This window comes from Asterias rubens, chromosome 3 (assembly GCF_902459465.1).
Source record: "Asterias rubens chromosome 3, eAstRub1.3, whole genome shotgun sequence".
In the NCBI taxonomy this organism is placed as follows: Eukaryota; Metazoa; Echinodermata; class Asteroidea; order Forcipulatida; family Asteriidae; genus Asterias; species Asterias rubens.
This window is the reverse complement of record NC_047064.1, coordinates 22,429,029-22,535,500: the sequence shown is the minus strand read 5'-3', so window position 1 is coordinate 22,535,500 and position 106,472 is coordinate 22,429,029. Positions and strand designations below refer to the sequence as shown.

Here is a 106,472-nt window from a genome sequence, read left to right as displayed (position 1 = left end):
GTGAAATCAGTGGTTTATCTTAGAACTACATGACCAAGTTGACAGAGTACTCACAGTGAAGGTTATTGAGGATGATTAGTGAAAGAGATCCAATCATAATTTTGTTTTGAGGAATATTTTCTTTGGACAGGATGATTTTGTGAACTTTTTGTAAATGCAACTTCCAGTATAAGAGTAACCTTTTTACCTTGTTCATTTCTAGACGTCTATATAGTAGTATAATAAATCAGGGATTGTTAACAGAAATGTCATTTGTGTGTATTTCATCTGTATTGAGGACTTCTTCGATAGGCGTATAGGGTAATCCCCTCAATCTCTTAATTAAACGGCGTAAGTTGGAAGGGGTGGGGATATCTGAGGGCTGGTTGACCTTCCAAAAAATAAAATGAAATAAACCATGGTAAAAACATGCCTTAAAAATGCCAAACAATTAATTGACAGACGGCGCCCCATATAAATACACAAACAAACAATAACAACATAAATAATTCTATTCACTGTAAACAAAATGGCACCGTTTCTACCTTTGCTCTATATTATTTTTATTCTGACATAGTTTCCCGTTTTAAAGAAATTAATTGATTCACGTCTTTTGTAAGAAGACCGTGACATTATTTTATTTGTGCGTTTTCTTTGTTGCTACACAGAAGCCAAAGTAGGCCTATATTGGAACTGAATGAACTGAATATTAATCAATTCAGTTTACAGTCCTTGGCATTAAACACATAAACAGTGATTTAAAATCATTCAATACAAAATCAAGTGAAGGCCTAAATGAACAGATTGAAGAAAAACAAGAAACGTTTTTAAACAACATCTTTATTTGATAGTATGCTGCTCCGCATCCCTCAATAGTAAGTTTGATATAAACGGGGGTGGGGGGGGGGGGTTCAAAAAAGGATCAGCATGGGCAATTAAAAACTTGAAATCTTGAAGTCTATGAAGGATAGACTATAAGTATACCCTTGCTCGGTGTATCCAGCGTATAGAATTTCTGAGAAAGGCTAAATGCATAAGTTTGTCTCTTGTTCAGATTTGTTGGTGATAAATTACCTCTTTTCTAATACTCCTTCACATGGTTTTGTGATGCGTTTGAAATTGTTTTGTATAATATCAACAGCTCTCAATTTCTTCACATGCTTTTATGACCTTTAATTTTTTCAGTAAAACCAAAGATGTACCCCCTACCCTAAATGTAATCCCTATCTATTGGCGAATACTTGAGGTAAGCAATTACCAAGACAGAATGACAGGCATGGCTTTTAAATTTTTCTAAAAATAATATGGATTGCGCTTGATTGTTTATGCTATTTATTTGTTGCCTTAGAGCATAGAAACCTTGGAGTGAAGAGTCATATACCTACACTCACATTTGCAGATAGGGCCTAGACAATACAATAAATAGAGTTTTTGTTATGTATAGGCCTACACATCGCTGTTTTCTATATCAATGACAATTTAGTGATAGTTTTGCAAACAGTTATAAATCCGTCATCAGTTGAACATCGTGTCCGTTAGAATTCCGACCCGTGAATGGATAAATACAATCGGTATCCTGGCGTCATCTATCGGGTCGAAACATGAAGTTTCTCGATAATCTACGAGGGAAGAAGAATTAAACACGGAACTAAAAATAATGTTTGTCACTTTCTCATCTCTTCCCCAGGACAATTGGTGAATGGGCGTAGCGAAGGTAGTGTCGTTATGGGGGGGGGGGGGTAAAAACCCAAACATGACACCGAAAACGAATGTATTTCAGGGAATTCAAGGATTTCTTTTCCATGACCATCTTTTTACCTTTTGAGTCTTTATGTAGCCTACAACTTTACCAGCCGTGAGTGTTTGTCCGATATCTAGGAGGGTTCTTCTAAGAACTCTTAAAGAGCACCTTGAATATCTGCTTAGCTCTATATAAATATATTATATGTTTATTCTCCAGCGTTGCATCCTCCTCTGCTACGTTTGTGTAATCCTCACTTTATCTGAAATCTTTCTGGAGTTCCCCTCTGTCCGTCTTTGTCTCGTCTTAGTTAACGTCTTAGTTAACAAACTAATTAATGATTCCATTAAATGATTTAATTATTTCGTTTGTGTTATCTTCTATAAGGGTACTCAAATACAAGACATGTTTAGGATCGTGCCTACACAATACTGTCATGTGCATTCTGCTATACCTACTCGGTGTTCAGGACGGAAATTAAATAATGTAATATTGAATTAAATTAAATTGAATTGACGATCGGCATTCGACAAAATCTTCAGAGAGCGCAGAAATACAAACAAAATTCAGTCGGCATTGCCGATGCGTTTTTTCTTTCCTTTCTGGAAGGGCCTGATCTTCTCTGAGCATGTTTCATTTGATGTTTTTATTTGCCGACTGACGCTTCAAACGCCGGGCCGTCTGCATGTTTTTGGGTTGTTCCAATTGTGCCTTCCCCCGGTTATAAACTATACTACATACAACTCCGAACATGGGTTTTCAGGTAGATACAAGAAGAACAACTTGTTAGGGTGTGGGGGTGTTTCTGCATTCATCAAGTCATTTTCTTCTTTCCTAACAAACCTTATGGGTACATCAACAGAGCTCAAACCCTCCTGACTGTCTTATCTTGTCTGCCTACACATGATGTACTTTTGGTCTCGATTTTGTTAATCTCTGTACCGTGTAATTCACCCCCCCCCCCCCCAAATCCAAATAATTGCATCTGAGACTCCTATAGGCTATACGGGTCTCGATAATTCAAAATCACAACGCCTCATTGGACTGAGTTTGCCATTGGATAAATCATTTTCTCAACAACTGTCTTTATTGATAGTTGATGAAACAAAAACAATTGTTCAACCGAACAAAATATGGATTTGACAAAATATGGAGACCGTCAACATGTTAGATGTCTCAAAAAACACTGCCTGCACGTTCATGCGGAGGTATAGTTGGTTCAAATACCTCTTTAGATTTTTGTCTCAGTCTCCATACCATAAATAATTTTATTTTGTCAGTCTTCTGACAGGCTGAGTATACCCACCTCATACACTTGCACTTGAAGATTTGGCGGCAAACTGGATACAACGGAATCAAGAAAACAATCAGAACTGATCATCTCTCTCTGATGACGTCAACAAACATGTAAACAAATTGAAACAAAAAAAGTAGTCAAGTGGAAAACGATCAGAAAGAGCAAGGGATGAACAATGAAATACACAAACAATTGTCAACAATACTAACACCGATTTTGGAGTAATAATTGTGATCCAATTTCTTAATGGATCAATTTAGTACAACAAATGTACAAAAAGATCCCTCGTAAATAAACACAAGTACTTCTATAACTCTGTGTCACCGTTTACGCTTTGTCTCCCCCAGCCCGATAGGCAAAACAACGGAAAGCATGTACGATGGGACGTATTGGGACGTTTAAGATGGGACGTTAGATAGGACGTTTGTCGTATCCTGTGTTGGCGACGCACGTAAAAGAACACAGTGCACTTTTGGAAATGGTTCACCTCGGTGTTCCTGGTTTGATTGGCTGCATATTGCACCACAGAACCTTGTAAACCATTACAATGGGTGCTGTGGAAAAGAAATAGGTCTCATAACTCAAACGTATAGTCCCATCTTTGAGGAAAATACTGAATGTTGAAGCGCCATGAGTGTCACTGGGTCACTATTATTGTTATTAATTAATACAAATTGCCAAACTATCTTTCTGACCACCCGGCACAGGTTTGGGATAGAATAATTTGAATTGGAGCAAACTTGAGATGTAATGCACCTCTATCGAACGTGCCCGTTGCATTGCTTAGGAAAGGGACCCAGTTCAGCTTATTGCCTCTTTTCCTTTGATAAGAAAACGTTGCCCCCTGGCAGATACTGAAATCAAAATGTCAAGGTGTGTCCAGGATTGTTGTTGATGCACGCATTATGTTGGCTTCTCACTTAAAAAAAAACAAATTCTTTGACATTATCACAGGTTTGAGATTCAGATTCTGAGATGCGTCCACGAAAGTACATCAAGTCATCTTAGGTTGGATTGCCGCCAGAATGATATGGGGACATCAACATTAAAGACATGTTACTAAGCAACAGTTTCTCTTACGTCATCGGTTTCATCTTGCAAGTTGTTATCTTCACTCCATCCAAAGTTTTCTGATCTTTTACCACCTGAAAAATAAATATGATAACAACAATTATTGAGAGTCATTGGTAATTACTCCAAAATTTAATTACTTTGAAATGTTACTCTGGTATAAGGAGCACTGCAGCTGCTAATAATGTAAAAATAAAATAGTAATTACTATTTAAGAAACAATTCTCTTCAAAGGAATGCGGTTCAAGCAAAGGAAGGGATTCAAGAACATTTCAATCTGAGAAATATTTCTACATTAAATGTTTTTCAGATTGTGTATTCCTATTACGGATTATTTGTCTTGCGCAAAACCGCGCCAGATTTTGTTAGAAATCTAAAAAAAAACTATAAAAAAAACGTCAACATTTTGAACTGAAATTTCCACAGAATAGTCGTATTATTTTCATTTATATAGGATTGAAACAATCGAACGGTTAAAAAAACAAAGATTCAAACAATAGGAACTGTCGGAAAACTACTCGATTATGGCATAGTGTGCGTTTACTACTGGGTGCTGAGATGGACTCGGTGAAGGGTGGGGGTGCAGGGGAGGTTTTTGCAAAAATAAAAACTTCAGAAGAACAGGTTCAATGTAATCAAAGGTTCACTTCGATGGCTAAATATCAAACTAATGAAAAAAAGAGATGGGTGGAAGGGCAGGCTATGGTGTGGTGCGGAGGGAGGCGGGAGCCCCTCCCGTGCACCGTTCTACACCATGTGCTTTCCTTGCAAGGGGATGGGGAATAAGGAATTATACAGAATTGAATTCGGACAGTCACTATGATTCGTATAACACGGTGCCTTTTTAGAAACGATTTCACATGGGACTATATTTCTTAATGTAGCAATGCTATACGTGCAAAAGCACAATATCCTCCAACCATGTTTTTGAAAGACATAACAAATAATAAGTTAATAACTTCGTACTCTCAGCACTTCATCAATTGATGATAAACTTGCCAAAATCGAAACCATTTTCATTGCATTCCCTCTCCATTAAAAGAGTTATTTCCCCCACCATCCCTAATCATGGAGCTTTTATCCACTTTGCATCACAACTCATCAAACAATACAATTATTATTAACATCCTAACGCCGTGTAAAAAATCAAATCTGACAGAATATGACGACGAACATCATCATTTTCTCTCATTTTTCCCCACGGGCAACAAAATAGCAAATTTGTGACAACATTTAGTGGTCTTACACTATTTCAAATAAAGTGCGCCTCATTGACGACGCTGCTTTTATGTCAGAAGCATTATTAAAGAAAAAACAAAAAGTGCTGCTCCTAATTGCACTTAACAAAAATTCCACTGAAAAACGGAAAAACACAGGATATCATGAATTAATGTTATCATAGAAATGGAAGTTTCGTGTTACGTTAAGGGCAGATTGTAACGGGAGTGTTTTTTCGAGTGTTGACAACAAAACCACTGTAGCAACTGAAACAACGTATCTCCTTAACTGTCATCATCCCAGAATGCATAAGTGGGGTGGAATGGGAGAGGGGGGTCTCAACCCCCCCCCCCCACCCCCGCCTAACAATTGTATTTGTCGGTGGTCTTACTCATTAATTGTATTAATTGTATTTTAACATAAATGAATGGATGGGGGGGGGGGGCAGGTTTCTGAAATGATGACCCCTGCCCCTTCCCCCTTCCTCCTGCCACTTCAGGGTGCACCAGATTCCACGCTTGATCAGCAACGCATCACACACATCTGCGGATAACCATTGCGCTAATAATGAAGAGCGTCTACTCTCACTTTTTGTATGTAATAACAGAGTGCATGTATATATTGAATCCTAAACTATGGGAACAAATAGACTGCAATGTGACGGGATATGGGGGGTTGGGGGGGAGGGGGGAGGGGGGGGGGTAGGTAAAGTTGTTTTTGTGGGGGGCGTCATAATCTTCATTCTTTCCCCAATGCTCATTACCGTTGTCTAGGTTTCAGCCGGGATTTCATGAAACTGGATTTCATGAAACTGGATTTCATGAAACTGGATTTCAGAAACTGTATCTTAATAACAGGCAGCTGAATGTTGGCGAGTTTATTATAGTCAAACTGGTCGTAATTTTCCACTTCTAGTAATGGCAAGGGCGTGACTCCTGAGTGGGGTAGGGTGGGTTGGTGGGATGGGTGACAGTCTTGTTTTAAGTCATTCCTGTTTGAATCCAAGGCTTTTTTTAGTTAAACCATAATAGCGAGAACTTCTGTGAAGACTTACCTCTTCTATTACAAAACCTGCAAGTGGCTGAATTGACGTCTACACATTTGATGTTGGCGCAACGCGCTTCAGCAGACCATGCATTAGGGAAGAAAACAAAAAATAAAGAGCAGCATAAATATTTATAGCAATGTGAAGTTATATTGAAGCCTAAAGTATTCATTTTATGGTTAATATTCAGTTCATTATTCAGTGATTTATGTGTTCATAAACAAACGAAAATATCAAATTGCGTGAATTTCGTACCCGCCCTTTCCAACCGTGACGTAACCGGGGGGGGGGGGGGGGGGGGGGGGCACAGTGGCTATATAAACCAGAACCCTCCCTGCTTCCATCTCCCATAATCACAAAAAGCATAACAATTGGTTTGACACCTCAATATGTTGTATTTTGCCCCCGCTTGTCTCCCTCAATGAAGACATTATGTATACGCTTTCGAAAACAAATTCAATTCAATAATTTATTTTTCCATTAAAAAGATAAAAATGGAAAATGTAATTGTCAAAACATTGATAAAAAGCCCCTAGACAGAAACTACAAAATTACAGATAATATTTATAAAACTATGATATGAAAGGTAAGTTTAGTAAACAACAGAACCAACAAAAACATCACATACGCAAAAGAAATGACAGAATGGATAAGAATAATTAGCTAGTCTTGCTTACCATCCGTTATTGATGTGTTTACGATTACAACTGTCGCCAAAACGAACATGGTGACGACTGGTAGTGAAGGCAAACTTGCTGAAAAGTAACCCATAATCACCGTTCACTCTTTTACGCACGTCTCTGCGATGTCGTCTTCCCCTCCACAAAACCGAAAAGTCTCGCTGTTTTCAAGTTTTTGAAAGAAAAAAACACATGCATCAAGAAACTGACCACCGACAAAACTCACAGGTCTGAACGTGTAGCATACTGATGCGGTCGCTTATAAGCCCAATTCAGACCACGTGACTGAGTTCCCTTTATTGTTCATAAGGAAAATAAAACGAAGAAGCCGACAATTTTATCGTCGCCTGTCTCTCTGATGACAACTATGCGAACATAATTCACGATTATTAGCGCGGTTTGAGCATGAGTTAAGGGACTATCAACTAAAAAATTTGGATAAACATAAAATGTTAGTGAAATTGACCGAAAAGAAGAAGAAGAAGAAGAACTAGAAAGCACGGTAGCTGTATTTGAGCAAATACGGGTATCTCTGCCCGGCGGGGGGTGGAGCATAATATTCTGCATGGTTTATGTTGCACTTGGAGAAATGAAAATTGTGTGTGTTTTGGGGGTGATACAGAACAATATTCGCATACGTTACTCGCGAATACGAAATCCGACCATACGCAAGCGCATACGTAAGCATGCGCACATATTCCCAAATATTTTCACGACATACATGTACGTATGCCGACAAGTTTACAGTTATGCGATGTGCTTTTGGGCCACCGTACCTTTTTGATTGCATACGTTTGCGATGTCACAAATTTATTCGCAAATGTTTGCGCATACGTATGCGGTGTCAAGAAATTATTCGCGAATAAGTATGATGTCGCGATCAGACTGGATGCTAAAAATCCACAGATATATATTAGAAATTTTAATTAAACATATGCGACAAAGTATAATAATTAAATTTTCGACAACTCAAACATATTCGCATACGTTACTCGCGAATATCTTAACGAAATCCCACCATACGTAAGCGCATACGTAAGCATGCGCACATATTCCCAAATATTTTCACGGCATACGTATGCCGACAAGTTTACAGTTATGCGATGTCCTTTTGGGTCACCGTACCTTTTTGATTAGGTAAAAGTCAGCTGCCTATTATTACATGGACAAGTGATAACACTATTAATATCAAGTGTCCAACTTTTACTAAGAAACACTTAAGTTTGGTACTGTTACCAACAGTATCATGCAGTTGTTTTACAACATATTTCATTGCAAAGACATTTGGCAAGGTAATGAATCTCACATAAATTCCAAAAACATTCAAAACCTTTTCTTAAGATGCACTGTGAAAAGAATAATTTGTAAAAGCTAATAAGCTAATTTAAAACAATTTTTCTATATAAATGCTCCGTTATTGAATGACTATTGACTTATGGATTAACGGTGACGATTGCGAAGTTTCCTCACTCACAAACTAAAGCTCATGTAACTAACAACCATACACGGTTAGCACGGTTAACATCCGTTGGCTCTCCGGGTTTTCACCGAACCCGTATGCCGTGAATAAGCTCCAGACCACGGCAGAGTGTTTTTAACGTTCACGGTGCAGGTCACACTGCGACCGGAAAATCCCCCATTGCAATAACGTGGGGAAAAGCTTCGGTGGTGATCGTCTCGCAGCGCAGCGTAGAGGATTCACTCATCACGTAAATAAAACAACCTCGTTATATTTTTACGTTGCAATTCTGATCGGCTTACAAGCTTTAGGTACGAGGTTGGAATTTTTGGTTCCGTTTTTTACGAAACCGCGGCTTTAGCTTGGGATGTCACTTGGGCTTCGGCTTGGGCTTCGTCTGCCTGTTTGAAGCCCCGTTAGAAAAGCACATGTTTTCTAAATAACTGACGGAGCCTAAGCCCAAGCCCAATATGTGGCCACGGTTTTGCAAATGCAAGCTGAAGAAGAAGGAGAAGGAGAAGAAGAAGAAGAAGAACTAGAAAGCACGGTAGCTGTATTTGAGCAAATACGGGTATCTCTGCCCGGCGGGGGGCGGAGCATTTATTCTGCATGGTTTATGTTGCACTTGGAGATATGAAAATTGTGTGTGTTTTGGGGGTGATACAGAACAATCTGTAACATGAAGCTTATAACTCCGGCAGGCATGGGGGCCCTGAAGGGACATATCGCTAACAGGTGCGCATACAATTGCGATGTCACAAATTTATTTGCAAATGTTTGCGCATACGTATGCGGTGTCGTGAAATTATTCGCGAATAAGTACGATGTCGCGATCAGACTGGATGCTAAAAATCCACAGATATATATTAGAAATTTTATTTAAACGTATGCGACAAAGTATGCAATAAAATTTTCGACAACTCAAACATATTCGCATACGTTACTCGCGAATACGAAATCCGACCATACGCAAGCGCATATGTAAGCATGCGCACATATTCCCAAATATTTTCATGACATACATGTACGTATGCCGACAAGTTTACAGTTATGCGATGTGCTTTTGGGCCACCGTACCTTTTTGATTGCATACGTTTGCGATGTCACAAATTTATTCGCAAATGTTTGCGCATACGTATGCGGTGTCAAGAAATTATTCGCGAATAAGTATGATGTCGCGATCAGACTGGATGCTAAAAATCCACAGATATATATTAGAAATTTTAATTAAACATATGCGACAAAGTATAATAAAATTTTCGACAACTCAAACATATTCGCATACGTTACTCGCGAATATCTTAACGAAATCCCACCATACGCAAGCGCATACGTAAGCATGCGCACATATTCCCAAATATTTTCACGGCATACGTATGCCGACAAGTTTACAGTTATGCGATGTCCTTTTGGGCCACCGTACCTTTTTGATTAGGTAAAAGTCAGCTGCCTATTATTACATGGACAAGTTATAACACTATTAATATCAAGTGTCCAACTTTTACTAAGAAACACTTAAGTTTGGTACTGTTACCAACAGTATCGTGCAGTTGTTTTACAACATATTTCATTGCAAAGACATTTGGCAAGGTAATGAATCTCACATAAATTCCAAAAACATTCAAAACCTTTTCTTAAGATGCACTGTGAAAAGAATAATTTGTAAAAGCTAATAAGCTAATTTAAAACAATTTTTCTATAAAAATGCTCCGTTATTGAATGACTATTGACTTATGGATTAACGGTGACGATTGCGAAGTTTCCTCACTCAAACTTAAGCTCATGTAACTAACAACCATACACGGTTAGCACGGTTAACATCCGTTGGCTCTCCGGGTTTTCACCGAACCCGTATGCCGTGAATAAGCTCCAGACCACGGCAGAGTGTTTTTAACGTTCACGGTGCAGGTCACACTGCGACCGGAAAATCCCCCATTGCAATAACGTGGGGAAAAGCTTCGGTGGTGATCGTCTCGCAGCGCAGCGTAGAGGATTCACTCATCACGTAAATAAAACAACCTCGTTATATTTTTACGTTGCAATTCTGATCGGCTTACAAGCTTTAGGTACGAGGTTGGAATTTTTGGTTCCGTTTTTTACGAAACCGCGGCTTTAGCTTGGGATGTCACTTGGGCTTCGGCTTGGGCTTCGTCTGCCTGTTTGAAGCCCCGTTAGAAAAGCACATGTTTTCTAAATAACTGACGGAGCCTAAGCCCAAGCCCAATATGTGGCCACGGTTTTGCAAATGCAAGCTGAAGAAGAAGGAGAAGGAGAAGAAGAAGAAGAAGAAGAACTAGAAAGCACGGTAGCTGTATTTGAGCAAATACGGGTATCTCTGCCCGGCGGGGGGTGGAGCATAATATTCTGCATGGTTTATGTTGCACTTAGAGAAATGAAAATTGTGTGTGTTTTGGGGGTGATACAGAACAATCTGTAACATGAAGCTTATAACTCCGGCAGGCATGGGGGCCCTGAAGGGACATATCGCTAACAGGTGCGCATACAATTGCGATGTCACAAATTTATTTGCAAATGTTTGCGCATACGTATGCGGTGTCGTGAAATTATTCGCAAATAAGTACGATGTCGCGATCAGACTGGATGCTAAAAATCCACAGATATATATTAGAAATTTTATTTAAACGTATGCGACAAAGTATGCAATAAAATTTTCGACAACTCAAACATATTCGCATACGTTACTCGCGAATACGAAATCCGACCATACGCAAGCGCATACGTAAGCATGCGCACATATTCCCAAATATTTTCACGACATACATGTACGTATGCCGACAAGTTTACAGTTATGCGATGTGCTTTTGGGCCACCGTACCTTTTTGATTGCATACGTTTGCGATGTCACAAATTTATTCGCAAATGTTTGCGCATACGTATGCGGTGTCAAGAAATTATTCGCGAATAAGTATGATGTCGCGATCAGACTGGATGCTAAAAATCCACAGATATATATTAGAAATTTTAATTAAACATATGCGACAAAGTATAATAAAATTTTCGACAACTCAAACATATTCGCATACGTTACTCGCGAATATCTTAACGAAATCCCACCATACGCAAGCGCATACGTAAGCATGCGCACATATTCCCAAATATTTTCACGGCATACGTATGCCGACAAGTTTACAGTTATGCGATGTCCTTTTGGGCCACCGTACCTTTTTGATTAGGTAAAAGTCAGCTGCCTATTATTACATGGACAAGTGATAACACTATTAATATCAAGTGTCCAACTTTTACTAAGAAACACTTAAGTTTGGTACTGTTACCAACAGTATCATGCAGTTGTTTTACAACATATTTCATTGCAAAGACATTTGGCAAGGTAATGAATCTCACATAAATTCCAAAAACATTCAAAACCTTTTCTTAAGATGCACTGTGAAAAGAATAATTTGTAAAAGCTAATAAGCTAATTTAAAACAATTTTTCTATAAAAATGCTCCGTTATTGAATGACTATTGACTTATGGATTAACGGTGACGATTGCGAAGTTTCCTCACTCAAACTAAAGCTCATGTAACTAACAACCATACACGGTTAGCACGGTTAACATCCGTTGGCTCTCCGGGTTTTCACCGAACCCGTATGCCGTGAATAAGCTCCAGACCACGGCAGAGTGTTTTTAACGTTCACGGTGCAGGTCACACTGCGACCGGAAAATCCCCCATTGCAATAACGTGGGGAAAAGCTTCGGTGGTGATCGTCTCGCAGCGCAGCGTAGAGGAGTCACTCATCACGTAAATAAAACAACCTCGTTATATTTTTACGTTGCAATTCTGATCGGCTTACAAGCTTTAGGTACGAGGTTGGAATTTTTGGTTCCGTTTTTTACGAAACCGCGGCTTTAGCTTGGGATGTCACTTGGGCTTCGGCTTGGGCTTCGTCTGCCTGTTTGAAGCCCCGTTAGAAAAGCACATGTTTTCTAAATAACTGACGGAGCCTAAGCCCAAGCCCAATATGTGGCCACGGTTTTGCAAATGCAAGCTGAAGAAGAAGGAGAAGGAGAAGAAGAAGAAGAAGAAGAAGAAGAAGAATATCCACCACAAGGACAATATCTCTGCCGTTGCACGGGCAGAGATAATATCCACCACAAGGACAATATCTCTGCCGTTGCACGGGCAGAGATAAGAAGAAGAAGAAAAGGCGGGTTGTCTTTAATTCTGCATCTAAATACAAACTAATACATAGAAACCTGGTCAGTTGTTTTGTTCTTTTACCGGTTAAAAAAAGAAGTCGCGCAGCCCGTTTTGTAAAAGATGATATAAAAATTGGGGGAGAAGGGCTGTGCCCGGTGCCAAAACACTAAAGTTTAAGAGGGATTTCAAATGAGAATAATTTTGGAACATGGTGTCCACTTAAAGGCAAAGTTTACATTTGGTTTAAAATAACCGTTCGGTTGTTTTTTATTATACATAAATGTAGATTCATATATTACAGTGACTTTTTACAAGAACGAGTGAGAAAGGTATGAAGAAATCTTCAGAGGCAATTATAAGAATAGTTTTGGAAAGCTTGGGAAAGTCAAAGAAATGTTCTCTAGCAATAAATTTCAAGATACATTGTAATTGTCATAAAAGATCATTCGAACTACAAGGTGATTGCTCCCATTGTTTTTATACAGATCAAAACATTATTCCAATAAGAGAACCACATAACAAGTTATTTGATATTCGCAGAGCACCACTCAACAGCAAAGGGCGGGATTAAAGAGTACCGTTTCCAAGTTATGGTCCCTGTGGATTGATCTAATGGAGACGCCAAGTTCCGTCGGTTGCTCCCATTGCGAGTCTCAAATTCCATGTCAAAATGCATCGTGGTGTGCGGGCAGTAATGGCGTCCTCTCTTTATGCATATATACAGCTTAAAGGCAGTGGACACCAACATGGGTAATTACTCCAAATAATTGTTAGCATAAAAACGTACTTGGTAACAAGTAATTGAGAGCTGATGATAGTATAAGACAATGTGAGAAACGGCTCCTTCTGAAACAACAAAGTTTTTGAGAAAGAAGTATAGGTTTTCTCGGTCAATTTCGGAAAATGAGCAGCCAATTTAACCACCAGCTTATTCTATTTGGCACGAAATTGAATTAAAAGCAGCATTCAAGTTCACAGACGCTTCTTGAGGCGTGTGTGTCACGAAAAAGAATGACGATACGCTAAATTGAACAGAGTGCTAAAGGAATTTCACTCGACTTCGGCCGAATTCTGAATTTGAAACACAGTAAAAACTGGAGAGGCAAAACAGTTTTAATTCGAACGCATGAAAATGAAATTGACTGCTCATTTGCCGAATTTGACCGAGAAAACCTATATTATTTCTCATCCAAATTTTTAATTGAATTCGAGACCTCTGCTGAGGTCTAAACAACTCCATTATTGTCTCGCAACTTCAACGGCCAACTGAGTTCAAATATCCAACGGTTTGTTTTTTATGCATATTATGTTGAGATGGTATTTGAGAAGACTGGTCTTTAACATACCCAAGGCATTATTGTGTTGTGTGTAGATTGTTGGCTCATCGGGGTTGATTTTTCTTAATAGAATGATGACGAAAGGTTCCATTCTGAGGCAAATATTCACTGATTTCAGATGAAAACCAAACTTTCTTGGTTGCGGGGAAAACATGGGGAAGGGGTGATAGTCGCAGCTGTTTTAGGGTTGTGGGTCAGGGTGATTTGAAGAATGTGGGTCAGAGTGATTTGAAGAACGTTGACTGGCTTCGATTTAGTTACAGATGGTCATTGGTCTGGCGTGAAGTCTCAGCGGAAAGGTTATTGGTGACGGGTTTAAAGTGAAGTTCAAACCTTAGTGGTCACGTGACCCTACTTAAGCCAAATGAGCACATCACGTGGTCAGAATAAACTGAACAATTCCTAACAGAACAATTTCACGCATCTGAATAGTCAGGTCTCTCATGTTCTTTGAAGACTTTCCCTCAGTGAGTTTGTTGAAATTCTACAAACATATATCTCATAAAAAAAACCTGTGAGTATTTATTTTGTTTTAATTCCCTTTACAAAAGCCGTGAATGGTTTGCATTTCCTCCCATGTGAGTTTCTTGTTTCCTCAAATCAGACATCTCATTCCAGGCTCGCTCTCAACAAAAACGAAAAGGGTTTCTTCAATACGTATACTATATATAAACAGAAAGAAAACATAAAAAGGAAAGGGGCGTGGACTTGGTAGAGAGAAGGGGGCAAAACAGAACATTCTATCCGAAGTACTCAACTGTTCCTATGAACGATCAAAGGTTTGTTATAATTGAAAGACCATTGGCTAATATTTGTTTCTTTTTGTGCCAGGTGCAAAATTAACACAGACTCAAACAAAATACAGACATGTATAATAATTGTTAAAACTATAGACTCTTGCAAGTAAAGGGCTAACAATAAATTTGACACAAATTAATGGTCCGCTGTCAATAACATTCTATACTTATTTTGATTAATGGAAATGATACCGGGATGGACTAGCTAAAAACTTCGGACATTCTAAACATGTCTTTCTGTTTTTTTGAAACGGCAAGAGATTGGAATAAATGTTCATATCAGATTTAAGTGTGCATGTGAATTATCCTTAAGAAATAATGTTTCCAAACCACCGATCTGTGGCACAATCAAATGAATATTTACGACGTAGACAATTACACCAATAATATGAATGTGTCTTGGTCGTTTCCCGGTCACCGAACCTTAGAAAATCCACGGAACCTGAGAAAAATCAAGACATCCAGATTTTCTCTTAAAAAACAGCGCATAATGACCGAAAACAACAAGGGTGTTGTTAAAACTACCTGCCTCTCAACCCCAACAAATGGAAAACTTAAGATTTGAACACAATTATAGGGAAGTCTACTGCCCCAAACTGTGAGCTGGTTTTGCTATTATTCTAAATTGGTTATTTATTTATTTTGTTTGAATGAAGATCAACCTTAAATATTGACACGAAAACATTAACTTGTATACACGAACTTGACTTGTGACTGACGTGATTAAAAATTACTCCAGAAAAAAATCTGATAAAAAATATTCATTTATTCTGACGAGTGAGGGCAGTGTTTTTAATATGTAGCATTTCGGCACATTAAAGGCAGCATGTTTGAGAACATTTCGCTAGGAATGGAGAACATGTAAACAAAATGCTGCATTTCACACGAGCTCGTTTTCTTCGCAAATAGTGAGACCAGTTCGCAAGGAATGTCTGTTTAGTTAATAATAATAATAATATAATAATAATAAGACTTGTAATGCGCACATATCCACCCTGCTGGGTGTTCAAGGCGCAGTAAAACCAAAACAAAAACAAGAACAAAACACAAAGAAAAACAGACACAACAAAATTAGTCATTGAAAACCTGTGACATAAGATAAGTTTTGAGAAGAGACTTGAATTTTGCGGTACAAACACAAGATCGAAGATTAAGTGGTAGAGAGTTCCAGATGCGTGGCGCGGCTGAAGAAAAAGACCTGTCACCCCATGAGTGTCGAGACTTGGGTTCAATGAGGAGAAGCATGGAACTTGATCGAAGATTCCTTGATGGAGTGTAAACTTGAAGCAGTTCAGAAATATAGTGGGGAGCCTTGCCATTTAGAGCTTTGTGGACAATGAGCATCAGCTTGAAGATGATTCGTTGAGAGATAGGGAGCCAGTGTAGTTGTTTCAGAATGGGGGTGATAGAACAGGATTTTCTAGACAGTGTCACAATGCGGGCAGCAGTATTTTGGAGCCGTTGAAGTCGGGAAATCTGGTTGTTAGGTAGACTGTATAGAAGAGCATTGCCGTTGTCAAGACGAGAAGTAACAAATGCGTGAATGACCTTTTCAGTGGCACTTTTATCCAAGTACTTGCGAATCTTACCTATATTCCTGATGTGATATGATGATAAACGAACAATATTGTTGATGTGTGGCTGAAGTGTCATCGATGAATCAAAAATAACCCCCAAGTTCCGAGCTTTTAGCGAGGGAGCTATCCGAGCATCACCGATGGAGATGTATGGCACTGAAACCTTAGTTAACTGTTGACGTGACCCAAATAAAAGGAACTCTGTCTTATCATCATTTAACTTCAGGAAGTTTTGTTGTGTCCAACGTCGAATCTCTTGGATGCATTTCTCAAGTCTTGCAATAGATGCATTGGCGTTTTCTTGAGAAGATTTAAACGTGATGTATAGCTGAGTGTCGTCTGCGTACACATGGTAATTCAGATTAAATTTGAGGATGATGTCACGAATCGGTAAAGTGTACAGCGTAAACCACTGCGGGCCGAGTATCGACCCCTGTGGCACAGAGTAGTTCAAAACAACAGGGTCGGATATCGCAGTGCCAATACATACATGCTGAGTTCTATTGTGGAGATACGATTTGCACCATGCTAGGGCTGTGTCCTCTATGCCAAGGTGATTCTGGAGCCGAGAGAGAAGGATGTTATGATCAACAGTGTCAAAAGCAGCACTCAGGTCTAGCAGGACTAGTGCTGTAAGGTTACCATTGTCCATAGAAGAGAGAATATCGTTGCTCACACGGACTAGTGCAGCCTCGGTCCCATGGAAAGGCTTGTATGCTGACTGGAACACGTCGGACAGGTTGAAAGTATGAATGTGATCAGAAATACGTGATGACACTACTCGTTCGATGACTTTTCCAAGATATTTTAAGTTTGCAACCGGTCTGTAGTTTTTAAATATCTCCTTGTCCAGGTTTGGTTTCTTGATGAGCGGCCTGATGTAGGAAACTTTGAGGCTATCTGGGAAACAACCGGAACTGAGAGATTCGTTTACAAGCTTAGTGATGTAGGGTACAAATATATCAATGTTTTGCTTTATCATGGATGTTGATACTGGATCCAGCTCACAGGATTTTGAAGGAGATTTCATAATAACCCTTTGAATCTCAGCAACAGTGGCAGGCTCAAACACAGATAGTCTACACTCTGGTTGAAGATGTGGCAATGTCTGCGGCACGTTGTAAGGGACTGATGAAAATGATGAGCGGATGTCTGAAATCTTGGTGACAAAGAATTTCTGGAACTCGTTTGCTAAGTCCTGGTTATTGTAGGTGGATGGAAGGACAGGGGTTTTGGGTTTGAGCAACAACTTACCAATTATCTTGAAGAGCTTCTTTTGATCTCCTGAGGATTCTTGTACTTGAGATGAATAATGGATGATCTTTGCCTGGTTGATCAAATTCCTAACTACTTTACATTGGTTGCGATATTCTTGTCGTTGTGTTGCTAATTTGCCATTTTTCCGCCACTTCCGCTCCAGTTGACGACAGATCTTTCTCGCTGTACGAATATCATCATTGAACCAGGAGACTTCAGTTCGGACCTTGACTGATCTCGTTTTCCAAGGTGCGTATTTATCCAAGATGTCACTGACTGTACTCTCATATTGGCTGATATAGGAATCCAAGCAGTCATGATCAACTTCTAGATTTGCTAAATGAGTGCCTATGTCGTGGAACACTTCGGGAGAATTCACATGTTTCCATTGTCGGCTCTTTATAGTGACGGTTGGGACTTTGGGCTTGCACAGACTCAAGTTACACATGACTGCATAATGGTCAGATAATCCAGGTAGAATAATAAAGTTTGAGGCAATTGGTGGGGAGATATCACGAGTTATGAGAAGATCCAAGCAATGACCGAGACGATGAGTTGGCTCCTTGATATGCTGGGTAAGACCAAAAGCTTGAAGTAGATGCTTAAACTGGTTTGCATTGGTGTTGTGGACGTCATCAACATGAATGTTAAAGTCGCCGGTGATAATGATTTCCGATGGATGAAGCAGATATTCCAAAATCAAATTCTCAAACTCCCTTAGAAAACTTGAGAAAGTCACATGTTGGCCGTTTGAATCCCTTTCAGGTCTGTATACAATGACAAGTCGAACAGATTTAGAGTTTCCGGAAACTTCAGCATGAAGAGATTCAAAAGTTGTGTACTGGACGTCATTACTTTTCACAGAGACAGATAAAGTAGATCTGTACAGTATTGCAACTCCTCCACCAGTCTTGTGAGGTCTTGGGATGTGATGAAAGTAGTAGCCAGCAGGCGTACATTGACGACATGTTAAGTTGTCGTCTGGTCTCAGCCATGTTTCTGAAACGGCAACAAGGTCCAGATCTTTTTGCAGAACAAAATCAGCAAAATCGTCATACTTGTTACAGATGGACTGTGTGTTTAGAACACAAAGGCTGAGTTGAGATTTGGCTGTAGTCACTGGTACTGGAACAGAAGGGAGTGTAACTTCGGGTACAGGGGGTTTATGAACAGTTCTACGGCGACCAGCTTTTTTACCACGATGTGTAGGTTGGTAAACAGTGCTGGGATTTACAAAAAGGCCAAGGTTCTGTAATGATAACAAACAGGAAGGCAGCAGAGTTGTAGCACGTGTGGATGGGGCATAGCGGAGACTTAGAAGCTTGTTCCGCGAGTAGGAATTTGCAGAGTTTGGACTAGCTTCTGCTGAGTTTGAGTTATTTACACCTTCAGGGCCGGGATTTACAGCAATGTCACCAAAAATCACAATTTCCAAATGAAAAGTGGCTGGGGAGTTGTCATAGTAAGAAACAGGGCATTTCAGATATCTTCGATGGTGGATGAGGCCTAGATGTGTCTTTGGCAGGATGCAAGCACCAGACACAATTGATGCTGATGGAACAAAGCTGACCACAGATGAGTCAGTACAGTACAATGGTCTAGCAAGCAGAGAAAGAATGAAAAGGATACTTACCTCCATTGTCCCCAGATGGGCGAAAAATGTCCATGGACTAGGTGGATGACTGCACAGGATGCAGCCACCTAAGTGTGTGTAAGCTTTATACACCAGAATTCTCAGCTGAGACAGTGAAAATTTCCAACAGAAAAACACTATTTTCACAATTCAGATGACTCCAGGATACACAGAAAAGTCCTGTAGATTCCAGGTGTAGTAACAAATCCAGTTGTATAAGAATAAAAACACAAATTGAGCAATATACTAAGAAATTAGCAAACAAACACAGAGCTGATTTGAGTGGCTGCTGTCAGGCGCTCAGTCAAAAACAAGTTGTCATGTGAAAGGGCTGCAATTTACTTACCTGTACAAATTAATTAAAACAAAGAGCACATTGTTGGTGTCCACTACTGGAAGAACCACACACCGTTCCTTATCTAGATGCCGAACAGGATTTGGTGAGCACCACATAGATGTAGATAGATATTGATCAGATATAAAATCATGAATATGACGCTAAGACCATTACGGAGAACAGACACAAACTAAATCAGGAACAGTAAACGATCGTTAAGTAAACACGACACTTTGCATTTTTTATTTAGGGAACAATTTATATCACATGATCATAATTTTTACACTTTAAATATACACAATAATGTACAACATCCATAAAAACCTGTCTAGTAAGATGATCACTGGGTTAACATTCATATTGCTCGACACATTATCATCATTATTTATTTTACTTCCCACTGTCAACTTTGTTAAAGACATTTACCATCAATATCTAAGAGGGGCTAAATACTATGTACACGTATAAGAAGTACTTGGAGTGATATATCTGACATTCTTATAGACACTTGCGTTTCATCTTTAGAGAAAATCAATCTTTAGAGAAAATCAATCGAAACTTCCCTTTAAAACTTGGCCATTTCCACTTTTGAGAAAAAAAATGTACGTTTTGTTTAGTTTTTTTTTTTAGCAAAGCTGGATTTTTTCCCCAAACATTTTAAAGAATTTTATGCTTGAACTTGTATGCTTTTTGGTTTTCTTGTGTGGTACAGTTGTTTTAAAGACAGTGTATACTTCTGCTAATTGTCAAAGACCAGTACCCTCACATAGTGTATCCAAACTCATTATGCATCAAACCTGTGAACATTTGGGCTTAAAAATATACATCGAAGCTGAACAAAATCATGACAAAAGACACCCTCGTTTCATAGAATTGTTGGCTTTCAGTTTCATGGGAAAGGCTTCATGCCTGAATCCTTTCCCATTACTCAAATTTTGGGGTGACAATTTATCCCTTTCTTTAAAAATATACTACTTTTAAGTGAATCGTTCCTCATCTCTCCAGCGCTCTTTACCAAGAAAGTATCTTTTCATTGTCATTAAGTTGTGATTGTCATTAAGTTGTGAAGTAATCTCCAGCGCTCTTTACCAAGAAAGTATGTTCTGATTGTCATTAAGTTGTGAAGTAATCAGTTATTATGAAAAGTACACCCTGTCTATTAACTCCTGACTAACTTACAAACCACTGATCATTTTGGTATTCATAATACAAATCATAATAGCAAGAACCCAAATAATATTATAATGCTCACCATTTCTAAATAAATGTTGAAGTCTGATGTAGGTGGCTTTGCTTTGAGGTTTTCCATTCGAGATTGATTTACCTGAGAATAATCAGTGTGGAACCAGTTAAACCAAATAAATACCGTACATGGCATTCTGGCTAGAAGTGTTTTGACTATTAAAGCTATTATTTTTAGTTGTTTGCATGGTACATGTGGCTTTTAATGTAAGCGGCTCAAAACATGTTCAATTCGGGTAGTGTTAAATAAATGGATGGATCAAAAACAGAAAATGAAACTTTGTTTCTTAATAATGAATACTTTTAACATGAACTTTGGCATAAATCATTAAGTGGTAGGTTTATATAAAAAAACAATGAACCTCACATACGATAAATAAATATAAAAAAAATCAAAAAAAAATCACAGAGCTGCTTAAGAGCAAAAATTTACTTAAACACAAACAGACTTTGCTAACCAGAATAAGGTTATCAGCCAACAATTTCTAAGAGCTACTTAAGCATAAAAGGTGCTAAGCACAACAAACTTATGCTTACAAGAATAAGGTTACCAGCTAAAACACCAAATTACATTTAAAAAATGTAACCGCTATCCTGCTTAGTTGTACTTAGCAGAGCAATGTTAAGCAATATTTTCTGCTTAATTGGCTCTATGAAATTTGACTCTGGTGTAATGCACATGTTTTTTTGTGCCAAGTAAAATAGACTGAGTATAATCAAACAGCTTTAAATCCATTCATTGGCAAGCAAGTAGTGGACAACTCAAATAAATAAAAGTGGACAACTCATATTAGTGACATACAGTTGTCAAGCTTGCTAAGTATACGACTTTGATTGTAGGATAATAGCCAAAACAAGCCACAGTATGTGCCTGGGGAACAAATATAGGACAATGTAGGGAAAATGTGCTAAAGACTTGTTATACACTGTGGCCAGATGCATAACACCACTGGTGCTATTGCAACACTCTTGTGTTAGGGTCCATACTCTGAACTGTAAAGGAAACCATAACAATTCCTAAATGGAAGAGAACATCTGGGTAAAACAAAAACAACAATGGTATGCTTAAAAACCCTGACTTTAAAGAAAGAAACAAAAAACATCTATGGAGAAATGAGTTAAATAATACTACTGTTTACAACTTGAATGAATACACACCCAGTCCCCAAAACTGTTAATGGTAGTAACATAAGATGGTCAGGCAATGATAAGAATTCAATTCATTCTAGTCTTCTTACAAGACTGAACTTGTAGGAGTGAACAACCTTTCTACAACACCTTAATAACAACCTTTCTTGTCTCAATTCTGAATATGACTACACTTATTATAAACCATATCTACATACAAATACATACTGCTGTTGCAGGAATAGGAACGTATGTAGAACTATGTTTCTGAAAAAGCTTTTTTTATTAATGCCAGCTATTTTACATCAGCTGCGAATTATAACGTAAACTACATGGCTGCGCGCTATAAAGCTTTCAATCATGCCGAATAACAGAGTAATGTTAGAGTCTTATACAGAAATAAAACCTAGAGAATGCTGTTTATCAAATCTGATTCCATAATTTTATAGAGCTGATTAAGAACAAAATAGCTAAGCGCAACCAGATTTGGCTTACCAGAATAAGGTTACCAGCTTAAATACCATTCGACAGGTATCATCTGTGAATTATATCTTGTCTCCTTTATCCTTGCCTTAAGCAGAAAATGTTAAGCACTATTTGCTACGTATAGCTCTATGATGGTCCAGTCTGCTTGGAGGCACGCTGTGTGAGCTGCCATCTGACTTTCCCATTGGTTGATCTCGGCCCAAATTCATAGTCGCTTCGGCTAAAAATATTGCTTAACACTCGTCTACAAAGGAGAATTTAGCAGGATACCAGTCACAGATTGTACATGTGACATAATGGTTGGCTGGTAACCTAATTCTGATGAGCATAACTTTATGCTAAACAATTTTTTTGAGCTTATAAGCAGCTCTATGAAACTGGGCACTGGTAAACATTGGCGTAACATGCATACCACATGCTATTGATACTCTATGTCCATAGCTACTCTATGTCCATAGCTGACATAGAGGGCGCTCTACCTCAGCACTGTGCTCTGTTCTAGTTCAACGGTATCTACCCACATACACCTAATCATAATATACAAGCATTGTATAAAGTCTTCAACAACTTTAGAAGGGAGGAGAGGTCCTGTTTTTCAAATTGTTGGGCAGGCCGATCCTTAATCCTTTCTAAAACCAAGGCACTTTTGTCCTTGTGTATGAAGGGCAGAGGTGATTCTTCTAATTGGTTTAACTTGATACAATACTTGATTTACAGCACTACCAAAGTGAGGCTCGGAGGGGAACTAGTCTGGCCCCAATATTGGTTTAAGGAGAGTCACTACTCATAATCACAAATGGCACAAAGGAATATAGATGGGATTACCTTTTCTACTTTCAACGTTTTGTGGGAGCAGAGAACAAGGGGTACTACTTCCAGATTCACTTTTAACCTTTCGTTTGGGAAAATATAAAGTTGCCTCGATGAGATAATTGGTGTTTTGCCACAGAATGAGTTGTCCTTGTCAACAGAGGGCGCTGGTGCATCACCTCAGCTCCACCTCTGGCTGCCTTGCCTCTTCTGCTGCATGCAAATAAAGATAATAAAGAACATGAGCACACTATATGCAAGAGACATAACTATGTTTGGATGGCTTATATAAATATTTGATCACGTTCATGTTAAATTGCCCCTTGCAATATAAATTTTCAAAAAGGTGACAGCCATCCAAGAGAACATTAAATTAAGCGTTTTCAAGGAAACAAAAGCATATTGGTCAGAATTTGTATGAAGGGACCCATTCTGAAATGGAATTGTTTTGTTGTTGATGGTTAAATCAAACTCAAACCAAACTCAACTCAAGATACAAACTGAAAAAAACTCACCTGCATGCAGTGAAATTAAAACAGTTAAACTAGTCTGAAGGGGGGGGGGGGGGTGGGCTACTTGCTTATCCCTGGCTCAGGCATTTCAATCTTCTAGTCTAAATATAGGTATGGAGTGAATCAGGAGAGAAATACAGGAAGATTTGGGCAACTAGCTAGAACAAATGCCCAGTCAACGTTAGAGTTCCAGAGGGACAAGCACAATCTACAGCCATTTCTTTTTTCAAGACATAAACCAAACATGCATAAAAAACAGAAATCATGAACAAAATAATTATAAAGAAAACACAATAAGTATAGCAAGAATGCTTTCTATAGAGATTGTCAATGACAGAAACGGAAGTACATGACGAATCAAAAGTGAAAACAAAACTACTTTACAACAATATGTGTTACCATTACTGACTTACATGTATAGAAAGCAATAGTATAGAAAGAATAGTTGTTATGGGTGCACTCAGAAAAAGAATGGTAAAAAAAAGTTATGTTAAATGTGTTAAGTAAAAAAATACTTAACATAAGTAAAAATTAATGAAAAATGTAAACAAGATGTTTGTGTAAATAAAAAACTACTCAAATAGTTAGTAAAACTAATAGTTTACATAACTTAGCAACTTTAAACACATATTATGCAAATTTTACTGAACTGGTTGTAAAAGTTTACATGGTGTTTAGTAAACCACGATATTTTACTCAAGTATTGTGCAAAATACGCAGCGTGTGACTTGTCTGCTGGGGTCGCGCTCTGCAGTTCCACAGTGTAACCACACACAACGTAACGAAATGGATCTCATGAAGGAAAAACTTCTTGAGTGAAACTTCCCTCATTTAGTTGAGACGTTTGACGGTAAGTACTATAACAGATTTCTGTGTTGATGTTATTATCTGTAGTGATAGACTATAAACGACTCGTTAGCACAGATAAAGGGACAGTTGAACGTCATATTTTGACTGACAAAACTTTTGAACAGTGACTTGAATATCACAAATACATACGTAGGTCTGATCAATGGTCCCCGTATTGTGCACACAATACCCGTACAACATGCATCGTTGGAGACCATTGTACACATGTACATCGCCACTGTGTTAAAGCTTCACCACTTCATACAGCCACGGTGCATCAGGCCAATGATTGGGCTAACTTTAATCTCTCATTTGTTCAGAAGAACAATCAAATAACTTTTCAACATTTTGTCTTTACAAGATACTGACAAATGATACAATTGACTTAAAATGCAAATTCTGGGAGAGGGGAATCGCACAAACACATCTACCCTTTGTATATTTTAACCTGTTAAAGGAATTATTCAAGAAATCTCACCCCCCCCCCACACACAAAAAAAAAAGGAAGAAAGAAAAAGAAAAAAAAGAAAAATCAGATAAAGATCAAGAAAAATCAAAGTTTTCAGGTAGCCTACTGTTATGTGGGATTGCATATATAGCACCAAAATTATCTCTCCTCCTGGGATCTTATCACCTTATTCCAGAACTGCAAGTCTCCATCATTGAACCTTTTGTTGATTTGTTTATTTTTTAAGCCCCTATGTATTTGTTTATTTATTTTATTTTATTTCAATTTTTATTTGTACTTTTTTAAATTTATGTGCATGTACATCAGGTACAAATTGTATTGCACATACATTGCAGTACTGGAACATTGTCTCTATTGATCTATAAGTGTTGTAATATGATAATTAAACCACTATTGATATAAAATAATGATTTAATCTGACATTGTGTGTACCCCATCCTTAAGACAATCAGATTAAATCATTATTTTACAGCAAAATTGGTTTAATTGTAATATTACAATACTTTAAGTTCATTACAGACAATATACACGTGTCATACAATTTGTACTGCACCCCCATTGAAATTTAACCTATTGTGTTTAATATTATTCCCCTTTATGCAGGAAAACACAAGTTTGGACCAGTATTTGAAAGACATCAACAGGGACACCAGATCGCAACCATGGTGATACTAGGTGGGTCTGCACTGGCTCCACAGCAAGTGTTCGTAATTTTTGAGCAAATGCATTTGAACAGTCATCCCTTGTGAAAGCACTGGATGTGTGTTTCATAACACATTTTGTCTTCGACTTGAGCTACCAGGAGAAGTGTTCTGGCGTTTGGGAGTTCATTGAATTGATTGTGTTTGAACTCAAAGGCGGTGTGAAGAGCAGCACTATTCGAGAGTTCAGGGCTTACTGTTCATCTCATGATGCATCTGATTAATGTTGACCATTCAAAAAGCATTGTAGTTAAAGAAGTTCTTGCACAAAATGTTTGCAAATACGTATCAAAATCATAAGAGATGTGATAGTTGTGATAGTTTGGATTTATGGAACAACCTTACAGTTTAAATAGGAACTCAAAGGTCAAATTCAAATTTGTATTCAACACCCTTCCAGTTTTGTCAAATTTGTCAAAATTCCAGAAGCATTGTAGTTAACCCTCTAGTCCCTGCACCGCCCGAGTTTCTGAAAACCAATTTTTCAAGATTCTTGCAGTAAACAACTGGAATCGTAGTTCAATTTTTAAAAGATAGCTTAATATTTATGCACAATTTTTTACCCTTTCGGTAATGTTTGTATAAAAGTACAAGCTCCCTTTGGGAACAATAATCGGCTCTCGAATAGTTTTGTGTAAGGATAAAATGGACACAATAGCTTTTCAAGGCTTTTCTCTGACTCAATGCTCAAACTAATTAAATGCGAAGGCGTTAGTTTTCGACAATATCAATATTAATGATGAATAAATACAGTTTCCTTTGTGTTTACTAATTGGTTTGAGCTAAATTATTTCATCGTCATTAGCTTCGATGAAATACCCGTACAACATGCATCGTTGGAGACCATTGTACACATGTACATCGCCACTGTGTTAAAGCTTCACCACTTCATACAGCCACGGTGCATCAGGCCAATGATTGGGCTAACTTTAATCTCTCATTTGTTCAGAAGAACAATCAAATAACTTTTCAACATTTTGTCTTTACAAGATACTGACAAATGATACAATTGACTTAAAATGCAAATTCTGGGAGAGGGGAATCGCACAAACACATCTACCCTTTGTATATTTTAACCTGTTAAAGGAATTATTCAAGAAATCTCACCCCCCCCCCCCCCCCCCCACACAAAAAAAAAAGGAAGAAAGAAAAAGAAAAAAAAGAAAAATCAGATAAAGATCAAGAAAAATCAAAGTTTTCAGGTAGCCTACTGTTATGTGGGATTGCATATATAGCACCAAAATTATCTCTCCTCCTGGGATCTTATCACCTTATTCCAGAACTGCAAGTCTCCATCATTGAACCTTTTGTTGATTTGTTTATTTTTTAAGCCCCTATGTATTTGTTTATTTATTTTATTTTATTTCAATTTTTATTTGTACTTTTTTAAATTTATGTGCATGTACATCAGGTACAAATTGTATTGCACATACATTGCAGTACTGGAACATTGTCTCTATTGATCTATAAGTGTTGTAATATGATAATTAAACCACTATTGATATAAAATAATGATTTAATCTGACATTGTGTGTACCCCATCCTTAAGACAATCAGATTAAATCATTATTTTACAGCAAAATTGGTTTAATTGTAATATTACAATACTTTAAGTTCATTACAGACAATATACACGTGTCATACAATTTGTACTGCACCCCCATTGAAATTTAACCTATTGTGTTTAATATTATTCCCCTTTATGCAGGAAAACACAAGTTTGGACCAGTATTTGAAAGACATCAACAGGGACACCAGATCGCAACCATGGTGATACTAGGTGGGTCTGCACTGGCTCCACAGCAAGTGTTCGTAATTTTTGAGCAAATGCATTTGAACAGTCATCCCTTGTGAAAGCACTGGATGTGTGTTTCATAACACATTTTGTCTTCGACTTGAGCTACCAGGAGAAGTGTTCTGGCGTTTGGGAGTTCATTGAATTGATTGTGTTTGAACTCAAAGGCGGTGTGAAGAGCAGCACTATTCGAGAGTTCAGGGCTAACTGTTCATCTCATGATGTATCTGATTAATGTTGACCATTCAAAAAGCATTGTAGTTAAAGAAGTTCTTGCACAAAATGTTTGCAAATACGTATCAAAATCATAAGAGATGTGATAGTTGTGATAGTTTGGATTTATGGAACAACCTTACAGTTTAAATAGGAACTCAAAGGTCAAATTCAAATTTGTATTCAACACCCTTCCAGTTTTGTCAAATTTGTCAAAATTCCAGAAGCATTGTAGTTAACCCTCTAGTCCCTGCACCGCCCGAGTTTCTGAAAACCAATTTTTCAAGATTCTTGCAGTAAACAACTGGAATCGTAGTTCAATTTTTAAAAGATAGCTTAATATTTATGCACAATTTTTTACCCTTTCGGTAATGTTTGTATAAAAGTACAAGCTCCCTTTGGGAACAATAATCGGCTCTCGAATAGTTTTGTGTAAGGATAAAATGGACACAATAGCTTTTCAAGGCTTTTCTCTGACTCAATGCTCAAACTAATTAAATGCGAAGGCGTTAGTTTTCGACAATATCAATATTAATGATGAATAAATACAGTTTCCTTTGTGTTTACTAATTGGTATGAGCTAAATTATTTCATCGTCATTAGCTTCGATGAAATAATTTAGCTCATACCAATTAGTAAGCACAACGGAAACTGTATTTATTCATCATTAATGATGATATTGTCGAAAACTAACGCCTAACGCATAAATATTAAGCTATATGTTAAAAATTTAACTACGATTCCAGTTGTTTACTGCAAGAATCTTGAAAAATTGGTTTTCAGAAACTCGGGCGGTGCAGTGAAAGTTCTTGCACAAAATGTTTGCAAATACGTATCAAAATCATAAGAGATGTGATAGTTGTGATAGTTTGGATTTATGGAACAACCTTACAGTTTAAATAGGAACTCAAAGGTCAAATTCAAATTTGTATTCAATACCCTTCTAGTTTTGTCAAATTTGTCAAAATGTCAAATTCAACGCCGTTTTGATTGCTTAGCGACAATTCGGATAAACCAATAATTCCCCATACAAATTGTTCAAACCCAAAATTGAATTTGACCTTGGAGTTCTTCTTTAAGCTGTGTTAGCCTGGAAGTATTTATTCTGACCTTGCCAATTAATGTAATTTGACCATTCCAGAAGCATTGTAGTTAAAGAAGTTCTTGCACAAATTGTTTGCAATAAAGTATCAAAATCATCAGAGATGTGATAGTTGTGATAGTTTTGATTTATGGAACAACCTTACAGTTTAAGCTGTGTTAGCCTGGAATATTTATTCTGACCTTGCCAATTAGGTAGATTTTTTGTAATTTTTTAAATTCACTGAAATTGTTGACTGATTATGAAACATACAAAACACCCCATTTTGCACATGTGATGTTTTGGATTGTTAATGTTATTACCATTAAATTTTTATTAAAAAATTGAAATTCGAAATTGAAATTCATGTTGTAGTCGCCAAGTCTCAGTATTTATGATGTGTCCATTTATTACAGCCCTAAACTCCATGAAATAACACTTTGCTAGTATTCAACACAAGCATTGTGTATAATTATTATTACCAGTTTTAAAGGCACACAGTTTACATTAAAAATCGGTAAAATCTATACTTCAAAATAAGGTAATTATTTTACATGAGTGGATTTATACCCAGCAATTCAGTAAAAACAATACCCAATATTGATGTAAAGTTTTACACAACTATTTACATTGTAAAGCGGTAAAGTCTTACGTCACAATTAAGTAATATTTTACATGAGTGGGTTTACCGAACAATTCAGTAAAGAAAACTACCCAATATTTATGTAAACTTTTACACAGCTATTAAGCAAGATATTACCCAACGCCTGTTGGGTAAAGTTTTACCTAATAGTTATGGTGTTCGCCCACTACATCTAAAACATGTAATATTTTACACAAGTTGTGTAATCTTTTCTCTGCGTGTGTTACAATAGGAATTGTATATGATATAAAAGTTTGTCATGTTTGCCTATATTAATAAAATAATGGTCATTCATTGGTCATGACCCCAGAATGAAACTGTGCATTGTATCTGATGTAAAAGTTTGTCATGTTAAAGAATGCTCATATATTGGTCATGACCCCAATATTAAACAGGCATTGTTTATAAGATCCTACTTGTTATAAAGATTGTAATGGTGGTAAGCATCCTGCAAAGTGATTTAATCTGAAGTGCCTCCATCGATTTGAAATCAATTAAAGTATGTCAACCAATTTGAACCTCCCAGGACAGTTACCAATGTTCCCTGAAAGCTTCCAGCATCAGAATCACGACTCAGACTTGCACTGGTCACATTTGGAAAACACAATCTGAGAAACCTTTCTGATAGTAACATTTCTTAAATTCGAATTTTGGGGAATAAAAACTAATCTTTTTGCATAACCACATTACTTTGAAGAGAAATGATTCTCAAAATGCTTGATACACAACCAAAAGCGATTGTACTTTAATCAACTTGTTAGCTTTGATTGCCATTTATTTCAAGAGTGATTCCTAAATGTATACAATATGTACCTTCCCTATTAAATATTTGTTGAAATAAACTTTAATCAGTAAAACTAGGGATATTTTTATTAAGTGAAGAGTACAACCTGTGCAAAATAAGTATGAATAAAATAATAATTTATCTAACAGGAGTAGATATTAAAATTGATAGTTGGTTGGACACAGTACTTAGCCAGATGGTCCAGCAATTGAGCGAGGCATGCTTTACTTGTGAATTTTTACATCTATATCATCTGGCGCTGCATTTTTTACAGATATAAAGCATTCTAAACTGTTCAAGATATTGTCATTTGTGATAACAAACTGATACTCAATTAAAGTCACCTTAGTCATACAAATGATCCAGAAAATCAAATTTTGTCCAGCTTTGTGTTCTAATAATTAGCCATTTTTGCAAATTAGATTTGGGGCAAGACTTCCCCATCCTTATCCGACCCCACCTCCAGCGCCCGCCAATTATAATGCAATTTTCAAATAATCCTATCTTTCCTGAACTACAACATTTGCAAAAGTTTGTTTAAAACTTATACCAGATGTACGTACCCATATTTAAATGTCTGTCAAGTCACTGAATTGCTATTAAACCTGTCTAGAAACTGATGCAGCCAACGAAGATGTGGTGGTGTTGTTGTTTGTCTTGTTAATGGTAAAAGGAAGTTGATGGAAATTATTAGCATGCAAACCAATGTCAAATTAATCATGTTAATAATGCATACATGTGTTAGTACTGCAACCACCTACAAAGTATATTCTTTCTGTCACCATTTTCTTTAGCTGTTTCATTCAATTCAATTCAATTCAAAAAACTTTAATCATCCTTTGCAGGCAATTACAATGAAATTACTGTTTCATGCTTAAAAACTTTTTATGGAGGCCATGCATGGGGAGGGGTTGGGCTAAATGACCTTTGACCTGGCTTTGACCTTGATAAAATGTTCTAGGGTAAACTATTGTAAGAGTTATTTGTTAGATCCCAAAACAGACAAATGGTACTGGGCTCAACTTCATGGTTCTGCTTGCCGCGGACTTCCTCGCTTACGATTACGTTTACCAGCTGGTAAGCGTAGAATTCTGCCGTAAGCAGAACCGATAACTTGGGCCCTGTCAGGTGTGATCAGTGAGGTTTCAGATTGAAGACTATCTCATGAAATGGACTGCACCTGAAAGTTTAATCTACTACTTGTGAAAATAATGGCTTGCGACTTACCTACATATTAAGTCCGATAAGTACCATGTTAAAAAGCCCTGCGAGAACCACTATACCAATCTAACTCTAGCCTTCCCTTCGTCGTTAGACGATCTTCCTGACACCATTTCCTTCTCATCACATGATACCAGTTCAACTTTAGCTTCTTTTCCTACAGGTTTGAGGAGTGGTTACAAAAAGTGGGGGTTTCGTGGTGGTGGGCGTCAGCCACATTCCCAGAAAGGAGGCGGTTGTTTGGGAGGATAGAAGATGGAAGGGGGGAAGTACAAGTGGATTATTAGCTCTGTTTTACAAGTGTTGAGTACATGTAGCTAGCTAAGCAGGGAAGGTTGCCCCAAGTGCATCAGCTTTCTAATTAAGCTGTTTTACAAGTGTTAAGTAGCTAGCTAAGCAGGGAAGGTTGCCCCAAGTGCATCAGCTTTCTAATTAAGCTGTTTTACAAGTGTTGAGTAGCTAGCTAAGCAGGGAAGGTTGCCCCAAGTGCATCAGCTTTCTAATTAAGCTGTTTTACAAGTGTTGAGTAGCTAGCTAAGCATGGAAGGTTGCCCCAAGTGCATCAGCTTTCTAATTAAGCTGTTTTACAAGTGTTGAGTAGCTAGCTAAGCAGGGAAGGTTGCCCCAAGTGCATCAGCTTTCTAATTAAGCTGTTTTACAAGTGTTGAGTAGCTAGCTAAGCAGGGAAGGTTGCCCCAAGTGCATTAGCTTTCTAATTAAGCTGGTTTCAAAGTGTTGAGTAGCTAGCTAAGCAAGGAAGGTTGCCCCAAGTGCATTAGCTTTCTAATTAAGCTGGTTTAAAAGTGTTGAGTAGCTAGCTAAGCAGGGAAGGTTGCCCCAAGTGCATTAGCTTTCTAATTAAGCTGTTTTAAAAGTGTTGAGTAGCTAGTAGCTAAGCATGGAATTTGTTTTGCTTATGATGAGAGATCCCCTTACTGGATGTGATTTGCTCTTTACTTAAATGACATCCTTTTTCTGAATGTGAATGAGATTTGAAGGAAGTAAACATTCCTGCAAATGGCTTGGTCCTGGTTATCCATTACTCTCAACCCGGAACCTTCCATATTATGTGACAATTCAGGAACAACATAAAGCTACTGGTTTAGACACAGTGTGGACTATTTCATTCCCCCTTTGGTACATGCTTTACTTCTTTCAAGAATATTTGGAGCTTTTAAATCATTTTAAAGTGAGGTTAGAGACTTGCATTTTCCCCCACTCTCATGAGGTTTCTTTACGATGTTATTGGAAAATTAGTGCATCACAAAACTCAATTCAACCATGGAGCCTCTCTTTAAAGCATAATCTTCTTAAAGCTGGTATGGTTATGTACTGGAGTTGTACAAAATGTTTGCCAAAGCATATGTTTTGCTTCATGTGAATAAAAAGCTCATGGAATGTTTAGTGTAACCAATGCACCCTCAACCATGCTTAGATAGGCTAGCGCTAAAATGAAGTGCTATAAACTGACCAACCATCATTCATGAACAGAGACCAATCACGATGCATCATCATCATCACATGATCACTCAAAGTATACATATTTGCATGAACACTGCACTCACCCAATAAACATTTAAAACCTGCAAGTCTTACAGGCAGATGGCTGTTTAAAAAGAGCCAGTTCGACTTGGGCTGAAATTAAAGGTGTACACATGTACACTGGACAAAACTTTTAAAAGCAAGCAACGATAGATCAGTTTCAAAGACAATTACTATTGCTATACAACAGAACACGTGCTTACTGAAATGGCGCCCAGGCTCTACATACAGATAGAGTTCCAGATGCCGGTTTTCACTTTGCGACACTATCACTATACAATCTTTGGTTTTGACAGTTGTACTTTGGCCCAAAGTAGTTGTTGCTTTTCAACCCACCAGCAGAAAACATTACTTGTCATGTTTACGCTCAGTCTACCATGTCTATGTAATTTACTTGGTTCAGATACAGTATGCATTATAAATAAAATATGATACATGTATGACAAGAAAAAGACTCTGCTAGGGTAAAAAACGTCGGGTCACAAACTATATTTTGCTGAAACAATACTGGTTGTGCAATGTATGACCTACATGTAGCAGAAAAGTGATGGTTTCAAATTGCACTTGATGGCCAATTGCTCTGGGAATCTACAGTAGTTCTGTTTTTCAAAGAAGTAGAACCTCTCGATGACACCCAGCACCCACATGACACCCATGTAACACTAACACAACACCCATACAACACCAATGTGACACCAATGTGACACCTTCATGACACCCATGTAACACCAATGTGACACCTTCATGATACCCATGTGATCAATGACACTTTATATGTGCTTGAAAAAATAAAGTAGACTGTTTTCAGCAGAAACTTTCACAGGTGACTTTTATTGTACCTTGACTGATAAGTTGGCCTATTTTAAATCAGCACTGCGTTAACAAAAACCAATCTATGACCCTACCACAGATCTATTGCCCTTCTAACAAAACCATCTTTGATTTTAAACTATCTTAATCTTTGAACATTTGTGGCAATACGCCTAGCAGTTTGCTCTTTGGATTAGTTATAAACCCTCCCAAGGCCTTTGTTCAGATTAACATTGAATCCTACAAAAATATTGCATTTGTTTTACAAATAACATTACCTTGCAGATTAACATAGTTGTGTTTATTCAAACGAATTGACAAATGTTACTTTGATTAAAGTACAAGCCTTCTATTCTTGTTCAGTTGTTTGGTGAAAATGTATTAACAATCTTTAAAAGGCCTATCTGAGGCTAAAATATAAGTATTTCGAATTATTTTGATACGATTGTACATTTATAATAAATTTAATCGTACATATTTATAAATACTTACAAGGCCCTCTTTTAGATAAAATTCTACAATACTGCAGGTCTGAGCTCAAAATGTTTACTGGACCAGCAGAGACCAGAATCAAAATGAGAAAGCCTTCCTCAATCCGGACAACATGTATTTAATTATTTCAACACCAATTGCACTTCTTTTGGAAGTTTTGGGGTTTTAAGTAATAGTCCTACTTCTTTACTCAATAGAATTGAAAGGAATTGTTCAGATTCAAAGTCAACATTTCAACATAGTTTGTTTCTGAGTGGAATAGTGAGGTCTAGGCCTAAACAAAAATCCAATCTAGCCAGGCTGGTCATGTTATTTAGTTAACCGACCCATCACTAAAACCACTGGCCCCGGGGACTGCAGTTCACTGGTGACATTTCAGCCCTGAACTAACTTATTACATATTAACTGACTCATTTACTTTTCATGGGCAGTGAGGATTTATTAAAGAGGGCATATTTGTTGACACTAAACTCAACAAATAGGCCTATGTGCCTCTTTGAATTATCAACAATAACAGTTAGGCCTACATAATTGTTTACATTTTTATTAAAGGGCTGTTGAAACAAAAAATTGCTTGTCTTTTATCAACATGATAAAACAATGCTTTCTGCTTTTGTTTTTGTTTTTAGTTGAAAACAAATGCCAAAATATAGGTCAATATTTGTTTGGATGTGTTTAAAGGCAGTGGACACCACTGGTTATTACTCAAAATAATTATTATCTTAAAACATTTCATGATTACGAGTAATGGGGAGAGGTTGATAGGTTAATTTTTTAATTTTTGTTTTATTTTTTTTATTGTTAATATTTATTGTGTGCTTTTTGATTGAATAACTATTGTATTCGTCATTATTTTGGTTGGTTTGTTGCTTTTCATTTAACTTTTGCTGTGCTTTTTGATGTACTTGTATTAGTTGAGGTCAAATAAATAATAATAACAATAATAAAACATTTTGAGAAACAGCTCCCTCTAAAGTGACGTAGTTTTTGAGAAAGAAGTAGTTTTCCACGAATTTGATTTCGAGACCTAAGATTTAGAATTTGAGGTCTCAAAATCAAGCATCTGAAAGCGCACAACTTCGTGTGACCATAGAGCGACAAGGGCGTTTTTTCTTTCATTAATATCTCGCAACTTCAACAACCGATTGAGCTCAAATTTTCACAGGTTTGTTGTTTTAAGCATATTTTTATGTTGAGATACACCAACTGTGAAGACTAGTCTTTGACAATTACCTATAGTGTCCAGTTTCTTTGATAGATGTGTTGTTTGAATACAAATTGTGCTTAGCACAAATGACTTTCCCTGTAGATTTAACTAATGTTGGGCCTATTTGTATATAGGGGCCTACAGTGTGTATCTTTAAGAAAATTCGTTACATTTTTTACTTCCAAGTTTTTTTGTGTCTCTCAAAATTACTTGGAAAATCCGAACAAGCAATAGGCCTAAACATAAAATATTGGAATTTTTCTTTTGTTCAAAATGTAGGCCTATTGTTAGTGAATGTTTGTCATCATTATTAGTAATATTGGGCTTCTAAGCACAGCTGGCTGGCTGCCTAGCAAGGCCAACCTCCCCCAACCAAGAATGAAGGTTCCCATAAATAATTCACAACGCTGTGAATTATTAATAGGCAACCTTCATTCATATTACAACATTTACTCTTAATATTCACCCAAACTCATCACAGAAAATGTGTTAGGACTAATTGTCGATTGAAATGAACTTTTTGGATTTAGAAGATGAATAACAGGCTGGCTGTAGTGGAATATCTTATGGAAAGGGTGTTTGAATTCTGGCATGTCTGGTGCAAATTGTGTACCCTAAATAGTTCATTGTGGATAATGGATAATGTATACGAGTACTTGTACCTTGAACACCCAGCAAAGTCGATACATATTGTGTGCATTATGTGCAGTCGAATTCTGAACTCCATAAAATGGCCGACTGTGGTAATTCGCAAAGTAATGGGAAAACCGTGCATTTTCGAAGCATATTTGTGTGGATCATTGTATTCTACTTTAAAAAAATCTTTCTAACCATATTATAACAAACGGTTTGAAATGATTTTCATAGACCAACTCGCCCGATCCAAGGCAATGTGACCCTTTAAAGTTCATCGAACCACTTACAGTTACAGATTGTTGTTGTTGTTGTTGTTGTGGTTTCTGCTTCCCTTGGTACACAAGTTTACACTGTGAGTGTGACTAACTGTGACTGTTGGCTTAAAGATGCTGTGACTTAGCCATAAGCCAAAGCCACTGATGAAGGTGGAGACATTGTTTACAAGATTGTTATTATTAGGACTGCTGAAAAAAACTTGCATGCCTGACATGTATTGACCTAGATGGATTTAGGAAGTCCATGATAAGCACCACAGACCACACATTTCTATTCTTGTTCAGATATTTCTTATTTTGTTCCCTTCAGTGTTATTTTTGTTTAGGGGTGGGGGTGACAAACAAAGACAAACGTACCACTGACAAAACAAAATATGCTGAAATGAGTTAAAACAAACTACAATGTACATGTACAAAGAAACGCAGGGTTTCCTTCAATTTACTATTCATTTTTTAAATGATTGAAACTTGTACAAAAATCATCAAAAATAAAATATTGTTCATAGCATTAGCAAAACGACGTGTTTGTTTGCATTTCAGATGAAAGTTGCTGGTCTTGATAAAGTAAACAAAAAAAAAACATTTAAAGCTATAATTTAAGTACTTTTTGGCATACAGAACTGCAATTTTCTTGGGTATTGGAAAAATCTGGGTGTGCTTTAATAAAACATGGACAATTAACAAACAAGGAGATAAATAAACATGATTCGCAATAATGGGCCCTCTACAGTGAAAAAGGTTGACTTAGAAGAATGATGATGTTGGCCCAAGTCGTTAGTCATTGATCAATAGTGGATTTTGTAGATGCGCTCGGTTGTAAATCGTTATAGTGCGCCCTCTTATGTCATGAATTAACCATCCTGACCAGCTTTCACTTGGAATCGTTTTTGCTTGCTCCACAGCTTTTTCTAAAGAACCAATCAGCACGCGATCGTGGAAATAAATTAACATAAATTATTATTTGACCGAGAGTCATATGTTTTGACGCTGCAGCAAGATCAACAAAGCTGTGCAAACTACGATTTTTGATGTTGGTGACATGCTGAAACAGAGTCAGAAGTCTTGATTAATAGTAGATGCTACTCTAGGTGGATAGCTTAGTTCTCAAGCCACTACACTACCCACTAAAACAAATTGTCATTGTGATGAAAAATCCCAAGATGTTAGTAAGAGCCAGTCACAAATTGGTTGAGCACCAAACTGATTTAAAACAGGCCAAGTACAATCAGTATCAATCACTGATGTCTTGGGCCACTTTACAATCAGTATCAATCACTGATGTCTTGGGCCACTTTACAATCAGTATCAATCACTGATGTCTTGGGCCACTTTACAATCAGTATCGATCACTGATATCTTGGGCCACTTTACAATCAGTATCAATCACTGATATCTTGGCCCACTTTACAATCAGTATTGATCACTGATATCTTGGGCCACTTTACAATCAGTATCGATCACTGATATCTTGGGCCACTTTACAATCAGTATCAATCACTGATGTCTTGGGCCACTTTACAATCAGTATCAATCACTGATATCTTGGGCCACTTTACAATCAGTATCAATCACTGATATCTTGGGCCACTTTACAATCAGTATCAATCACTGATATCTTGGGCCACTTTACAATCAGTATCAATCACTGATATCTTGGGCCACTTTACAATCAGTATCGATCACTTCAAGTTTACTGTAGAGAGCACATTGAGATTGCAAATCTTGATATTTCTAGGATTAATATTTCAACAGACTTATTAAACATTCAACTCTGCATGCTTTAAACATAGAACCATATTTCTAACTTCAAACCGTGCATACAAAAAATATAAATATAGAACCTCTGGCTGAGCCACTTATATTACAGTAGAACTACAAAACATTTTTATGTACAATGTATGAACTTGTAATTACTAATAAATACTGCATGTGGTTTAAATATCTTTTTAGACATAGGGACTTCTTAATCCGGCAGGTTTTTTTCAGTTTAATATTTCTTGTTATTACACAAACTCAATTCAGTATTCTTTTCGGACTTAAAAAACCCCAAAGTAACCAACAAACTCAAAACTACATGGCAATGGATGATACGATGAGTAAACAAAACAAAACGGCCATGCAAATACACTTTCAACATGCTGCCCACATTTTGATCATGATCCCTGTATCCCGTAATACTAACGAATGCTAATATTCATTGTGTCAAAAAGAAACCAGACTATTTTTCTGTCCAGCCTTGGTTTAGAATACAATGATTTAAGCAGGAATAAATCAAGATGGCCACACCATGAAAAAAAAAAGTCTACAAAAGCTGCTCAAAACTCAACGAGCTCTGTCCAGTTATGTGCATCAATGGTTAAAACTTTCTTCCCAGAAAAAAATGACCTCCCCCTACCTTTACTAACTCCGCCCCTCGTGTTCTCATTCAGCACATCCCCTCTTCTTTGCGTGGCATCTGAGTTGACTGTAACTGTCCCTGTCTGGTAGCTGTTGTTGACCATAGAACCTTGGGTGGACGACACCCTCGATGGCGACTTCTTGGCGGAACTGCTTTGAACATTTGGTGAGATGGCTTCAATTTGTGAAACACTATGAGAGAACAAAAAATTGAAGATGACAATTTAATGATTCGGTCAGTTGCAAAGTGATCCTTTGGAGGTGAATGTGGACACTGTTGGAATGGCTCCTTGCTCTGCATCTCAGCAAAGCAAGAGTTTATTTATCGGTGAGAAGAAGCAGTAAGTCTGGTTTCATGCTCAACATCCTGATAGGGGGAACATGGTCGGACACACTGATGGCACATTTACCATGATTGTAGAAATGACAGCGGCTGACCAAAGCCCTACAGTGGAAAAAAGGTTTTAACGTTGAACTCTAAAATACACAGGATCTACGGCGTACCATACCATCTTTAAGACCAACCAACTATTGTCTAGTGTCTAGCTCAAGGATGCAAATGCCATGACTGGGACCCCACCCCACTCTCTAAATAACACCACTAAACCAGAACTTGAGTCTGGTTCCCTTAACCGCTTAACAAAGACGCTGTCCATGCTTCATGACAATCTAGGCTTGATTCTCTAGACATTGTAAATAAAATGCTTGGGTTCAACCCTCTCAACCCACCTGCTATTCGTCTCAATTTTCTCGATATTATTCTTCCTTTCTCTCATCTGTCTATCGATACGATTAAAGAAGTCCATGGGCATATCTCGTGTATCTTCAGTCACTACTCCTTCCTCCTCTTTCTTCTCCTCCTCCTCGCCTCCAAGCTCCTCCTCTTCAGAGCTCTCACAAAGAACCGCATCAACGGCTACTTTGTGGATGGGGCTCCCGTTTGCCCTGGAGAAGAAATCAATCAAGTCAACATCTTCCAATCAAGAACCTTACAATTCAGTAGGTAAATTAAACTCATCTCAAAGTTTTCAATCAACTAACCTGTGGAATTTTATTTTATCAAATCACATTTATTAGTGAAAGCAATGAAAACATGGTTTATACCATCTGAGATTTGTATGCACAGTCCTAATAATGACATATATTGCTCTGTCCCAACGTGAAAATCATTAAATCTGGAACTGGTCCCTGAGATTCAGAGATCTTTCATGGTGCAGGGAACTAGCAGCTCAGTTACAGGTATACAGGTATATGTACATGTAGCTGCTGCTAGTTCCCTGCCCGTCTGATGGTCGCAGCACTAGACATGCTAGACTGCTGACAGTTGGGATTCGTCTCAAGCTTGTCTCTAGTTTTGTCTCCACCGAGCCCTATTGTAAGTCCAAGGATCCAAGTTGAGACGGGACAATAGGAAGTGTTTTTTTTATGATGCTTTCGGTAACATAATAGGATGGGGCAACATTCTTTACCTTGATGTTGCATTTTCAAGGACATGAGCTGGAAGTGGTTGATCACCGACTGGAATACTAAGTGTTGAACGAAGGAAGATACTGTCATTGGTGTAGAGTTTATTTGCTCGTTTGATTTGCTCAACCTAGCAACAAATGAAAGATGGAATACATTTAACTTGTAAAACACTGCGATTTACCAGGGAGTTGATCGACTATTTGTAATTATTCAACATGTTTTGTTTGGTGGCACAACTGTGCCTAGAAGTAGTTACTCGAAGCGTGTAAATGTGTAGTGATCCGATTTGCTAAGTGGTTTCTTTCCCTACCTTTTTCTTTAACCTTGGTTAAAATCCCACTTTCACTAGCCTTGCATGTGGATTGGATTTTCAGCCGTGTCCTTGCCTGATTGCGTTGGTTTTCCCTAGTAAGAATCATTATGCATTTCCACTACATCATGATACCATTATAATAATAATAATAATAATAATAATAATAAGACTTGTAATGCGCACATATCCACCCTGCTGGGTGTTCAAGGCGCAGTAAAACCAAAAACAAAACAAAAACAAAACACAACACAAAGAAAAACAGACTGTAGACACAACAAAATTAGTCATTGAAAACCTGTGACATAAGATAAGTTTTGAGAAGAGACTTGAATTTTGCGGTACAAACACAAGATCGAAGATTAAGTGGTAGAGAGTTCCAGATGCGTGGCGCGGCTGAAGAAAAAGACCTGTCACCCCATGAGTGTCGAGACTTGGGTTCAATGAGGAGAAGCATGGAACTTGATCGAAGATTCCTTGATGGAGTGTAAACTTGAAGCAGTTCAGAAACATAGTGGGGAGCCTTGCCATTGAGAGCTTTGTGGACAATGAGCATCAGCTTGAAGATGATTCGTTGAGAGATTTATCATTATCAATCATATTGCAGACAGGCTAGCTTCTACAAGCTCCGTAGTTGCGATAACGTAACCCTCCTCCCGGCGGCCGCCTCTGGTGGCCGCCGGGAGGAGGGTTACGTTATCGCAATTACTAGCTCCGTAGTTTATGTATTGTTCAAAACCATTATAAACAATGCCAATGGATGATATTGAAATGATACAAAGATTAAAGAAAGAAAGATCAGACCAGGAAATGATTTTTTTCCCAAGAATTAATTTGTTTGTAATAATAATTCAAATTGCCGTTCGATCGTCTCTGGAGACTCTGTGTATTCTGCAAACATCAATTGTATTATTGTAACAAAAACAAATCCTTAAAAAAAAAAACTTTTTCATTCGATATGAAATAATTATAGTATCTAATTTACCTCAATGAGATATCCCTTTTTGTAAAAATGAGTGAAAAAGTGGTGGCGCCAAACGGAAAGTTATCCAAAATGATTAATTAAATAAATAATAAAATTAGTGTAAAATAAATTTATGAAAAATAAAACTCTGAAATTATACTTTCAGTTCACTTCTCTCGTTCTTCATAAAACTGAACTTGGCCGTGATATGATATTGTGAGCATAGATAGAGGTTAGAGCTACCCAAGATGATAGACCTACCGATACGGCGTATTTCAATGCAATCCCGGCCAGTGTGTCACTTGGTGTCACTATGTGATATGATATTGTGAGCATAGATAGAGGTTAGAGCTATAGACCTACCGATACGGCGTATTTCAATGCAATCCCGGCCAGTGTGTCACTTGGTGTCACTATGTGATATGATATTGTGAGCATAGATAGAGGTTAGAGCTACCCAAGATGATAGACCTACCGATACGGCGTATTTCAATGCAATCCCGGCCAGTGTGTCACTTGGTGTCACTATGTGATATGATATTGTGAGCATAGATAGAGGTTAGAGCTACCCAAGATGATAGACCTACCGATACGGCGTATTTCAATGCAATCCCGGCCAGTGTGTCACTTGGTGTCACTATGTGATATGATATTGTGAGCATAGATAGAGGTTAGAGCTATAGACCTACCGATACGGCGTATTTCAATGCAATCCCGGCCAGTGTGTCACTTGGTGTCACTATGTGATATGATATTGTGAGCATAGATAGAGGTTAGAGCTACCCAAGATGATAGACCTACCGATACGGCGTATTTCAATGCAATCCCGGCCAGTGTGTCACTTGGTGTCACTATGTGATATGATATTGTGAGCATAGATAGAGGTTAGAGCTATAGACCTACCGATACGGCGTATTTCAATGCAATCCCGGCCAGTGTGTCACTTGGTGTCACTATGTGATATGATATTGTGAGCATAGATAGAGGTTAGAGCTACCCAAGATGATAGACCTACCGATACGGCGTATTTCAATGCAATCCCGGCCAGTGTGTCACTTGGTGCATGGAGGTAGAATTCTACCTCCATGCTATGACTATGTGATATGATATTGTGAGCATAGATAGAGGTTAGAGCTATAGACCTACCGATACGGCGTATTTCAATGCAATCCCGGCCAGTGTGTCACTTGGTGTCACTATGTGATATGATATTGTGAGCATAGATAGAGGTTAGAGCTATAGACCTACCGATACGGCGTATTTCAATGCAATCCCGGCCAGTGTGTCACTTGCTGTCACTATGTGTTTGATGAAAATATCCTGCGTCGATTTTTTCGTACTTCCGTACGATCGCCCGTACGACTTCTTGGCGGGACCCAGAAGCAGTTTCTCACCACCTTTTTTCGTCTGGGTAGACATTGTTATGAAAACGTTGCTTTTGCCTGCAAAATTCAAGTTTGTCTTGCTTCTCTTGGACGCGAAGAAATCATCAATTAATCAAGACAAAATTACACACAACTCGCGAAAATCTTCAATCGTCAACAAAATGAAAATATTGTACGTACTTAGTGGTATAGTCTGGCTGATTTTTTTAAAACTTCATACATATTCGTACAGATCGTCGGGGTACCAGACAACTGCCTCACCTATGACTAGTCTCCTCTTCAAGCTCGTCGTATTTAGCTTGAGTTAGAGACTAAACATTACCAAAGAGCGCCCTCTGTTGCAAGAGGGGTTTAACAACTTCATTTTCTCACCCATCCTCACCATTATTTCCCCTCCAGTTGAATTAGTTTGATTCCAATGAAAATAGGGCGAGAAGAGGTTTGTACATAGTTCGCCGTAAGGGTGGACAGAATCCCCTCCGGCATGCCTTTTCTTTTCTTAGCTTCTCTGACCAAAAGTAAAAGGAGTAACATAATAAACAAAAAGAGCCTTCATTGATAATAAGGTTATGTACCCTTTCCTACTTTCAGGGAGTCTTTGGGCATCACTGATTCTGTCTCCTTGTATTCTCAGTCAAGTTTGTGCAGGAAAACCAAAAGCGGACTTTAGTCAGAGATAGTACCGGTTAGTGATTTATTCCCGTAGCACACGCTCTTATGGACCACGTTGGTCACTTGCTGGCAGACACTTCGCAAGTTCTTATCTTGTGGTGACGATAGGTAGTATATAGGAGGGACATTTTACACAATTATCTGGGCCCAATTTCATAGAGCTGCTAAGCACACAAATTTGCTTAGCATGAAATTTCTTCCTTGATAAAAACAAGATTATCATCCAAATTTTGCATAAACAAATATTGCTTGTTTACTGGTATTCAGCTGTTGTTTGCTTATCCTGAAAATTAGTTTGGTAATCCTGTTTTCATCATCAAGGAAGAAATTTCATGTTCAGCACATTTTTGTGCTTAGCAGCTCTTTGAAATTAGGCCCCGATGCGCTATGTCTGCAGAAACAGACCAATCAGACTGCTTTGGTCCCAATGCTACCACCGGCTTGATCAATGCGAGCGGGTGCGTGCCTATAGCTGTGTGCCATTTGGAGATACTCAATGTGAGCATGAATGAAACACAGAAAAACACCCCTATAATTAGGATAAAGGAGCTAACTTTAACAATGACAAAGTAGGATTCATTATTGTATAGGATAGGATAAAGTAAATAATACAATTAGTTGGGTAACAGTTTGGAATACCATCGACGCCATAATACACTTTATAGCTACATACTTAAGAAAATTCCATTCTCAGAAAAACAGAATCTAGTACACAGGTGTTTCAGAACTGCTAGCCCCCCCCCCCACCTCCCCCACTTGTTCCATAAAGACATGTCGTTAACCTATCCAACCGAGATGCCTATGATGGAATCAACATTCTCTTTGTATCGCCTGACCTACTTATTCAAGAATGTTGTTTTTTGTTGCACAAAGAATCCTACTATTGTAACCTTCTTATTATGACTCTTCTGCTTTGGCGATTGGATGCCAAGAGAACGAAACTAGACTGCGGATAATGTCACATGCGTATTGGACCCCCGGGGGCATTGATGGCGGCACTTGAACAGTAAGTAAAAACCTTAAAAGTTTAAGATACTTGAAGGGAATAGAAACAGAGTACAAAATATTCTCCCTGGCCGTAAAGATGAAAATGTTGCAATAGTTCGAAACGATATTTTGGGCATTGGTCGGCAATTATTATTGTCATGTGTGTATAATAAACAGCCCACGGCAATGCCAATGTGCATGCACCGTTGAGTTTAATTTCAGGGGTAGGGGCCTACAAATAGCACATGTGCACACAGCTTGAGCATCGCCTTACAAAACAACATGAGGAAAATTTGTATATAGAAACATAGATTTAAAGTCACCTGGAAGTGGTATTTTTTTTAAATAAAGCTTTTGTCACTAGAATATGTGTTTTTATGAGAGGAATGTGAATAAAAAGTTAACTAAGGTTTAAAAATATCAGTTTTGATTGTATTTACAAATTTACGAGTAGGCCCCGACCCGAGAGGGCGCTGTTCGTGACGTAGTCAGGCCCCCGTACATTACGTCTGGGAACATGGCACATCAAAACAAATTTAGACACGATTTTACACACATACGTACATTGAAACTTGAACATGTTGAACGCCTAGTGGTTTTTACAAAAGCTATTGCTGCTATTTTTATTTAACTATGCGACTTTTTAGTGACCAAATGGGTTGTAAGATGTGGGTCTGCCTACGTATTATTATAGAAATACGGCCACGGAGCAGACTGCACGCACGCACTATGGCTGCTGTATAATGTGCGGACGGTCACATAGGACCTGCACGCACGGTGAATCGCATGCGGTACCAACAAAAAATCGTGTCACTTGGCAAAAGCTAAAAACATACCCTCAAAGTTCAAACTTACCCGATTTTTTTCACGTTTAGCAAATGCTCCTCTGGGTTCGTCACGTCTTTCAGATACCTTCTTCGTAAAAGGGTTCTTTATTTAGTATGTGCAGTAGGTAGGACAGCGAGTAATCAAGTAAAAGGGTTCTTTTTATTTAGTATGTCCAGTAGGTAGGACAGCGAGTAGGTAGGACAGCGAGTAATCAAGTAAAAGGGTTCTTTATTTAGTATGTCCAGTAGGTAGGACAGTGAGTAATCAAGTAAAAGGGTTCTTTATTTAGTATGTCCAGTAGGTAGGACAGCGAGTAATCAAGTAAAAGGGTTCTTTATTTAGTATGTCCAGTAGGTAGGACAGCGAGTAATCAAGTAAAAGGGTTCTTTATTTAGTATGTCCAGTAGGTAGGACAGCGAGTAATCAAGTAAAAGGGTTCTTTATTTAGTATGTCCAGTAGGTAGGACAGCGAGTAATCAAGTAAAAGGGTTCTTTATTTAGTATTTCCAGTAGGTAGGACAGCGCGTAATCAAGTAAAAGGGTTCTTTATTTAGTATGTCCAGTAGGTAGGACAGTGAGTAATCAAGTAAAAGGGTTCTTTATTTAGTATTTCCAGTAGGTAGGACAGCGAGTAATCAAGTAAAAGGGTTCTTTATTTAGTATGTCCAGTAGGTAGGACAGTGAGTAATCAAGTAAAAGGGTTCTTTATTTAGTATGTCCAGTAGGTAGGACAGCGAGTAATCAAGTAAAAGGGTTCTTTATTTAGTATGTCCAGTAGGTAGGACAGCGAGTAATCAAGTAAAAGGGTTCTTTATTTAGTAGTCCAGTAGGTAGGACAGTGAGTAATCAAGTAAAAGGGTTCTTTATTTAGTATGTCCAGTAGGTAGGACAGCGAGTAATCAAGTAAAAGGGTTCTTTATTTAGTATGTCCAGTGAGTAGAAAAAGAAAGAGACAAATTTAAATACCGGCAAGTTACGAACTATTCACATTTATTTAACATCTGACAATCTGCGCTCCATGCAAGAACTTCTGTGTGCTTATAATATTATTCGTTGAAAACTGAAAGAACATTTATCAATGGCACAAAAGTGTGATCATAAGAGGTCAGATCTTGATTGAATAAGAATAGCGTTGTGATCCGGTTCCGGTTCCCATGCAGACTCGTATAGTTTAGCCGGATCAGTATGACCATTTTCTGTGCCCTCACTGATCCGAAATCCCGGGTAGGAAGAATGATAATCCGATTCAAACAGAGCAAATTTCACTACAATCTCCAAGTGAAACTGACCCAAAATGAGTCAGTGTCTGATCGAATAGCACTCATCACACTGCGGATCGTATTTGACTCAGTTCAACAGTAGATATCAGTTCATCATCTACTTGAGTTAGGCTAAATGCAGTAGGGCCTACTCTGTGTGGACCCGCATTCATGCTACCCGTGTATGATTAGAGTTGCTATCAGTCCACTATCACTTGCTTCCGATTGGCCTATGTACCATCATTTTAAAATATCTTACTATTATTATTACCATTAATCTTATTGAAAATTGTATTGTTTCTATTAAAATAAAGCTGAATATACATTTGATCCAGATCATGGTTGCCAACAACACAAGTGACTATACTAAAACAATATTTATTAATAAATTAATAAATTTATGCAAACACTTACTTGTCTGTATGATGTAAAAAATAAAATATAAATCAGTAATTGAAAAAAGCTCTTGTCGTTAAATCCCCTTCAGCAAACCGATAATTTACGTCTATATTATAGAATCTATTTTTGCAAATTTTTTATAATATTATCGCTAAAATGGTTTTCAATTAATGATAGAATGGTGTCAACAGTGAAGGTGGCAACAGTCATTACAGGTGTTTACATAGTTATGGGCATGTGCGGTACAAATCTCAATAACCTATTAAGCACAGTTCCCGCTACCGACCCCAGTCTCACCATTAATGGAAAAGTGGTTGCGGCGGTAAAGGCCTATAGAATGAAGTTTATTCGAACGGCTAAATAAAAAGGTTTAAAAGATACTCGTTATGAAATCATGATGGGAGAGCTAGACATGGGAGGGTATCATTTCTCTGGTGAAACAACCGTTTATTAGGCAATTTTGTTTTATTTGGAGAATTTTGTATTGCATACAGTGAAACTCTTCAAGACACCTGTTTTGTCACACATAATCAACGATCCCTTTATTCTCTGGTATGTGTTCTATACTGGCCCAACTTCCAGCAATTATACTGCATCTGATGGGCTAAAAAGCCCCTTGTTTTCTAACTTCAGCAAGATCTGGTTCTAGTCCAATCAGTTCTTCGTTTACCTTTCCCCAATCACAGTGTACGTTTTTCTTTGTCAGCTGCCGTGGTTAATTATAAGACGTACATTATGGGATCTCAACAACGTTTGATATTCCGAAGTTCAAACTAAATCTACGCATCATTTACCCATTTCACAAAATGCAGAGATAGCTCTATACACAACAGATGGTGATGTACAAGTATTATTCTGACCATAACGCTTAAGTATGGGGCTCCAAAGGTGCCACGATAAATTAACTCCACACGTTTACTCTCTGGTTATAATATGTTGCTATGTCACTTCTGGAGCTCCGTGCACCGGAATGCTATAATTAATGCACAATGTTACTTCACTCTAACAGTTTATTTATGTATGTACAAAGTTTTCTACTTGCGAGCTATAACTTACAATGGCCAAGTTGAAGGTATCACTAAGTATACATGCGTTTTTAATACAGATATAATATTGGTATTGATATTAGATATCTTTTTGGATAATTATTATTTGAACGGTTTGAATACAATACAAGCTTTTTCGTAGACAACATAATTATAATTTAATTTGTATAGATTGTCTTCATAAATCTTTTGGTTATTATCGTATCACAAAGACGCTGTAATATTTACAACAGGTACTTATTAAATTATTAATGGTATCGCTATAGCGTAATATATAGTATCGGTGTGGGTGGGGGGGGGGGGAGTAACGGACGCAGCGCAACCTCGCTACCATGGGCAGCCCACCGTACATCGATCCCCTCTCATAACTCAGCGAACAAGGCATGTCTAAGAAGACGTCTGGAAAATAAAAATGGCGCTGCGATATCAATCAGCACTGGGAGCGAGGTTGGCACTGGCAGCGAGCTGCAACACGTCTGTTACCTAGACGTCTGCTGTGATATGTGCGCGATAAGGCTAGCTCGAGACCAAAAGCTGTTGATTGCGCTGGTGGTGGACATTCATTAAAACAAAAGCTGTTTTGTACTTTTTATTATAAAATATGCTTACACTAACAACCTATACATGATTGTTTAGTTAAAGGCTATTTCTTATAAAGTCACGACTCAAGGCATTTTCGAAACTTAAGCTTCGTCATAGGCTCTGGCTTGAACCTTATCCACCATTCTGTGATTTGTGAAGTCCGTTTATTACCACCTCAAGTTTGGTTTTTCGAAAATGCCTTTTAATTTTTGTTTAATCTGAGTTGGCTTCTTTTAATTAATGTGTGTTAAATTTGCAAAAATCATCACAAAACAATAAAGTTGAAACAGTTTTGGGAATGTAGTTCTCGGTCATATAATTATACTTTTTTGTTATGAGGAAAACTGGGTGCTATTTGAACACCAACAAGATACAAGATAGTTTTTAAGATAGTTGCTTGTAGTATTTACGCCTCTGACAATAAGGATAACTCATCTAAGTTTGAATACTCATAATTATAAATAATTATTTCAAAATAAAGGAATAAGTGTTTATATAGATAATGCATTCTGTGCCAATGTTTTGATAATCAATATAAATAGAAAAATACAGCTGAAATCTTCGTCAAGTAACAATCAATATCTGAATTATATTTTATGCTATAATATCCTCAATAATAGTATCATCGAAAACCTTTCTTACAGTTGAATTACTCTTAAAATTAAACTAGTTTTGATGTTGTTAATTATTTAAGTTGGAGACATGCTAGAGTTATGCATTACAACAAATGCGACATAAAGGCAGGCTGTCTGACATCGAAGCTATTCTTTGCAGTAAGGCAGGCTGTCTGACATCGAAGCTATTCTTTGCAGTATTTTAAGATTATTATTTACACTCCTGTTTTTTAGTTTTCATAAAATTTCATATTAACAGAAAATAGCGTATGAAAATAAAACAGAAAAGCCCAGACGAACTTAAATCTATTATCTTGGAAATGAAATAACTTTCCATCGAGGGATTTTGTTTTATTTATTTTTAATAATTTGTTTTTAAATTAAGGCCACACTATGAACAAAATACCTCAACCGTTCCCATTAAAATGTTTCAATTTTCGGTGTTCTTTATCTAAATATAGAAATGGGTAAACAACAATAACATTGATGCAAAATGAGTAACTTACTAAAATTTAAATCGAGCAGCTGGATTGAGAAAATGTTTACACACTTTTCTTCTCTTTACCAAAACCAATGAAAGGACATGGTATAATTACCATGTAGAATTGCAAATTATTTTCGGCATTGTAAAGATTTTTTCCGAAATAAATCATATTATATCGCTGCGCATCGGTTTTGTAAGGAATATTTGAAGTGATTTGAGGAAACATAACTTGAGGTGAGTGAATGTGGATAAAATAAACATCGTAACACACTATTCACAATCAACAACAACAATGGAGACATAAAATAGACTGATGGGTAAATTAAGGTGAAGAAGAAGGCGTGTCTTTTCGTGATGTATGGTGACTTTATTTTACTCAAAGACGTTTTACTTGTTCTTAAAACTCTAGGAAACACCTCGTTGTATAAAGAAATTAACAAATTCGTTACAAATTATAATAAAAATGCGGTATGTTTGAATTCTCTTGAAGTTTCCCATGATGAGTGAGGATTTCATTTCATCTCACCAATGGGTCTTGCAAAGTGGCATAAATAAAAGTTTCATTTCACTTTCTGTACAATAAATATCTGTAAATGAACATGGCTGAAGATTGTGTATTTCGAGACCGCATAACTGTTTCACTTAGAGCTTGAACATGCCGGTTGGCATGAGCAGAATTGAGTCAAAACAGATAATAAATGTTAACAAAAAAAGTCTGTTTGACCCTTAGTCCATAAAGTATTAAAACTTTTGCTTCAGTCAGTTGGTATTTTACTTTAACCTTTTAAAAAAATCAATTCCAATATCAAGGTGTTTTTAGTCCAATTCGCCCCTTAAATCCAGATCTTTGTTGAAAATTCCAAGCTCTTTCAGTAACTCGTCTGAAACTTTTCCTGCAAAAAAAACAAATCAAATAAATAACCGTTTAACTATCAATAAAAAAAAAAGCGTATTGTCTTGCAAAGAAGTATTCAATTTATAGAAAAGAGTTTGCTTAATATTATTATTAGCAAAGGGTCAATCGCAGATTTTTGCACACAACTTACAAAGATGGTTTTGTTTGGAAATTTCCTTTAAAATTTGGTTGCTTTCAATTTTATATTTTGTAAACAATGAGTCAAACGAGTAGTTTTAATCCTAAGAGAATAAACTAGGTGTTTGAAAACAGTGACAACAAATTAGTAGTTTTCCTCACTATTTTTCTGATGACCGATTGAGCTTAAACTTTCACAGGTTTGTTTCTGCGTGTTGGGTCACATCAATCGTTGTTACTGGTCCTATAATACATGTTGTCAACGTGAATTCAATTGGTTATAAAGCCTCATGTATTTTCTGTATTTTTCAAGCGTGATTATGAAATCCTCAGTATGTTTGTTGGTTCAATTTTGCTTTTTCTCTGAAGCAATCTTTGGAAAAAAAGTTGATATAGATCAGAGATACAGATCAGATACAAAGTTGATATAGATCAGATACATATATACTAAGCGTCCTGAATTAAGACTATAGTTACCTTCATCAAGAAGCAATACAAGGTCCTTCCATGCAGAATTGTCATCAGCGGCATCAACCATCTCGTCATCAAGGTCATCTTTAGACTCCTCCTCAGCCGTTGCAATTGCCTCAACATCTGTTAGTCAAGTAAGAAACGAATTAACATACATGATACATCACCTTAATTGTATTATAACCTCAATGGAAATTGGATTTCCGATCGATACGTTCAACTTGAACCTTTCTTTCAGGGGGGGGGGGCAACTACCTTGAAGTGCTTGTTCAAAATCATCTTGTTCCTCCGGTTCGATCTCCTCCAGCTCTTTCTCAAGTTCCTCTTCGGCTTCTTTAGCATCTTCTCCATCCAATACGTCTCCCGTCTCCTGCTCTTCTATGGTTTGGAGCACCTCAGCAACGGGTCGACCTTCCTTGTCTACTACCACCTCTTCCTTGACGTGTCTATTTCCACCGGGAAGTGGTTCGTCTTCTTCATCTTCAAAGGTTTGGTAGCCGTCTCCAATAGGCATGGACGGGTAGAGGTTGGAGAAATCTTGTCCCATTTCTTGCATCATTTCTTCTGAGATTTCTCCTTCGTTCCAGAAGCTTTCCGGGAGAAGCTGTGAGAGGATGTCTGAATTTGGGAGCATCGACAAAACACAAACAATTAGTTATTTTTAATGTTCTTCACTCTTTGCACCGAAACAAATGCTTTTGTTGTTGTTGATGTTGTTTTTACATGGATGGGGCAACATTTTCAGAGAAACATTCAGAACAATTATGTTTAGACCCTCCTATTTTATTTTCCGTGACCATAATTATGAGAATATCTTGTCTTTAAAGTGGTGTTCTTGAATGAATTGGAATGTTTTTTCTTTTTTTTTTTTTTTTTTTTTTTGGGGGGGGGGGGAATTTTCCATTTTTCGAATAGTTAGCTCTATTCTTATAAATTTGAAGGAATTCTTTTTTAAAGAATCCGCTTTTTCTGGGTGTGGAAGGGGTGGGTTGGTCAAACTGCATTTTGCAGTCGACCCTGTTAATAGCCTGTGAAGCTTTTCTTTAAACCTTGGTTATAAAATCTCACCTATAATTCTTTCGCCTCTGTCTGTTGACATCTCACCATTTTCAATTTGGTCGGCAACAATGTTAGCAATCTCGGACAGTGCAATAGTCTCTGTAAATAAACAATGACACTGATATATTAAAGAAACATTGCATGATTGTCTTCTATAGTGATTTACGGTTTTTCGCTATTTTCTTCTGATTACTAAATTTTTGTCAGATGTTTTTTTATTTAATGTATTTGCGCATTACTGTCGGCATATATCTTACACCTCCAAATATAAAACATACAAGCACAGACAATTATTTCACAATTGTTTTATCATTATTATCTCGGTGTCATGCCTCAGTCAAATTGTTCCCACATTTGTTTAAAGCTGTTTTTTGTCATTTGCTTATTTGTATCTAAGTTGTTTCTTTCTCTCATTGTATATATTTTTTCTTGTTATGCGCTTAAAGGCTTTTCGCATTAGGCGCTTTACAAAGTAATGTCTTTATTATTTTTATGAAACTGTCTTACCTTCGGAGTAGGGTTTCTGGAACATCTCATAGTCCACAGACTCAGGATATGTCTCCTCGTATGGCATGGGATAGTCCATGTAGTCTTGAGGGTTGTACGGGGCAGGTCGGTTCAAAATCTCCTCAACCTGTATACAAAAGATAGACACGTTTGAGTAACACATCAAACGGTCAACCCCCCATGAGGTTGTGGAGGACTTTTGACAATTTTGTTACACTAGAAAACTCTATCACAAAAATCAGGTATTTATTATTTCATTACATCAACCGCCCAAACGCCATTAACAATTAATATAGGAAACGTGAATGTTCAGTTTTAAATATTGGGGACGGAAACTTCATTGGGGAAAACCCACGCACGCAATATGCAAAGCTCAATGTCTGAGTTGGGATTCGAACCGGGGTCCACAGCGGAGAAAGAAACAGGCAGAAACCACCGAGCCAACCTAATGCCCATAACAAGAGCCGCTAGAAGCAAAGTAATGTTGGAACCAGCCACACACTATAATCATTTACATGGTAATTTTGGATGGTAACCTGTTTCTGTCTATAAGCAACACAGTTCTGTGCTAAGGAAGTAAGTAAACTTGACTCACATAATCTGGATCCACGGGGTTCTGAAGACCCATGGGGTTACCGAAGAGTTCTTGGTCTTGAAGCATCAATAGTTCTTCCAGCTCTTGAGAGACTGCCTCCTTGACGAAGAACGCGTATTCCTCACTGATCTGCAAAGGGCCAAATTATAGATGACTGAAGTGATGAGAATGCATCAATAAAAGAAAATTATTTTGTGTGTAATTTTAGTTGCGATTTTTAGAAGTGATCGTTATGTCAGTAAAAAATGGGGAGAAAAAGCCACACTCACAAATCTCTGTTCAAGGAGCATGCCAACTGCCTTCAAGAAACCCGTGACGTCATCGGACTCCATGATGAATAGCGCCACCTGTGCGGGATCACTAAGTTCTCGTAGGAGTTCCCTGGCTTCTTGTTCGTCGAGACGGTAATCATCGAAGTTATCGTCGAATAAACCTGGCCAAGGAAAAAAAGAAAACGTGACAATTTCGATAAGAAGTCAGATTTTCAATTGTATTTTACTTTTCTCTCCCAAGCAACATCGACGAGTAAATCTGACGCGGCAATGACAGGGGAGCCTTCTGTGAGTTGTGCACACGCCAAGGGTGTGAGATCCTTGAATTGTGAGTTATTGTTCCAAACTGTAGCCCTGATTCTAACGTCCTCGTCTCCTCGGCCCCACCCCAACCCAAAACCAACAACATTCACACAAAAAACAAGCTGATCTGGTTATGCACCAAGTTTGAAATATTACTAACCAAAATAAATAGTAGTTTCCGTCACTATTATTCCCGTGATTCTGATTAACGGTTTAGCTAAATAATAAATATTCCCGTACCTGCAGCGTAGGACACTTCATTATTTTCATTGATGACGTCACTTCCGTCATCAACCTCTATATCTCTGTAGTCGACGATTTCTTTGTTGGGCGTGACTACCTCCTCCTTTTCCTCTTCCGATGAAACCCCTGATCCTTCTACTTCCTCTGGTGACTCTTTCGCAATAGCGCCCTCTGTACGAGCAAAACATCAAATGCCAATACAATGTTATTACGCGGGAAAATATGAATGTGTGATTGCCGCCAGAAAGTCTTTGCAATCTGAAAGAAGATAATAGCATGAGTTTAAAGCTTATACATGAATACAGGTTAGGTTGTGTTTCTGCTCTTTCGATATATGTGAACCTTTAAGACTTGATCTTCTTTGGTTTATGTGGTATATCTCGAAATGCGAAAGCCGATTTCCATTTTCTCAGTTTGACCTAAAAAGTATATTGTTTACCAAATGAGGTTGCTATCGGGACAAAAAGAGAGATTCAGCATATTTCCCCTACATTTTAGTTCGTTAATGTCGTATGCAATTAAAGGATGTATCCATTGCAGTGAACACAATCAGTCTAGACGTGTGGAAAAGCCTCGTCTCCAGCCGTCTCCTTGTCTTTTTGTCATTGATAATGAGTCCCTTGCTTCTTCTGACTGCATTCCGCTTTTCCCTTTTGACTTCTAGCCACATGAATGCTTATATTAAATTAGAGGCCCTATACTTCTCTCTCTCTCTGTGTTGTGTTGTCATCAATGCCTTTGAGAAAGTCTCCTCTTGTTGGGTCGAAATAGCCATTGCCATTCTATTAACTTCTATAAATTTTGTACAATTTCATTCTTATGTCACATTGTTATAAAAAAGTGATATTTCACTTGGTTATGCTTGAGGAATGTTGTATACCTTTTGTTTCTTGAGACGTTTTCTCCTCTTCGACATCTTCGATTTGAACAGGATATTTGCTCTCAACACCCAACGTTTCTGTCTCCTGCAAGGGAAGAGTCAAAAACCGTTACAATCAGAGGTGTCAACATACGACACTCAACCATGTAAAAGAATACGGGTCCTTCCTACGTGTTTGCCGCCCTTTTCCCGTAACTTGTTTATCGCCAATTTTCACTGCTGCTGCCGTCTGCTTGCGGTCGGGGATTGAGCAATGCCTCGAAACTAAAGGTCACTCACAGGGGGCGATTGCATCAAGGGATGAACATGTTTCACTCCCTCAAATTTCATTACACTTTCATCTCTTGAATTTATTGAAAGCTTGTTTTAAAAAAATGCTTCTATTTTGCTCTCTCTTTTGTTATAAAAAAAAATGTTGTAAGTTTTGGGGAATATTTTCATATAGAGTTGACTGAGGAACAGTTATAAATCACAGATGATTCGTTGTTCAATTCAATTTCAACATTTGTTTTTCTGTTTTAATAACCAGTTTTATAGTAACTTTGTTTCTCTCTCTTGTGTGTCTTTGTTTTTCTCCCAAGGGAGCTCAGTGGGCGATGTTGACATTCTGGCTGAAAACTGCAGTTCACTGAATTTGCAAAATCAATTTGTTTTTAAACCCATGATTCCATGTTGTATGACAGTAAAATGTTGCCCCTCTCCTCTTCCTGGCGACAAACACAAAACTGTCCACGACTGATAAGAAGTATTGGTTGACATCAGACAAAATTAACATTCAGCTATTTGTGTGGATACCAAAGTGCGTACATACAGCATCGTACAAAACAACCTGACATTGATTAATCTATGTGCCTGTTATCGCTATATCAACCAGACGCGAGTTGTGTTCTAAATCGACAGTCGTGGGTTGACGTCCGGCGATGGCTAGAATCATGATGATGATGATGAACAATTTAAATTTATGGAGGAGTTCTTTCGTCTGTTTTCTTCTCTTTTCCTAAAGTAATTAATCAGCACAACAAACTATTGGAACGTGAAACAGTATCCACATTATATGAGGAGTGGGTGGTCGTGGTGTGGTTAACAATAGTGAGGGACTTGTTTTACAACCGCTCACATTATTTATTTCTCAAAAGAAATCTGATAATTTTCGATTTCTTTTGAGAAGGGAAACAATTCCTCTTGCTTGATTTCTTCTTTGCGGGGGAGGATTTGGAGGCAAATCCAATGCATTGGGTATGATGCCATCTTGGGGGGGGGGGGAGATGTCTCGGTTAAATCTTGAAGGGGTTATAAAATATTGCCTTTCAAGAATTGTCCGCAGGAAGAAGATAATAACAAAATAATACAGAGAAGAAACAAACCAAGCAGGAAATAATACAGAGACGAAACAAACCAAGCAGGAAATTAGAGAAAGGGGCAAAAATCGTACATATTGTGTTGGCCTACATGTTTCTGACCATGTAATATTTTAGTGATATCTCATTAATGTGCCTATAATCTGCCTAAGAATACTTGATTGATTGATTGAAGCATTTTAAATAAGTTTCATTTCACTTGTTGCTTTTTCGTTCAAAGTGTTCTTTATAATGAAGCCATAAATCTCTGTGTCGGCGTAGTGAATAAAAATCCCTCATATCAAGTAATATATAGAGGGAGTTTTTTTTTCCTCCGGTGTGCAAATGTTTCTTTTTTTTTTAATAACAAAAGGTACACCTATAATTAGAACCATGCATATCGTGGCTTCCTTTATTCGCCAGATAGGCCTATATTCTAACGGGGAAAAAATGTGGACATTATGAAAAGGAAAAATAGATGCAGTGATAAGTAGTGACCCGTTTCTTCGAGGACGCTTCTTTAAGACTCTTCCCATGAGGTATTCGTGCTTGCTTGGCAGGAAGACACGGAGGGGGGGGGGCACGTTTCCCTTTCGCCTTCGCTTGAAGAACAATACACGGGCTATTAGGCATGGACTCGACTTTGCATTGGACTGATTAAATGTATAGTTTAACATTATGTGATTTGGTCTCAGATTTTTTTATTTTTTGAAAATTAGAGATGAATTTGACAAACTAAAAACATAACAAACATTAACTTTCAGACGTCGACGAGTTGAACAAGCTCCCGTAAAGATGACGTCATGGTTTGTCTACTGTGCTCCATGAAGTACTAGAAAAATTTGATCTACATTTGCGACATTTGAGCAGAGAGACACAATGGTTTCCCATTCTTCTTCAAAGTGGTAAACAACTGTGACGTCATCAGCTCCAATTGTGTCTGTTTGTTGTTGTTGATGTTTTTCTCGGCTGGTCGTTATAAAACCATCATGGTTTCATCATGTTTTAATTGGATCCAATATTGTGCAATGTCATAAACCTTTCTGTAAGATAGTGAAGTAAATGTAGCTTTCAGAGAGCTAATTTATTTTCACCGAACAAAGAAACTTCATTATTTCAAATCCCAACGTTCTAATCCTTCTAGATGGAGCCAGTTTTCCGTGACCTTGGATTGCTGCGTAACAGTGAGCCTGTATTCCTATTGAGACTTTAGAACGCTAGGTGGCAGCAGAGTAGTTCTGAGCATGCGCACACTACCAAGAACAATGGCCGAATCTGGTAAGTCTGCTAGCGCCCAAAATTGTGGCCTATCCTTTCCAATAATTATGTTAATTTTATTCTCTTTTTTGTTGTCTCTGTGAACAACCTCCTACAGAATTTGAAAACAAAGTTAATGGCCTGACGGTTCGACCCTATATTAGAGCCTTCCTCGAAGGATAGAAAGTCTTTCTCAAGTATCCTTCGAGAGAGAGTCTGGGGTCAAAACGTCAGGCCGTTATCTTTTCTTTTTATTTATACCATATAGTTGGTAAGTTGTTTCCAACAGCTATAAACTTTATTTTCCCATATAATTTGTAAACGGAATTCCTTGTGGATGATCCGTTTTAGATTTTAAAATTCCCATGATGTAATCCTTTTCATTTCATTGTCTTTGGTCTCCCTCCAATCATAAAGAAGCACGATGTGATTCGAAAGGAACGAAATATGATAAATAGAGGAGTTCTGTGTAAATACCACATATATTATCTTTTTAAGGGTAGAATTGTTCAGTTATAAATCTAGAGAACAAACAATGATAGCGCCTTGCTGATATTCTTATTCCTCCCACGTAGATTATACTTAGTCTTCTTTCAGGTTTATTTTAAGGAATCTGTTTGTTCATGGGTCTCCGATCTACATTTAGATGAAAACATTTCCATGGAGGATTAGTGTACTCAGTGAAACTACTGATTTGAACTAGTTTTGTTTTTCATCAGTTGGCAATTCTGAACTCTGGTATCCGTTCGTAAACATGGATTGATTTGATGTTCTTTCGAAATAAACCGCAACATTTTTTTTAGAAAGTATACACCGTTTATTTTATATTTTAGATGTGAGCCTTACATTGACCCAAACAATTTCTGACCCTAATATACTTTCTGACCCTAATATACTTTCTGACCCTAATATACTTTCTGACCCTAATATACTTTCTAGCATGACATTTGATCTACTCTTGACAAACAAAGCGTGGTACAATATAAACCATGTTGCATTAATAATTAATGTTTAACCTCAAAATAGTGCGGGGACTTAATCCATCCTCCCAACAAAACATACATCATTGTGTTTATCTATCTCTCAAAAGGTATTAAAAAAAGCGATTTTAAGTTGTAGATGCAAGCAGAAGCTGATTTAAGAGCCCTTCTAGAAATCAATAATTCAGCTCTGCTCATTTTGTCGTGGGTGCTTAGTTAAGCACATTGGATATGTTTGCCAACGTAACAATCCTCCCACGCGACACCATCACGTCGTCATAAAAGACAGTGGCAATACAAGTAATTACTTTGTGCAATTTATTCAGCACCCGGAAACACTAACACCGTCACACGTACTTGTAAACATGGACAGTGATAGTTTCAAGTGCTCAAAAGGGCAGTTTTTAAGCGCAGTCGCTAGGCTTGTACAAGAGGTGCACAATGGTGATTCACTAAGCATACTTCCGAAACCTCAAATTATGACATTAAAACTATTGGCGTTTTCAATCAAAACATTCCAGATTTAAAACGATTAGGGGGGGGGGGGGGGTGTCCCCTTAGCTACGCCACTATATAGGCTTCGTCATTGTCAGCTTTATTTTATCACAATAATATGAAATAAATAACATATTTTTTGTCGCATATTAAAATTGGGTTCTAAATTTATTAATTGATTACCAATTAATAGAATTGTCGGAAATTAATTCCTTCCATTTCGTTGGAAAACTTTGACCATAGCATTTAGCGGGAAAAATCGTTTGAATCAGTTTTGATATAGGCCTATTATGTATATATCGGTTCCTAGTGTATTATTAATGTGTTTTTTTGTTTACGTTGGGGGGTACGTCAACAACAATAGATTCTGCTCAAAATGCCTCATATTATTATTTTATCACTATACAAAAGTAGTTATTTTATTTTGTTTCCGAATAGTTTATAAGTGGCAACAGCCATCGAGTCTGCTTTCACCGCAACGTGTCCCAATTATGTTCTATATTTAGCAAATTCTGGCCGCTACCGATCAGTAAGGTTACAGGAGGAAAAAAGGCCATCGAGCATTGACTCGGGTATCTCGGTAATTCGTGTCTGTTTTCTTCTTCTGTTTCCTTCTTTTTTTTCTCGCTGTGTTTGAGTTGGATTTGTGTGCTGGTTGTTTTGATCATATCGTGTGTAAAATGTTAAAGGAATATCTGTCTTATATGAAATTGAATTTAAAGACCTACTTGAACGAAAACGGCCATCAAATCCAAGCCCCAAATCCACACAGCAAAACCATTGCACACATATCATCAGCTTAATCCCTCCATTCGTCTCCCAATAAACTTAGCATTGAGAATTATATCCTGCATTATTCAAGTCTTACGATAGCCCTTCAACAACAACCTTTCCACGAAACCCTGATTTTTTTCAATTATTTTGTGGTTGACCTACATCGTCTGCGTGGGATTCTAATATCGAGCGTTAAAAAAATAGTAGCCTCAAAACTAATATTTAGAAAATATTGCATAAGTATGTTTACCCTTCTGAAATGTAAAATTAAAGCTGTTTTCACCATGGTGGTTGAGTTATTCAAACCTCGTCGTGTAATGTTACGCAGAGTTCCAGAGAATGTATTGTTTTGAGGAGAACAACAAACATTACAACCTCGTCCCCTTTAATAAGTCCAATATTGCGATCGAGCCATTAGCAGAATGTACATCGATATTCACGGGTGATAGGGTGGGCATTTTGATTACTTACTCGATGTTTTGGATGATGAAATAAGGGTTATTTACCTTACTGCCTTTGGTCTAGATACATAATATTAACCACTAGGGGGCTGGGATACCGAATCTTGGTATAAACCTACTGCGTCTGGATTGAAATTGATCTCCCTGTAAAGAATCAAAATAGCAAAGCATTTAAGCTTAGTTAGCCTAGAGCCGCGTTGTGTTTTCTTTTTGTTTTTCTTCAAAATACAATCTCCTTCGCGTCTGCTTTTTATACTGTCTTTGAATCAAGATAATGTACACCACTTTTGTCTTAAAGTGTTGGCAAACCTGCTGTATCTTTGGCATGTTGAATTTGCTTGAACCAATATAGGGACGTTTGAAATGAAAACATGCATTGTGTTGTGTTGTACTTGTCTTAAGTTTCAATCAATAATAAGGTATACGACATGCTTCGGGTATTTTTTAGGCCTATATGAGTCAAGATACAGGTTTGTACTTGTTTTTTAACTTTCTGGAGCTTCGGTATAATGTTGATTCTGATTGACCTATCACTAGTGTACAGCTTTTGATATGTTAGCAAACATGCATGTGTTTAACGTATCTATCATCTTATCCAAGAAAGGGAACGATGTGCTTCGGGTTACGAATCAATATGAAGTACAACCGATTGACAAACTTATCATGCTGACTGCGAAGAGGTTTTTTGTGATGCTGACAAATATGACTTTTTATACTATTTGTACGTATATTATGGTTAAACCGAGATATGGTACAATTTGCTACGGGTTACCTCTTTTATGGATCAATAAGGTATAACCGTTGGCAATCTTACAACATGGTATGCTGACTACTGTACCAAGATTGTTGTGATCTTGGCAAACATTGCACGTGTATACTGGTTTAACCGAGAAAAGGTACAAAATGCTTCGGGTGTTTTTGAATCAAGATAAGGTTCAATCGTTTTTGTTGTTGGCAAACTTGATGCAAACTACACCGAGGTACAAGTCGCTTCGCGGGTATGCTTACTCTCGTTGAATCAAGATAAGGTACATCATTTATAAGTATGATATATTATAAGTCTGTTGCTCCTCCTTTGGACTAAGGAACGGTAAATCTTGCTTTAGGTAGGATAGTTCTATTTCAAGTCATGGTTTTGATTCCTTCCAACCTGCTTCGAAAATTCATCATTGAATCAAGAGAATGTACAGCACGAATATGGTTGCAGCACTAAATTACAAACCTGTGAATGTTAAAATGAACTAAGTGATACATGTTAACACTTTCATCTGTGTGAAGCAGTGGGTCTGCTCCCAGACATTCACAACCAGTCTGCTCTAAAATCATTGACTAACCCCTATCCCGCAAATTCTAAAGTAATGTTGCCCCCCCCCCTCCAGCAAAAAAACAAACGTGTAATTTGTGCCACGTCGCCTTTTTCAAAATGCAACGAAGCACAAAACAAAATGGCGGGGATATCTCAGTTGTGGAGGTATCAATCGCATGGACCTTTCACTGACTTAAATAGAGAAAGCTTCAATTTTAATCCAATGCAATTTATAAGGCAAACCCCAAGGTCATGTGGAGATATTCTCTACCATACCTCCTCAACCTCCTTTGTGAGTGTGTTTTCACTGCATTTAACATCGTCTTGCAAACCAAGCCTGCCTTGAATTGTTGACCTAAAAGGTACAATAAATTGCGACGGTATCGGCTGGCTGGAGAGGTGCTTTGGCTCCGGCCTTGACGGGCCGTCGAGAAGTGTTATTAATGGCTTTCGGGCGCAGCTAGGATTTTTTATCGAGGAAAAAAAAATGCAATATTGATTGTTTTTGAAACAAGATTGGGTGAGTGGAGGGTAAAATTAGAAAACCAGGGCAGGTTAATATCAAGAAGTGAAGGTTTGTGAGGTTAAGGATGAATAATGATTGAAAGACACCAATAAGTAAAGAAGTTAGTAAATATACCGGTCTTGTCGCCAATAATGGTCACCTACCGATGCGTTTATAATATGTTTGCTCTGTACTCTAGTGATCGTAACAGCACAAACACAACATAACTGACTTTACTGATTTGTATTTGTTTGTCAACGTATTGTTTTGTTTTGTTTCGTTTTGTTTTGTTGTTTTGTTGTTGTTTTTGTTTGTTTGTTTGTTTTTTTTTTTTTGGGGGGGGGTCATTTTCAATCCCTCTGTCAATAAAAACAAAGGACACCCAGCATTCATAAATTTCGTTCAAAATGAGGCAGTTATGTGAAAATGAGGCAGTTATGTGAAAATGAGGCAGTTATGTGAAAATGAGGCAGTTATGTGAAAATGAGGCAGTTATGTGAAAATGAGGCAGTTATGTGAAAATGAGGCAGTTATGTGAAAATGAGGCAGTTATGTGAAAATGAGGCAGTTATGTGAAAATGAGGCAGTTATGTGAAAATGAGGCAGTTATGTGAAAATGAGGCAGTTATGTGAAAATGAGGCAGTTATGTGAAAATGAGGCAGTTATGTGAAAATGAGGCAGTTATGTGAAAATGAGGCAGTTATGTGAAAATGAGGCAGTTATGTGAAAATGAGGCAGTTATGTGAAAATGAGGCAGTTATGTGAAAATGAGGCAGTTATGTGAAAATGAGGCAGTTATGTGAAAATGAGGCAGTTATGTGAAAATGAGGCAGTTATGTGAAAATGTCGTGGGGGTTGTTTCACCCACATTTCAATTGAAACAAAAACAAAAACCGAGTGATTTGCTGATCTACGAGCATGCACTGTTGTTTTACTTTCAGGCATAGGAATGGCTGGTGGGATGAGTTTTATAATCAGTGTGCTTTCGGAGTAGAACTAATAATGTTTCACCCTATAACCAGCATTCTGTGTACACGTCCCTTGTAGCTAACGAAAATGGAACTTGTTTTAATACCTTAAAGACTCTGGACACTAAAATATGCGTAAAATAACAAACCTGTGAAAATTTGAGCTCAGTTGGTCGTCGAAGTTGCGAGATAATAATGAAAGCACAAAAAACCTCGTCACACGAAGTTGTGTGCTTTGAGATGGTTGATTTCCAGACCTCAAATACTAAATCTGAGGTCTCGAAATCAAATTCGTGGAAAATTACTTCTTTCTCGAAAACTATGTCACTTCAGAGGGAGCCGTTTCTCACAATGTTTTATATTATCAACCTCTCCCCATTACTCTTTAGCAAGTGAGGTTTTATGCTGATAATTATTTTGAGTAATTACCAATAGTCCACAGCCTTTAAGTATGACATTCATCTTATTAGCATAACATATCGTAATCGCGTGTCTCCTCGTAGGCATCAAAGTTATTCTTTAATTAAAATAAACAAACGAACTGTGCATAAACAAAACTCTTTGTTGGAGCAATTACAGACGATATTTTGTGGTGAATTTTAAGCCTTTGTTGAATAACAATGACGTGGGGGTAAACTCAGACTGTATGCGCAGGGAATGACGTCAAACATCCATTCATATCTTTAAAATAAACCAATGTGCTTCGTAACAACTCTAAAGTATTTTACGATTAGCTATAAATGTTCCGTATTTTCCGGATGCTTTCCTAAAGCTCCTTTCTTCTCTTTTTTTTGCTATAAATGAACATGTTTTTGCTGGTGCTTGTTTATGTCTCTGACTTTTTTCCCATGTATAATTTTTGTGATACCAAAAAGTAACATATATGCCCAAGAAGAGCCAATTTGTATGTATTTGTTTTTTGTTTGTCACTCGAGCGAATAGTTACTTGTTTATAGATAAATTGCCGTGACAAAAGTGATGTAGAGGCATCGGGATATTACTTGATTGTTCCTATATAGTAAAATAAATGCTCCTTTAACAAAATAAATAGGTGATCTTTCATTAATGTGTGGCTGTCTGTCTACTTGGGTGTGTCGTGACCGAACGGTTAAGAGCACCGGATTCAAACTTTGGTGTTTCTGATCAGCAGAGTGTGGGTTCGAATCCCCACAGCCTTGACACTTGTGTCCTTAAGCAAGACACTTAACCATTGCTCCGTTATTCGGGTGGGACGTAAAGATGTAGGTTCCGTGAGTTGTTATAAAACTATATCAACACACGTAAATTATAGCATACACACCTATCAAAAAGAGATGGGGTTCACATCTGTGTGTCTGGCAGTGTGACTATCTTCAATCATGGGGAAGAAGAAGTAAGTCATGCCTAATTATGCATTTATGCAGATACAGAGTTAAGTTGGAATGTGTAGATGGCCCATATAGATGAATCTGTTATGGTCAAGGCAGCCGGCTGTGCGGCACCATAATGTAGCCCGAGCCCTAAATGTAGCCCGGACGTAAATGTATCCCCAAACATTACCTAAGTAGCCCAGACCTAAATGTAGCCCCAAGCATGTACCTGAATGTAGGCCGGACCTAAATGTAGCCCCAAACATGTACCTAGATGTAGCCCGGACCTAAATGTAGCCCTAAACATGTACCTAAACGCAAACAATGACGAGCTGTAATCCTACCTTGAAAACAAAAGCAAGATAGTTCAACAACCAAGGCAGACCACGCAGCTTTAAATGTCAGATGGTCGAATAGATTCGCAATCAGGGCCCAACTGAGATACATAGTTGACATTTGCCGAGACACGAACCGTTTACGCACGTCACCGCCGTGTATCGATCGATGGTCGAGTCTACCTCTCTTTATTGCCGTGCCCTTTCTCAATCCATTGCCGTGTGTCTAATCACCATGTCACTCGCCCAACTTTGGACGTCACGAATTGTGAACTGAATATCAATTCAATTTAGAAGAAAATAGCAGGTTGTAAAATAAATAAGGGTCTGGGTTTTATAGCAAGAATTATTCAAGAGGTAGTTGAAGTAGCTGTTTTGTTATTGGTCATGCGGGTCTATATAACAGGTGGGTAGCTCGTCTATAACTCTTGTCTTCGTGCTTTGTGAACAGAATACAAATTCAATTCGTAAGAAATATTGGGTTATGGAATAGAGCATCTATATAGGGGCTTGTGATTACGTGAAACAAGTGACAAATTTCTAAGTGAACCCAAACCTCACAATGTTACTTAAAACACAAACCCACATGAAGACAGACGGTACATTTTCGATGACATGGATACCGATTGATGTCATCGACTGCACGGCCTGAGTATTTACTTGACAACTTGACATTAAAGCACCATCAATAACCAGGTCTATAATCAATATCTTACAGTATGGAATAAATAATTTATAGAGCGGTTTTTGTTTAGTTCCCCCCCCCCCTATATTTTCTTTCTCCTCCACAATCAAATAGCAGTAGACATCCGAATATGGTTGATAAAAATAACAGCAGCTGTGCATTGGTCCGTGCCGTAAATTACCCGCATCCTGTGTTGGGGTACATGCGGCAAGCAAAACATCGATCTACAACCCACCCACAAAAGAAGAAAGAGGGATAGAACGAAGATGGGGGTGGGGAGATGAAATGGGAAAAGATGTCATCATTATCGAGACCAAGTGATGAAACTGCTCGTTGTCATGACGAGTAGGCATTATGATCCAGCAGTTGTTTACTTTCATAAAGCTGTGAAATGTGCAAAGATATCGCCTGTCCCCCCCCCCTTTCTAGAAGAGGCAAACGGCTACCAGCGACATGTTGCTTAGGGAGCACAGATTAAACACCACAGCGTGATTCCCATTCTGGCATCTAATTGCAAGGATATACCTCAGGGATTTAGTCTTGGTTCCAAATTCGATTTTCTAACCTTTAAGTGCTTATATCTACTGGGATGGGAGAGAGAGACAGAAAAGGAGCTCTAGCTCTGAGGTGGTTATTTCCATCACGTCGGCTCGTTGGGCTCAATAAAAGAGGACAATTCGCGGGTGAAATGCAATTATTTCAGGGTCCGGGAGGAATGGTAAATAACCCGCTTATTTTTGGGTAGCTATTGAAACGACTTACGCTCCGGAAGTAATTCATGCAATGACGTAATGGGAGTGGCGATTTCTGTAATTAGATCGTATAATTGGGGGAAACTGTAATGATTTAAACCCTGTGGTATTGACAAAATAACGGCACTGACGTCAGGAGACGGCTCCATATGGTTGCAGTGTGACGAAAGTCTTTGATCGTCCTCGGGTGGTTCTAATGTGATGATGCAACAATAAATTACACTGAACGGCCTGGCGCTTGCCTTGTTTGCGCGTTTTTTCAAGCATTTCAAATGAGCACTTCTATAAAATAAAAAGGAAATAATAACAAAAAAACTCTAAATTATACATTAAGTCATGAACATAAAAATATTAATAGGTCTTTTACTAGTTAAATTTTCCTAAATAGTATTTGCTAAAAATTAACATTATATTGAAACAAAATTAAGCCACGGGACGAGGTCTAATACTTTGAAAACCTTTTTGCCAAACACGCCCAAATTGTGCCTACTCTCAGGTTTTCTTTGGTATTATTATTATTATTTTTTTAGATTGTATTCTCATTTATTTGATGACCAATTTTACCTTCACAAAGAGTATGATAATGTCTTATGCCACAGACTTCGTTTAACAGAAGTATTTGAAGAATTAGATTCGCACACAAATGAAGTTTGAATACGCGCGAAATCTGTACAGACTCCTAAAACACAACCTACATTTTGGATGGATGGAACAGAGCATAATTATGTGAAGCTAAATTGAATAGGAAGACGGCGTTATCATTTGGTAAAGCTGGATCAATCTTGATTATGAAGCACGTGTAAACCAAATTGAAAACTTCGCAAATCATTAACGACTTGGGATGGAGTCTATCTATTGGCAGTCGTGTCACGTGCGCCGCCAAACTGCGTTTGGATCTACCTTTCTTATTCGGCGAGGGGCACTAAGAGAGACCGCAAACGCTAAATGAAAATATAACAATTTATTTGCTTTTAAAATGATCAGATATCAAACATTTGGATGTATCATTGTTGATCTCCTGAAATGAAATTCAAAATAATATGTTAATTTTAGTATGGAGACCGCCAGTTATATTATCGTTTCATTCGGTTCACTCGCTTTTGGTGCTAAGTGAACCATTATCCAATCTGATTACACACCTGACTTCCAGCGTGGAGGAAAACACTTCTGAGTTTGGAACCCCCCCCCCCCACAGCAAATCATCATAAAGGAGAAAATTATGCTGCCACGAAATCTATAAATACGCAATGCCTCCGGGTTTGAGATATTACCATAGCAACAAACCCCACCCCCGATGACGTCAATAACACTGATGCACTACCACAAAGACATCATCGAATCAAGTGTGCGGTTTGGAGGGGGGGGGGGGTACAGGAGGGTTGTTGGCAAGGGACACTAGCTTCGATAAAAAGAAGAGAAAAATCAGTTAAGTATGCAGCTGTCTTTTTCCCCATCAATAATATCCTTCGAAATCTACCACAAGTTTCACAGCAAGAGGGGAAATTGTTGACACCATCCACGTGATGCACAGGCCTTTTTTTAAGAGGGGGGGGGGGGTTGCTAATTTCAAAAGCATTTCTTCGAACCCAAACCAAGCGTACTTTAAAGAAAAACAAAATCAGATTGAGCGCAGAGACCGATCTCTGATCGTTCTGAATTAAACATCCAGTCGCCTTGCTGTTTATACATGGGCAATCTCATCCGATGTATTTATTTTAGTTATTACTTTTGAACCCTTTCGGGACCATCTGCTTTAATATAGAGCTCTGCAAACCATCGCAAATGACCAACTAAGAACCGCGACCATTTACGAATCATGTGGCGTGTCCTGGTCTGAATTTCAACGCGTATACCGCAAAGCACTTCATTGCAAACATAATCATCTCCTCTCTTTCACAGCGAAGATATAGTTTCTAAAGCGTCCGATTTAGTTTTCTTCCATTGAAGTGTTTTACAAGCTGAATATTTTTGTTTAACTTTTTACAAAACAAAATTGAAATTCGCGATTCATATTTTAGGCCAGTAGTCTTTCTTTCCTGATCACTTTCGTCGTTTGCTACTTTTCCACTATATTATGATAAGCTCAAATTCAAGTTACATCCACTTCCCTTCAAACTCTTTCTTATCCCGGTAGATACACGTGTATCAATGCCACGCAGAACGTGGGAGTGTTTTTCCTCTTTTTTCTGCATATTTTGTCCCGCTCATTTTTCTGTCAACACTCTGACCACTGCACTGTGATTGAGACACAGCTAAAACCAAGATGAGAGACTGACGTCAGTGCTGGTGTTATGCATTCCCAAAGAGAACAAAATAAAGTGTTATTTACGTTTTTTGCATACGCAGTCAAATTTTGAAAAACAAACAAGTTTGTGAAGTCTGGGTTTTGCTAAAAGTTATATTTAGCAGACTCGTCATTGATTACCAAACAAGACAGTTTTGCTTCTCATTTTTATTTTGATAAAAACCACAACAATTTCAACATTTTATTCCAATTGCCTAGAAACAAAACTTTGAATGTGATTGAATAGTTTAGATAGTCAACAGATCTTGTTTTAACTTTTTTTAAAATTTGCCTGCGTTGCGAGGCAAGTGAAGTAAGCGATACTTTATTAACAAGAAATTCAATATTTGTCTTGCAATGTTTTCTTGGATTATGTAGTTAAAATGTTGTTTTAGTTCCATTTACACCGATCATATCAATTTTATAGTTCGGTCAGAGTTGTTTTTGCATAATCTGTCAGTGTAAAATCTAATGTTACAATTTTCCAAACGTGCTGTCAATTTCTCACCCTGCGCTACAATCAGAACCGAGGTGGGTTGCTTAGAAAAGCCCACACACTCAGTCGATACAGATCAATTCTCAGACCAAATAAAATTTGACTCCTCATCGGGTATGTGATAATATCAAAGACGGAGAGTGGGTGCTCAGCATATACGTGGGCAGTCCCGCATGTTTGGCCTTTAAATACTGTTTCTTTATGGTCAGTGGAAAGGTGCTTGAGAACCCTGTTTTCTATTTTATTAAGTCCACCACTGAACACAAGCTAATAGAAAAGGGTGTTGTATCTGTTTGTATTGACTCTTCGTTTTAAAGGGCAACTTGTTTTACCCCAAGATGGAGAGCTCGTTTACTTTTAAAGGGGCACGTTGCCTCTGAACTGGACACTTTGGGGCTAAAAAGCGCTTGTTATGAAAAATGGTTGAAAGAAGTTTTACAAAATAGAATATAATGATTCACACCGAGATACCTGCAATTTATTTCGCCTTTTTTTTTTACTTCGCAAACCATAATGGTCGGTAAATATGTCGAGTCGAACATTTGGTTGGCATGCAAAATGGCAACACACATCATGTCAGTTTGATCCAGCCCTGGATTAAAACCAACTCAGCCATAAACATGAATGGTTTGTCATGGCAACTGATAATCCTGGAGGCTGGAGTTTACTCTGTCTGGCTATTTGTCAGCTCCGCCAAAATGAAGTAAATAGTTCTCGATTTATTTAGATTTAATAGTTTCAGATTGTTTGTCTACGACGTTTGGTACGTGACCATCTCAATGGTCGGGGTAAACATCAATCAATTGTCTTCAATTTTGTCTTATAATTATAGCGTTACTCGACGAAGTTTGTTCTTCTTCTTCCTTTCTTTATCACTAGGGTACAGTGAGATGGTGTGCCTTTAGGAAATGGAACTGCTAATTATCAAAGTCAAATAATTATTCACCATGAAGCTATAACATTTATAAAAAGTACGCAGTGCTACTAAAACATAACATAAGTACACTCTGCTAAACAACTTTTGTTAAAGGACATAAATTACTTACTTTTGTTAACAGTTCACTCGCCGGTGTCTCTTTGTTGATTTCTGCAAGGAAACAAAACAAACAAAAACACGTATGTTTAGTTTTTGCAATAAATATTGCCATTGCCAACAATCGGGACGGGGTACAAATTTCTTTCTGACTGGCCTGTTTACATTTATTTTTTTGAGCCGGTTTGAAATTTCCCCACCTCCCCTCTGAATGTTTTGTTTTCACTCCGTAGTTTGTGTATCAAGCTCTTAGTTCTCAGTTGATAGTAAAGGTTGCGTTTCCAAATATAAACGTCATTCCGGTTCCTCATCGGGAAGATCATTTTTGGCTTTCATGTTGTTCCTAAATGGGCGATCAAATGGTCTTCATGTTCCTAATTGGGCGATCAAATGGCCTTCGTGTTCCTAAATGGGCGATCAAATGGCCTTTCTGTTCCTAATTGGGCGATTTAATGGCCTTCCTGTTCCTAATTGGGCGATCAAATGACCTTCCTGTTCCTAATTGGGCGATCAAATGGCCTTCCTGTTCCTTATTGGGCGATCAACTGGCCTTCCTGTTCCTAATTGGACCATCAAATGGCCTTCCTGTTCCATGGGTGATCACTTCTTGTTCCGAGAGGTGACAATATACACTATTCCCCCAACTTAAAAGCCCTATAAATTTCCTGCGTCCGTTTCAGCGCCATTGCTATTCTTCAGCGAGCCATGCTCAATTTACTCTTTTTTAATCAAAACGTCCTCGGTCTACAGTGCAGCTACGTTTCAGTAGTCTTACAAAAAAGATTTGGTTTGACTGATTGAGTTTCGGATGGGATACTTTATTTGAATGCTCTTACCGATTCCTTATAAAACAACAGGCATTTTTGAAGTCACTTAAGCTACGTTGTGACAACGCAACCCATGGTCCACTGTATTCCAATCAGGAAACGCACAATGTCCATGGAAACCCACATCCAAGCCCAACTAGTCTAAGTTAGTATGTAAATTCAAACTCTCTCGTCCCCAAATTACATTTTAAAAAGCCGAAGCTCGTGACTGCATTAGTCCCCCCGGGGAAGGTTTTAAGAGTCTGTATTCCTCATGAATGTGTTCCTCCCAGATTTACGAGTCATGTTGTACCCTTATCACGATTCATGTGTGAATTATAAATACCATTCCACTGCGTGTACGTAACACGTGGTGAACACTTATTTTCAAATTTCCAACCGTTGGGCTTGTCATGCTATACGCATACCAGCGTAGAATTTCACCCAGAGGCATTGAAATAACTCCGGTTGCCCTAAAGCTGTTACAGTGGTACTTGACTCTCTGTCACGAAGATGATAATATTACACATTGGAAATGTAGGAAAATTATTCATCTGTGAGCTTTATTAATGTTAGAGATTAAGTCAAAACGCGATTGGTGTGAAATGCTACGCATTGTTAAACATTGTTTGTATATCAATTTGCATCATCTCTCCCTCTCTCTAGATAGGAGCGTGTCCTTAAGTGCCATAGGCGTTTATTTCCACATACAGTGGTGTTATAACATGTGAAGCTCTTACACTAAATGACGTCAATGGTGTATACCGTGCTGGATTATAATACGTCATCAGGCGCGGAAGTATAGGTACTTGATGCATAGAGCTAGGCTTGATGAAAGTTGCTTTACATTTCAAATTCATTATTGCGAGGTGGCCGAACGATAATTACTGGGTTATAGCCAAGACCATAAATCTGGAGCGAGCTAACTAACACCATGTGATAAACAGGTGTCGACATTCCCGCCTGAAGCCCCGACAGCATTCCAGTACTCAAAGGCGTCGCGTATAACTGTATAAGTGGGCTCCTATTATGCCCGTTGCTTGTACCACTGTGGCTCCCCCGGGCCCTCTCATGAATAGCAATAACTCGTTCTTCTGTGCACGACGTCCGCTTCTTCCGATCCAGACGGCTTTTTCATTGTTGAATAATTTTGTGACTCTCATGATTTGTTTCCTGACCCCCAACCCCCCTCCCCCCCCCAAAAAAAAAAAAAAAAAAAAAAAAAAATAATAATAATAATAATAATACAACACACAATTAGACCTAGTTCTTCTTCTTACTTTTATAAGTCCCAAAAATAATTTGATTTGGTGTTTATTGATTTATATATATTTGTTTTCCTGGATATTTTGACCCTTACTTTAAAAGTGAAGCATGATCTCACTTCTGAAATGTCAATTGAAAGTTCTGCCACCTAATTTACCGTAACGACATTTTAGTTTAATCAAATCTACACCAATTAGTTTCAATTTAATTTGGGCAGGTTTGATGAGGCTTGGCATTTGGAGATCATCTGACGACATAAAACTAAATGGATTTCTCTAATGGATGACGCTGGTATCCAATCAGTAGCATACCTTGTCACAATCGAATAATTTAAAGAGTCGATAATTTCTGAGGAATCGAATCAACTTCAAAGGGGTCCTTTATGTTCCCAGGCAGACATGGTCTACAACCGCAACCTTTGATCGGGTCGGATATTATAAGCTATCAAAGACTGACGTATTCGGAACTAAATCATGCTAAATGGTTTAAGTGTTTAGGAGTCATTTTTCGGAACCTCAAATGTTGACAATAAGCATGGAGGCCGTTAGCAACACCCTTTAGCAACAGTCACAGCCATATCCACACATTAAAACGTTATCACTTTAGATGTAGCTGACTGGTGCCCACACATTGTCTTCGGATTGGGCACTTCATTCAGTGGTTATGAAAAGAATATGAATGGAAATATATTTTAAAAGTAATGCTGGTTTACATAATTATGTAAGAATTGGTTATGTAGAATTTTGTGACAATTTAAAACACGCTCCGCTAATGGCTAATGTCGAACCAAACTTTTGACTCTACAAAATAGCGAACCGTATGTTCCATGCCACTTGTTGTATTTTAAGATGTAATGTCTCAACACGCAACTCTGAGCATGCTCTGAGTAACAATCAGCCGCACGTGCCGCTAAATCGGCTGAATCAGAGCAGCACGTGACATTCTTAGGTCAAAACGTTTTGACTTACGATGAATAGCAGGGACTAAAAACCTCGACGAGACGGCACCTTTAAGCTCGCGAAGTCCCTGCAATTTTAGTTAATAGTCGACTTACAAGGGGTTCTTTGTTCCTTTGTTCCTTTGTCCTTTGTCACTACCCGCAGGAGGACATCCTTTTCTGCTGCACAACCATGTCATGGTTAATTAAGTCCTAGCCTTAGCGACCATGGTCTAAACGTCATCGCTGAGCAATTTACCTGTTTTTCATCAGCATTGGCCGTGAGAGGGTTTTATATCTCGCACAGTGAGTTTCCATTCAAACCGTATTCTAATCTTTTCTTGCTCACAATCGTCCGCCATCTTTTGTTCATGCTCAGTGTTCCATCCATGCATGAGACAATAAGTATCGCGCATATTTTGAACGAGGAGAGAGTTTGGGTCTTCACCAAAACTTGGCTTTGGCTCCGGCTCTGGCTCCGGCTTGCGCTCTTACCTTCGGAGCAGTGTGCATTTGTATGGTGCTACCATCAGCATCACACGGAGCATGGAACCAGCAGCCGGAGCCTTAAGGCTTAGAAAAAGCCAATACATGTAGTTTTCTTGACATGTCGAAAACGAGTACGTGGAATCAGAAACCGAGTACGCCGAAAACAAGTATAATATACGCGAAGTCGATACCCGAGTACGCTGTACACGTAATTTAGACAGCGTTGCGAGAGGCCATATGTTTGTATGTCTTTTTCCTAACCGTCTTGTCTTCTTGCATTTGCAAATTGAAATGTCATTAAATTGCCAATATTGCTTTAGATTGTATCTCCCAATACAAAGATTGGACGATAATGGGGAACTATTAAACTGACTGCATCTGTTTCGATATACCTTATACCACAAGAATAGACATCAGTCAGATAGTGTGGATTTCCAGCATACAATGACTGTGCCCCCCTTCTACTCCCCTCCCCCGAAATATGTATAATACCAACAAGTTAATAGTCCAACGTGAAAACCTAAACGGGTGATTACGAAGATCTATGTTTAACTTAAAGGTATTATACGGGATTGGTTCAAAACATAAAGTCTGTATGTGATTGTTTTGTCAGCTCTACGAATCATGTTAACCTTTAATATTGTGTTCAGTCAATATATTCACACATTTTAAATGTAAATTGTTTCCATGGCAATGTACACCAAATAAATATGCAATTGTATTGAAAGGCTTCTCTACTTAGCTAATGAAAGCACTCGCTATAATTATAACCACAAGGCAAATAAGACATCCGTATCAAACTCCCTTGCTCAAACTTGAAATGGGTTTAATGCAATACTGTGTATTAAGTGCTTACACACTTCACCGACAGGGCTGATAATCTTTGCCCAAAACCCCATAGGGTTATATTGATATCTTTATCATCATAACTTTTTTCAACAAACTGCAGTTTTTCAGAATGCATTAGAACCGGAAAAGTCACAGAAAAAGACATACTATAATTGTATTTTATGATTTAATTTCTCGAATCAAGACAGCACACGCCCAAGGCCCTCGCCGTATGGCGTAAGACACGGGGGAGCCAATACAAAGCTGCTCCCGGTTGGCTCGGTCAAAAATAGTCTGTCAAAACAGTCCCACCGTAGGCGACGTCAGTAGAGTACCTGTCTATCTCGAATTAATTCATTGAATTGTCGTCGTCGGATCGAATTGAAGACGACGAGTAAAAAACGCTTCTTTGTTAACAATGTCCGTCGTGCACGGGTATGTATACAGAGATAGTAAAAACAACTAATGTGACTCTTAAGCAGGTCGTCGGTGTAAATATGGTATAAACGTAAACACAAGGTAATCAAATTGTGTGTGTACTCGACGCTATGCCAAACATTACTCATCGTGCGTGATCATAAACACAAGGTAATCAAAATGTGTATAGTACTCGACGCTATGCCAGACATTACACATCGTGCGTGATCAAAAATCTCGGTGTTAAAACGGTGTTAACTTACCAGTGTACACAGATCATGTAAAATAGGCCCTCATAGCTCAGTAAACTATAGATAGCATAAACGTTTGGTAACCTTGGTATGGCCGAATAGGCCCCCATAGCTCAGTAAACTAAGGCCCCCATAGCTCAGTAAACTAAGGCCCCCATAGCTCAGTAAACTAAGGCCCCCATAGCTCAGTAAACTAAGGCCCCCATAGCTCAGTAAACTAAGGCCCCCATAGCTCAGTAAACTATAGATAGGCCCCCATAGCTCAGTAAACTATAGATAGGCCCCCATAGCTCAGTAAACTATAGATAGGCCCCCATAGCTCAGTAAACTATAGATAGGCCCCCATAGCTCAGTAAACTATAGATAGGCCCCCATAGCTCAGTAAACTATAGATAGGCCCCCATAGCTCAGTAAACTATAGATAGGCCCCCATAGCTCAGTAAACTATAGATAGGCCCCCATAGCTCAGTAAACTATAGATAGGCCCCATAGCTCAGTAAACTATAGATAGGCCCCCATAGCTCAGTAAACTATAGATAGGCCCCCATAGCTCAGTAAACTATAGATAGGCCCCCATAGCTCAGTAAACTATAGATAGCATAAACGTTTGGTAACCTTGGTATGACCGATCCTCTTCTCTCAACTTCGTTAACCATAACACAATTAAGAGACAGCTCTGTGTGAACATGAATTAAAGTTTCCATCGTTGTGAGCATGCGCACAACTCAGGGAACCATTTTGCATTTTCCTGTCAAGTCTGCTGCCACCCAGTGGCCCCAAACTCTTTTATTTTATAATGAGTCTGTTGATTGAGTTAGACTTGAAGATATGTGAGGTGATAATAATAAAAGTAAGGTTAGCCCAACAACCTGTAAGTTGTTATGACATCAAGCAAGGGTCTTGTGTAGTTTTGGATATCCGAGGAGATGGATATTTTGCTCTGTCCCTCAAGCTTTGCTTTGTTCACGGCATCCCGTACCAAAAGACGTCTCGATCTCTTTTAACAAAGCTTGTCACGGCTGCTTGGTGTTACCATGTGCCGTGTACCTTCCCAATGAATGTATAATGTAAAATGCATGGCATATGTTGGAGTTGAATTTCCCCCGCACAAGTAACCGCTTCGGGCGGGAAAATCTGCTCCTCAAATGCCAATGGAGGTTGCAAAAGGTCGCCCATGTGTAGCTTGGTGTTTAACGAACCTCAACGGCTGTTTCGTGTGTATTATTTATTTATTCATGGTACCTTGATTTACTCGATGCAACACTGCACGGTGGAGAAATATAACCAACACGGGGTGGTAACATATGGAAACCGGTATTCCAAAACAAATATCGTCACATTGTTAATGAGAACGTTTCGCAGAGACCGAGAAGTGACGGCGTACTTCCGATTGCCCTCTTGAAACGGTAGTGTTCCCGCCTCCAATGTGATTAAACAAACGCTGTCCCATGTGTTTAGCGGACCACTTCTTGCTCGCGTGCAGCAACAAAATATGGTGACACTAAAAGCTATGCACACAGTTATCCGCCTGACTCGACAACAAAGTAAACTTGTCTTTCACGGTTGAATGATTTCATAAAATAAAATAAAATAAAATTGTTTTTATTAACCAATCGTTATCGCTAACTGACTCAAACATGTCATACTCGATCAGGAAAAAACATCCTGAACCTCAAAGAATCATCACCAATTTGAACCAAACAATACTTCATTTTCAACCAACCGCCTACATGAAACAGTCGTTGACATCTTATACGACCTGATTCTCGTCCTTCTGTACCTTGCACTTAATGGCTGTTCGCCCACGAGCTCTCGAGAAAACCCGGCATACTAACGGGCAGCCCGTAGCCCGGAAGAAAAGGAAGATAACCAAATGCCAGTATTCTCAAGAAGCAAATACAAAAACTCATCCTCCAAAAAAGAAAACCACAATTAACTTCCCCAGAATAATGTAAAAGTGAACCACAGTGCTTGGTTCACACGAAACGGTTCTGTAAGCCAACACTAGTGTGATGTGACATTTCTGCGTTGAAGTACGTCGTTGTATTTTCAAATAATTGACAAGGGAACCAGGTAGAACTCACTTAGTCTATTCTCATATTGTATTAACGTGTAAAAAGAAACAAGCTAACAACTCTCGTATCATGAGATCTCGCGTGAAACAATGGCATCACGTTCTATAAATAGATCAATGCGGTTTGAATACACTAAACGTTAAATTGAATCTTGTTTGTCTCAAGCAAAGCAGCAGTTCTTCCCTACCTTCAAAGTCAAAATTACGTCAGAACGTTTCTTACTGAGAACATCCCTCCATGGTCGTGGTGCTATAGTGACGAAATAACACCGGTCAAAATTCAGGCGATTGAGTAGAACAAAATTAATTATAGGCCTACCGTTTGTTCAAACCTGCACAGCAAAATTGCAACAATCAAAAGCCAAATAGACTTGCAGCTTTGGTTACAATTGCCCACAAATTTCCTGAGATAAAAAAAATCAATATTTTCCATATTCTAACGACTACCCTTCAAATGTTGTCAGAGAGAAAACATTATCAAGCAAGTCACGCGCCCCCGCATTCATAATCGAAATGATCAGCTTGCTGGATTAAGCACACGACTTTTTCATACTCGCTGATCGAGGGAAAAAGTCAAGGATATCTGTTCATGAAAAAAGCGAGCCGGAGTCTTTTATTTAAAGCAAGAAATCGATGGCTATTTTTAACCAACCGTAGATTTTATGCAAATCCACTTCCTTCCTTATTACGTTCGCCGCAGTTTTTAAAGAGTTATGGCGGTTTTTCTTTACGGATTGCAAACTGTCCTCAAAATTGATTGATTATTTTTCAAATGCATCTACAGATTTGGTTTCAGAATTAAGGTGCGCTAGAATGCCAAATTTCGTGGGTTCGAATCCCATTCGAGTAATGCCTGTGATGTTCTGTGAACAGAACTCAGAAATAATAAGTTCAATTTAATTTTCACCGACTCATTCTATTTCTAATTGCTTTTTGTAATTCCCAAAACGTCGTGACTTACGGGCCTATAGAATTCTCTGCACTGACATCAAAATGTATCTTTTTATTCCCTCGTGTTATTAACTCTCAACACGATTTTTTCGTATTTGCTTGTTGCAAGAGCTAGTGACACATTAACTGAAGTTGTGGATTGTGGGATCTAATTGTGTTTACGTCTTCTATCGTATGTGATTAAGAAGTGCTTCTGGCTTAATATTAATACATACTGAATACGAACTGGAGGTCCTTGCAGCGAGGATAAAACCAGTATCCGATTAGAATCCATGGCATACAGGACGGTAAAGCAATGACGTAGTCAGAATGCCCATATACGGTCTCTCAGTCGACTACGTAACACTGATTGTTCGCACACGAACCTGTGTTGTCTTTGCAAGTCAACATAAAAATAAAGGAAGTTCATTAACGACTAAATTGCGTAAACTTACATGAAGCATGACTTATAGACTATGTTGTGGAAGAGAAATCATGAAAGAAGGAGAGCTTTCTTAGGACTAAATTTATGTCCCCAAAATATTAGGCCCCTACAATTTGGAATTAACACGCCTTTATACATAACCAATAATTACGATTTTATATTGAAGCTGATTGGAACAGTTTTACAGATTTTAATTATGAAATCAGAACCTAAAGGAGTTGGGTGTATAGTTGTTTTTCAGTTTACGAGACTGCAACATCGAGACGTGAATTCTTCAGATTGATCCGTAATTATGACGGTTCAATCTGAAGAATTCTGTATCAATTTTGTTACAATGTGGTTTGACTGCCTAACATTATGAGAAATTAGCATAATTATATTAAATGTAATGACAATTTAACATGTTTTCTCTAAGACCTATCCATTTTAACGAAATGTTCGTGATAACTCACTGGCTGTCTAGAAAAACCAAACGAATCTTCCCTTGTTAGAAACACGAATGATTCATCCAGAAAAATGGCATGTCCCGTCAGCTAAAAAATCAATGGCTTCAGAATATTCAAAAAGACAGCAAAGAATGACAAAGTAGGTGATTGTGAGGGGGGGGGGGGGTGGGGGTTGTAGCGTGCATCTTAAACGTGGGCGTCCATTATCCATTCAGATCGATTATCTGTCAGTTCTCTTTTCTAGTAATGATATAAAAAATAAACTCAGAGTAATTTGCCCAAGTTTCACTCCCGAGAATCGGTTAAACTGAGCGCCGCTTTCATCAGCACATTCATGCTGACATATTATTTTAGTATTTCATTTGTCTTAAAGGCAAAATGTATCTTTGGATTGAAGATCCTTTTGATTGATTCAGTCCTTTATTATAATGTGTACAACAGCAACTTACATGTAAACAGTTATTTCAATATTAAGGTGGTAGCGTTTTTGAGATATCAGCGAAAATCTGGAGAGTTCATGTCAATCACGAAGGAAGTTTATTCCAGAATTAGAATACACAATCTTATAGAAACGTTTCGTGCAGAAACATTTATTAAATTTAAACATGTTGAGTCCCTCTCCCTGAAACCGAATTCCTTTAAATGCAATCACTTCTCAAAATGTTAAACATGTTTAATAGCTGCAGTGCTTCTTCAAGTATAAAGTATTTCTTCTGGTTAAATAACTCACTTTGTAAAACAGGGTTAAAAAAAATTCGCGACACCATTATGAAATATTCCAGAGCAAGCTTTTTCGATCCTGAGCTGTTATCGATCCTGAGCTGTCTTTTTGAATATTCTGTGGCTGCTTAATGCGCCGTAGCACCTTGTAAACCCTTATAAGGTGCTAAATAATTGGGTCTCAGAATTCATCACTGCAATAACCTATCTTTCTGAAAGTTTGTATATACTCAGCGCCTTGAGTACCTTGTTTGGTAGATACGTGCGCTATATAAGACTTCGATATTATCCTCATGCATACCAAATTACAGCAAACAGTCGCGTTTTTATTCCCACGCATCCAGGCCTATATGGATGCTCGTTTCTTATAATTCACGGCATATCCGCATCGCCATGGTAATTGGGGGTTTCGGTTCTAAAGCGAACGGTTTCCAGCTCTCTATGATGGCGTCACGTTGTCGAGAAAACTCAAGTCGGTAAATGGCACGAGGGTGAAGAGTCCAGAAAGAATAGAGTTTAGAAAAATAAAAGATAACACAATATAAAATAATGACACTATATAGACACATTATATGGGTTTGTTTTACTTGACTATAAATGCAAGACGCAAGTGGTTCGCAAATACTAATAACCCAGGGATGTTTCGCCATATCTCTTTTTCTGCAGTCAGGGGAAGATATCTTTAATTTCGAGTTGACTGCAGTCATTGTTGAGAGGGGGAAATTCTCCAAATTGTCGCTAATGGTAGTTGTTAATATTGCGAAATGAATAAAGTGAAGTTATGAGAATTTGTTATAATAGTAGACTGGGAAATGAACAGACGTTATCAAAATGTTGCATTTGATTATTGTCCTTGAATAATTGAACTTTCAGGGTGTGTGTGTTTTTTACTTATTACGATGTATACACGTCTGCTGATCGGGCTAAATTAGTCTTACATCTAGGCAAGACAACTATATAGCCAAACAAAAAAAACATATATTATTATATCTTTCATTAAGGGGGCGGGGAAAATGGTTGGGTAAAAACACAATACCTTTTTTCCAATACCGGGTATAATATCTTGTTTGCTCTTTCTGTCCAAATGTTCGTGTTGTGCCCGAATTCTCACCGCTTTGTTGCCCAATTAAGAGGGCAAGTTAGCCCCCCCCCCCCTTCCCCCGCCAATGAACATTTTGTCCACAGGTCCTTTATTCACCCAATTTGACGTTATTGTTGCGTTGTTGACAATGATGTTATTGTTCTCTAGTTAGTGCTAATGTTGAAATAGTTGTTGGTGGTACGGTGTTAATTAAGGTTGTTGTATTGAGTGTCTAGAACTGTGTTTGCCTCATTTTAGCCACTGATCAAAAACAATCTGTGTCACTTCAACCTATCAATTAAAACATCGACATTGATGAAACATGCTGCTGAATAATTGACAGTGCCACCCTAACGTATCATGTGTTCTCCGTTAATGGTCCATGCAGTCGTGCAAGACTATTGAGTTACAATACTATTATGCATAGATCCGTAAAACACAGACTCGACCGTTGAGCAAGGACTCGACCAACTTGGCGATTCCGCCCTGCCTTTACCGTTTTTATGCTAACAGTTTTTTGAGTACGTACCAATAGTGCCCATGCCTTTAAACGGGCCTTGATATTCGGAGCAAAACAAAATAACAGTCTGTTACCGCTCGATTAGGTGTGATTAACGAGAGCGATTGTGTTAATAAGTGGTCAGGGAGCCCAACATAATGTCTTCCAATACGTGGAGCTTGTCTTGAGTTGTATCCCCGCATGGATGTGAATACATCAGCAATTTAAACCCACAGCGGGAGGAAAGCCGAGACTTTGCGAAGCGAATTAGGGCGTCCTCGTGGGTATCTACCGACAGCGTAATGCTGACAAGTTGCCACTGTTAATTCCAAACCTCAAAAAGGCAGAGATGGAAGGTGTTTCAAGCAATCTAAGAAAAGGCGGCAAAAAAGGAGAGAAAAAAACCCGGCATGGTCTTCTGTAGAGGAGAATGATTGGTTAGAATTACAGTTGTCCTATGGCTGGACAGTGAGCAATATGTAAGCGAAGTCCGCAGGGATTTTTGCACAAAGACTAGCAGGGACCATATGATATTTGTACAGAAACAGGATCGGTGAACACATAACTCCGCCTTGGGAGAAGACTAACTTTATTTATTGTCTTGGAACATGTGGGCCCATGAGAGTTGCGTTTCGCCAGTCAATTACTGGTGGTCTGTGGGGATTACATAGGATATGTCACATGGGGGCATGACTAAATTATCCATCGGGCATAGGCCTTTGCACTACACCTTCGCAGAGGAATAGTTGAGAAAACAGAATCAATACAATATGACTACTATTGGATGTTGTTGCATTACATTATAGTTGAATCAACTGGGTATTGTCAATTACCGGTTCTTTTCAGAACCTCTACCCATAAGATTTACACATTGTGCTATACTGCAAACCTCTCCTGGGTATCAGTTTAAATCAGTTCTTTTATTTTCCAAAACCTCAAAATCAGCACAGAAAGTAACTTATAAAGTATAACTGAACGGCAAGGCATAAACAAAGTAAATAACGAATCAAAGAAGTGCTCCCGACATGCAAAGTTTCAAATGATCCTAATTTAATACATCGTCACTGTTGTTTTTGTGATTTGTTTCTTTCCCCTCTATAGCACAATGATATAATTGCAATCCCGTAGCTTTACAAATAAACATCATACTAATTAAGATATATCGAAAACAACCCCATCAAGAGTTGATTTTCCGCGTAGATCTGTAAAACACATGCTGCAATATTGCCACAAAATCGTGTTTGAAGTCAGACTGGATGGACTCGGTGTATCGACGCTGCCCAGAAGTAACAGCAACTTTTCGTTTGCATAAAATCGCACACAGCGATATTCACTGCCTGCTATGCAGTGAGTAGTTTAAAAGAAATTGCGGTGTAACCATCGATTATCCAGCACGGCCAAATATGATGTTTCACAAGCACTAAATTTCAATAATTCAAATGACACCTGCAACAGTCGCACCAAACAAAAGGAAAATTTATTTTAATAATACACTCCACACGCTACAGCTAAAATGCCTTTCGGGTAAGCACCAAACGACACCCGAAAAAAAGAAGAAAAAAAAACTAATACAATTTTTGTTTTTGAATAAGCAATCTCCCCCCCCCCCCTCCAAAAATACAATAGCAAAATATTGTTTATATAACCTTAAAACAGTTGTCTGCCATGGGTGCGGTATACGATTCTGATCGTAGACAAAATTAGCTTCTCTCAGTATAAATTCCTGACAGTGGCAATTACAAGTGCAGTATGGATGTTTCCATGGTGTTAGCTGACTGTTTACCAGGCAAAGCTGTATAAACCTTGCGTGCCGAGACCCACGAGAATTATCCCGCCTAAATTGGCTAAAGTGGAGCCAGTTTTCCACAGGGAGGAATTCCGTTTGAGAATTGTAATCTTGCATCGATGTCAATAATGTGCAGAACCACAACCATGGGTAGGACCTATACACCATTGTTTTTCGTGTCCATTTTATAAACAACATTTTTGAAAAACCATATGGGGCAGTTATTTCAATGATGCAGTTATATCAATTAACAATCGCTGTGTAGTGCCAATGATGAGTACTAAGTGCTTGGGTTGTTGAATACATAATCTGTAAAGAGTTATTCACTATTTATATGTTGTTTATTTTTTGTCTTTGTTGCACACTGGTGCCCTATGATAGGTCAGTGTGCACATTCATGGCGTCAACATGACTTTAATTCATGTAAATTTATGATGTCAGATTACCGAAACAATACGCTAGTGTTTGTGTAATTAATTAACTTTGTTGCATTAAGTATTTATTTTTAATTGATCTGGAAGGACATATCGATCATGGAAGGACTTTATATATTCTATATACCGACAAGGAGGCACGGCTCAACCCCTTGAAGTTAAAATATTAGACCTCGGATTAGCCTTACTTGGATGTTTTCGTCAGCACCGTAGTTTTGTAGCATTCAGGCATACCATCGAACATGAAAGACCCACGAGAAAGGGGTATGAACCGAATACCACCTTATTCATGTCTGCTACCGAGAAAAAAGCTCAGCAAAAAGTCACGGTATTTTGACACGAACGTCGAATCTATCTATGGGCAAGGTGACCGTGGAGCAACCAACTCTTTAGCCACAGCAATGACAAACGGATGCCACGACAATTTGAATATTATACAAAAGTCGCCTTAGTGATCTGTGATTCAACACTTTTGACATACATGAATCGATTTATAATCAATAGGGGCACTTCAGACAAAATTAGTTCGCAGAATGTTACTATCGTTACCAACTTAATAATAAGTAGGCTTCCTTTTAGAATTTTCGCCATTTTATTTCGAGTCATCGCCAGAATCAACCACCTTTAAGCAATACCTGCATGTTTACGGCAGAATCGGATTCAGACGATGGTCACATACGAGAGTCACAAGCAAAATTACAATTTAGAAAGATCATGCATTGTGAACAAAAGTCACAACATAAAAAGCATGTACCTTTCCCGCCAATATCACGAGACGACTAAGAAACTACCTTCTTAAACTCTGATTTAGGCCGGGTCAAGATTCTGTATACGGTGATTGGGAGGATGCTGTATAATAGGTTCGCTTTTCAAGCAATAATTAATTGCATCAATGGATTGACACTTGATATCTATAACCAACTACCGCTTTGATTCTCCTCGTAACTCAAGAATATGAATGATTCTCGCCAAGATGCCTACCGCGTCTCAACACTACCGCTGCTGTATAATAGTAGATTATAAAGAGATAGCCTACCGAGAGGTTTTATGCACAAATCCCTACGGGTTAGTATTACTGTATTTTCCATTATGGATACAGAATGGCAATATTCCGGGGATGTTAAAACAGCACCCTTTCTCGTCATTGTTGTACTACTACATGGTGATTGTGGATTTTCAATTATCGTTGGTAATCCCATGAAATACAGGTGTCCATGTTAACGTAATTTCAGTTTCTTATCTGAGATAAGGCTACGGGCGCATATTGCTAGTGGTTTTTGTTATACTAGATAGAAATTCAACCAGTGCAGTGAGATTTCAAGACACATCGAGTTCAATTCAGCTAGAGGTTAAATGTATACATTATCTTTTTATAAATATTTCATGTTTCTGGGCCCAAGGAAAATTGACGAGGTTTGTATTGGGTAAATTTTTACATTAAAGGATGAGCCGATCATTGATAACAAGAAAAAAATATAAATGTTCACAAAATTTGCTTGAATTTCTATTTATTTTTTAGAAATAGATAAAACAATACTTTGATCCCACGAACCTTTATCTCAAGGTTTAAAATTAACTCTGAAGAGGTTTTTCACTCGTTTCTCGTGTCTTTGACTATCGATTGAGCTTACTTTTTCACAGGTTTGTTATTTTCATTGTTCACTCACGGCTTCTTCTTTGCTTTCTGCCTAATGTCTCTCTTCTCATGTCACACCAATATATTTTGTTGTGTTGTAATTATTAGCCTTCGCGAAAGACTCTGCTATGGTCGATTGCCAGACCATTAACTGTTTGCATTTATTCCATATGCTCTATCAGTCGGTAGGCAATTTGCAACAGCTAATTTATAATTTCATATTATAATTTTCATGTAAAACGAGTAGGGTAGATGGCCTTAGCTTTCGATCCAAACCGGAAATAATTGGCTAAACCATGAAATAATTGTCATGTAAAATTGAATAGCATAGAGTGCAAAATGGTCTGGCGTTTAACAAAGCGGCTGCGTGCTAACGGTTCGATTATTAGTTTTTTTGAGAAAATGACCAATCATTTCGATCATTAAAGTGAACACCTGTACATTGGTTTTGGGGAATTGTTCGATTGTTTTAATCCTCTATAAATGAGACTTTTGTGTAATAAATGTCGTATAATAACGCAGATATGCTGTGCTATTATTGCTATTTGTAATTTGCATTTAATTATTTTTGTGACTACCATTTCAAAACAGTGCTAGTCTCATTCGCATTGAACATAAACTTGGGAACCCAAAACGTGACTTGAACGTGTGATGGAAACAAAACCACGCACTCAAACGTGTGAAGATCGAACGCGCGAGACTTCGACATGGATCCAAAAGCATGCTATAAGATGCATACAGCAAGGCACGCCGTGTCACATGCAGTTATGTACTCTATGCAATGCTATCGGGACTGTTTTGCAAATGCAATCGTGTCTGCCCGGACGCTGCTGCGTAATACAATTGTGTCCGCCCGGACACATTTGCACATGCAGTTATGTCCGCCCCGTGCAAAACCGTTGCAGTAAATTAAACGCCCTTGGTCGACGGAACACGTTCGCAATTTTTTGAAAGACATGGGAAATATTCGGCCATTGGGTATTCGCTGCAATTATTATGATAAAATGCGTGAATACACATGCTGCATATGATATACGTAGGTTCAGTTACACGCGCACATACATGTACGGTCATATAATAATCATAATAATAACAGTATTTATAAAGCGCCAAATTGCCAAAGGATACAAGGCGCTGAGAAGGAATGAAGAGGGAAAAAGACAGAACAAAGATAAAGATGACCAGCTACGAAGAGGCAAACAGGTGGGTTTTGAGAGCACGTTTGAAGGCTGGGACACTGCCGGACGGTTTTTGCATAGCCCCGGACACGATTGCATATGCAAAAGTATTGCATGGCGGACACAATTGCATCCGACACCGGCCGTATCCGCTCTAGTATACGCGATGTAGCGGTGGATATCATCACTACATGTATCTTACGCGATATAGCGGCGCTTATTCGATATAGCGACGAATATTCTACACACGAACGCGATATTTTGTATTTGTAATGCCCATTAGTGCTTTTATAGTTTCAACTGCTTGTATAGTTCTATATTTTTATACTGTATGCCATGTTTTAATAATGTCCTTCTGTATTGTCCCTTTTTGTCTCTTCGTAAATTGTGGCATCAGGAGATTAACTCGATAGTAATTTAGTTTACTTTTTTAAAATCCTTCAGGGGTGCTGCTTTTTTTGTTATTGTATTGTATGTTCTTGTTTTTGTTTTCTTACTGTTCTTATTGTCTGTGCTTGAATTTTTGCCTGTGAAATTAATAAATGAAATGAATGAATGAAATGATATAGCGACGGGTGTTCACTACAGGTCGCGATATAGCGGCGGTGGGTACATTGTATGCGCTACACGTACACGATAATAGCGGCGGAGCAGCACCGTTGTTTTGACGGATTGCTGTGGAGACGTCTAGGCAGAACTTCATTTCTCTCAGTAAATATTTGAAAGAGGTGCATCCACGGTTTATGTCAATCAAGTTACTGGTTCGTTATTCAAAGCGAAGGGGTGACTCCACTCGGTTGAAGATCATGGTTTATTTTAAAGGGGGGATATGTTTTTCCGTTTTCGTGCTGGCTCGTTATTCGCTCACGTATTTCCCTATAACGAGCATCAAGGCAAAACCTTTGTCATCTTTTCACGAAAGAAGACGACAAACCTCGAGATATTTGAATGCTTTTTGGAGGCTTCAATGTAAAATTCAAGGGAGTTTCGTGTTGGTTCAGCATTCTCTCCCGTCTCAGATCGGATAGTGGATTGGGTTTTTCATGACATTCATGGTTACGTGGGTTTCACCTTGTAGGGGTTGCCTTTCTATAAATAAATATTTCCTCACCGTCTGCTGCTTAATGTGCAATGAATAAATTAATACATTAACTAGAAATTTGGGCAACAGCCGAACCCTAATGGCAGCTGTTAAGATCGTTCTTTTGTGTTCGTATTTTTGTTTCCCTTTTTTCTTTTTTTACGGAGTCCTTTTAGGCGCGTATAATGACAGTTAGCGAACCACTTGTTTTTAATAGATGATAAATTGGCATCGGGGATACAGAATATTGTGTATTATTATTACAGCGGCGGATGAAACTTGGGGTTAATTTTGTTCGATAAAAAGACAGTCACCTAAATAGGCTTATCTCATTATAGTTTAATAGTGTCGTAACATAATCTTTATTCAGTTAAAAAAAATCATCAGAGTTTTGAAGAAGCCATGTTCTTAAAAGTCAATTACCAAGTGTCGATAGAATGTATTGAGGTCGATGTATAGCCTGAGACCTGAATGAAGGTCCGTTAGTTCAGCCCAACAATGTGAAGCCCGGGCTACATTTAGGGCCAGGTTGGGTGCCCATATCATAATGAGCTACATTGACGGTCCTGCGCTTTAGTAGACGCCACGGTCACAATTGTGCTTACTGTATCGCTTTCTGTTGTAGGCATAATATTCTTCTTGATGATTATATATTGATATTGAATTCATATCAATACAGCTATCAAATCACATCAAAGCATTGTAACCCTCTCATGTTTAAGCTATAGACAAAATGTGTTCGTAGCTGTCTGAGCAAGGCTCTTATACAAACGGCTGGAGGAGGAGACAATACCAAACAAGCCTTGCCTCAAAGATGATGAAATAAAGATGCAAGATATTATGTCTTGAAGAGTCTCAAATTGCACTGTGGCTCAACTTGGTTCGCTCTCTTATTCAATCATAATGAACCATAACTCTATTCACTCTCCATACGAGTCAATGTGCTTTGGGCAGTTAGTTGTACTTCATTGTTATTTCAAAGCTTGAAACGACAACACGGCATCGTCTATATTAATTTCTTAGCGAGGGCTAGTCACACAACCATTATTATTATAAGGCAGAATCCACACAACATTGCTTGAGGTTTGTTGTGGGATTCTTCTCCACCCCTGTTGTATCAACATAAAAGACATTAAAAAAACAGCAGCAGCAGCAGCAGCAACGACACCGACAACGACAGCCGTTTAGAAATCCATGTAGAAAGAGAAACAACAGCAACAACAACAAAACAACAACAGCATCAAAAACATCAAAAACATGACATAATTCTGAATGATATGGCTTAAAGCCATTGGACCCTTTCGGTTCAGAAAACAAAAAAAGTTCACAGATTTACAAATAACTTACAGGGTTTACAGAAGGCAATGGTGAAAGACTTCTCTTGAAATATTATTCCATGAAATGCTTTACTTTTTGAGAAAACAGCAAAACAATATAAATTCTCGTTAACGAGAATTACGGATTTATTTTAAACACATGTCATGACACGGCGAAACGCGCGGAAACAAGGGTGGGTTTTTCCGTTGTTTTCTCCCGACTCCGATGACCGATTGAGCCTAAATTTTCACAGGTTTGTTATTTGATATAGAAGTTGTGGTACACAAAGTGTGGGCCATGGGCAACACTGTTTACCGAAAGGGTCCAATGGCTTTAACAATACATTATACAAATGAATCAGTTTCAGACAATCACTGCGTGATTGAGATGATTATGTCATTGATGGAGTGATGCATTATTTATGGATATTTGACAATACTTGAGATTATAGTACCAAAATGACACCTAGAGACACAATAGTCTGCTCATTGATACACACTGGAATCCTTAAAAGCTATTGTTCAATCGCAGACTGCACATTTTTAATATTTACTTCTTTTCAAATAATTGTGCGGTCAAATCGTTGAGAAAATTATTAATGTTGAACAACGGTTTCACGTCAGAAATTGATTGTACGTTCGGTACGTAACCATGCCAAACTCACAAACCAATATCGATCAGTGAGAATCTAGTCACTGGTTGGAAGTGTTTCCCATATCGACGATTCTTAAACGGAAATGATCAAGACAATTGGCACTGGTGTGAGCTAACTTCAAAAAGACCCCCTCCCCGAAAAAATAAAAATAAATAATAAATAAATAAAAAAATAAAGTTTCTGTTTTTATTTTATTTTTATGAATATCTTTAATGTTACGATCATTGATTTAACGGACCTTTAAAAGCAATAGTTCTTAATTTCATGCTCAGTCATTACGAAATTGACAAAGAGGTATTTTCTGGGCCATTCAAGTGATTTCAATTGCGTGCAATCAACGACAAGTGACTTGGTTACCCAGAAGGAGTTGAAGAGAAAAGGGAGTTGATTATTGCAGTTATGGGTTGGAGGTTGATAGAGGAGATTGTCTCTGTTAATTAGTATCTAAAGAGTGTGTTGAATGACGTGACAGGACCTTCTTAATATTCCAGCGGCGTGACATGCGGTGATTTGACTCCATGTCATTTTCTTCTGTCAAAACATACTTGGGAATTTCCCTCATTTTGGGTGGAAATCAACATCCCGGTAGATAATAATGTAATACACGATGGCAATCCAACGGGGACTCAAGTTAAATCATTCACCTGAATGAGAAATCTAGTTTCACGAATGATTTTCTGCATAACTATATATTTATGTACGGGTAATTACTACTACTTCATGGGAGGACCATTTAGAGACGACCTTTAACCTTAACGTAGCTCAAGCCTAAATGTAGCCACAATTTTATCACGTGTACATAAAACCTACCTGCATTAGACTACACTGTACCTTAACTTAGCCTAAAATATAGTAACAACTCTGTCCCTAAACTTAGCCCAGGCTTTAATTAAATATAGGGACCTCACGGTGATATGCGCTATATAAGAATGGTTTTATTATTGTTATTAGGTTTTAGGCTATACATAGATTTAGGCTTTATGGTCTGGATGTGTTGTGTTCAATCTATAGAGATGTTGGAGTTGCATTTAGTCCTACATTTAATTGACGCCCAGCCAAAACCGAGAGAGCTTTATTTGTTGTTCAATTCGATTATACTTCTATTTGTAGACGTCATAGTTCCGTCTGAGCCGGAATTATATTCCTTGTGGAAAACTCAGTTTCCATTCATGTTATGCATATCCGTATAAATAATTAATTCAGTCCCATCTCCCGCCCTCGAGTTTGAACATTAACCTTCTATAATCCATGGATCACAGGGAGATTTGTGTTTAAACGTCACCACGCACTCTTCTTGTCCCCCGTATGAACGTATAAAACTTGTTTTTCATGTTTCCCTATTCGTCTTTCGTTGAAAGGGCAAGTGTATTATTAAGCCCAGTAAGGCTGATCGGGTGCATTTTTAATGTTAAAAGATATTTGCCTCCTAAAGATAACTGGCGCGTATTGTATACATCAATGCTTAATGTCGTTAAAGTTGCATTTTCCTTTCCTTTTCCCTTCGGAGGTGTGTAATTAAGCTACAATTCGACATACTTTGAATGTGTTATACTTGTTATGGCTTCGAGAAATTACTGTGCTAGGGTCGAAACGTCAGACCATTAAATACTTTTTGCATTTATAACATCGGTCCTTCTGGGTAAGTTGTTTGCAACAGCTAATTCTATATTTTCTCACTTTTTGTATGTTTGGTTAACATTTCTGTAATTACTCGTTCGGTTTGGAAAGCCTAATAACTTCCCGTCCTCCAGTTTTCCAAAAGCCCTAATCTTTTGATTTTTGATCATATTAGCCGATAGATCACAAGAAAGAATCTTGGAGAGGGTTGTGAAAAATCTTTTACGAAGGTCAGAGCAGAAAAACAAAAAATGCTTTGCAGGATTTCTGAGAGACAGATCGTTTGACAAGACTAAGACGAGTCACGCTGTAGTGGACATCTCCACTCCCTAACACGTCATTTCCACCAAAAAGATTCTATCAAAACCACCGGCTATTTATACTTGATTTTGTTTGATAGGTCGGAGTTGCACGGTGTCCATGATACATCACATGGTGCGGTTGTAACACGTGGTCGACACACCCGGTCGACACAATCCCGTTCGACCCCCACCCATTCAGTTTCAAACCGTGTTTCTTTCCAACTCATATAATTATGTCGAATTTAATTCGCTTCATAAAACTTGCTTTGTATAAATTAGTACGTGGTCTCTTATTGTGTTGATGATTGCATGATTGTCGACATAACTGATCGACACACTCCCCATCGACACCCCAGTTCCAAACACTTCTCAAATTCTATTAGCTATGAATTCTTGATTTTGATTTGATTTGTCGTGGTCTGCCAGTGATATATGCCGCATGCCTGACTCAGCATCCTAATTTAATCAGTGCCAACCATGTTTGGTGGTCCACGCGACAGCTCGTGTTAGCATTTGTTGGATCCAAGAGCTGCGTTGCATGTTGTCTTAAAATTTACATAATTTTTGTTACACTCCCTCATGGAATAAAACCTTTTTTTTGTGAATATAAGAGCAACATCTTAAGTCTAGAGGGTGTTTAAATTAAACAAGAATTGCTTCCGATGAGTTTATTGATGTTCCTCCTGCCCGGATTGTTATTGCCTAAACTTACACCGCGTTCCCGCTAACCGGGGACTGAACACTAACGCTACAGGAAATCTCACACGGTCGAGTGTTTACGGTCAACCACTTGAGAGCGTGGGTGGGTAGAAGGTTCGAGTCAACCCACAGTCAACCCACGGTCAGAAACTCGCGCTACTGTGAAAGTGGACACAGGTGGATTGTTGTATACAAGTTTTTCCCCAAGCTGTCCATGAATACAATAATATGTTTAACTTGTTTTAGCAAAGAAAGAACATCTCCCTGGCTTGCCAGCTTCAAAATTAACATAAAAGGCCTACAGCCGATGGAATTTGTAAAACCTCATACAGGTTTTTGAATCTCTAGACCATTGTTAATGCACTGGATCCCCAAAGCAACTATCGACAGGGGAAAATGCAACATTGGTATGCATGCACACGCTTTAGTAAACACACACACCCACGCACACATTTGTGGCATCAAGTTGAGGCTTATAGTATTATCCTAAAAAATACCAGCCGCAAATTCTGGTGTTTTGTTTGCTCTCACATGAGCAATTTATGCCGCATTTAATCAGCTGACCCACGGTGGACCAATCATCACATGGTTATTCAAATTTTCTCATGCGACATTACTTTCAAAACTTGATTTACTCGAATCAATGTTGGATAACAAATATATAAATATAAACAACAACAACAGCAACAACAACAACAATAACAACAACAACAACGTCATCATCAACAACAACAACAAAAACATATCCTTAAAGATATTAACAATCTTTGAAAAAAAACTTACAAAAGTAATTTGAAGGTGCAGTTAGTTCTGTACGGCAAAATCACAAAGCGCCTGGAAAACGATCGCACGAAACTGGCTACTTTTGGAGACTGATCACAAACTTTGTAGATCAGTGCATAGCTTTAATCTTCAATTGGTTCACAACCGTGGGTCAAAGGTTAAATTCAATGCACCCGATGGTCAACTCGGTGAAACTCACCTTTCAAACTGTCTTGATGTCGTCTTTATTGAAATGCACCCAATGGTCAACTCGGTGAGACTCACCTTTCAAACTGTCTTGATGTCGTCTTTATTGAAATGCACCCAATGGTCAACTCGGTGAGACTCACCTTTCAAACTGTTTTGATGTCGTCTTTATTGAAATATATATTCTGAGCATTCCAACGTTCCAATAAAACATACATTTTACTTTTCATTTGTTAGTCCCTTGCCAAATAGGAAGTTTCATGACTAGAAAAACGATTGACGAAAAACAATTCGACTCAAGCGTCCTTTTGAAGAATTGTAAAATCTTCTACAAAAAGGAAAAGCAATTAAGCACAACTCGGACTCAAGTAAGTTTAAATTCTCATTTTAACATCGGACTGACACTCTCAAAAAGAAAACTTACGTCTTGCAATACGAATCATTCATAATCTGAAAATATCAATCCATTTTTGAGAAAATTGAAACAAAAAAGACAGAGTTGGGAGAGAAGAGAAACGGTTGCTTTAAATTTAAAATGTTCAATTGCCCACTTACCTTCCACCGGCGCCGAATTAGTGACAGCTACAACCAGCAGCGCCAAAACCAACAGCATTTGTTCCCACCTTGCCATTTTAAAAACCAAAACCAAGTTCCCAAAAGTTCCAAACTCCGACTAAAAAAACAAGCTCCCGAAATAGTCCGGTGGGGTGACACGCCCCTTATTGTAACCCTTCTTCTATCGGTGAATAAGATTCGATTAAACAAAATAAAGGCACTGTGAGTTAGAGCAGAGATTCGCCTTCGTTTATATCACCGAATAACAAAAAGTAGACAGGCTTTAATGATGTGCACTCCAAGGATATACAGGGTAGAATGGTATGAGATGTATAGCATGCAATATGAACACAGCCAGCCCCCGCATGTAGAAACTAAACCCTCAGTGAAAAACAGCGCTTTTCCGGGCAAAATGCTGGCCTCCGATTGGACGTTCTGCGACTGTCACCACAAGCAATGAAGATACGGCATCGACTAACAGCGCCATTTGCGTCAATGCTCATGAAGCCACGTCACTGCCAGCTCGTCAGTGGCAAGCACTTGCGTCACTACAAACATCATACAGCGCTATTGCTCCGTATGCCCCTCGCGTGTACAACGACAATCTCCAACACATCGCCTTCTGTACATTAAGACCCTCGTTCGCTTCTCACACAGACGCGTGTTTCCCGCCAGAAAACCGAATTAATGAATCCATACAACGCATCGCCTTAGGCTATCTTGGCGTCTGATTGGCTAATAAAAGACTGCACCTTCAGATTTATTTCTAAACGTCTGTTACTCGCGAATTGATTAAAGAGAGTTCAAGTGCACAACGTGCAATACCAAAAACAGCAAGGGAACGTTCTATAAATAGCTCGGTTTCGAGGGGGGTGGGGGGAGGGGGGGGGGTGATCGGAGAGTCCCCGAAAACGATGGTTAGGGATAAATATTCAGCCACTGCTAGCAATATTATGACATGATATCATAAACCCGATCCACTGTAGATCAGCCATCTTGTTTACGCTCAAATTGAAAACGAATGTGTTGAAGCATGGAGGAATAAATTTATTCCTCCATGGTTGAAGCCAATGAACAAAGGTGTAGTCTGGCCCACTGTTCCTATTGGGAATCAGAATCGATAAGTACTTAGGCACTCAGGGACCAAGACACGTAGACTCTTTACAATGGTGTCGATGTTTTATGGCATGCTTTAAGTGCATCAATCCATTAATTAAGTTTACCTCCAACAAGACAAACATCTTCCACGTCTAGGAAATTATAATCTTGAGTGTTTAGAATGAGAGACAGGTTGGTGCATTATGCTAAATTGACAGCCAAAACAGTTTGATGTTCATATGAGTAGATTAAACCACTCAATGTCAGTGCTGGGTGATGAAGAGTCATGTATCTTTGATACATTAGTAATTGCATCATTAGCTGAATATGAGTTCCTCTGGTGTTTGATATGTGATCGTGGTGTTTAGATTTGACCAAGTAAACCACGAAACGATATGTGAATACCTGGACTAAACAACGTGTAACCGTTGAGAATTGTGAATAGAATTTGAGTCTTATAGCATGTATAATAATTGAACAATAATATTATGTTTGGTCTCTCTTGTTGCGTTTTGATTTAGATGATCTTCCTATCAAGGGAACTCGGCAAACTCACACAAGAGGTTTATTAAACACCAAGATGGCAACAGCTAATCTCTCATACAAACCGTTGGTTTAACGTCTATGGTAACGAATTGCACTTAATCAAGAAATTGTGATTCGGTAACTATACGGCAATAATTTTATGTGTTCTAGTCATTGTGACATCAGCGGTTAACTTGGGGATTCGAACCCACAACCTTGTTATTACAAAGTCCTGCAGCCTATGCGTTTGTGGCGGTTTTTAGGTGTTTTACAAGAAGTTAAACCTCGAAACGATTCGTGGATACCGGAAAAGAAACAAGTCGTTACCAAGCTATGAATATAATTTGAGCATTCTAGCATGTCTAAGATCATTGTGGCTCTCAATCATTACGTTGGACAACTTCCACATGCACGACATAGAGAGGTATGGGTCTTTTAAAATAATGATGATTGATCGCGGGTTTGTTTTATAATTTAGTCGTTATCCAATTTTGGCTTGACGTAACCTAGGGAGACCTCCATCACATGAGTCGCTATTTTGCGTTTGTTTCATTCAAGTAAGTATTACCAAAGCGAGGCCAGATGGAAAACATAGTCTGGTGCCTTTAAAACAGCAAATTTACCCTCATCACAGATGATACGAGGAACCAGATAGAATGTCTTAAAAGACCCGGAGAGATATTGCTTCGCACGACGAACATGACGGAACAAAAACTGAACACAGGTTAGAGCCCCTGAAATACAATCTCATACTTCAGAATGCATTAGCTTCAAACACCCTCCTTCTCTAGGAAACTGTACGTCAAAAAGAGGAAATCGGGAACAAAATACCTCACATAAAAAAAATTGGGAAAATGTAAACATGATTTTGAATTTGTTGGTAACCTTTGACAACAAACAAAGATTTAGGTTCATCTAAAATCCATCAATTATCAAATAACCCCCCCCCCCCCCCCAAAAAAAAAAAAAAAAAAAAAATATCTGCGAGCATGCCAATTCATATTCGAGGAAAAAATATTGTTTTAAAGATCTACGGACACTTTGTGAACATGTTGGACGTTCAATGGGAAACTATGTGGTCAAAACACGACAGCGTCTCGTCAAGGAAATGGCCATCGATTTACTTGAACCGTGTGTATATAACGCGTATACGAATTCGCGCTTGTAAGAACCCTATTAATATTAATAATAATAACATAAAATTTATAAGGCGCGCAGTATCTGGAATAGATCCATTCAAAGGCGCCGGAAGCTAGTCAGCTGACAAATTAAACAGATGAGACTTGAGGTTGTGTTTGAAAGTAGAAAGATCAGGTGTGTCCCTCAGCTCGTCTGGCAAGGAATTCCAGAGACGCGGTGCGCAGCTGGAAAAGGCACGGTCTCCGTAACTTGCCAGACGAGTTTTGGGAACATAGAGTATGTGTGATGATGAAGATGATCTAAGGCCTGGTCTGATGTTACGTTGTTGTAAAAGATGTGTAATGTAGCAAGGTGCTAACCCATGGAGGGCCTTGAATGTGAGAAGCAAGATTTTGAATTGTATTCTATGTTTAACAGGAAGCCAGTGGAGATTATATAAAATGGGTGTTATGTGATCGGAAGATTTGGTTCTGGTGAGTAAGCGGGCAGAAGCGTTTTGGACTTTTTGAAGACGGTTTAGTGATTGCTGAGGTAGTCCAGTCTTTATGAGATGAATGCATGAATGAGTTGTTCAGCTGTATGCAGTGAAAGTAATGCCCTGATTGCAGCTATGCGTCGTAGATGCGCGTAAGAAGATTGACAGACTGATGTAATATGTCGGTCAAGGTTCATAAACCTGTCAAAAGTAACACCAAGGTTACGTGCATCAGAGCCAGCAGCGACCAGGGCATTACCAATGCGTATGTGAGAGATGTTGACTTCCTGTCTGAGGTGTGGTGAGCGTATGATGAGAAACTGAGTTTTATGAGCGTTGAGCTTGAGTAAATTGGCTGTCATCCACCTGCTAATACTGTCCAGGCATGTTTCAAGGATGTGCAGTGTGTGAATATCATCGTTGGGTGAATTGTGAGAAAATGTTGCGTAAAGCTGTGTGTCGTCTGCGTAGAAATGGGGGTGGAGACCATGGTGTCGGGCAATGCGGCCTGACACAAAAAGGCATGCATTAAAATAGATGCCACCCGTTGACATGGGAACGGCAATTGTAGTATGTTTGTCTAATCAAGGCTCGTCTAAATGATATTTTAATGTAAAGAACCTGAGTGGTTTGCTGACATACAGACGCCACAATGAATTGTGTTTAAAGGGCAATGTATTGGAGCCATTCTATTGTTTTATTTCTGCATAAATGTATTAAAAACAATCGAGTAAAATGAGAACATTTCATTCAAAAGTCTTTTAAACACCGACAACAATACGGAGCAAATAATTGTTGTATTATCTAATACCTGGTCACTGTCACATTGGTGATGATTGACTCTCTATGCTGAAATTAATACTAATAACAAATTGTTTCAATTTTAAATGGAATCTGAGAAATATATTAAAACTTGTTCGATGAATAAATGTTGAATAGCTCAAAGAGCAATAGTCCAATATAAATTACGTTTTAAACTTTGTTTGTCAGATCCAACGATCGGAAATCTGTCGTTTGTAAAACAGTATTTGTCAATAATAAAGCAAAAACGAATTAAAACATTACCTGGTGGAGGAAAGTTTGCAGTAAAACCATGTATAGGCCTGCATGAGTAGGATTTGAAACATAATTGCATGATGGAGATGAAACCTAGTTTGCAGTTACGCCATGTACATAAGTATAGGATTTGAAAGCTGCATGGTTGAGATACAATCTAGTAAGGTTTGCAGAAACCCATTGTACATAATCTCGGTTTCACTTTCAGTTGTGATGTTCTGAAAAGAACGTGGTAAATGGCGGAACCATCGCGATGCATCGGTTCTATTCGAACCACAGAAACGTACAGGAAGATTTGGGTGTCCAGTCAAACCTCACTTTAATATATCCTAACCAAACACCAAAACTAGTGCTATGGAGTGTTGGAAATGTACCTTTATACTACGGTTAAAAAAGGCCTAAAACACAACAAAATCAAACGTAAAACAGTGTAGTTTTGTCGCCACTAAGGGGTCACGTCAGCGACGAGTGTCTCTTTTCTTTCAGATAAAGGTGTGAATATCGTACAGAAAATTTCCAGACGAATCCATTTTTGAAATCCAATAAAATATTGTTTGGTTCTTCAAAGTTTGCCCAACTCTTGTTTATTGCGCTAAAGGACACGATATTGCCAAGGTTGGAAAGTACATGTTCACAGATTTGCTTATATCTTAGAAAACTTATGGTATAATGGTCTTGATTAAAAACGTTTCTCGCGAATTCAAACCCAATGTTTGGAAATAGTAAAAACTTAATAATGGTTGTTTGTATTTCTCATGACTCCTATAATTATGACTGAATGAGCGTAATTTTGTTTTACAGTTTGTTATTTCATGCAAATATTTGGTCACTGAAGTGCAAATACGTGGTAATTGACAAATTACCAATGTCGTCTTTAGTGCGTTAAAGATGCTAATTGGTAGATCGGTAGAGCTAACAAAGTGTGACCAACCATGAAATGACAAACATGTGAAAAGGTGGTCTTAATCTGCGGAGTTATCATGAGAAAATACAAAACTTGCATAATGTTTATTTTGTAAACACAATGTCCTTAATCTCGTTTTGAGTAACATAAACCATAAATGTTGCGTTTGTATAGGTTTCTCAAAAACAGACTTCACTTCAGGGACATTTCACAAGAAATGTTTCGAGTAGTATGAGCTTCATCATCAGTAAAAGCTTTCCTTCGTCACTTCACAACCGTAATAATATTCATCTGCATCGTCAGGAGATGTTAGAGATCCAAAGTTTATAAAAAGTCCTAAAGTCCCAAAATTCAAACACATTTACAACATTGTTCAATGTCATGTTATTTTATAATACAAAATACAATTGAATAAAGTTGTTTCATTGAATTGGATAAAATAACCTTCAGGCCAAAATTAAACAAGGGTGTTTTTATCCTTTCAAATCCTGTATAAGAGAACCTTTGATTGGGATGATTTTTTTTTAAGGACAACATGAGATATTTTTCTTCTTGATTCCCCCTCCGTTCCTCTTTCTTACATCATGAGCCAACGTTTCGTTTCACTGTGTGACAAAATTAATGCTCTCGTCGTAACAATGAAAGTCAACACCGTGAATTGAATTAAGAAATACTGGCTGGTCATGAACTGAGCAAAATCGGCAAGAAACTCTCTTTATATATCGATTGAAAATGGGTCAAGATAAATTGCCTGGAGACTACGAGCAGCATACACTAAGAACCTATCGAGTGTTTGGGGGGGGGGAGAAGAAGAAAATGGGGAAAAAGGACAAGCAACTCAGAAAATGTACTTCGACCCCGACGGCAACAACCTTTTCCCCTACTTTCCTAGATCTTTCTCCTCGTCGGTATTTTGATAGATTTTGATCTCGCAGGGCTAGAAGAGGCGGCGCTGCGACTGCTTGCCTGGCCGTCCTCCAGGCTGTCTCCATGTCTCATCAAACATTCATTATACACTTAATTGCGTTTCGCAGATTCAAGAAAAAAATAAATACATGTTGGGTTTGTTTTCCCTTTATACTAACTCAAAATATTGTTTTCCATTAGGATGAAAAAGATTTCATCGTCGTAGTTACTTGTCTTTTACATTCAATGAGTCGTCATCAGATGTTAATAAAACAATAACAATAGTTGGTGTTAAAATAGTTGGTGTTCAAATTGACACCATTGGTGTTTCACATTGAAACTCTCGATCAATATAAATAAAACACCTGTCTGTTTGAAAGACAAAATATTGGGAAAGTAAAATGAGCAATCAAGTTGTTATTTCAACTCCATTCTGGATTTAAGATTAAACGGGAAATTGAAAGTGTTTATAACCCGGGCAAATTTCATCAACCCTGTAGGTAGAAAAACTGACTAAGCACAGAAAATGTAGGTTGCTTAGGAGAAACAGGTTACCAGCCAAAGTTTTATTGTGGTGAGATGGGGCCCCACTCAATTTTTGCTCAGCAAAGAAAATTTTAAGAAGTATTTTCAGCTGAACAGCTTTTTGAAATCAGTGTTGTTGTCGGTATCGGTCGGCGTTTCTGCCATTTTTTAAGCAGATAGCAACACAGTCACCAAACCTATTGTCTAACATCATAGTGGAGAATGTGTCTTCTCAATGATTTACATGAGTAATGCCATTTCAATTGAAATATTAATCCGGTCTTGGTTGACGGTTTGTTCCAATGTTGGATTCGGAATTTCTTCTCCGCGAAATGAGCGGTTCAGTAGAAGCATCGTCAGTATACCATTATCAACTTAAAGGTTGGAATAATCGGTCGGGGGTTAACACAAAGGAAAACAGATCGGTTACCATGGCAGCATGGTTAATTCTGACGTCAGAGATGAAAGGGATCCATTATCTATTTTCAAGTTGATTTATCGTTCCTTCAGTCTTCTTAATTCATGAAATCTGATTTCTGATGAAGCAGTTGCTGTATTAACAAAGATTTCCAAAACAGCGCCACACTATGTTCATTACATTTATCCTGCTAACTGCTACATAATGTTACTTTCGCTGTACTCCAAAGTTACATGTATACCTGTCGATACTATTCATAAAAGTAGAGAAAAAGGGGGTCTGAATTGAATGACATTTAAGAAGGCGACAATTCTTTTTTATTTTTTCAACTAGCCATATTTGTGGGACTCATATACACGAAAACAAAGCTGTGAAAGTTATAGCTCAATCGGTCTACGGAGTCAGTCGGGAGAAAATAAGGAGAAAAAAAACAAAAAACAAAACAAGAACAAACAACAAACAAACACCCCAACAAAACAGAACAAAACAAAATTACCCAAACGACCAAATTACAAATAACTCATGTCCTATAAACTCACGTTTAGTTAATTTCAAATAATAGTAAGTGTTTGTTTATAAAAACAAACTATAGCAGTTCAAGAAAACTTCAAGGGTAGTTTTCCAACAAAGGCCATCTTTATGTCATAAATAAGTTTTGGTCAAATCCTAGCAATGTTGAGCTTGGAGGAAAAACCTGTCTAAGGTGGGGGAGGTACATTATTGTTTCCTTTCTTCAAGTATTAATATTGTTATTTTATCTAAGCGTATCTTCGTTTTCTATAAGTGGAAATTTCCCCAACGGCGGTGTAATTCTGCGATCGAAATAGCAAAGTGTGTTCAAATGCGGCTATTTCAGTATTTCAGCCTACGAGAAAGACTCTGCTAGGGTCGAAACGTAAGGCCATAAACTATTTGTTTGCATTATACCTATGTCTTTTTGATTGGAAAGCAGTTTTTAACAGCTCCTAGTTCTATTTTCTCAATATTTTAAAAATAATATTCCTCTAGAGGATTGGTTTGGACTTTATTAAATGAAATTTTGATTAGAAATAACTGAAGTGATATTTTAATGTCTGGACTTTGCCTTCAACGAGAATGTTTAACCCTGTCCCATTAATTGAAAACGAACGCATTTTTACACAATTATAGATAGGGGGCCTACAACATCGATCCTTGAACCCACATAGACCTTTTCGCAAATACCGGGGCGCGCGCGTAAAGCTTGGAATTAGGTGCATTGTGGTCTTGCTGGTATCCAAATTTGATCCATATATATCCCACAATGCACCTCATTCAACAGTCTGCGCTTGCGCATTGGTATTTGCGATAAAGTCTATTAGCAGCAGTAACCTCGTATTTTGATTCCTTCTTCTTTCCTGGAAATATAACGAGCTGTATGTCCTTCGGTAGGTTACAGGTTATCAATTGCTAAATGGTATCATACACTGATTCCTGACATTCTCCCCTGTAATTATGTATTCTCCTTTAACATGATATACGATAACTAAAGGTTTTCTTGGCTAATGACCGTCTGATCAATTTCATATAGTCAGCCATTCAACTCGAGAGAATTTTTACACATGTGAGCAAATTGAGGTTTTATCAATATTGTTTATAGCTGAGTGATCACGTGATAAGTTTACCCATTGTTGATGTAATGTTAGTTGTCATGGTAAAGGTCATAGTGTGTAAGAGCAACATCTCAATTAAAACGTAACTGTTGTTCAGTTATCAGTGTTGTAGGTCTCGAGACCGGTCTTGGTCTCCCCCTCCCCCCTCCAGGTCTCGGTCTCGGTCTCGGACTCCTAGGTCTCGACTACACACTGTCAGTTATACGGGGCTCTGTTCTGATTTGCTTCCCATTTACTGTTTTACAATGCCGTCATTGCACGAAGTGTCTAGCTTTTTAGCTCAAGCCCTTTCCAAACAGGTGTCGCAGACCATCTCCATAACAGAGGTTATTGCTCCAAGTTCAAATTACAGAATCAATCCCTCCCACGGACAACAAAGCAATGACAATGTTACCAGGGGTGTAAGACACAGCGCGTGCAAATCGGATGTTTTTACTGTAGCGGAGAAGATGAATTCGACCACCTTGGCGAGGCTTCGGCGCTTCCTGTGCGTAAGTTTGAAGAAGCTTTGAATTACCCACTCGACACAGTGAAGGAATGTCCCCTCAATCAGTGAGGTCTGGGTCTGAGAGAGTGCAGGAAACGATAGTGGACGCCATACACAGTCTCAACAAATCTGGTCTAACTGATCACATAGAAAACACTGATGCAATGCAGCGACACGTGCGCGGTTCGGATATTCAAATACAACTGACGGTTTCGAGTGCCTCATCTCGCACAGTCGAAACGAATCGAGAATCCTCGGTTCTTCCATGGTCCAATTACACGTTGGAAAAACACAAGAATTGATCTTGACTCGCAGCAGTCATTTTTGGTGTTGTCATGTCACCGTCTCGCGCCCCAAGTCCATCTCTGAATGTTTCTTGTAAAAGTAAAAACAAATAACTTGGAATATGTCAGAGGGAATGAGTTATTATTTCACGTGCACATAAAAATAAAATGCCGGAATTTTGGTGTTTTTTTTTAATAGAGCTCTTTGAAATTGGTCATGCAGAGGTTCTACTTTTGTGTGCATAACATAGGCCCACTAAGCTACACTAACATCCGCTTTGCTTGTCATAACCTCATTTTAGCAAGCTGTACATTTCTCAACGTCTTTGGGTTCTCATTTTAGACCAAGCCACATTTATTTGATGGAAAAACAGCACTGCGAAACTGTATGCAACACTGTCTTGCAAGAACTGTATCCGGAACTTTGACAAGAATGGCGAATGTAGAAATTAATTTAATCCACGTATGTTTCCTTCTGCTTGCGCGTGTTGTTGGCAGGGGTGATTAGGTTTCTTGTTTTGGTCTTTGGGAAAGAGTTAAACAGCTACCTGAGCGGAATGTTTTCAACAGAAATGTTATTTTTACTTGTTTATAATGCACTTGTTCACAATTTTAACGTAATTTTGATATGTGTACACTTCTGAACTTTTCGTAATTATCGATTAAAAAATCAAGCCCCTACCTACAGGTTTTTTTTTAAACTAAAAACACTTCTGCCGTTGAGAGCGGGCGTCAAAGGACAATGCCGCTGACGTCATTTGTGGGAGTTTGCTTTGTTATACATCCACGCTGCAACAAAGCGGCTTTATCTACTTATGACGTTTTGAGAGTGATTACGTAATGGGGCTTTTCGCAAATCTCGCAGAAAAGCTCTGGACAAGGGCATACAAAATGATTGTTTTTTTACACAATTGAAACCTATTTATAATCATATGACTCGATTTCCTTATTCATCGAAAACATTTTAAGTGGAATTCAGCAAAGTTCACGACTTGACATTTTCGTTCAAGCAGGTCTTTAAGATATACCCCCCCCCCCCCCCGTCATCAAACTGGATTAAAAGGTAGTTTATAATGATCGAGGCATTAGTTTAAGGGCAATGATAAAATCTCACTTGGTAACGAATAATAGGGAAAGGTTGGTAGTATTAAACATTGTGAGAAACGGCTCCCTCTGAAGTGGAGTAGTTTTCAAGAAAGATGTAATTTTCCACGAATAAGATTTCTAGACCTCAGATTTAGAATTAAATTGAGGTCTCGAAATCAAGCATATGAACGCACACAACTTCGTATGGCAAGGGTATTTTTTCTTTCATTATTATCTCGCAACTTCGACGACCGATTGAGCTCCAATTTTCACAGGTTTGTTATTGTATGCATATGTTGAGATATGCAGCAAGTGAGAACACCGGTCTTTGACAATTACCATATGCGTGTGTGTGTGTGGGGGGGGGGGTCCAACATGCAATCTCATGTATGATTTCACACCCACTTAAAGCTTTGTGTCAGATTATACTCAAGACGGACCCATTATTAATAGGCAGACCCTACCATCATCTTTAACGTTCTGTCCATCGCCAGACCGAATCTCATTGCATCCTAACGGGAAACCCTCCCCGTCTCATGGCCAACTAACAGTCCCTCCAAACTACCCGACCCACCCCCCCCTGTACCTAGCTTGTATAAGACACTACATTGACGCATTCATGAAACTCCGACTGACGTAGCCAGATTTCCGTCGCCATGGCAACGATTAACTGGATACGAAACACTTGTGACTACGTAGAAACACTTCTCTTTAAGATGAAGAGTTTTTGGGTAAAATGACTAGAAGGAATTGTAACTATTTTTGTATCTTGTGTTCACCGCCAAGTGGCGAACGGGGACAGATATTTCATTGAATGAAGTTTGTCTTATTAGTTTAAATATAAACCACCAACCCTCCCTCCCTCCCCTCCTCCTTCTAAGCCCTGGGGCTAGAGGAGCAGGCGGACGGAAACAGAGAGGAGAGGTGGCAAAGAAAGACTTAATGCGGGAATGTCTGACAGAGGGGGATACATGTTTGTCGAGAAAAAAAGAGAGAAGAGATTGCAAGCTTCAGGTCAGATTAGGAAGTTAATTTGCATTAAAAACCCTTGGGGATGAGTGTTGTACAAGGCGAGATCCTTTACAAAGATTCAAGACGACCTTTGTAATGTACAAAGATGTAGCTATCTGATAAAAATAGCATGTTATGTTAAAATCAAATTATGTTGCTACACTAATGTGTACAGCATTGTTATTGTGATTAAACTAATGCAAAATGTATCAGATATTTTACGGCAAAATGTAAGCCTATATCGTTTATAGGTGTACACAAGAGTATATATACATTTGTATTTATTTGTTTTAAAATGCAAGTTCACCCCAAAACTAAAAGCCACTCTTGGTAAGGGTTACAAGAAGAACATATTTAAGACAAAAACATCTCAGGGGAGCTGAAGGAGGAATTGATATTCCTCTTAAAGACACTGTACACTATTGGTAATTGTCAAAGACCACTTGGTGTATCTCAACATATGCATAAAATAATAAACCTGTGGAAATTTGAGCTCAATTGGTCGTCGAAGTTGCGAGATAATAATGAAAGAAAAAAAAACACCCTTGTCACTTGAAGTTGTGTGCTTTCGGTTGCTTGATTTCGAGACCTCAAATTCTAAATCTGAGGTCACGAAATCAAATTCGTGGCAAATAACATCTTCATCGAAACTACATCATTTCAGAGGGAGCCGTTTCTCACAATGTTTTATACTATCAACCTCTCCCTATTACTTGTCACCATGTTAGGTTTTGTGCTAAAAATTATTTTGGGTAATTACCAATAGTGTCCACTGCCTTTAAAACAGTCTAGATTGTAGGATGGGGGAAAACATGCACCAGGCAGGGAGTTTCAACGAAATGCTGTATGTAGAAAAGGTCTGTTAGAATCAGTTAGAATGCCTAGTTATGATGTACACAAGCATTTTAAAGTTGCTTAATAGTTGTCAATATCTAGGAAAATACCCCAATAATTTTTTTTTCTAAAATAAATTTTATTTTCGTGCATAATAAGGCAGACAATAACAACAAATAAATATTTTTTTAGGAACAGGTATTTTATTGTCAAAACATTTAACAAAGATAGTCAGGAAGACGTTGATTTGAATTTGTTCGCATTAATTTGTGTTAGTATTTAATTGAAGTATTCTTTCTTTTACTCTTATTTATTCTTCTATGAGGGGGTTTCATTTTTGTAATGCTACAGAACAAAATGTCATTAATAGGGGCTTGACATCACTGACTCAACAATGTTTACTAAAAAGCGG

General features: G+C 38.1%; 3 protein-coding genes across 7 annotated transcripts; all 3 read right to left on the bottom strand.

The window, feature by feature from the left end:
- Window positions 1-511: 511 nt before the first annotated feature.
- Window positions 512-7,272, bottom strand: LOC117288434. The gene is made up of 5 exons (XM_033769296.1): window positions 7,029-7,272; window positions 6,361-6,426; window positions 4,098-4,162; window positions 3,027-3,107; window positions 512-1,598 (listed from the first exon to the last, which is right to left on the bottom strand). The coding sequence occupies exons 1-5, from the start codon at window positions 7,120-7,122 to the stop codon at window positions 1,566-1,568; spliced, it is 339 nt and encodes a 112-aa protein (XP_033625187.1). The 5' UTR covers window positions 7,123-7,272; the 3' UTR covers window positions 512-1,565.
- A 15,484-nt stretch (window positions 7,273-22,756) lies between these two features.
- On the bottom strand, window positions 22,757-43,172 carry LOC117287820 (lysM and putative peptidoglycan-binding domain-containing protein 1-like). 5 transcript variants are annotated; one of them, XR_004518850.1, is made up of 6 exons: window positions 42,874-43,172; window positions 40,354-40,478; window positions 39,614-39,829; window positions 38,883-39,076; window positions 31,532-31,682; window positions 22,757-23,470 (listed from the first exon to the last, which is right to left on the bottom strand). XR_004518850.1 is itself a non-coding variant. In XM_033768354.1 (5 exons), exons 1-5 carry the CDS (start codon window positions 43,042-43,044, stop codon window positions 23,433-23,435), a joined length of 744 nt encoding a protein of 247 aa, XP_033624245.1. In that variant the 5' UTR covers window positions 43,045-43,172; the 3' UTR covers window positions 22,757-23,432. The 5 variants fall into 5 exon arrangements, 2 of the variants coding, with proteins under 2 accessions (XP_033624245.1, XP_033624246.1); XR_004518851.1 differs by having other exon boundaries at window positions 22,757-23,467; XR_004518852.1 differs by lacking the exon at window positions 42,874-43,172 and adding an exon at window positions 41,887-41,994.
- A 3,298-nt stretch (window positions 43,173-46,470) lies between these two features.
- Window positions 46,471-94,115, bottom strand: LOC117287803. The gene is made up of 11 exons (XM_033768322.1): window positions 93,681-94,115; window positions 70,276-70,316; window positions 55,245-55,329; window positions 54,362-54,535; window positions 53,816-53,979; window positions 53,547-53,675; window positions 52,952-53,078; window positions 52,454-52,543; window positions 51,641-52,003; window positions 51,392-51,508; window positions 46,471-50,774 (listed from the first exon to the last, which is right to left on the bottom strand). The coding sequence occupies exons 1-11, from the start codon at window positions 93,754-93,756 to the stop codon at window positions 50,698-50,700; spliced, it is 1,443 nt and encodes a 480-aa protein (XP_033624213.1). The 5' UTR covers window positions 93,757-94,115; the 3' UTR covers window positions 46,471-50,697.
- Window positions 94,116-106,472: the final 12,357 nt, after the last annotated feature.

What these genes read in the sequence shown, in the direction of transcription:
- LOC117288434 (XM_033769296.1), bottom strand. Translation starts at nt 7,122, where the DNA reads ATGGGTTACTTTTCAGCAAGTTTGCCTTCACTACCAGTCGTCACCATG. An exon ending in AAACACATCAATAACGGATG is followed by an intron (nt 6,427 to 7,028) that starts GTAAGCAAGACT and finishes GGTCTGCTGAAG; the next exon opens with CGCGTTGCGCCAACATCAAA. An exon ending in TTCAAGTGCAAGTGTATGAG is followed by an intron (nt 1,599 to 3,026) that starts GTGGGTATACTC and finishes CTTCCCTCGTAG; the next exon opens with ATTATCGAGAAACTTCATGT.
- LOC117287820 (XM_033768354.1), bottom strand. Translation starts at nt 43,044, where the DNA reads ATGTCTACCCAGACGAAAAAAGGTGGTGAGAAACTGCTTCTGGGTCCC. An exon ending in CTTGAAAATGCAACATCAAG is followed by an intron (nt 39,830 to 40,353) that starts GTAAAGAATGTT and finishes TTTCTTCTCCAG; the next exon opens with GGCAAACGGGAGCCCCATCC. An exon ending in GAGGGGCGGAGTTAGTAAAG is followed by an intron (nt 23,471 to 38,882) that starts GTAGGGGGAGGT and finishes ATTTGCATGCAG; the next exon opens with CAGAAGAGGCAAGGCAGCCA.
- LOC117287803 (XM_033768322.1), bottom strand. Translation starts at nt 93,756, where the DNA reads ATGGCAAGGTGGGAACAAATGCTGTTGGTTTTGGCGCTGCTGGTTGTA. An exon ending in TGAAGTGTCCTACGCTGCAG is followed by an intron (nt 53,980 to 54,361) that starts GTACGGGAATAT and finishes TTCCTTGGCCAG; the next exon opens with GTTTATTCGACGATAACTTC. An exon ending in ACCCCGTGGATCCAGATTAT is followed by an intron (nt 53,079 to 53,546) that starts GTGAGTCAAGTT and finishes TTTTGTATACAG; the next exon opens with GTTGAGGAGATTTTGAACCG.